The sequence below is a fragment of the Panicum hallii genome, chromosome 1, assembly GCF_002211085.1.
Source record: "Panicum hallii strain FIL2 chromosome 1, PHallii_v3.1, whole genome shotgun sequence".
NCBI lineage: Eukaryota > Viridiplantae > Streptophyta > Magnoliopsida > Poales > Poaceae > Panicum > Panicum hallii.
The window spans coordinates 8,173,671-8,314,424 of NC_038042.1; the positions used below are offsets into that span (position 1 = coordinate 8,173,671).

The 140,754-nt window shown below is 47.9% G+C and overlaps 10 protein-coding genes across 17 annotated transcripts; 4 read left to right on the forward strand and 6 right to left on the reverse strand.

Annotated features, from left to right (window-relative positions):
* Positions 1-32,576: 32,576 nt before the first annotated feature.
* Positions 32,577-33,404, reverse strand: LOC112892626. The gene is made up of 2 exons (XM_025960045.1): positions 33,308-33,404; positions 32,577-33,223 (listed from the first exon to the last, which is right to left on the reverse strand). Exons 1-2 carry the CDS (start codon positions 33,399-33,401, stop codon positions 32,850-32,852), a joined length of 468 nt encoding a protein of 155 aa, XP_025815830.1. The 5' UTR covers positions 33,402-33,404; the 3' UTR covers positions 32,577-32,849.
* A 6,185-nt stretch (positions 33,405-39,589) lies between these two features.
* Positions 39,590-43,059, reverse strand: LOC112876129. The gene is made up of 8 exons (XM_025940183.1): positions 42,928-43,059; positions 42,160-42,290; positions 41,417-41,489; positions 41,212-41,294; positions 40,753-40,791; positions 40,237-40,307; positions 40,034-40,148; positions 39,590-39,956 (listed from the first exon to the last, which is right to left on the reverse strand). Exons 1-8 carry the CDS (start codon positions 42,980-42,982, stop codon positions 39,888-39,890), a joined length of 636 nt encoding a protein of 211 aa, XP_025795968.1. The 5' UTR covers positions 42,983-43,059; the 3' UTR covers positions 39,590-39,887.
* Positions 43,060-44,727: 1,668 nt separating this feature from the next.
* LOC112878799 (protein tesmin/TSO1-like CXC 5) lies at positions 44,728-51,652 on the forward strand. Its single transcript, XM_025943017.1, has 8 exons — positions 44,728-45,309; positions 46,080-46,157; positions 46,699-46,876; positions 48,118-48,474; positions 49,053-49,153; positions 49,637-49,731; positions 50,425-50,805; positions 51,256-51,652. The coding sequence occupies exons 1-8, from the start codon at positions 45,146-45,148 to the stop codon at positions 51,417-51,419; spliced, it is 1,518 nt and encodes a 505-aa protein (XP_025798802.1). The 5' UTR covers positions 44,728-45,145; the 3' UTR covers positions 51,420-51,652.
* A 366-nt stretch (positions 51,653-52,018) lies between these two features.
* LOC112885323 (receptor-like protein EIX2) lies at positions 52,019-55,101 on the forward strand. Its single transcript, XM_025950988.1, has one exon. The coding sequence runs from the start codon at positions 52,062-52,064 to the stop codon at positions 54,879-54,881; it is 2,820 nt and encodes a 939-aa protein (XP_025806773.1). The 5' UTR covers positions 52,019-52,061; the 3' UTR covers positions 54,882-55,101.
* Positions 55,102-56,556: 1,455 nt separating this feature from the next.
* Positions 56,557-64,966, reverse strand: LOC112874630 (peroxisomal fatty acid beta-oxidation multifunctional protein-like). Of its 3 annotated transcripts, none has more exons than XM_025938078.1 (18): positions 64,652-64,966; positions 64,467-64,538; positions 64,114-64,176; positions 63,983-64,036; positions 63,811-63,878; positions 63,623-63,704; positions 63,459-63,514; positions 62,879-63,181; positions 62,399-62,485; positions 61,635-61,809; positions 61,327-61,448; positions 60,924-61,087; positions 60,231-60,485; positions 58,915-59,036; positions 58,653-58,774; positions 58,386-58,534; positions 57,540-57,678; positions 56,557-56,998 (listed from the first exon to the last, which is right to left on the reverse strand). In XM_025938078.1, the coding sequence occupies exons 1-18, from the start codon at positions 64,932-64,934 to the stop codon at positions 56,951-56,953; spliced, it is 2,364 nt and encodes a 787-aa protein (XP_025793863.1). In that variant the 5' UTR covers positions 64,935-64,966; the 3' UTR covers positions 56,557-56,950. The 3 variants fall into 3 exon arrangements, with proteins under 3 accessions (XP_025793863.1, XP_025793855.1, XP_025793872.1); XM_025938070.1 differs by having other exon boundaries at positions 62,399-62,488; XM_025938087.1 differs by lacking the exon at positions 63,983-64,036 and having other exon boundaries at positions 62,399-62,488.
* LOC112874622 (peroxisomal fatty acid beta-oxidation multifunctional protein) lies at positions 64,879-73,323 on the reverse strand. Its single transcript, XM_025938058.1, has 18 exons — positions 73,040-73,323; positions 72,838-72,909; positions 72,087-72,149; positions 71,925-71,981; positions 71,761-71,828; positions 71,583-71,664; positions 71,447-71,502; positions 70,309-70,611; positions 69,933-70,019; positions 69,409-69,583; positions 69,112-69,233; positions 68,790-68,953; positions 67,674-67,928; positions 66,653-66,774; positions 66,399-66,520; positions 66,141-66,289; positions 65,323-65,461; positions 64,879-65,241 (listed from the first exon to the last, which is right to left on the reverse strand). Exons 1-18 carry the CDS (start codon positions 73,137-73,139, stop codon positions 65,194-65,196), a joined length of 2,184 nt encoding a protein of 727 aa, XP_025793843.1. The 5' UTR covers positions 73,140-73,323; the 3' UTR covers positions 64,879-65,193.
* Positions 73,324-77,464: 4,141 nt separating this feature from the next.
* LOC112895541 (uncharacterized abhydrolase domain-containing protein DDB_G0269086-like) lies at positions 77,465-78,721 on the forward strand. The gene is made up of 3 exons (XM_025963508.1): positions 77,465-77,758; positions 77,915-78,271; positions 78,500-78,721. The coding sequence occupies exons 1-3, from the start codon at positions 77,465-77,467 to the stop codon at positions 78,719-78,721; spliced, it is 873 nt and encodes a 290-aa protein (XP_025819293.1).
* Positions 78,722-88,784: 10,063 nt separating this feature from the next.
* LOC112894417 lies at positions 88,785-94,065 on the reverse strand. 4 transcript variants are annotated; one of them, XM_025962144.1, is made up of 7 exons: positions 93,965-94,030; positions 93,462-93,514; positions 92,651-92,789; positions 91,510-91,598; positions 90,266-90,339; positions 89,534-89,612; positions 88,785-89,401 (listed from the first exon to the last, which is right to left on the reverse strand). In XM_025962144.1, exons 4-7 carry the CDS (start codon positions 91,577-91,579, stop codon positions 89,169-89,171), a joined length of 456 nt encoding a protein of 151 aa, XP_025817929.1. In that variant the 5' UTR covers positions 91,580-91,598; positions 92,651-92,789; positions 93,462-93,514; positions 93,965-94,030; the 3' UTR covers positions 88,785-89,168. The 4 variants fall into 4 exon arrangements, with proteins under 4 accessions (XP_025817929.1, XP_025817911.1, XP_025817936.1 ...); XM_025962126.1 differs by lacking the exon at positions 92,651-92,789 and having other exon boundaries at positions 93,965-94,065; XM_025962151.1 differs by lacking the exons at positions 92,651-92,789; positions 93,462-93,514 and having other exon boundaries at positions 93,965-94,017.
* On the forward strand, positions 94,016-96,340 carry LOC112894440. Its single transcript, XM_025962164.1, has 4 exons — positions 94,016-94,111; positions 94,211-94,526; positions 94,617-94,735; positions 96,036-96,340. Exons 2-4 carry the CDS (start codon positions 94,414-94,416, stop codon positions 96,053-96,055), a joined length of 252 nt encoding a protein of 83 aa, XP_025817949.1. The 5' UTR covers positions 94,016-94,111; positions 94,211-94,413; the 3' UTR covers positions 96,056-96,340.
* Positions 96,341-98,082: 1,742 nt separating this feature from the next.
* LOC112879775 lies at positions 98,083-102,184 on the reverse strand. Of its 3 annotated transcripts, none has more exons than XM_025944184.1 (3): positions 101,837-102,184; positions 99,616-101,752; positions 98,083-98,379 (listed from the first exon to the last, which is right to left on the reverse strand). In XM_025944184.1, the coding sequence occupies exon 2, from the start codon at positions 101,713-101,715 to the stop codon at positions 99,673-99,675; it is 2,043 nt and encodes a 680-aa protein (XP_025799969.1). In that variant the 5' UTR covers positions 101,716-101,752; positions 101,837-102,184; the 3' UTR covers positions 98,083-98,379; positions 99,616-99,672. The 3 variants fall into 3 exon arrangements, with proteins under 3 accessions (XP_025799969.1, XP_025799975.1, XP_025799960.1); XM_025944190.1 differs by having other exon boundaries at positions 99,616-101,204; positions 101,294-102,184; XM_025944175.1 differs by having other exon boundaries at positions 99,616-102,184.
* Positions 102,185-140,754: the final 38,570 nt, after the last annotated feature.

The window sequence follows — 140,754 nt, forward strand, 5'->3', positions numbered from 1 at the left end:
TCCTACTCGAGTACTTTTCTGGTAGTTCCCTACTGTATCCAACTAGTTTTACTACTGTAAGAGCAGTTCTACTAGGCTACGAGTAGTTATAATAGATGTAAGGTGTGGGCCATGTTCCAACCTTTATCCTAGAAAAAGTATGCCACGTGTACAGTCCCGTGTACCCGGGTCTGATAAGCCCCCGAGCTCTTCGTAGCCGAGTACTGCAAGCGTCCGATTACTTCTAAACACGTCTTCGAGTTCTCCCAAACTTCATCTTGAAGATGTCCTTCGAGTACTTACTTGGCTGCATCGAGGCTATGAGGTGATCATGCCTCGAGTAGTTATCTTCTTTTATATGGGGTGCGATTAAACTCACACTCCATATGGAGTAACTCCCGAGCCTTAGGTTGACTCGTAGAATCAGGCAGAGAGTCAATTCAATCTTGACTCTTCTATCCTTATCTTCCAGCAGATTTGAAAAATAAGTCGCTGATGACACGTGTCCCGTAGCCCCCAAGCCTTGAATCCAAATCCCCAAGTTTAAGAATAAAGAATCTAAAGAATCATGGCATGAAATCTTCATTGCTGAGAGCCGAGTTGTATCCAACCTCCGAGCTTGGGAGCTAGATGAGTCGCATAGGATATGCCTAGTAGTTGGTAGCGCTAGCCTGCGAGCCTAGGTATTGGCCAAGTTGCCGCTGAATCTTGAACTGTCGATGAAGCATGCTAGTCGAAGTCGATTCCGACTAGTTTTTAAGCAGTCGCCAGCGTATCACCGAGCAGAGTCAATTCTGACTAGCTTGTAGGCGAAACGAGTAGTTGAAGTAGTCACCAGCGTGTCGCCGTGCATTCTTCACGAAGTCTAGTAGTCGCCGACAGTTGTTGGTGAACCCAACTAGTCGGAGTCGAATCCGACGAGGAGTCGTTGTAGTCAGCGACGTGTAGCCAAGCGTTCTCGCGAAATTGGAGTAGTCGTTGGCAATTGTTGTTGAAGCCAACTTGTCGGAGGAAATCTCCAGCCGGGTGGCGGAGCTCACCCGCCTAATCCTAGTTTAGGAAGAGTTTGGGGGAGACCTAGAAGCGCTTGATCGATGGCGGGTGAACACGGGAAGGACACGAGGATTTAGAGTGGTTCGGGCCGTCAGAGCGTAATACCCTATGTCCACTTTAGAGCTGTATTGCTTGAGTGTGCCTGTGGACAGCTTGTGAGTCTAGACCTTATGTAAGCCCTTGAGCAAGAACTTGTGTGTCTAGACCTTGTCTGTCCGTGAGACTTGTGTGTGCCTAAGAAGGAACTTATGTTCTAATGAGTGCACTCTCCCTTTTATAGACTAAGGGGAGTGCTCACACTGTGCGGGACCGCGACAGGTGGGCCTGGCCAACAGGAGCCTGTTATATGAGAGATATGGAGATCTTCCTCTCCATCTCTTCTCTGTAGAACTCTCGATCGGGGAGTTGATGTGCGTATCTACAGCTAGGATATGGCCATGTGCCGCCTTGCCGGCATAGTGACCGTTGTTAGTGTTACCCAACAGTGGAAGCCGTGCTGCCACTGTTGGGTCAGGACCCTCTGACAGACGAAGGAGCAGCGCTGATCAGCTGCACCGTCGCCTCCATGCACACTGTTGCAGCGCTCGCCTCGGCTCACCTGCAGCAGGCCATTATCACCCACGCGCGGCGCCGTGATGTGTCTACACGCCGTCTGCCCGCGCACAGAGCACAGTGACGCGCCATCTTGGAAACAAGCGGGCTTACTGTGGTGTCAGTTGGGTAGACCATGCTTTGACTTGGGCACGCACAGCCCACCTACCTGCATTTAATGCGGTAGTTGGGCTGGTGCCCCGCGAAGGGCCTTCTGCCACGGGCACGTGGCAGGGCCGGCCTTGCAGTTGCCTCCATGGCGGCATGTGGCGGCGCCGGACCCCTTCCCGGGGGAAAGGGGGGTCCGGGCCCCCGAGGCCAGTTGGAGTGGTCAGGCCCGTGGAGGTCTGGCCTCCACACGTGGTGGCACCGGACCTCCCTGGGGAGTCCGGGCCCGTGGAGGTCACTCCAGAGCACCCTACCCTTGTGGGCACGTGGAGGCGCCAGACCTATAAGAGCACGAGGGAGGTCCGGAGACCACGGTCCCAGCTGTCAGGCCTAGGCCGTATGCCATGTCGCCCATAGGATGAGGGAGAGGTTACAGATAACCTTACGCCCGTCTGGATGGACACCCTGTCAAAAGACTCACTGACGGGCTAGGCCAGCGGAGAGGCAGATCTCCTCGCAGCGGACTATTACGACCTTCTGGTCGTTGAGCTGCTCCTTGGCGATGATGAAGGATAGGCGGCCGAGCATGTGGTGGCACACGTCCACCACGATGCGCTTGGCGCACATGCCGGAGCCGGAGACCATCACGCCCTGCGAGACGGCAGCCTCATGCTAAGGGTCTGATGAAGATGAAGGCAGATCGTGGGCCCACCATGACGCGCCTGGCCTACACGTCAGGGCCGGACACCCTAGCAGGAGATACCCCTGTCTGTATGTACCGACACAACTAATCGGAGTTGAATCCGACTCGCCCGGCAGCACGGTCCAGATCAGGTCCCCTGCAAGGTATGTTGTAACTGATAGACATGAAACCATATTGGGAGCATTGCCCTTGCAATAAACTCCATGTATATCTAGTTGAAAACTAGTAAATAGAGAAATATTGAAACGGAGAAATATTGAAAGTATGGGAGTGAGGCCTCTTCAGTAGCATAGAGTACTAGTCGGAGACTTAGTAGTCTAAACGTTATTGGAATTATGGGATTAAAACCCCTTCAGTAACATAATACTAGTCAGTAACTAGAAATCAGAGCATTACTGAAAGTATGGGAGCGATGGCACTTCAGTACACTACGCGTAGTACTAGTCGAGAACTAGTAAAACGGAGTTGTACTGGAATTATAGGAGCGAGACCCCTTCAATACACTACGTGTATTACTAGTCGAGAACTAGTAAACGGAGCATTACTGGAAATATGGGAGCGATGCCCCTTCAGTACACTACACGTAGTACTAGTCGAGAACTAGTAAAAAAGAGTATTGTTGAAAGTATGGGAGCGATGCCCCTTCAGTACACTACGCGTAGTACTAGTCGAGGACTAGTAAACAAAGCGTTACTGGAAATATGGGAGCAATGCCCCTTCAGTACACTACGCATAGTACTATGAGATCCTTCATTGGGATGATCAGTTCCTTGGACGGACCAAGACAAGTCTTATGTGCCATGCAAAGTTGTCTCTGTTGGCCCAAAGGAGGTGACAACGCAATCCTGTACGTGCGTTGTTATAGAAGTAATCGTTGAGCAAGGATGACTCGGCTAGCCCAAAGGAACTCCTTGGACGGGCCAAGACAAGTCGCAAGTTGCCATACGAAGATGTCTCGGTTAGCCTGAAAGAGTACCTTGGGCAGGCCAAGACAGTTCATACGGCGCTGAAGAAAGGATGAACGAACATGCCCTATCTTGGGCCCTTGTGTCAAGATAAAACTCAAGACAATGGTTAAACAAATTCCCTAAAGATCTCCGTAAAACCTCCTTGAATAGGGTCTCAGTCTTCTCATGGGTGATTGGCGATCTTGATTGGTTGGTGATTGCCGATGAAGTCGTGTCGCTTTTTGATGAAGCTGCACTGATTTGTTGATAATCCCGACTAGTCAGAATCAATTCCAACTAGTCATTGGTGCTGTGAGTCCCGCTCCCTACTTAGTTGTGTGGTCGAAGTAGTTGTCGGCGGGTCGCCGAGTGCCCTGGCGATGGTGAAGTAGTCGTCGAGGAGTCGAGGGTCCTGCTTTCTTGGAACAATGCTAGGGCCGACAGGTTGTGAGGTTGATGGCATAAAAAGGTGGGCTAAGCCGGGTAGCTTGGAGGACTCGTGCCCTTCCGATACCCGAGCTTGCCTGACCAGGTTGAAAATACAAAAAGGTGGGCTGAGCCGGGTAGCTTAGAGGACTCGTGCCCTTCCGATACCCAGGCCTACCCATCCAAGTTGTAGTCGAAGAAAAGGTGGGCTGAGCTGGGTAGCTTGGAGGACTCGTGCCCTTCCGATACCTAGGCCCGCCCAACCAAGTTGTAGGCGCAAAAAGGTGGGCTAAGCCAGGTAGCTTGGAGGACTCGTGCCCTTCTGATACCCGAGCCTGCCCGACCAGGATGGAGGCGCAAAAGGGTGGGCTGAGCCGGGTAGCTTGGAGGACTTGTGCCCTTCCTATGCCTAGGCCCACCCTATCAAGATGGAGGCGCAAAAGGGTGGGCTGAGCCGGGTAGCTTGGAAGACTCGTGCCCTTCCTATGCCCAGGCCCGCCTTACCAAGATGGAGGTGCAAAAGGGTGGGCTGAGCCGGGTAGTTTGGAGGACTCGTGCCCTTCCTATGCCCTGGCCCGCCCTACCAAGATGGAGGCGCAAAAGGGTGGGCTGAGCCAGGTAGCTTGGAGGACTCGTGCCCTTCCTATGCCCAGGCCCGCCCTACCAAGATGGAGGCGAAGAAAGGTTGGCTGAGCCAGGTAGCTTGGAGGACTCGTGCCCTTCCTATGCCCAGGCCCGCCCTACCAAGATGGAGGCGAAGAAAGGTTGGCTGAGCCGGGTAGCTTGGAGGACTCGTGCCCTTCCTATGCCCAGGCCCGCCCTACCAAGATTGGTGTTGTTGATGAAGTCCGAGTAGGGGGGGGGGGACGGGAGCCTTTCGATGGATGTTGGCTAGTCCTTCTCCGACTTGTAGGAGACGATCTGAAGCCTCCTCCAACTTGAAGTAGGCGATCCCAATCCTCATCCGACTTGTAATAGGCAATCCCAATCCTCCTCCAACTTGTCGTAGACGATCCAAATCCTCCTCCGACTTGTAGTAGAGGAGCCCCGACCGAGGGGGACTCCGGTCGAGGGGTTCCGAGTCATCGATCGAGTCGTCGATTGCACGGTTGATTTCCATGCGGGTGGTACGGTTATTTCATGCTACTTCTAGTCGGGAAAAATTGAATTCCATCAAAACTATTGGCAAAATTGTGCAGGAGCATGGCCCTTCAGTAAACTATGAGTAATACTAGTTGGAAACTAGTAAACGGAGTGTTACTGGGAGTTTGGGAGCAATGCCCTTCCAGTAACATAGCAAACTAGTCGGAAACTAGTAATCTGTGCGTTACTGGAAGTGTTTGATAGATAATCACGTAGGTGCTTTATTTGGCTGATTAACGGGTTCCACTAGTCATTGCCAAACGAGCCAACCACCCTTGGCAGTCGCACGGTTCGGCTGTGACAGGATTCCTTGAGTTTAGCGAGAGAGTCGTGATTAACCCGAGTAAATGAACATAAATAGCGACCTCCACTAAGTGGTAAAAACGGGTGCTTTTAGGTGTACGGAACCTCTTGTTTCGAGATAAGGTCCCAAAATAATGGTTTAAATAAACAAAACACCAAAAAGACCCTCAAAAAACCTCCTTGAGCTGGGTACTTAATTTATGAGTAAATCATTAGTTGGGTAGTCCCGTCGCCTTTCGTCGTAGACTTAGCGAAGCTCCAAGGGCCCTCCGATGGGCTTGACATTCAAAAGTAGAATGCTTGCTCTTCGGATGGCACAGGCATTGCCCATGGAGCGCTTCCTTGAGTCATTTCTTTGAACTGGGAGTCATTTTTCTACGGGTAGATTGTTCCACGTCTTCTGGCTTGTGCTTCCGAGTAGTCTTCAAGTTGTCGAGAGGGAGTTGATAGCGGGTGGGGCCGCAGGCTTCCACTTCTTGGCGCTCCTGCTGCCTGGCAATGATGACATTGCGGGCGTCCCTGCCAGCATTGATGATGGCACCAAGGTCACTCATGGAGTAGTCGTGGAGGTTACCACTCCCCTGCTGGTTTGTCTTGATGGCGCGGTCCTTGCGTTGGGCGCGCTTCGCATTGATGAGCCTGCGGTGTTTCTTCTTGATCTTATATGCGTCTTCCATATTGATGTTGGATGAGGATTCACTATCCATTGTTTTGTCCACATCTTCGTCGAGTGGATCAAGGAGGTAGTCGTCGTAGTCGTCTAGCTGGACCCGCTCTAGGCCTTCACAGTCCTCCTCAATGTGGATCATGAGTATTTCTCAATTGGGAGCGAAGCATTTGGCACTCCGCACCCCCTGGCCATCATATTCGTTGTCAGATGGGGGGAGAGGCTTGCCTTCTTGAAAAGGGAGTTCCCCGGGTGTGGCAATGAATCGTGGTGGACTTGATTTGGGGACCTGGAGGGTTTCATGCCCTTCCGATGCCCAAACCTGCCCGACCATTCTGATCTCCTTACCAGACCCTGGGTCACAGGAGTAGATGGATCCGAGTAGTTGTCGGAAACCATAGCCCCCTGAAGAGCGGTGGCTTCTCCTTCTCTAAGTGGTGGCAGATGATCAAGATCCTCTTCCAATGCGGAGAGGATCCTGGGTTGAACCGTCTCAACCCGATTTTGATCCGTGAGCGATTTGTCGATGGAGCCAACTAGTTGGAGTTGATTCCGACTAGTTGTTGACCGAGAGGAGCTAGTCGCCGAGTAGTTTGCGGCTCGGTCCTGACTAGTTTCTAGTCGAGATGAGTTGTCAAATTTGTCGAGGCAGTCGTGACTGCGGCGCAAGTTGAGTAGTTGAGGTTGTCGCGGCAGCGTGTCGATGTTGAGCGGAGTAGTCGAATTCTTCCGGCTCCCTGGGGTTGATACGCTGAAGGGTGGATTCTACCACAAGGCAGGAGTCATTTTTGAGTAACTCAGAGGGCTCTAGACCCTTCCAGTACCGAAAACAACCTTACGGCGTGGATGTTATAGTTAAACCTGGATGACTACCCAAAAATGACTTGGAGTAATCATCGGGTTGTGAGTGGATAACGAGAACTGGGGCCGCCCGACAAGCAATGGCTCCCCCATCCTCGAGTCCTCCTCGGTCCAGAATTGTAGTTGACGGGTACTCTTTGTTTGAGTTAGAGTCGTAGTCGAGAATGGGGAGCCCCCGACGCGCGATGGCTCCCTCGTCTCGAATCTTGAAGAGGCAATCCAAGTCCTCCTTCGAGTCGGGGAGGGACTTGGATCGCAAAGCTTCCTCAGATTGGTTTGAATCCGATCCGAGTCCTAGTGTGGCACGAGCTGAAATCACGTCGAAAACGGACATGTTTTCAATCGGCCTGGGCAGATCGGGGAGCAGCAACTCGTCAAGATCGTCGATGAAGGAGTCCAGGTTGCTGCGGAGGCCTCCGGCTTTCTGGAATGGACTAGGTGGCTGATGAAGCCACCCAAGCCGTTGGCGACGCAGATCCAGGAGCCGAAGATGAAGGTTGTACTCTCGTCGAGCACGTTGCTGGTGAAGCTAAGAGATGCCATCGAGTTTTCTAGTGGATGCTCGATGAACACCCCTACCTGGCATGCCAGCTGTCGGTGTTTTACCGCCACGCCCACCGAGGGATACCCCGAGGTGGTGAGTTTGTAGGTAGGGTATCACCAAAATCAGAAACTCGAAGGTGCAAGAAACACAAGGGTTAGATAGGTTCGGGCTGCCGCGAGCGTAATACCCTATGTCCTGTATGGTTTGTATTGCTTTGATGGTGATCTTCTGGTGATTCCCTGGATGATTCCCCTTGGAGGGGTTCCTGTCCGTCCTTATATAATTTTGGGGGATAGGTTTACATGGAAGTCCTAGTCGGATACATGCTCTAGAGTCCTACCCGAGTACTTTTCTGGTAGTTCCCTACTGTATCCGACTAGTTTTACTATTGTAGGAGCAGTTCTACTAGGCTACAAGTAGTTACAACAGATGTAGGGCGTGGGCCATGTCCCAACCCTTATCCTAGAAAAAGTATACCACGTGTACAGTTCCGTGTACCTGGGTCTGACAGAACGGGCTCGAGAAGAACGGCTAGGATGAGGTGGCTAGAGGTGAGGAAGGAAATGACTGGTGGCGAGTAAGAAGAAGGTGGCCAGAGGTGAGTTACGAGATGGCTTGTGGCAAGGAAGAAGGAGGTGGCCGGAGGTGAGGGAGGAGGAGGTGGAGTTGCTAGCAAATCCTCTCACTTACAAGTAGGACCCACATGTCATTTTATCCATGTTGGCAATCTGATCCACCTCAATGCGCCAGCGTGGCAAAAGTGTTGTCCATGTCAACGAAAGTGGTCTATAAATCCGCTCATCGGGTAGATGAACACTTTTCTCTACTTTAGGAGGTAAAAAAGGCTATTTTATAGGCTAGGGGGTGAAGTGATCCATCTATACGTTGGGGGTTATATAGACTTTTTCCCTTATTTACTGTAGCTTAACTACGTGGACAGATATTGACTTTCCAAAAATTTTGCATTTAGTCCCATGCGCCCTCAAATGAGGTTTCTCGTATCTTAAAGAATACAATTAGGACCCCTTTCGTGCTCATTTTCATAGGTTGGGACAATCCATTACTAAATTACCCTAGCAACGTAAAATTGCATGAAAATAAATCATGAAAAGTTATTAATTTATCTTTCTAACAAATATAGGACATGATGTTCTCCATCACTTTACAAAATTTGCACTTGAAACTCGATTTATATGTGAATAAACAAAAAAAAGGATAAATCTCATTAATTTTGTCTTTTTAGGGGGATAATAACTCGACGCAATTTTCTTTGCGGTGTTAAAATAGATTGTGCGATACAATAATTTTTCTTGAATTTTCCTCACCGTTCACATCTTTCATAGATTTTTACATTTCTTGGCATTAGTTTCTTTGGCACATTATGTTTTCCAATATAAATAATTACCTGCTCCCCAATCAAATTAGCAATAAATAAAGAGGCAATTTAGAAGTTTTTCTAGTATAACTCTGGAAAGGGAGTTCTTGAGCAGTAAAATATCCACTACTTCACCATTTATCAATATATGGTCGAATCAGGTAGATACTATTTACACCATATATGATCATGTCTCCTATGACCCAGGGCTTGAAAGTGCATTTGGCCCCCTAAGTGGGTTTTGGTGTTGATGACATATAAAATTAAGGAGCTAATGAGTTTATCAAGTTTTGGACAAGTTAAACTTTAATGAAATGAAAAAGAGCAAGAAAAGACGCCAAATTTGCTTAAAGGATGGTGTTGGGCTTAAAAGAAGATCCTTACTTATTTTATATTTTGAATTTGAATTTAGAAAATACCGTTCTATTAAGAGGGATGCGAATGGATAGCTTGAAGGTGTCAAAATGCTTATTTGAAATGCTAACTATCAAGGAGAGACACAAAATCACACACTTGTGCACCTAGTTTTCTGATTGTTTCATTGTGTGTCGGAAGAAGCTGGATTCTTCCGATAAAGGGTCCTCAGCCAGCTATTTTTAAATGGTTGGAAGTTCCGACCCTGTATCGGAAGTTTCGACAATCACTTAAGCAGTGCACTAATGACTAGTTTTTGGGGCTTGGGTATTTATACCCCTCAGCCCCACCTTCATTTGCTGCTAACCTAATTTGAGACAAACACCTCCAAGAGCATTTACTACTCCTCTCCAATCCCTCTTTGAGCTAATTCTTTAGTTGATTTGAGCTAGGACTTGAGTGAGAGCAAGATTGAGGTGTGAGACTCAACCTTTTAAGTGAAATGGCAGCCAGGATCATTTCAAGAGCACTCGAAGCATCTTCGTACTTCAATTCATGTTTGTTACTCTTGAAGCTTGCTTCTAGACGGTTTGGTGTCGCCCGTGGAGCGTCTCTCGTGTGTGTGCGCTCCGGGAAGTTTGTATTACCCTATCCTTTGTGGATTTCATAGTAAGTGACTCAATTCTCCTTTGCGGTTGATTGAGTGAGGTAAAGGGTTAGTGGAAGACCCGGCTCTTTGTAAGCTCCTCAACGGAGACATAGCTTGCTTAGTGGAAGTGAACCTCGGGAACAAATCTCTTGTGTCTTGTGGTTATTGCATTCATTTAGTTCCTATTGATCTAGAGTTTGTTTTGTATCGATCTACGTGCTCGAGTTATTGTGCTTGCAAAGATCACCTGCAGAAATCTCTTAGTATCATTGTGCAACTTTTGATTTAGCCAGATTCTGCAATTTCAAGTTTAATTTTAAATTTCGTATAAGAACTTTAGTTTTGTCGAAAGTTCCGGTCATTTGTCGGAAGTTCCTACACAGTGTTGAAAGTTTCGACACATTTAATTGCTGCGAAGAATTTTTCAGGTTTTTCAGGTACGCCTATTCGCCGCACTCCCCCTCTAGGCATCATCAAGATCCTTTCAGGGCTACACGGGTCAAGGTCCCTTAAAAAGAGACTGGCCCATTTGGTTCGGATTGTGGATTTTAAGAATCTAGATTTAGAACAAAATTTGAATGGTGCCGTTTGGATATGTGGATTGTGAGAATCTAGATTTAGCACATGCGGAAAGAGGACGGCCAACGATAGGCGCTCGAACAAGCGCCGACGGGGACGGCCAGCCCTACCAGCGACCGCAAGTGGGAGAGGGGTGGCTGCGAGTGCCGGAGGAGCAGCGCTGGGGTGGTGACGGGCGCCCGAGAGGCCGTTGGCAGGCTGGAGCTATAATGGGTTTAAGGGGTGCCAATGCACCCACGAAAATTACCAAAGTCTAAGTTCTCACCATATATGAACCCTACAGCTCAACTCTATGTACCCACAAGGCAAGTGCACCCTCCTTCAATTTGCTCTAGCTTCGCCACTGCTGGCAAGGTCACGGCCGTCGGCGCAGAGGAGCGGCACGGGGGCGGGGGGGGGGGGGGAGGGGGGCAGTCGGGCTTAGGCAGCTGCGCGAGTGTCTGGATAGCTCCTCACGTCGCCTCCACCGTGCACCGTGGGGGCGGCCGTGAGTGCCGGCCCGGTTGCGTGTGAAACGAACTGGATTCCCAAATTGAGAATCCGACTCCCTATATTATTGTGATAGTTCTTAGATCAAGCGCTATCACATACAGAACTCATTTCAGGCATAATATCATAGTCATACTTCTGATAAGGTCAAACATGGGTTTAATTATTACATATTCCAACTGGAATGTAGTACGATCCCATTACAAGCCTCTTGGGCTAAATCTATCAAATAAAAAAAATGGAAAACGGTAACTAGGCTTCTGGCCCATCCCTCATCTTCTGGAATCTCCACCATAGGCAAACTCGAGCGTAGCATGGGCTTCAGTCGTACCAGCCATCATCGTTGGAGTTGAACTCCGGGTTGGATCCTGCATCTATCAAAACTATCCCCAAAGAATAGGATAGGTCACATCACCATACGTATGCAAGCTTTAAGATGGACTATACTAAAGGTATAACAAAATTCAAGGAGATAAGTTAGGGTTTCCTATGCATAAGCAACATCAAGATATATCATCATCCAAACTCCGAACTCGGGCCATTCCAGCATCCCGGACTCCTGGTCCAACACACACCTTCCAAAACCACCAAGTCGGTGCGAGAACTCCCACTCCTCACACCACAGCTGCCCGAGGCAGGAAGTCATCACTAGAGGGAGGTAGAAAAGATGAGTAACACTAACTAATAAGAGTAACAGAAGAGTAGGGTTGTCCATGATCGAGAACGCGGCTATACGTATAGTTTTCACCCTGCAAGGGTTGTACACCTGGACCCACTCGAATTGAAGCCAGCCGAGGATCAGCCAACTAAACAACGAGACACTGGTGTACTGAGAACGGAAACTAGTAGCCTCGGCACCATCCTGCTTTCCCGGATCTTGGGCTTATCCTCCCGCAAGAGGTTGCCTTGGGACTGTGAAGCCTCCCTAATGAACCCCGCAGGGTTCTGTGTCTCAGGGGATGTAAGGTCAACACCTCCTCCCCCTGCACTGATACTCTATCCTCCTACAGGCTTGGCGCCGTACTTGCTAGCCCCGGACCGGACCCACCCACATAATGGGTAAGTGGTGTGCACGCTTAACATAGTCCCACTAATCATAGTTACCCTCAACCAGTCCTCAATTGCCGAAGCGAGCATCTTCGTCACATGCGTATCCACCGCAGTGGTCCGCAACTACACCCATTACGGGTGCCACCAACTCCTGAACCAAGTAACCACAAAAGATGTACCCACCACAGGTACTCTATAGAGTGTGCCAAGATACACAGTCCAAGCCCTTGATCCGAAGATCGAGTTATATTCGCTCGCTCCCTGCTAAAAGCCCTAATCACCAACTCCTCAAAAGTTTATCTCCACTCACGCCAAGACTATCCATCCATTCCCACACATACACATGCAAAGCATAGCAAGGCATCTCAAATTTATCAAGTGTATAGGATAGCAAGGAGTTCGGATAAATAAATAGGCTATGCAGGTTCATCTCATAATAGCACAACATGAAGCATTACCACATCTAGCAGGCAATGCCTAATAGGTACTCAGATCGTAGATGGGCGTGAACCCGGCGGCTCTTCGTAGTCCTCATGGGCCTCCGGGTGGTCCCGGCCGTTGGTCAGCTCCTCGTAGACGGGTCCTATTTGTAAATACGCATAAGGGCGAGGGCAAAAGTGCAAAAGTGCATGAAAGTATCCAAATAAGATCCAAAACACATCAAAACCTAGTCTATGGGGTAGGTCAAGATTTTAAAAGAATTATGAAGCTGGTCTCGTAATTTTCGGAGGTCTGGTAGATTTATTATGAATTTTCTAAGAAAAATCCTATTTCTGAAATTGATAAATGATTATCAGAAAAAGAAAATCACACAGCACTGACACGTGGCAACACCAGAGTGTGCCATGTGGCATGACGTCAGCATGACATCACTGGAGGGGTCAGTCCTAGCTGACATTAGTAGTGGACCATGCTGACGTTAGCGTTGACTGGCCAACGCTGATCGGTCAATGGTCAACGGGTCAACAGGTCCGTAGGTTAGTGGGACCCACGGGTCAGTCTCACCTGAGGTGGATAGGTGGGACTCGCACATCAGCACACAAAGGAGAAAAAGAAAAGGGCGGCTTGAGTTAAGAGGCTGCAAAGAAGTTGGGCCAGCTCGGGTCGGCCCAAGGACTTCAGCTCGGCTTGCCAGCCTAGCTCTGTCAGACCTGGGGCTACGGGACTGTGTACATAATGTAGTTTAAAGATGTTTAAGAGATTAAGTCCGTCTTATCTCTTATTTATCTCATTTATCTCTTATTTATCCCGTTTAAGTAGGAGATAAGGCTAACCGATACAGAAGGAATCTACCTGAGATATGTTCTGGTACGATTCCTTAGCTGGTGTTGGTTAGTATCTTTGTAACCCTAGCCTCTCGGATATATAAGTGAGGACAGGGACCCCTCTCAAAACAAGATCTCCAGATCATTCTACACTAAAGACAATACAAATCACCATACAGGACATAGGGTATTACGCATCTAGCAGCCCGAACCTGTCTAAGTTTTGTGTTCCTGGCACCTTCGAGTTTCTGATCTCGGCGTCTCCTCACCTAAAACTTACCACCTTGGGTATATCCCTCGGTGGGCAGCCGATAAAACACCAACAGCTGGCGCGCCAGGTAGGGGAGCGCATCGAAGATCCACTGGCGAACTCGATGGCATCTTTCTAGTTCACCAGGTGGCGGATTGCTACCTTCATACATGTGCATCGGCGGATCGATTCATCGAGTTCGAGATCGGATCCTTCAGCGAACGGCTACATCAACCTTGACTACTTGGCTCGACTTCACCTCGTGCTGCAACGTCGATGCACCGCAGCCGTCGACCTCAACGACTCGGTTCAACTTCGGCTTGTGCCGCAATATCCGCACGCAGCAGCGACGAGTTCGACTACTTCGACTTTGCGAGGATGATCGGCAGCCCGCCGCCGACTACTTCAACTACTTGTCTCGACTTGAAAACTAGTCAGAATCGACTCCGACTAGTCGAGCTTCATCAACAAACTATCGCAGCTCCATCAACGAGCTCCACGGCTTCATCGATATTCATCCACGAATCAAGCTAAGTGACTTATACCTTTTCCGACTTGTTCTTCACAGGATCGGCTACCTTTTGGGTACGCCTCTCGACGGGCATGAAACCCTCAGGGGCTGCGCCGTGATCGACTACTCCTGGGATGCTAGACCGACAGCTACAGCTTTGGTGCACCGAGTACTGGAGGCTCTGCCACAGACTTAATGCACCGAGTGCTGGCGGCTTTGCCACGGTCTTAGGACACTGACTATGGAGGCTACACCACAAGGTTGTGTTCTGAGTGCTGGAGGCTTCATGGGACTACACCCTATGGAAGTATAGATCTTTGCGTGTTGCCACACGCGCTCTCGCCGACTACTTATGTGTGTACGTCTCTCAATGGGTGCAAAACCCTCCAGAGCTACACATCGCCGACTACTTTATGCGCACCGCGCATTCTCTTTGTCGCATGACGACTTCTTTATCTTCTCTTAACGGTTGCTAAAGTACTCGGGTAGCACATGCCTTAATCCGTGAAACCTCGACTCTTCTGTAAGCCTATGCTCCTACGCGTGCATGCGGCTAAGCTCCCTACGCTTTGGTCTATGGCCATCAGGGATCAGGTGCTTAAACGTAACAGGCTAACTGCCCAGGAAAATTACATGGCCTAGCAAGAGCAAGATGCGAAATTTTTACACCGAATAAATTTGTCTTCACATTATTACTGAGTACTACTCGGTATCTTCGCATTACGCTACATAATGTGTGCATTGTCTTTTTTCAGGTCAAGCTTTGGCAACAACCCTCCAGGCAGCGCTGCGTGCCATCACAGTTCCGCTAGTTCCCAGGCTCGGGGGCTGGGCGATGCACACTACTCGACATGGCTCTTTCGGCTCTCCTGGCTCGTAAGCTCGGGGGCTGGGCACCGCAAAACTACTCGTTGGCTACTTATGCGTGTGAAGCTTCGGCAACAACCCTCCAGGCAGCGCGGCGTGCCATCACAGTTCCGCTAGTTCCCAGGCTCGGGGCCTGGGCGATGCACACTACTCGACATGGCTCTTTTGGCTCTCCTGGCTTGTAAGCTCGGGGGCTGGGTGCCGCAAAACTACTCGATGATGATTCATATGAAGACTGAGAGTGCAGAAGAAACTCTAAGCCACCGCGCGGTTAAATAAACCAGCGGGAGGCTTATTTCACTGTGCAGAAGGCGAAGAGTTTTTCTCGGGATTTTAGAGTAACTCCAATGCCATGATTCTTGGATCCTTTTTCCCAAACCTGGGAGATTTGGATTCAAGGCTCGGGGGTTGCGGGGTACGTGGCATCGACTACTTATTTTTTCAAATTTATTTGAAAAAGTGAGTAAGGAAGATTCAAGACTAAAGTGACCCTCAGCTTGATTCTCCGATTCAACCTAAGGCTCAGGGGCTACTCCATATGGAGTGCGATTTTTCAATCGCATGCCATATTACAAATTTAATTCGGGGCATGAGCACCTCATAGCTTTGATGTAGCCAAGTAAGCACTCGAAGAAAGACTTCAAGATGGAGCTTCAAAAGAAGCCGAAGACTACTTCGAAAGTACTCGATAAGCCTGCGGTACTCAGCTACGAAGAGCTCGGGGGCTTGTCAGACCCGGGGCCACGGGACTGTGTACATAATGTAGTTTAAAGATGTTTAAGAGATTAAGTCCGTCTTATCTCTTATTTATCTCATTTATCTCTTATTTATCCCGTTTAAGTAGGAGATAAGGCTAACCGATACAGAAGGAATCTACCTGAGATATGTTCTGATACGATTCCTTAGCTGGTGTTGGTTAGTATCTTTATAACCCTGGCCTCTCGGATATATAAGGGAGGACAGAGACCTCTCTCAAAACAAGATCTCCAGATCATTCTACACTAAAGGCAATACAAATCACCATACAGGACGTAGGGTATTACGCATCTAGCGGCCCGAACCTATCTAAATTTTGTGTTCCTGGCACCTTCGAGTTTCTGATCTCGGCGTCTCCTCACCTAAAACTTACCACCTTGGGTATATCCCTCGGTGGGCAGCCGGTAAAACACCGACAGGCTCGGGCCATGGAAGGCTGGCTAGCTCGCGGCTTGGTGGGCTGGCTCAAGTTAGCAGGCTAGTTTCGTTCACGAGCTGGCTCGGCGAGGCGGTTTGCTCCATCTTCTGGCCTGTTTGTTTCGTGGGCTGATACTCCGCTTCAGCCCGGTCCGATCCGTCTTCTCCCTCCTTCTCTTTCTCTTCCACTAGCAAAGCGGCCCCACACGTCATTCTTAGCCGGATCTGGTGTGGCTGCGCCCGGATCCGGTGCAGCGGTAACGTGTGCGTGCGTGCGTGTGTGTGTGTAGTGGCGTGCGCGCCCACAGGGTGCTCGACAAATTGCCGTAGTGGCACCTGCGGGTGCAATGCCACGACGTCGCAGCGCGGCGGGACAGGTGCGCGGTCACCACCCCGCCAGGCGCAACGACAGCGAGGCAGGGCGGCTCGGTGTGGGCTTAAGGTGCGACCTTTGGCCGTGTGTTCGTGTTCCGGTATGCGCGCAGGCATCTAGCAGTCCAGACCCAGGGCGGCAGTGCTACGTTAGTGAGCATGGCAAGGTTGGACGGTGGCGAGGTTAGCGGTGCGGCGAGCAAGGCTGAGAATTGGCCTTGCAGCCGGCTCAGTCACTACGGTCTGGAGGGGGTGAGTGCGCGTGCGAGTCCTCGGTCTAGCCGGGGCCGCAATGCGGCATCGGGCAGCAGAGGGTGGACAACGATGGCGTCAAAGGGCTCCTGCACAGGAACATGGTGGCGGAAGGCCAGGCAACAGGGACGTGGTCTTAGGGCTTCCTAGGGAGGGTTCATCAACGGTGGTGAGCACGTCGACAGCAGGAGAGTGACAGCGAGCGGTGGCGGCGCTCACCAGTCGGGTCTGGGGGAGATGGAGCTCGGGGCGTTGGAGAGGTGGTGAGGCGATGCAGTGCCATGCAGAGCCGCAATGTTGACGTAGACGATCGGGGTGCAAGCTCGGACAGTGTCATCTTCCTCCTCACGTCCCTTCTCCTCCTCGGCTCCTTCTCCTTAGCTCCTCCTCCTTCTCCTAATATCCCTCCCAGCTTCTCCCTCCTTAGGCTGTGGTGGCGGACGAAGGGGGAAGCCGTAAGGCCTAGGGTTCTGTTGTCGGTCAAAACCCACCGGTGAGCAGCGACAAGCAACACGAGGAGCCGGGAGGCTTCCGGGACTGCTGGTGGGTCCCGGTCCCTCGGTCTTGGCCCAATCAAATTATGGCGATAACAGGTTCACGTGGCGCTTGGGGCTTTATAGGAGCGCTCTAGGGCTTGAGGTGGCACAGATGTCGAGGATTTGGCCGGCAGGACTAGGTGCGCGCGCGGGGTCTACGTGGCGGCATCCAAGGGCTTGGCGTGGTTCTGTGCTAGGGTTTTGGGTCGCGGCATGGTGCGGGGTGACGTAGCCGAGGCGCAGGCACGACCATTGGGCAACTTTGTCGCGGAGCGGGGGCGGAGCGACGCGGGTGCAGCAGTGAGGTGGAACGCAGACGCGTCGTGAGGAACGGGAAAGCTAACGGGTGGACCCCATCCGTTAGTCCCCACCCGTCAGTGGCTCGCGTGAGGGAAAAGAGGTGCGAGGTGAGGCGGCGCTGGGCTGGGCTACTTCTGTTGGGCTAGTTCATGGGCCATTGAAGCGTCCCCCCATCAGGGAAGACTTAAAAGTGTCACTTTATCAGTCCCAGGAGGCTGATAACACTTTTATTACATCAGATGGTACATCACCGTACAACTCTTCGCGGTAATGGGCAGTGAAACGCCACTATCGCGAGGATTACAACAAAAACCCATACTACTACACTAACTACGAACAGGGGATCATCAGAGTCTTGCGCCATGCGGAGCTCCAACGGTGACCTCACCCACAGGCAAGACTGGGTGCAGGACGGAACCCTACTCGTCGTTCTCGGGGATGTAGTCGGGATCCTCCACTGTAAAGTAAGAACGGGGTGAGTACAAACGTACTCAGCAAGTCCAATCACACCCACGGGGGGGGTTATAACAGAATTAGATGCACAGGATAATCCAAGGATAAAGTTACGGTTCTTTTGCGGAAACACAATTATATGCAAGGGTACGTTTTAAAAGCATTTTTCAAAACAAGTTTTCAAGTGGCTAAGAACACACGATGTCGATCCTCACGGATCCAAGTTTCAAGCCACTACCGGACTCCCCGTCCGTTGTAGCACACGGCACCATTGCCGGATACTTTCCAAACAACTCACACGGGTTCAACCCTTCCCAGAGAGAAACACTAGTTATGTGACCACACCGTAACTTGCCCAGTACCGTGGGCACGGCTATTCGAATAGATTTTTAACTCTGCAGAGGTGTGCAACTTTACCCACAGGTGGGGTACCACAACACGAACACCTGAGTGCCGGTGCAGATCCCATCGAAGCCCTTACCCACCGTAGCTAGACCTGACTAGCCACCACGGGATCTATCAAGGGGTCATTCGACCTAACACCGAGGTTTAACCGGGGCATAAGTCACACAGAGCTTATCCCGTCTCCTTGATCACCCGTTGCTCCCAGCTCTCCTGATGGCTATCAGACTAACTAGTGGGGTTAGGCCAAGCCGTTGCCCATACAACGGTCAAGTGGTTCGCACTACGAGAAGCTAGGTGAGATGTCACATCAACTCGGTCCTTAGGGGTGACAAGATGGATATCTCCCTTCCTCGCTCAACCACACAGGTACGAGCACACCAACGGCAATTCACACAGAAATGCCATCCATCCCGTCTAACTCGTCTTTCAAAACCACATTGTATCCCTTCCCACACACACACATTTTCTTTATAAAATCAGGTGGTCAAGGTAGGGTTATCTCAAACAAGGGTGGCTATCCTACCATGTTTTCAGCACGCAAAACCATGCAATTTTATAAAACAGGTCACTGGGTTGTGTTTTATAAAAACTAGGACAGAAACATGCATCAAAGGGCGGAATTGAACTTGCCATCGTCAAACCCTTGCGGGAAGTCCTGATCGAAGCACTGTCCTTCGGGTTCGGGGTCGCAGTACTGGTCCTCAGTTGCTTGGTCGCGGTCGGGAACCTCGTCGTTCACTCCGTGTCCTACAACGCAAACAAACAGACACACAATCAAGCGAAAGAACTAAAAGCTTTTACCGGTAGGCTTGAATCGGAAATAATTTAGTTACGGAGTTAGGGGCAATATCCCTGGGTGGTTTCTTAATGGCATGGCTAAAACTATACTAGAAAGGGCGTGGTAAAGTTTCGGGTCAATCAGAGGTCGTTTCGCACATAAAATGACGCGCTAAAGGTGGTTTCAGGGCTCAAACGGGGGTTCGAGGGCTTGTTCGTAAATATCCGGAAAGAGTGCGGACCTATTTGTAAATCCTAGAAATACCCTAAGCATGCTAAAAGGTGTCGATTATGTTTAGGTTTATGTTCCGAGGGGTTTGATTTGAATTAACGGAAAGGGTAGGGCTATTTTTGCAAAAGAGAATGGATAAAGGGGTTTCTTTGGAACAAACAGGGGCGGCCAGGGGGTTTTTCGCAAAAGGGCCTCCTTCTTCTTCCTCCCCTCACCCGTGAAACAGAGGAGGGAGGGGGAGCTCGGGCCGGCCCCAAATCCGGCGGCCTAGGGGCCTAATCGGCTCGGGTGTGTGGGGGAAAAGGGAGAGGAGGAAGAGGGGGTTCCACTTTGGGGCTCACCTCGGGCGGGGGCTGTGCGAGGCGGCGGGCCGGCGTGGGGCAGGCGGCGGCGGCCGTGCGGCTCGGGTGGCGGCGGTTTGGGCGCGGGAGAGGAGGTAGGCAGGGGCGGCGCGGCTTGTGGGGGGCTAGGGGCTGCGGCCGGGCCTATTTATAGGCGGCCGGCGGTGGGGGAAAGGGGCGGCCGGCGGAGCGGCTCCACGGGCGGCCATTAATGGCGCCCGTGGCTTGCGGCGGGGCGCGGCCGCGCACGTGGGGGGGGGGGGCGGGCGGCGGTGTGCAGCACAGGGGAGGCGCGGGCGGCGAGGCGGCACAGCGGCGCACGCGCGGGTACGGGCGGTTGGGCACAGGCGCGCGCGAGGGGAGGGGCATCGACGGGCGGCGCGGCACGCGCGGGGAAGCGCTCGTGCGCGCGTGCGGCGCGGCAACGCGCAGGCCAGAGCGGGGCGCGCGCAGGCACGGCGCGGGCAGCGAGGCCGGGGCGGCGCGGTGGCCGTGCGGGCGGCGCGTGCGCGAGCGCGTCGCGGCTCGGCCGTGCGCGTGCGCGTGAAGCGCGTGTGCGCGAGGGTCGGCGGCGCGCGCGCGTACGGCGGCGTGCGCGCGAGGGCGGGGTGGCGTTCGGGAGCAGAGGAGCAGGGAGGGAGAAACAGGAAGGAAAGAAAGGAAGGAAGAAAAAGGAAAAAGGGAAAGGAAAATGGGAAAAAGAAAAAGAGAGAAAAGGAAAAGGGGAAAAGAAATAATGGAAAAAAAAGAGAAGGAGAGAGGGAAGGGAGAGGCGCGTCGGCGCCGGCCGTGCCGGCCGGTCGGCCATGCGCGCGAGATTTGCGCGTCGCACGAGGAGCGCCGGCGCTAATTGCGGCAGCGGTCGCGGCCGGTTGTCGTATTGCGGCCGGACGCTGTGCGGTACACGGCGGGGAACTTGACAGTGCGCGTGTGGCGGAGGGTTTCCTGTCGGTTAGGTTTTTAATCGGAACGCGTAGTTTAGATTTGAAATTGTTGGGGCGTTACAAACCTACCCCACTTAAATGAATCTCGTCCTCGAGATTCGGCTGGCCCCTAAACAGATGGGGGAATTCTTTCTTTAGAGCCTCCTCGCGTTCCCAGGTGGCTTCCTCTTCTCCGTGTCTGCTCCATTGAACTCTGCATATCCGTAGTTCGGAGTTTCTTGTTCTCCTGGTGACAGTGTCCAGAATTTTGACCGGTACTTCCTGGTACCGTAGATCCGGTTGCAGGTCTATTGTTTCTACTGGCACGTGTTCACCCTTGGGTACTCTCAAACACTTCCTTAATTGCGAAACATGAAATACTGGATGTATGTCCGACATTTCTTCTGGTAACTCCAGTCGGTATGCTACCGCTCCGACTTTCTTCAGAACTTGATACGGTCCTATGTATCGAGGGGCCAATTTTCCTTGTACCTGAAATCTTCGTGTCCCTCGAATGGGTGAGACTTTGAGATAGACAAAATCTCCCGGATTGAAACTTATCTCCCGCCTCTTCTTGTCTGCGTAGCTCTTTTGTCGGGACTGAGCCGCTTTCAATTTCTCGCGGATTTCCGCTACTTTTTCCTCTGCTTCTTTTATAAGTGCGGGTCCTACTAGGGCACGTTCCCCAACTTCCGACCACATCAATGGAGTCTTGCACTTTCTTCCGTAGAGAGCTTCGAATGGCGACATGCCCAAGCTGGCTTGGTAACTATTGTTGTACGAGAATTCCGCATAGGGCAGACTCTGTTCCCAATCATTTCCATAGGTCAGGACACATGCTCTCAGCATATCTTCCATGATCTGATTCACCCTTTCGGTTTGACCATCCGTCTGTGGGTGGTATGCGGAGCTAAAATCTAACTTAGTGCCCATGGCTTTATGCAGGCTTTTCCAGAACCTAGAGGTAAATTGGGTTCCTCTATCCGAAACAATTCTGCTAGGCACTCCATGTAACTTCACTATGTTCTCCACATAAAGCTTTGCCAGCTTCTCTCCACCATAAGTGGTTCGTACGGGTATAAAGTGAGCCGATTTAGTGAGTCGATCTACTATTACCCATATGGAATCGTGTCCTTTCTGTGTTCTGGGTAGGCCTACTACGAAGTCCATTCCTATTTCATCCCATTTCCAGACCGGGATAGGCAAGGGTTGCAATAATCCTGCCGGCTTTTGATGTTCGGCCTTGATCCTTTGGCAGATATCACAATGTGCCACAAATCGTGCAATATCCGCTTTCATTCCATTCCACCAGTATTTTTGCTTTATGTCCATATACATTTTGGTGGATCCTGGGTGGATAGAGTAGGCCGAGTTATGGGTTTCGTCCATGATCAATTGCCGGAAATCTCCATTCTGGGGTACACAAATTCTATCCTCGTACCATAATGTTCCCTTATCATCTACTCGGAAGCCCGGCGCTTTGTTTTCTCCAGTTTGCTTACGGACCCTCATTAACTCCTGATCCGAGCTTTGGGCTTCTCTAATCTTATCCTCTAATGTCGATTGGACGTTTAGCACCTGACTGGAACCTCGAGGAACGATGTGCACATTTAACCGTGCCATTTCCTCGCATAGGTGGTCATCCTTGGGTTCATAGGTTTTTCGGCTTAAGGCATCGGCTACCACGTTCGCCTTTCCGGGGTGATACTGAATTTCCAAATTATAGTCCTTGACCAACTCCAACCATCTTCTCTGCCTTAAATTTAAATCCGGCTGGGTAAAGATGTACTTTAGACTCTTGTGGTCGGTGTAAACCTCACACTTATTTCCGATCAGGTAGTGTCTCCAAATTTTAAGGGCATGCACTACGGCCGCTAGTTCCAAATCATGGGTTGGGTAATTCTGCTCATGAGTCTTGAGTTGGCGGGAGGCATATGCAACGACTTTCCCGTCTTGCATCAGTACGCACCCTAGACCTTGTCGGGATGCGTCACAATAAATGACAAAGTCTCGATGAATGTCCGGCAGGGTTAGTACTGGGGCGGTTGTCAACCTTTGCTTCAGTTCTTGAAAACTCTTCTCACAGGATTCTATCCACGCGAACTTTTTCTCCTTCTTAAGAAGTTCCGTCATGGGTCGGGCTATCTTAGAGAATCCCTCAATAAATCTTCGATAGTACCCGGCTAATCCGAGAAAACTTCTGATCTCACCTACGCTAGTTGGTCGCTGCCAATTGGATACGGCTTCAACCTTCTCTGGGTCCACTGCTACGCCTTCCGCAGTCAGAATGTGACCAAGAAAAGCTACTCTCTCCAGCCAGAATTCGCACTTGCTGAACTTGGCGTATAACCTATGTGCCCTCAGCTTTTCTAATACTACCCGCAGATGTTGCTCATGTTCCTGAATACTCTTAGAGTAGATAAGTATGTCGTCGATAAAGACTACGACAAACTTATCCAGCTCGTCCATAAACACTTTGTTCATGAGGTTCATAAAATAGGCAGGGGCATTGGTTAGTCCGAAAGACATTACGGTGAACTCAAACTGCCCGTAGCGGGTGACGAAAGCTGTCTTAGGGATGTCACTTTCCTTAATCTTAAGCTGAAAATATCCTGATCTTAGATCGATCTTGGAAAAGTACTTGGCTCCTTTTAGCTGATCGAAAAGGTCATCAATCCTGGGGAGGGGGTACTTGTTCTTAATGGTAACCTCGTTCAGTGCTCGGTAGTCCACGCACAACCTCATACTCCCATCTTTCTTCTTGACAAACAGCACTGGGGCTCCCCATGGCGACGAGCTTGGTCTGACGAAGCCAATCCTCTGCAGTTCTTCTAGTTGCTTCTTTAATTCTGTCAATTCAGGGGCCGCCATCCTATAGGGTCTCTTGGCTATGGGGGATGTTCCGGGGATAAGGTCTATGACGAATTCTATATCCCTATCTGGCGGCATACCGTGAAGCTCTTCGGGGAATACATCTGGGTATTCGCTTACTACCGGGACTCCTTCTAAGGGCTTGGTTTCCACGCTAAACACCATTGGATCAAACTTACTATCCCGGGTACGGCAGACCACTTGTACTCCTTCGTGGTTTGTTAAGTGTACCACTTTGTCGGTACAGCCTATGAGACCATTGTGTCGGCTTAACCAATCCATCCCAAGGATCACATCTATTCCCCCAGGCTTAAGTACTACTAAATCTGCTAGAAAGTCTACCCCACTTAAATTGATCCTTACCCGGGGACAACCTAATTGACAATTGATGTCGCCTCCAGGCGTCCGGGTTAATAGGGGTGTTTTTAGTAGTACTGTAGGTATTTTGTGCTTCTCCACATAGCTCGAGGATATAAACGAGTGTGATGCTCCAGAATCAAATAATACTGTCGCCAGAGCTGAGTTGACTAAGTACTCACCGAGCACTACGCCCTGGGCTTCTTGAGCCTCCTGCGCGTCGATGTGGTTGACGCGGGCTCGTCCAAATGATTGCTGCTTCACCTGCTGGCTGCCGTCATTGTTGCGGACGGGCACTCGGTTGGCACCGGTCAGGGCTGGTCTGGGCCCATTCACTGTGTTGGAGAAGGCTGACGTGGCCGGCTTATTCTTGGCGTAGGGGCAATTGGCGATGAAGTGCCCCGTCTCACGGCAGTTGAAACAGGCCCTAACATTGTTGTTGTCGGAGGCGGCCAGACTTGTGTTGCTCTGCGGGGCTCTCATGGTGTTCTGACTCTTGGGCTGTGCTTCAGAGGCTCGTGACCCGGTCACTTGGGACTGAGTCCTATACTGCATTGGGGCCTGGGATCTTGGTGCAGTGTAGTTGGAGTTCCTCGACTTTTGGAAGCGGTCCTGCTGGCGAGCCTTACTTTCCAAGAATTTGCGTTTGTTGTCCTTTCTTTCTTCGGCCTTGGCTCTTTCTGTGAGGATGGCCTTGTTCATTAGGGTGTTGAAGTCCGGATAGATCTGGGGAGTAAGCAGGGTCCGGAGCTCTGGGCTTAACCCCTTCTTGAACATGTCTTGCTTTTTGTCGTCGTCATTCACCTCTTCCGGCGCATATCGGGCCAATTCTATGAACCGGTGGGTGTATTCTTCCACCGTCATACTCCCTTGTTGAAGTGCGTGGAATTCATCCGCCTTGCGCTTCATGGTGGCAGAAGGAATGTGGTAGCGGCGGAATTCCCTTACAAATTCTCCCCAGGTGATGGTAGAGGCATCTTCGGCTGCGGCACAATAGTTTTCCCACCAGGATAATGCTGTTCCGGTGAGCTGGTGGGCTGCCAGAAGGACTTTATCCCGGTCCTGGCATTCGAATGGTTCGAGCTTCCTCTGAATTACTCGCAACCAGTCGTCAGCATCCAACGGGTTGCAGGATCCGGCGAAGGTTGGTGGCTTGGTCCTTAGAAAGGCCGTCAGCTTGTCGTTCATATTCTGCCCTCGCGGCTGCCGGTTAATGAGGGCGTTCGCCAGAGTCTCCAGTATGAGGGTCTGGTTATGGATGATTTGTGCCAGGTCTCCGAGGGGTGGGGGTGGTGGTAGTTGTTCTTCTTCTTGACTTCCCCCTCGGTTCTGGCTTACTTCTTGCTCTCCTTGGGGAAGATCTTGTTCAACGGGGTGTGCTCCGACACTAGCGGCTACGGGGTTCCGGCCACGGGAGGCCCTCGCAACGTTCCGGGGGGTCACCTGTTGATTGGGTAAGTTAGGGTTACGATTACGTGATGTTTAAGTTGTCTAATTCGTATATAGGGCAGAACCTACCTTCTGCCTGTATTCATATAAATAATCAGCACACAACAAACCAGCACACAACATTACAAACAACAAATACGAACCATTTTATTGCTGCGAGGGGGTACAACTTAGGGTAAGGCTGGGCCTCGTGCTACTCATCCAGGGTCTGGTCTTAAGGGTACGGCGTGGACAGAAAGGCTGGGGAGGGTATCACCGGGATGGCGTCGGTCACTCTACTTGCGTGGTGTGTCCTCTTCCGGGGCGGACAGGGTAAGAGGTTCTCGCTCGCCGTCTCCTGGGTTCCCATTGGTCAGGGGCTGTATTGCAGCATCCCCTTCGTTGGCGGCAGCAGAACTTTCAGGATTCTCGGGTGGAGCTTGTGCGCTCCCGAAGAGTGACCCCCACCCTATGACGGGTGTCCCGAGTAGAACGTGGTCTTCCCCTATCGCCGGGACTGGTGTTCCACTTTGGGTCCAATCTTGCATACGCCGGTCTCGGGCCTGCCTGAGGCTCTCTTGAGCGACAGCTTCGCTACTGACCGCGGCTGCGGCTCTCGCCTCGGCATGGGCGGCTCGGATCTGCTGTATCCTTACCGCGAGCTCTGCTTGCTCGGCTCGGTGAGTCTGCTCCCTCAGAAGGTTGGCTTGCTCGTCAAAGAGTTGGTCCAGGGCGGCTAGGTAAGTCGCTACTTGGTACAGGGGGCCTTCTTCGTGGCGACGTCGCTCCAGGTTTCTCATGCGTGCTTCCCAGACTGGGGTTCTGATGGCCGGCGGGAAGAACTTCGCTGGTGTAGGGGCGAGGTGTTCTTCAAAAATCCGGCACAAGTAACGGAGTGCTTTTCTGATGGCCAAGGGGTAGGTGTCTTGGTGTCTAAACCCTGTGGCGGTCGCGCGCCAGGGCTGGATGTCGGGGTAGCGGTTGCTCCTGGCGATGACCAGGATCACCCTGCAGCGGAGGGTACCATGGTGCTCGTACTCTCGGCTGTAGTACCTTGGGCGCTCCGTAACGCCAAGGTCTTCCAGGGTGTTGATCAAGAGGCTGGGGAATCCAGGTGCAGCTTGGCAATCGCCCTGGGTCCATCCTTCCTCAGCCATCTGAAACAGAAACAGGGTAAACAATCTGGTATAGGTGCAACGGGAGTAGATGATATTTATTATTACAACAAGGGTGGTACAGCTTTCATGGATACGTGGTCATTCGGGTAGGGTTTTTGCTAGGGGTGCTAATCCTATCATGGAGATTCTTCCTCGGTCCTGATAGAGCGCTTCTTTATTGGAAGGAACCGATCCATCTCGTTTTCGGTCTGAGTACCCTTGTCCCAATGGGTTTCCATGGGTTCTTCTTCTTCTTCTTCGATCCACCCACCTATCCCGTTGCGGTTCTCGTATTCTTGCATCTGGGCTTGGAGGGCGGCTAAGGAATACTCGGCGCTTGCGGCTTTTGTCCGTTGTTCCTCCAGCTCCTGGGTTAACTTTTCAACTCCATGGATTAATTTCTTCAGTTGTGCCGCCTGCTTGTTGCAGAGTGCATCTAAGCCCGTAAGGTAGATGGACAGGTGGGAGACCGTGTCTTCCAGGTCTTCTTCTTCTCGTCCAAGTCCCCTCATTCGGGCAATCCAAGTGCGCCCTCTTCCCTCAGCGGGTGGGAAAAATCCCATAGGAGTCCGCTGAAGGTGGTGCCTGTAGAGCACACGCAGTCGTCGCAAAGCTTTACGAGCGGCCTTTCGATAGGAGTCGGGGAAGCGGAAACCAGTGGTGGAGATGAACCAAGGGTCCACATCCGGGTAGCGGGTGCTTCTCTCCACAAAAATCATCGTGTCGCACCGAAGGGTGCCACCGGAGATGTATTCTCGGTAGGCGTACTCCGGCGTTTCCATAACCCCAACGCGTTCCAGGCTGAGCAACAATAACTTAGGAAGGCCAGGCTCTGCGTAGCAGACTCCGTTGACCCATCCATTGTCAGCCATCTGGCACAGGGTAAAAACCAGTGGTGAGTGTTTGTGCAGAAAGTTTCTAAACCGGGACAAGTTCTAGGGCCTAAAAGGGGTCTCGCTCCTAGGGTCACGTCCTACGGCCAGCCTACGGCTCTGATACCACCTGAAGCGTCCCCCCATCAGGGAAGACTTAAAAGTGTCACTTTATCAGTCCCAGGAGGCTGATAACACTTTTATTACATCAGATGGTACATCACCGTACAACTCTTCGCGGTAATGGGCAGTGAAACGCCACTATCGCGAGGATTACAACAAAAACCCATACTACTACACTAACTACGAACAGGGGATCATCAGAGTCTTGCGCCATGCGGAGCTCCAACGGTGACCTCACCCACAGGCAAGACTGGGTGCAGGACGGAACCCTACTCGTCGTTCTCGGGGATGTAGTCGGGATCCTCCACTGTAAAGTAAGAACGGGGTGAGTACAAACGTACTCAGCAAGTCCAATCACACCCACGGGGGGGGGTTATAACAGAATTAGATGCACAGGATAATCCAAGGATAAAGTTACGGTTCTTTTGCGGAAACACAATTATATGCAAGGGTACGTTTTAAAAGCATTTTTCAAAACAAGTTTTCAAGTGGCTAAGAACACACGATGTCGATCCTCACGGATCCAAGTTTCAAGCCACTACCGGACTCCCCGTCCGTTGTAGCACACGGCACCATTGCCGGATACTTTCCAAACAACTCACACGGGTTCAACCCTTCCCAGAGAGAAACACTAGTTATGTGACCACACCGTAACTTGCCCAGTACCGTGGGCACGGCTATTCGAATAGATTTTTAACTCTGCAGAGGTGTGCAACTTTACCCACAGGTGGGGTACCACAACACGAACACCTGAGTGCCGGTGCAGATCCCATCGAAGCCCTTACCCACCGTAGCTAGACCTGACTAGCCACCACGGGATCTATCAAGGGGTCATTCGACCTAACACCGAGGTTTAACCGGGGCATAAGTCACACAGAGCTTATCCCGTCTCCTTGATCACCCGTTGCTCCCAGCTCTCCTGATGGCTATCAGACTAACTAGTGGGGTTAGGCCAAGCCGTTGCCCATACAACGGTCAAGTGGTTCGCACTACGAGAAGCTAGGTGAGATGTCACATCAACTCGGTCCTTAGGGGTGACAAGATGGATATCTCCCTTCCTCGCTCAACCACACAGGTACGAGCACACCAACGGCAATTCACACAGAAATGCCATCCATCCCGTCTAACTCGTCTTTCAAAACCACATTGTATCCCTTCCCACACACACACATTTTCTTTATAAAATCAGGTGGTCAAGGTAGGGTTATCTCAAACAAGGGTGGCTATCCTACCATGTTTTCAGCATGCAAAACCATGCAATTTTATAAAACAGGTCACTGGGTTGTGTTTTATAAAAACTAGGACAGAAACATGCATCAAAGGGCGGAATTGAACTTGCCATCGTCAAACCCTTGCGGGAAGTCCTGATCGAAGCACTGTCCTTCGGGTTCGGGGTCGCAGTACTGGTCCTCAGTTGCTTGGTCGCGGTCGGGAACCTCGTCGTTCACTCCGTGTCCTACGACGCAAACAAACAGACACACAATCAAGCGAAAGAACTAAAAGCTTTTACCGGTAGGCTTGAATCGGAAATAATTTAGTTACGGAGTTAGGGGCAATATCCCTGGGTGGTTTCTTAATGGCATGGCTAAAACTATACTAGAAAGGGCGTGGTAAAGTTTCGGGTCAATCAGAGGTCGTTTCGCACATAAAATGACGCGCTAAAGGTGGTTTCAGGGCTCAAACGGGGGTTCGAGGGCTTGTTCGTAAATATCCGGAAAGAGTGCGGACCTATTTGTAAATCCTAGAAATACCCTAAGCATGCTAAAAGGTGTCGATTATGTTTAGGTTTATGTTCCGAGGGGTTTGATTTGAATTAACGGAAAGGGTAGGGCTATTTTTGCAAAAGAGAATGGATAAAGGGGTTTCTTTGGAACAAACAGGGGCGGCCAGGGGGTTTTTCGCAAAAGGGCCTCCTTCTTCTTCCTCCCCTCACCCGTGAAACAGAGGAGGGAGGGGGAGCTCGGGCCGGCCCCAAATCCGGCGGCCTAGGGGCCTAATCGGCTCGGGTGTGTGGGGGAAAAGGGAGAGGAGGAAGAGGGGGTTCCACTTTGGGGCTCACCTCGGGCGGGGGCTGTGCGAGGCGGCGGGCCGGCGTGGGGCAGGCGGCGGCGGCCGTGCGGCTCGGGTGGCGGCGGTTTGGGCGCGGGAGAGGAGGTAGGCAGGGGCGGCGCGGCTTGTGGGGGGCTAGGGGCTGCGGCCGGGCCTATTTATAGGCGGCCGGCGGTGGGGGAAAGGGGCGGCCGGCGGAGCGGCTCCACGGGCGGCCATTAATGGCGCCCGTGGCTTGCGGCGGGGCGCGGCCGCGCACGTGGGGGGGGGGGGGCCGGGCGGCGGTGTGCAGCACAGGGGAGGCGCGGGCGGCGAGGCGGCACAGCGGCGCACGCGCGGGTACGGGCGGTTGGGCACAGGCGCGCGCGAGGGGAGGGGCATCGACGGGCGGCGCGGCACGCGCGGGGAAGCGCTCGTGCGCGCGTGCGGCGCGGCGACGCGCAGGCCAGAGCGGGGCGCGCGCAGGCACGGCGCGGGCAGCGAGGCCGGGGCGGCGCAGCGACGGGCGGCGCGGTGGCCGTGCGGGCGGCGCGTGCGCGAGCGCGTCGCGGCTCGGCCGTGCGCGTGCGCGTGAAGCGCGTGTGCGCGAGGGTCGGCGGCGCGCGCGCGTACGGCGGCGTGCGCGCGAGGGCGGGGTGGCGTTCGGGAGCAGAGGAGCAGGGAGGGAGAAACAGGAAGGAAAGAAAGGAAGGAAGAAAAAGGAAAAAGGGAAAGGAAAATGGGAAAAAGAAAAAGAGAGAAAAGGAAAAGGGGAAAAGAAATAATGGAAAAAAAAGAGAAGGAGAGAGGGAAGGGAGAGGCGCGTCGGCGCCGGCCGTGCCGGCCGGTCGGCCATGCGCGCGAGATTTGCGCGTCGCACGAGGAGCGCCGGCGCTAATTGCGGCAGCGGTCGCGGCCGGTTGTCGTATTGCGGCCGGACGCTGTGCGGTACACGGCGGGGAACTTGACAGTGCGCGTGTGGCGGAGGGTTTCCTGTCGGTTAGGTTTTTAATCGGAACGCGTAGTTTAGATTTGAAATTGTTGGGGCGTTACAGCCATGCGGGGTGTTCGCGTGCGAAGCAGGCCGCTAGTAGGCCGAGCTCGGCTTGCTGCCGCTCGGCCAGCCGGGCTGGCTTGGGCTAGTGTGGGTTAGAGCCGAGTTAGGGTATGTTAGGGTTTGGGCTAGGGTAGCAGGCTATGTAGGATTGGTTTAGGGGTTAGGGGGGTGGTTAGATAAGTTAGCCTTTGAATTAAAGTTGAAGGGCACACTTCAGTTTAAATTCCACACAAATTTAGATCATCCGAAACAAACCCAATCTAATTTATACAAGCAAATTCGAAGAAACTCGAATAACTCCAAATCCAATCACACTAACAATATAGTCCTTGATCCAATTTTAGGTTTCTATTACTAGGAATTTGAGGGAGATGAGACGCCAACCCTAGGTTATTCTAGCTATTAGCACTTGCATACAAAAAGTTTCTAAATTTCACGATTTTTCAACTTATAACATTCCGAAAATTTCCGGGATGTTACAGCACGCCTCCCCCGCCGCGCCTGGGAGCCACAGCCGCGAGCGCTGGGCGACCGCGGCGCCTCCGCTGCACACTGGAAGGGGCGGCTGCCGGTGGGGAGGAGGCTTGGTTGGCCAGTCGCGGGAGTGGAGCGGAGAGATGGAGCTGCAATTTGGTGTAATATTTCCTTAATGTTGATGGGCAAAACACTCATTTTGACGGTTAGTAGCTGGTCAGGAGCTGCTGGAAGCTAGGCCGCTCCAGCTTCTAGGATTTTAAGAATTCAAGAATCAGGATTTTAGAATCCTCAACAAAATCTGCGCCGTTTAGAAGCCACCTAGCTTTTAGCTTTTGGATTCTAAGAGTCCAGCGCCTTCCAAACGGACCCTATATAATATCTTGCGAGCATCTCCCATACTAATAAACTATCATTATAAAGACAAAACAAAACTAAATGAATGTTTTTGAATTAAAGAAGTTTGATTTCTGGGAAAAACTAAGAGTGATCTACATTTAAATGGAGGGAGTATAATTTTATAGTACTACTCCATCCTATTAGAATTAGATATAATCTCGGTCCCCATGCCACGTTTTTGTCGGTGTGGCAGGAGGCTAATCTACCCTCTGATCTCTAATTAGAATTAGATATAATCAATCATACTTTTTCCCTAGATATCATGTAATAAATGATAGGAGGGAGTACAATATAACTAGAAAATATTAGTTGAAGTTACACTTTGAATTGTCAAATAAGGTTAGATGGCAGAGTTGCAATATGCGAAACTAAATGTTACGCGAGTTAATTAAATATGAACGGAAAAATGCTTGTTAGAGCCTACACTAAAAGTTCAACATTTCTTTGCAAAAAACATAATCAGTGTCTATTTACAAATAGACTGCATGTTTTCCCACCTTCCCGTAATTGCCTTTTTTTAAGTAAGCCCTTAACTATTCTTTTTGGAGCAGAACACTCAATCATTTCTTTTAGAGTCTGAGCCCTTGATCACATTTTTAGAGGTCCGCCTCTTTGGCATAGGTCCAGCTGTACGAATTCTTTGAGATGATTATTCTTAGGCCCTGTTTAGTTCCCACCCCGTAAACGCAAAAACGCTGTAAACGTAAAATTTTTAAAGGAATCTTGCTAATTTGAAGTACTAAATGAAGTCTATTTACAAAATTTTTTGCATGGATGGGCTGTAAATCGCGAGACGAATCTAATGAACCTACTTAATCCATGATTTGCAACAGTGATGCTACAGTAACCATCCGCTAATTATTGCTTAATCATAGATTAAGTAGCATCATTAGATTCGTCTCGCGATTTACAACCCATCCATGCAAAAAGTTTTGTAAATAGACTTCATTTAGTATTTCAAATTGGTAAGATTTCTTTGAAAAAAAAATTTGCCCTTTACACCTGCCGAACTAAACAGGGCCTTAGTTCCAAGAATTTGTTCGGCGGAAGCTAAGGGATACACCCAAAATATTCAGTGATTCACAGTGTGGATGGCTGGGCTGCAGCTACTGCTGCAGGTCAGTCAGCAGAGGATCGGCAGCATCAGCCAGCAGGCATGCTGGCTGCAGCTGACAGCAAAGCTGCTGCTGTGGCGGGAAGCACCCCCAATTTTATTTTTTGGCGGGAACAAATCCAGTAATTCAAATTAACACACCATGATATCAATAGGCATATCAGTTCATTACAATACAGAGGATCTTACAAGACCAAATGAGAAAACAGTTCCCCAGTACTGACTAGTCATACAACATATGGCACAACAAATGCACATAAACATACATCATTAAATATACGCAACATCCTGCATCCTTCTTCACGCCATTCTAGACTCCCAATAGCTAATGACCCAAAATTTGCCTTTCGCCACCTGCACGCACCCATATTGCCATAGCCATCAGTCGGGACCGACATATACTCGAACTTCTACAACACTCCATCCGAAATTGGTCATACCTTTGCACTACATCAAGCCGATTCCAACTGCTATCCAATATCGCACATCTGCTATATCCTCAGAAGCATTTGCTGCCACCCATGCGGACATTTCGTAGTCCGCATCTCAAACCATGTTCCCATGTTCAGTTCTTGCAAGTCTATGCTCCAACAAAAATTGTGCAGCGCAAAGTAAGCAATAAGGATCTTGGTATGCTTCTCCCTCGCATAGTACGGTACCCCTTGCAAAATGTGCCACCTCGACTTGAGCACACCAAACTCCCGTTCCACGACATTGCGAAGACTCGAATGGTGGTAGTTAAACTTCTCCTGCACAGTTTCAGCCCCTCGGCGGATGAATTCTTCAAGATGGTACCTTTGACTGCGATACGGCCCCAAATATCCGGCCTGAACTGCATATCCTGAGTCGACCAGATAGTACCTTCCTGTACACCAACAATCATATCCACCATTAGTAAGAACTCTATTTCTACATTTGCATATTGAACGTAACTAAATAGTTAGCATACCTGGTGGTGGATGTGGGTAATTGGGGAACTCCATGCAGTCCCTCAGCACCGACATGTCATGACTTGACCCTGCCTCTATAAATGCGAACAGCATGTCCATGTCCATTATGCATAACATATTGAAGCTTGTATACCCCTTTTGATTTATGAAGTCTTCACAGGACTCAAGACTGATTTGTACTCGTACGTGAGTCCCATCTAAAGCCCCTATGCACTCATCAAAATATGGTGCAAATCGATTTATCCTATGATTTATTTTTTGTAGGTGGGGTCCTTTGGAGCAATAATCGTCTCTGCAAAGGAGAACATGACATCTACCACCTCACTCATCTTCCTACAAATGGTGTCCAAAGACCGCTCAAATCTGTCCTTAATTTGTCTACACGCCTGTCGTGACGCACAAGCCCATACGAACATAGCTAGAGATTCTATAGTGTCAACCTCTTGTGTAGAACGAAGCCCATGGTAAGTAACTAAGGTGTCATGCAACTGAAGGAATGCGTCAGAAGACATATGAAAGTTGTCGTGGCACCTCCCGGCGTTCCTCAAATTCAGCTCAACCCATTGCCAACCAGTCATAGGTTGCAACTCGAGGTCCGAATTTACCACAGGACCTGGAATGTAGGTCACGGCTGCATATGCTCCTACAACGGCTGCTACCCCCGCTAGCTGATATATGATGGAGCTAGCATCACTGGACGTGTCGCTGTTGTTCGATTCGTCAGCGCTGCTCATTATGACAACAGGCCTGAGACAACATACAACATAATGTTGTTAGCTGATAGCCACGCAAAATTGAAACAACAGCCATGCATTACTTGAGGATCACGTGTTACCTAGTCTCAATGCTTTGCTCTAAAGTTCCTCAGGTCTGCTCACTGGCTTCCAGATATTGGCTCCTCTCTCGTGCACTGCTCCGACAGCAAAGGATAGTAAGAATGGATTAAAAAAAAAGGAAATAGCAGCTGCACATAGTTCATTACAGCATGACCTCAACTATGCAGGAACCTGTAAACATACCTGCTGCTGCTGGTCCCCCCTCCCTGCTCCTGCCTCCCAGGTGCTGGTGGTGGTGGTCCCCCTCGCTGATTGTCCCTCCCTGCTGCTGCTGGTCCCCCCTCCGTGCTCCTGCCTCCCCGCTGCTGCTGCTCCCCCTCCAGTCTCCTACAAAACCAAACTCAACCTGGTTACTTAATGATGCAATCAATGGAAACCATATGTATCTTACCTAGCAGCAACAAAGTGCAGAATATTATCTACGTAATGTGAGGGAGACATCATAGACCATAACTTTTTTGGAAATTAAAACATAACGCAGCACATATTGTTCAGGACATAGGCCACATTACATGCTTAGAAAATTAAACCTAACAGCAATAAGTTCAACTAGACAAGTCCACAGCACTCGAAATTAACGACAACTAAATAGTAGCGCAGATGCCAATCCTTGGGACTACTTGTTCTGCCAGCTAAAATTGATCCAATGCAGGCGGACCTCTTTGGTTCTAATCGTGGTGAAGATGAAGCGATTCACTGCATTCTTGCATAGATTTGTTGCCATGCAGTACAGATCAGTCCCCTGCTCGATATTGTCTTGCTCTAAAATCTGCCTCACCAGATCCACATCCTCTTGCTCATGGCTAAGGCCGTGACAGCACCGCATGGCCACGGTTTCAAACATGTCTCTGATGCAGTCTTCCAAGCTGGCACTCTTCCATGCCAACACTAGATGCAGCAATGGGGTCCTATGACACGTAGGGCGGAGTGTCCTCACACTCAGTAGTGGGTGTTGCCTCCCGGACACCTCCGGCACCGATCAATGTCCCCCTGTCTTGGATGGTGCGGCTGAACAGCTCGTTGAGTTCTTCATAAAAGGGCAGTCGAGTCCCAACAAGCTCCTCACTAGTGTTCTGCAGATAGTACATGGTCAACATATATCTCACCAATGGGAAAAAAATAAATTTGCTGCTCAAATTCAATGAACATGAACGAAACAGAAGGTACACCCACGTACCCCTTGCAGGGGCTCCCAAAATGATGCATTAGCTGTAACACCGCCAGTATTCTTGTCACGGCCTAGACCACTCTGGGTTTGAAGCCCCCGCCAATTAACGAACGCTCTTCTCATGGTGGTCGGTTTGTTCTGAATTTGCTTGTTGTCATAATTCAAATCTGTCAGCTCTTTGAAGTTGCGATACACGTGTTGCCATCCCAGCCTCGTTAACCCCCTCTTGTTGTAATTCATTTGGTTCTTCTTGGCTATGCATAGGTCCAAGAAGATTTTTGGTCCCAATTTGCACGATTGCTACTCATCTGTGCCCATATGAAAATGTATTGTATGATTTGATATGTGTGCTACTTCTGTTACATTAGCAAGGACAAGCAGTACACAAAAATAAGACAAATAATAAGCATCAGTACGTAATGAGCATGACACTTGCCTTGGCCCTTGGCTTGGCGCGTCTAGAATGGAGGTTGTAGTGCCTGGCGGGAGGGGGAGAGCACGAGGAAGTTGATGAGGATGCCAGCGTGGGCAACTGCTACCACAAGCTGACAACACATGAAAGGATTCGCTGCAGAGGAAGTGGTTGGAACATAATAAATTGTAAGAGGTCGTGTGTACGTGCACAAACTGGTGAGAAATGCAAAGTGCAAAACCAATGGATGGACTAAGCTGCACTTCAATGTTCAAGGCAATTGTTACAACATGTTGAGGGTATGACCAAATGAATGAACTAAGCACGTAGGATGACAGTTGTCACCTTAAGGAAAATGAAGTCCCATGCTTGATCACAAAATCAATTGTAGCAAACAAGGTGGAGAAGTGTACCTGCACATGAGAAGTCAGCATTAAAACAATTGTCATAGTTGGAAATAGTTACATGCAGGTTGTCGAAATTAGATGTTGCATAACAGTTGGAGCGAAATAGTGGAAAAAGTATGAACATCACATGAATGACATGACCATAATCAAAATAGTAAAGAAAACAGCGCATACAACACATGCAACCATTAGAATTTAATAAGTATAACAGCACATGTAACACATGGAGCATATATTACAGCAGTGGCGGAGGACACGAGAAAATCAAGGTATTGCCGAGACAACGAGCTAAGAAAATGCGGACGGCAGCTGGGGCGCCGGGATGCGGCAGGAGGGCGGCTGGGCGTCGGGTCGGGATGCGGCAGGACGGCAGCCGGGCATCGGGCTGGAGCCGCTGGAGGCGGGGGGAGGCGGAGTAGCGCCAGCGTGCGAGGCGCCGAGGCGGGCTGGAGCCGCTGGAGGCTGGAGCTGGAGGCGGGGGGATCCGGAGCGGCGCCGATGTGCGGAGGCGGGCTGGAGCCGAACTTGCAGGCAAAGGCACGGACGCTCCTGGCCTTGGGCAGCGGCACGCGCAGCCGCCGGTCGTGCGAGAGCCCCACCTCGCCCGCCAGCTCCTCCAGCGACAGGTTCCGCCGGTGCGGCAGCGGGCCCTCCGCCGCCGCAGTCCCGCAGACGAGGCCGCTTGGACCGGGGACCGCAGCTCCTGCTGCAGCCACCGCCACCTCTGCTCCGGGTCCTCGAGGTCCACGGGCGCGGGCGTGCCACCGGCGGTGTTGTAGGCCCGGCCTCCACCGGCGGCGTTGCTCCGCCGGTCCTTGATCACCTTGTAGACAGCGCCGGCAGCGGCGTGCGAGGTCGGGACTCGGGAGCACTGGAGTTGGGAGTCACGGTGGGGACTGGGGAGTTGGATAGGGTTATTTTTTTTAAGTTGGGCTGGGCCGAGGTATTGCCCGAGCAATACCCAGCAATACCGGGCCCTAAGCCACAGTATTATATAGCACATATAACACATGGAACCATTACAATTCAATAAGTATAACAGCACATATAACACATGGAACCTTTACAATTTAATAAGAATAACAGCACATGTAGCACATGTAACGGCAATCGCTCCACTTGTATTTCATGCTTTACTAGGAGTGAAAGATGTGACTCTTCTTTACCTTTGATAATATGTAGAATCTTCAGAACAGATACAACTAACTCTTTCTAGTGTCACTAGCCCATTTAGCATTGACTAAGTATCTTTGTTCAATGCTCATTATAAACTACAGGTATGTTTTGTTCCATATTTGTTCAGGATCAATATTTGGTTAGTTGCCTTGATGGCAAGCTGCATTGCTGGAATTTGCTACCTGCTACAACAATTAATACGGGAATTTGAGGAATAAGCTAACTTTCCACATGAGGCTGAGGGGGAGATAATCTGAATCTTCACCGAGAACAATGATTTTCCTGCTGGTCCGGCAAAGCAGCGGTCCGCGACAGCGCCAGGCTACAAGGGCGGATCTAGGCTAAGCATTGGGTCCCTGCAGAGAAGGTAGGAGGGCTGGTCCTACGGCTCACTACGGTGGGCTCATCGGCGACCACAGCTCATGCCGGCAACAAGGATGGAGGGTAGAGGTGTGTGTGAGGGCGTACCGGTCGAGTAGCGGAGGTGAGACGTGGCTAGGAGGAGGACAAGTCGATGCCGAGGTAGGGCGATGCAGTGCAGGCAGCGATGCTTACTTGGCGTGGTCGTTCCGCCCGCCGGCGTGATGGAGGGATCTAGGCGGCGGCGGTCTTCGCCCTCGTTGTTGGGTATTTTAGCCATGTGCGAATAAATCCGTTGTAGCTTTCACCTCAGAGTATTCCAAGGGTTATCGAATCCGAGGGAACGTGTGTGTACTAACTTCTATTCTAGTCTGTCCAAGGACATACCAAGATAGGTGGCAAGGGTAGAGAGAATTCCTAAGGTAGCACTATAGATGAGTTAAAGGTCGATCTCTCGGGAAAAATACTCGCTTCGGGCACCGTTTACCCCTGGTCTGCTAGGAGACTCCGACCAACAGCTCTACGCTATATCCGAACGTGAAGGATTCCAAAGGACCGATAGGACTATCACCACCTACAGCCTACCTCTAGCTACCCCTAGCCTAGATACCACGTCTACACTATGGATTACTACTGCAGTCTAACTACATCTAGATCCCCGTAGCAAACTACTGCATTCTGTATAGCGACAAACCCGCAAGTAAGAGAACTGATCTCACCCAACTACTATGCAAGAAAGGAACTACAAATACGAACTTACTTCGTACCAAAAGAAGCTAGCATCTGTAGAGGTACAAGTTGGAGAAGAGCGCCGACAGGCCCGGCGCTCCCCCCAAACTACCCCTCACTCTCTCCCTACTCTAAACACAAGCTAGGCAAGGCTTTGCCTTTGGAATGAGGCTCAAGGCTCTCTTGGATGGTGTGTCTCAATTCTTACCCCCTCCTCTACTATTTATAGATGTGTCCCATGGTGTCTTTGGCCGGGAATGAGGTGCTTGCACTTGGAACCGCCATTGAGGACCAATGAGGGAGCTACACGTGGATAGGGGAGGTCGGTGGTGCCAAGGTCAGAAGGGTGTTGCCTTGGATTGAGAGTGGGTTTCCTTGCTCTTGAGGTGTGTTTTCTCCTCTAATGCACATGCATACAAATATTTACCAACACTTATGGAATTTATTAGTAATAACCCCTACAACTAATGTTGATGCTAAACTTTTATATGTTTATGTAGGAGTTGACGCCCTGGATTTGGTATTTAAGAGTCGTCAACACTTGTGCTCCTCCTCTAGGGTCCCTCTTCGTCCTCTCCTCTTGATGCGGCGGGGGGGGGGGGGGGGGGAATGGATCTAGGTAGTGGCGGTCTTCATCGTTATCCTCCTCCTTCACGGGGCCGCTCTCCTCCCTCTCCTCTCGGTGAGGCGGCGGCGGTGAAGAGATCGAGACGGAGGCAGCCTCCGTTGTCGTCGTCCTCCTCCTCCACGGCCCCTCTTCCTCTCCTCTCAGTGCAGCGGCGGAGAGTGGGTGAGAGGGAGAGAAAACCCTAGAGGCACCAACGGAATGAGGGAGTGAGAGGAAAGGAGGACAGGCTGCGGTGGATAAGGCCAGCCGAACGGCTACGCGCCCACCAGCCGGAAGCAGCCCAGCGGTGCAAGCAGCCCAGCCGAACGGCTTTGTTTCTATATGTTGCACTAAAAAAAGTATTGAAACTACTATTTAGCCTACAAACTCTATACGAGAGCCCATTTCACGTTGCAGCCAAATCTGGGCTATCACACTTCGCCCATTCAGACCCATGAGCCTGCGCTCTCTGCTTCACCAGTTCCCTTCTGCTCCGGTTCTTCTGTATATCCGCGTTACTGACATCTGACAGCACACATCATGCATGTTCCTCTTGAAAAAAAATCATTTATCAGCTTCGAGTAAATATCTGCAGGAGATGCCTTGTTGATAGCATCTAAATATACATCCAATTAAATACCAATGTATTGCCTCAGATGGGTCGTTGATGTTGCATTACATCAGTTTCTAATATATCTACAGAAGATGCAAATGCTAGCTAATAAATCATCCACTCATTTCATCTTGAAGGTGATGCATAGAGCTATAGGAGGAACACACGTGAGGTAGGCTGAAAAAGGCATGGAGCCTTTGCCTCCTGGAGCGTCACCTGATGCCACAGAACGCCGTGGAACTCAGCTCATCATCTTGAGGGAAGATCAGCACTACTTAGGGCCACTCGTCTTTGAGGGCCCAGCGCGCTCCACCATGACATCATAGAGTTGTTGGCCATTCTGCTCATAACATTTGGTTGAATACCGTGATATCGGGAAACAAAATTTTTTGACTTGAGGGCTAAATTAGTACTTACGAATATCACGGGGAAGAAGTGGACCTGTCCCTCAGGTTTTGTTTGGCTCTCTTTGAAGTAAACCAAGATAGGAAATTGTGGCCACCATAGCTCCCAATTTACGAACGTTGAGTACCTATGCATGAACTGAATTGTTAGATTGTGAACCTCTTATCATGACCAAAGAAATTGACTGGGCATTCTAGCATAAAGGATTAGCGTACTTCCAACGGTTCTTGCCACCAACAAAAACATTTTCACCTGACTCCTGCAGTTGGTCTCCAACTTTCACCTCCTATATAACACAAGCTTATGAATAAATATTATGAAAAGTAGATATGTTCATTATTTCAAATGCAAAGATTGAGTTTTTAAAATAATAAAATCCTCATCATCTGCTTTTAAAGAAAAGGCAGGAGCTCTGTCGCTCAATCAAGGAGAACGAAGTTGTGAAGTACAAATGGTTGGGCGGAAGCCATGCCACGCTACATCACCCTGTGGCTCTGGGAGAAGCCAGAAGCCCCTTAACACAACAGAAGGGTTAGCGCCAGAGCGCAAGGAAGAACCACACGGTTACACAACCTGGTTCATCTTTTTTTTTCTCCCCAAAAACATTCTGTGCATGTATTCGCATCATGCAATCCAGCAAACAGTTTTAGAAGACATTTTCATGAGTTGACTGGCATACTTTCAATATTTATTTTACTCCCAAGAAAAGTAGAAAAGTACAGGGTACAAACCAGGGCTTCATTATCAAAGACGAACCTCACTCTTGTAGTCTGCAGAGAAAGAATGCAGCAAGGCCAACATTAGAAAAATACTAAGCCATAGTTAAAACAGACACGGGACTTAGGATATATCAAATTCCTTTGTTATATTTAGTAATGAGACACTCAGGTTCCACAAAAAAAAATGATACAATCAAGAGTGCTGAGTTTTACTGTTATGTTGCTGATAGCAGGAATGAGAAAAACACATGGATGTCTGCACAAATAATAGATAATATAGAACTTCAGTAGAGAAATTGGTTTGACTGAAATGTTGTAATATATACCCTCGAAAACAGCAATAATTATATGCTCCATGAGTTAACTTGCACATACTCTTATATAAAAACATACTTCTCTGATAATATGTGTTCAGCATGAACTCAAACAGATGGTTTGAACTCCAAAAGCAGCTGGTTAGGGTATGCTGACCTGGAACAAAAGAAGAAGCCCCAGCAGTCCTACAGGTGCAGCAGCCAAAAGATTGTCTGCATATGCAAAAGCACCAGCAATCCCTGCATTTGGACAATAGCTGTTGTTAAATCACTTAATCACCATGCTAAACACTTGCCATCTTCTTCAGTTGCTGTATAAGTACATGTTCAGAGATGCTCTACTTACTAACTTCAGAGCTCACCAAGTATAGCAATTGGTAACCTATAGTCGGGGTCAGGGACAACTGTCTCTCTAGTCCTTGACTTTCTTCCAATCTAGGAAGAAGGAAACAATATGTTAGCAGGTCAAATAAGCTGCGAGCTAAATTCACTTGTAACGAATGAGCTCTTGCAACACAACCTATGTAGCAAACTTGCAATGAAGTCATAGTGAAATTTAGTTTTTCAGAACCCATTATCAGAACACTTGTGTATTATTTTTCTCAAATGTGCAGGAGCTGCATGTCAGAACATTCATGTATTATCACTATGTGAAATTAATTTGGTGTGGCATGGAGTTCTATGCACAGATTGACTTGGCACACTCTCCGCAATTCAACATTCATTGCTCATTTCTTTTTTCTTTTATGATTATGATATACTGCTAAAAAACCAGAATTAATGATCATGTCAACATACCTAGCATTTTTGAGAAGGAATGTAATATGCATGTCATGTCAAGCATATTATAGATTCAATAGGTGTCCAGTGAGAGAGACAACAGTATGCAAAGTGAAGATAGGCTTAAAATTTCTACTTTCTCCTTTGAGTTTTTATAACGCACAGATTGACTTGGTGCACTCTCCACAATTCAACATCCATTCCCATTTATTTTATGACATATTGCTAACAAACCATAAAATAAAGATGCAAATGACAATTTAAAGTAAATTGCACTAGGAGGTACTGAGAAAGGTTACGCTACACTAAGAAGTTTGTGACCAACCACGGATACTATTGCCATGCGTCGCTTTTGCCCATGGTCATGTACCCTACCCATGTAGCCCTTGCCTAGCGCATTTGCAGTGCTCCATGGTGTACTAGCTGAAGCCACTCCGTGCGATATCACATCTCTAGCTGCAGAATTCAAAACAAAACCAAATCATACAATGCAAAGGTGTCCCAATTTCATTCCTCCGTCAAGTAATTGCAATCTCTCTCAGAAGTCTGAAGCCAGCAGCCAACACGAATCCTCAAGATACTATGAACGCAACAGATGCACAAGGGATGCAGAATTTTGAGCAAACAAGCATCCACTCTCTATTACTCCCTCTGATTCCAAATATAGATCCAATGTGACACTTGCAGTTTTAGTAAAAGTATACCATTTTAAATAGTGAATTATATTATGAAAGTATTCTCCATGATGAATATAGTAGCATAGCATCAACCATATGTTGTGAACCTAAGTAACTTTTCATGTATCGATGGACCAAATTTAAAATGTTTGACAGGACAGAATCATAAAACGACCTTACGTTTGGAATCAAAGGAAGTAAGTACTACAGTACTAATAAGATGGCCATCCTGAACCTAACCAATCGTACGGTTTTAGCACAGATTCAGTATCAAGAAGCCGCATGGCGTTTGCTCCGTTGCCAAATCACCCGGGGACTCCGAAGCTGAATGCTGAAAGTCCGTCTACGCCCGAAACAGCATCAGCAAGGCGAGGAGAGGGGCAGCGAGGGGGTCATGGAGGGACGGGGCAGGTTACCTCTGGCTGGAGCTGCGAGGAAGAGGGGTGAAGATAACGAGAGAGTGGTCGCCATGGCTCCGCCGTCGTCTGCTCTCCGCCCTCTACGGCTCCCCTGTGGAGTGATTGTGTCCAGACATTACTCCCCGGCACGGCGGCAGAGGCGCAGAGCGGCACCCTGGCTGGCTTGGCACGTGCGCGCCCCGGGCCAGCCTTTGTTCATGGGCCGGGTCACATCTTCCTTCGGATTTTGGTGGGCTTTCTTGCCAAGAGAGGCCCATAGTTTCCCTTTTTGTTTTGGTGTTTAAATCTATGTGGTCAAACATAGAAAATGTACAGAAAAACATTGACATATTGTTAGTTTTAGAATACATATTACAACCAGGAACACAAACAATTTCATTATTTTTTATTGAATATCTAATATTTTTTCTTGGATCCAAAATATAGGTTTATTTAGATTTCTTGTCAAAAATCTCAAAATTTGATTACCATATACAAAGATTCATATGGATTGAAAACATATGACTTTTTTTTTTACCATTTTCATATCATTTGTGGCTCTGCTCCTCGATCCACCCTCATTTCTCGCTCCCTCTTGCCCCCTCTTGCCCTAGGAGCATGTCCAAATGATTACTTATACATCACACCCTCTGTTACCAATAATTATTTTTTACTTTTGGTAATGGTTGCTGCAGCAAACTATCAAAATTCAATTACTAAGAATAGAGGGATAAATTCCCTTCATTTATGGTGGAGGGAGGTGTGTTTTAGTGATTACCAAAAAAATTTTAAGTAATGAGGATTGGATTGGTAATCTGTTGGAGTACATCCAATCAGCAAAATATTAATTTTTTGATATTGGGGAGAGGTATGAGTAATATGTTGGAGATACTCTAAATCCCCTTCATTTAGAGTGGAGGAAGGTGTGTTTTGGTGATTGATAAAATTTTTTTAGGTATTGGGAATTGGATTGGTAATCTGTTGGAGCACCTCCAATCACCAAAACATCAATTTTTTAGTATTAGAAAGAAGGATAAGTATTCTTTTGGAGATACTCTCTAATAATTTTCTATGGTAGCACCAAATATTCATGTATTTATGCAAACTACTTCTACTTTTTAATATGTAGATCGTTTGACTTTTTTAAATAATAGATTTTACTATACACCTAGGCATACATTATATCTAGGTACATGACAAATACTATAAATTAAAAAAAAAGCTAAAAACGACCTAGAAGGGAGTAATAAAGATTTTTAAAACGATCTGTACAATTACATCATATTATCTTTCATTAATTCTCATAGTAATCACTAACCGTCAACCAGTAACCGTCATAACAATTTGAGTTATGAAAGGCTATAAGCCTAATAAAATGGCAGACGTAGTAAAAATGAACAATGGTAGTGCTAGAGTAGAAGAATATATCTATATTTATATTTAGTTAGAGGGACCAAATTAAGTGCACTAATGAGAAGAATGCGGAAGGAACCATTCTTCAACATACATCTATTTTCACTACTGCCGGTAGTACCCGTTGAGCACCATTATTACAATAGAAAGCCAGCCTATTCACAATTTCAAATTTCTATTTCCTTGTTAGCGCTTTCAAGAAACTTGGAGATCTAGTGGGACCACAGTCCAGGAGCACACTGTACTCAAATCCACAGCCGTCCAACCCTTCAAATCAATTCAAATCCAGCCGTCCAATTCAAACCATCCCCAACCCCTGTACAAAGTTTGGAGAGAGAGAGAGAGAGAGATACGGGGGCAGCAAGAATAACCGATAAATGCTTAAAATATTTCAGATTCAAAAAAACTGCGAAGAGACCAAACCTCCATTGCCCATTGCTTCTTCTCCCCCACCCCCCACCATCTCCTCCTCGATCCCAAACTCTAACAAGATTTCGCCTTTCCTCCTCTCATCTTCTCCCCAAATCCAATTCCTCTCAATCTCCGTGTCCCCGTCCCAAATTTGGCTTCTTGAGTTTGATTCCTTCGACCTGCTGCGTTCTTCCCCCTCCTGTTTCCCGCTGCTTCTTGAGTTCTAGACTCTGGATGAGTTGAGGAACTCGCCCCTGTTCAACGCCTTTCCATCCAATTCCGATAGCTCGCGCAGCAAGATTCGGTTTCTGAGCCGGTGCGCGGAGGTCCGGGTCCGGATTGCATAGCCCGCTTCGAGGTTCTGCCGTTCTGGCATCGGTGACCTAGTATTGGTGGGCATTCTGGTGGAGCGATGGAGCAGGGGAAGAATCAGCAGCACCCGCAGCAGCAGCAGCCGAAGCCGGCTGTTTTAGCCGCCGCGGGCGAGATGAAGGCACCCGCGGTGGCTCCGCAGCAGCCCAAGCCGGCGGCCCCCGCGATGCCGGTGCCTAGGCAGTGGCCGATGGCTTTCAACCCGTAAGGAAGCTCCTTGACTTGGGATATTTTCCCCTTTCGTTGGTGTGTTTGCATATGGTTTCGGTTTTGCTTCGTGTGACCTGTTGGGTTTAGCTCAATTGTTTCATTTTAAATCTTGTTGCATGTGGTGCCAATCTGTTTAAATGAGCTGGCGATTTTTGAATATATCTAAATATTATGAAGAGCTTGAGGAATAAAACATTCATTTCCTTGTCTCTCCTGTAGTAGTAATTCGTGTCTATGACTTATGTAAAAATGTTTGAGGTGTATTGGAGCTTAGAATAAATTTTAGTAATTGGGGTTCTGGCTGACCATGTTGTGCTAATCAAAACAGGTACACACGCACAGCACTGTGGAAGGTAAATGTGCCTGAACTCGTTATTGATATCATGGTTTGCAATTAGTTAGCATTCATGCTTATTGCTTAAACATATCTTATCTGAATTTGTTATTGGCTATGATGATTGCAATTGATTAGTATTGGTGCTTAAACATTTATTGAGTGAGGCTTTGGTCGGATGATTGGAAATGTTGATTTCTTTGAGTTGAAACCATAGTGCATACCTTTTAAGGCCAAGCGTTACGTTTTTTTTGTGCAGACAAGTTTTACATTCTTTAAATTTGTCAACATACATGATTGGGACCTTGTCTTTCATGTCTTCCTAAAAAAACTGTGTTTCTTGCGATTTGATTATTTTGCATTCACAAAAAGAGTGGTGCTTGGAACATATTCCTTTTATTGACATGGTGTTGCATTCTATTTTTTTCAGGCCTTCCACTGAAGCGAAAAGTGTCACTCCAAAGAAAAAGAAGCATTGTAATTGTAGAAACTCAAAATGTTTAAAGATGTGAGTGTTCATTTTCATTGCACGTACAATTTCATGTTAACTGCAAGGCAAATTTAACACTTTTACATGTTATGTACAAAAAAGTAGGCTCTCCAGTCTCCATCAATGATTAACAAGATCCATTCTCAGCAAAATAATAGTTTGTTATCATCTTAAGGGCATTGAAAGGAACTCACTAAGAATGGTCTAACTGGAAAGGAACTCACCATTGAGAGTGCTCCGTGGTTTTGTAGCTAATGAAACATAAATAGATAAGTTATGTATACCAGAGTGGATTATGCGCATTAATATAGGTTTATGGGAGCTAACTTTTACTTTTTGTATTATTTTAGTTCAATTTCCTTTGCAACTTTCGTTCTCATGCACTTATCTGTTACTCTTATTATTCCTGCTTTCATACTTTGGTAATTTCAAGTAATCTTTTCAAGTGCTGTAACATTAGATTGCACTTTTTCTGTGATTATTTGATTATTTTCTTTATATAGCGTGTTATGCTATGTTACAAGAAGGTAAGCTCGCTGACTTGGTGTTTATTTGCTAGGTACTGTGAATGCTTTCAAGAACAACAGTTCTGTGATGGCTGCAACTGTTCAAATTGTGGAAACATTGTTGGGAACGAGAAAGCCAGACAGGAAGCTATTAACGCAATTGTTCAACGTAACCCACTTGCTTTTCAGCCTAAAATTGAAAATGGCCCAAGTACACACAATGTTCGAAAGGTACCTTCCTCCACTAGGATTCTTAATAACATAACATGTTGGTTTAGTCATACTATACTTTCTAAACCCAGCAACAGTTAATATGTCTCTTATCCTCGGGAAATTTATTCCAGTTCGGAGACAGATTATTTTTCTTCCAATTATCAGTGAAACAGAGAACACTAGTGCGGATGTATAGATGACACATTCATCAATAACTCTGTTTCTTTAGCATGTTGTGATTACATGCTACTGTCGTAACTGGATCTAAGAAATGGGCATGACAGCATCGAGGTTAAATATCTTGTTTGGCTGTTCTTTCTTGGATTCTGGCTAGCCAGAAATTGGATGATCAACAGGCGGTGATTGAAGTCCGAGTTAATTTTATTTTCTTTCTCCTCATTTTTTTGAATTCTCAAGAATTTCCATCTTTAAAGGGCATCAAATAGTGAATAAAGGAGTGAAAAGAGCTCAAAACAATATATTCTGGTAGCCAAGCTGTCCTTGTTTTCAACCCTGATGCAATCCCTAAGTTTTATTTTCATCAATATATCTCTTCTGTATATTTGCTATGATGTAATTTATTATAACTACAGCTCAGATCTCTATCTCGTCTCATTGGACACCTATGTATCGCTGATATACAGCTGTGCCCCTAGACATCGATACTTCCTCTCTATATTACCAAATTCCTGCTTTCGAGAAAAAATTACCAAATTCCTCTCTTTGAAAAAGTGCACAACGGTGTATCGGTGACTCATCGACACCAGTTCGACACACTTAGCATGTAGGTTTCATGTTATATTTACTTTCATCCTCATTGTTAACTTTTTTACAATTATTCTGAATTGAGACATTTATGTTCTACCCCTCAAATTGACATGATTCATTTATCTAATTCATAGCCTCTTATATTAGTCTCTATGTATTGATTTTTTGGTTCCAATGGCTTTAATTAACATGAAAACTGCCAAGTGATCTTGGATTCCTTTGTTATGTTACATTTTAAACTTCAAGATTTTGTGTTGACCAATTAAATTTCCATTTTATTCGTTATTAGCAGGATATGTTTCCCTATTTTTTCCTAGTGCCGTTTTTCTCTGTTTGTTAGCAGGATATTTTTTCTGTTTTTTTGGAAATTTAATTCTGAAAGTGTGTCTAATCCATATGTTCTAGGTTGTTTTTTGTTTTTGCCCAATGAATACACTCTTGTTTCTTTTGCTTGAGCTGCATGTGACCATACTGTCATTCTCGACCGTTAGGATAATTCTGGAGCAGTGCCTCTTGTACCAAAGCACAATAAAGGTTGCCACTGCAAGAAGTCAGGATGCCTAAAGAAGTACTGTGAATGCTACCAAGCAAATGTTCTTTGCTCCAAGAATTGTAGGTGCATGGACTGTAAGAACTTTGAAGGAAGTGAAGAACGAAAAGCTTTAATTCAAGGGGATTATGCATCTGATGGAAATCAGATTCAACAAGCAGCTAGTGTAGCACTTAATGGCACCATTGGATCATCAGGATACAATTGTTCTCCGGTGCGTAGAAAAAGATCTCATGAAGATACCCTAGGTCCTAGGATAAACAGTGAAGGAAGTATGCCAGAGACACAATTTCTACAGGTATGTTCCAACTTCCAAACAATTTAGGGCCTGTTTGGTAGAGCTCCACCTGATTCTGATTCTCTATGGGAGTTGATTTTATGAGAGAAGTGATTCACTGGCTGAAAGTGATTCTCTACGATTCTCTAAGATTAACTTTATGAAAAACAGATCCGGCGTGAGAAGTGAATCAGGAGAAGCTACTTTTTTCAGCTCCTAGCTCCTTAGTTCATTTCAGAGTATCACTCCACAGAATCAGCATAGAATCACTTCTCTCAGAAAAACTATTTGGCAGAGCTTCTCCTAGATTCAGCCTAGAAGCTACTCTGGGAGCTCTGCCAAACAAGTCCTTAATCAGCTCCAAACAACTGCGCGAATGAATCCTGAGATGCATAAGAAATTTAACTGAATATTGAGTTTAAACAGATAATTTCTTCTCTTGTTATTGACATCACTATTCCTTGGATGCTTGTGCTGAAACAGATCAGCAGTTTCCTGTTTTTTGACCATCTTTGTTCCTATAATACTTCTTTTTGGGCTAATGCTTATTTACTCGCCTAACCTTTTTTAACGTTCTTTGCGATTTTCTTGTGTGCTAGGGTAACCATGCAGATGTTTCATTGCTTGCACCCTCTTCCACAGGATTTGATGGGCATAATGCTGCCAATTCCCAATCTAAATCATATAACCCAATCTACAGGTAGGTTGAATTGAAAGCTATTTAGCCTTTTATTATATAGCACAATAGTTGACCACAATGAGCTGATTACCTGTCAAGGACCTAGAATTGCTCAATTGCCCAGCCAACTAATGCTACAGAAAGATGCTCTGCTTGTTTGCCCTATCTCTCAAAAGGGGAAAAAAGGAAGGGACTTCTGAACTAGCGCCATTTCAGAGGGCAGCACTCCTTATATAGCTTCAGTTGGGAGTGTAAACCCTTCTGGCCATGCAAACATTTAAGTGCCTTATTTAGAAAAACATTTAATTGCGATGTTACTGCAACATTCTTGTGACCAGCTCCATACAGGTGGTTCATTTCTCAGAAATTATTTTTGACATCATTGTTTATGCTAATCTACATTTTTATAGAATTATTTTAAACCCAAATATATTAACGAACAATTTTGCTCCTCCCTGTTTACTTATGTCTACCTACTTCTGAAGAGATGTAATGTTCTATCAGGTCTCCACTTGCAAACACCATCCACCTTACTGAGGTCAATGACCTAGTCACGCACATGGTGACTGCATGCAGAATGGCTGCAGCGACCATAGCTGGTACAGAGTCTTTGTCCTTCGTTCCTATTTTTATCTAACTATTTTATAAAACCCAAAATTGCATAAACATTAGCGCTAGTTTAAGTATTAGATATTACCAAGAGAATTGTGTGCACTGGAAATAAGGAATGGCATGGTACTTAGAAGGCACTAACCTTGGTATGCGATTCTCTTTTTTTGAAAAAATAAATCCCAGTTGTTCAAATTTGTTAACCAGTAGCATTTTCAGATCATATGCTAATGTCCTTGGCCTTCTAACCACAGTTACTTCCACATAATAAGTCAATTAGAAGTCTAGAATCAACTTGGACCAAATCTTTGAGCATTATAGGCTCCATGAAAATAATATAATGTTAATTCCAGAGTGAAGCAAAAAAAAAAACTTAATATCTACCTTTTATTTTCGTGGAAACAGTAACTGATCTTTGTATTGAAAAATATCAGTGTAATCATTTGAGATCAACATGAGAATGTATGGCACATCATTGCATTCTTTGATATCAACATGGGAATGCATGTAAGTAGGGTTACGGGTACAACATGTGTGTGTGAACATTTGAATGAAAATTGATTATGTTGTATAAGTGACAAGCCTCAAGCTAGAATTTTGCACCTCTGTTCTGTGAAGGAGTGATTGTCATGACCCTATATACATTTCTAACTCCTTTTTTTTTCTTTTGCTTGTATTTACAGATAATAAAGTGAATGGGACTACAGTGGAGAATCAATTCCATGTGAATGGTGGTTTAAGCAATGGTAACTGCAAACAGCAGGAACTGAAAGAAGCCTCCCAGATGGACATCCTCAGAAGAGGATGTAGTGATCAACCAAACATTAATGAAATTGACTCCCATTGGTCTGACACAGCTAAAGATTCTAGGCCTGCATCTCCAACAACGCAAGCACTAATGTGTGATGAGCAGGAGACTACATTTGGAAACGATTATAGATGTTCATTTCCCTCGGTTTCCTGTGACCAAGATATTTCCGAGATAAATGCCGCACAAGAAAACCTAGTATTGACTGGGTTGCGAGAGTATCTTCGTGTGATTATCACACGTGGAAAAATAAAAGGTGAGACAGTCTTGCTCTTGTTGGTGTGTCCTTCAGTATTAAACTGGTATTATTTGACCATTTAAGAGGTAATCAATCTGAATGGGTGATAAATCTGGAAACCGTGGGAGCTATACTTCCCTGATAAGCCACTATGTATGAAAATTTGACTCTGAAGTTCCATCATCACTAGCAATCTCTATTTATGAAATTTGGAGATATATGCTAAAGCTTGTTATTCTACTCTTTGACATGAACCAAGGCTAGGAGGTCCATGCTTTTCGATGTTTTCATATGTTCTTTTTTAATAACTGGATCCTAGAAACCTGCACTTCTTATACCCATGCAACTATTGTCTGCTTATAGATAATGTTGGAAGATGTAGGTGTACACACTACAAACACAATCTTTCTTGTTATTACATTATTTTCAGATGAGCTTGTCATTGTAACATTGGTGCTCATGTCACAGAACACAAATCCTCATCAGAGGCAGCAATGGAACCGGATGGCCAACAACATCACGGAGCAACACCTATTGCGCCGAGAGAAGTTGGAGAAAACGCTCCTTCGAATTGCGCTGAAACCCCTAGAACTGATCAACAGCCGACCCAGAATGCTGGATCGGAAAGGTAATAGTGGAAGTTAAGTAGGATTAGGTACAGGATCGAAACTGTGAATTTGAAGATCCCCGCGCTATAAATTGTTTCTGTACATAGATGCGCAGGACAGATCGTATAGTCCCCGTTGCTGTTTCTGGCAACCGGCAACAGTCATTCTTGAGGTGTAGCAAGCAAAAAGAAAAATAATGTCAGCTACACGCTGATGTAATAATAATTTAATAAATTCTGATCCATTGTTTGATGTGTCTGGGGTTTTGTATGAAGCTGATCCTTCCTGAATTTTATCAGACAGTATGAGAATGTGAGCACATCTCATCGAGCATGTGTTGCTGAAAGAAAAATAAATGTTGGATGCGGTCATATTTTATTGAAAATTGGTGAACATGACATGAAGAGTATAATACATGAGTACATCCTATGTACGGACGGTCAGCCAGGCGATAGCAACAGAATTAACGACCATCATCCATGTATCATCATCAGTCCTGTCGTGGTCGCAGCCATAAATTCGAGCGACCATTTCAACACTGAATCGGTTTTACCCGGCGCGCAAAGGCTACTAATGCAGCAGAGCAGCTGCTGCTGCATCAATCCGACGCACGATTCTGTTCGAAGTTCAGACAGATCGGGACGCTGAACACCTCGTGCGCTCGCCATGCACGCGGCGATGATCCTCTTCTCGGCGCTGGCGACGCTCGGCGCCGGCGCCGGCGGCTGCGTCCCGGGCGAGCGCGCCGCGCTCCTCGACGTGAAGCGCGGCTTCACCAGCGACCCGGACGGCGTGCTCTCCTCGTGGACGGGCCTGCGCCCGGACTGCTGCCGGTGGGGCGGCGTCGTCTGCGACAACGCCACGGGCCGCGTCGTGGAGCTCCGGCTCCGCAACGCGCTCGCCGACGGCGGGAGCACCGGGCTCAGCGGCGAGATCAGCCCCGCGCTGCTCCGCCTCCCGCGGCTCGCGCACCTGGACCTCAGCCACAACAGCCTCAGCGGCAGCGGCGTGGCGCCGCCGCCACCGCTCCCGCGGTTCCTCGGCTCGCTCTCGGCCCTCCGGTACCTCAACCTCTCCTCCACGGACATCGCCGGCGAGGTCCCGCCGCAGCTCGGCAACCTGTCCCGGCTGGTCGCCCTCGACCTCAGCTCCCTCGCTGGCCTCTACTCCGGCGACCTCTCCTGGCTCGCCGGGCTGTCCAAGCTGGAGTACCTCGACATGGGGTTTGTGAACCTCAACGCGTCCGTCGGCTGGGTGCGCGCCGTCAGCATGCTCCCGTCTCTGCGCGTCCTCTCCTTGCCTCAGTGCGGGCTCACGACGTCGCCGTCGTCGCCGGCGAACCTGACACGGCTCCGGAAGCTCGACCTCTCCTCCAACGCAATCAACACCTCGACCGTGGACGCCTGGTTCTGGAACGTGCCGACGCTCACGTACCTCGACCTCTCCGGCAACTCGCTGTCCAGCCCGTTCCCCGACGCCATCGGCAACATGACCGGCCTCCAGGTGCTCAACCTCGACGGCAATGGCATGGTCGGCATGATCCCCGCGACGCTGCAGCGCCTCTGCAGCCTGCAGGTGCTGGACGTGACGGTGAACCAGATCGGCGGCGACATGTCGGAGTTCATGGACAGGCTCCCCCGCTGCGCGCTGGGGAACGTCCTGGTGCTGCAGCTGTCGGCAGCCAACATATCCGGGCGTCTGCCGGAGTGGATCGGCGACATGGCTCAGCTGAAATACCTTGACCTGTCCTTCAACAATCTTGTAGGAGAGATACCCCAAGGAATTGGCAAGCTCTCAAAGCTCACCAGGCTCTTCCTGAACAAGAACAGCCTGAATGGCAGCTTGTCGGAAGCCCACTTTGTGAACCTGGTGAGCCTGGAGTGGATCGACTTGTCGCAGAACTCGATGTCGATGGAGATCAGGCCCAGCTGGAGGCCTCCATGCAAATTGGTCTATGCTTACTTCCCTGATGTCAGGATGGGTCCACAGTTCCCAGCATGGATCAAGCACCAGCCTGACATCAAGTACCTTGACATCTCTCATTCAGGTATAGTGGACACACTGCCACAGTGGTTTTGGAAGTCCTTTTCAGATGCAGTTTACCTGAACATCTCGGTGAACCAGATCAGTGGAAGGTTGCCATCCTCTCTGAGATTTATGAACTCTTCACTTGCAATATATCTCGGAGCAAATAACCTCACTGGCTCCGTGCCATTGTTACCGGAGAAGCTGCTTGTATTGGATCTCTCAAGAAACTCTTTATCTGGCCCAATCCCATCAGAGTTTGGAGCTCCTGAATTAGTGGAGCTGGATGTCTCCTCCAATAGGATCAATGGAACAGTGCCAGCATCTCTATGTCAGTTTCCAAACTTGCTGCATCTGGACGTATCGAACAACGATCTGACTGGCCACCTCCCTCAGTGCCGAAATGTGTCGTCCGATGACCTTGGTCTTACTACTCTCATCTTGTACAATAACAATCTTTCAGGGGAGTTCCCAGTGTTCCTGAAGCACTGCAAGGCTATGACATTCCTTGATCTGGCTCAGAACATGTTCTCCGGTATCGTACCGGAGTGGATCGGCAGGAAACTGCCATCCTTGACGCATCTTCGGTTGAGATCAAACATGTTCAGTGGCAACATCCCTACTCAGCTTGCAGAGCTTGGTGATCTGCAGCTATTGGACCTAGCCGACAACAGGATATCTGGTTCCATACCTCGTTCTCTTGGGAACATGACCGGCATGACCCAAGAGCACCCACCACTTTCTCTGAACCCACTGACAGGTTACGGCGCATCGGGGAACGATCGGATTGTGGACAGTCTTCCAATCGTGACGAAGGGACAAGATCGTGACTACACCAGTGGTGTTATCTACATGGTGAGCCTTGATCTTTCTGACAACGTTCTCAGTGGAGAGATCCCGGAGGAGCTCTCTGCTCTCACAGGATTGGTGAACCTGAACCTGTCCAGGAACCACTTGAATGGAACGATCCCATGGAACATTGGAGATATAAAGAAGCTGGAATCCCTCGACTTGTCGATGAACATGCTCTCCGGTGGTATCCCATCTAGCCTATCAGACTTGACTTCACTGAGCCACCTGAACGTGTCCTACAACAATCTGTCAGGGAGGATACCTCAAGGGAACCAGCTCCAGTCACTTGCCAATCCAGCATACATCTACATTGGCAATGCCGGTCTCTGCGGGCCGCCTTTGTGGAAGAATTGTTCGTCTGGGGGCGATGACAGTGTTCAGCAGGCTCCTCTCCATGGAGACAAAAGTTTGTCCAAGATCGTGTTCTTTTACCTTGGATTGGGTGTAGGATTTGTGGTGGGGCTTTGGCTGGTGTTCTTCTCCTTGCTGTTTGTGAAGACGTGGAGGTTTGCGTATTTTCAGGCCATTGATATGTTGTATGATGTTGTGTATGTTTTTGTTGCTGTAAGGTTGTCAAGGCGCAGCGCGGAGGAAAGCGCTACGAGCTAAGCAGATTGATTATTACTGCACACGTGAAGTGATCATACATGTTGTACATTGTAAATGCTTGTCTGCAATGTAAAGTAGTTCAAGCTTGCAGAATGAGGTTTGGTATAAGGATGCCACTGAATTTTGTATTGGTGTACCCTCTGAGTGGCCTAGCTAGCATATGTAAGCGTTCGTGTCTGTACCTTGTTTGCCAAGAAGAAATAGCTAGTACTCCTTCCTATGCAATAAACATTTTAATTTTAATTTTTCTCCTTTCGAATAAAACATTTTAAATTTAATTTAGATAGTAGTTTCTTCACCTGCATTCATTCTGCCCTTGATGATAAGATGCAGCTGGTTGTCAAGTCAAACCATTCAATAAACTGCAACAAGACAAGCAGAGGCACGTCGCTGCCGAGCACTCCGGTGAAGACCAGCCGGTGTGATTCGGTCGCCGGAGTTCAATGCGAGGAGAGGACCGATGCAGGCGACAGTGTCCAAGTGAGATGTGCTGATGATTCTGTCCCCATCGCTTGACCCACCTTCCCGTGCATGTGCATAGCTTTGATCTCAACCTTTTTTGATGGATCGTAAAACTTTTCTGTTCTGTCACCCTGTTTGTGATCCTTGGCATCTCGTGTCCTGTCATGATCCGCCAACGCAAGCTCATCACCTGACGACCTCGTATCTATCGTAGTTGACCCGGAAAAAATATCTGTGCTCTGAAGATCGGTGCATGGGCCGGTAATTGTACTATCTGCCCGTTTTCCTGAATTCAGATGCATCCCCTTCCGTCCAGAGATGAGACCAACTGCATGCAGAAGATACAGTGTCATCTCTCATGTCTCCTTCTCCAGGTTGTCGTATCAGATGACTCGTGTGGAAGCTGCCTGCCGTGGTCTGAACACTGGATTGGAAGCTAACGGGAACTCAAACAGAACTTCATCAGTGACATTGGGTACACGTCCTGCGTCGGATCAATCCTGGAACTCCTGAACGCGGCCGTAACATGCATGTCATCTCCTTTCGCTCTCATGTCCTCTTCAGTGATTTCCTTGCTGTCGCATGCGTGCGTGCCAAGACTTCAGGCCGTGGAGGCTAACAGCAAGTCCACGACGATACAGCAACGGACTGTGGTCATTGTGGCCGTGTTATGGCCTTCAGGCGATGCACTGCCGACCATCAGTTTATAAGTAAAGGACTTTCCATCCTCCCTTCCAACTAGGATAAATACGGCGGCATGCATGTCACCTTCTCGGTGCGTCCTCGCTCTGCTCCATCGTATGAACTTGTCGCGTTCCGGCCCGGACTTGTGTGCAGGGCCAGCTGCATGATGCACACTGCTCTACGCGGAGTACGGAATTCCACAGCGATTTGCCTGGCGTGTTCGCGCCTTCATTCTGTCCGGTGGCCATCCAAGCCAGCTGCAACGACAGTCACATGACCGTGTGGGACTGGAACCCTCCCAACACGGCTAATAAGGATCCTAGGTTGCTCGCACCACACGAGCCAGGTCCATCCAACCTCTGCTGGCGGCCTCAGCGATGTACAGCACGCACGGCACGACTAGCGCGGCGGCATAACAGATACAGATTCGTTTGGCATGGAACAGGTACAAGAACAGCGGTGAAAACTCTCTCTCTCTCTCTCTCTCTCTCTCTCTCTCTCTCTCCAGATGGTACAAACTAAAAGGAGATCGAGCCAACTGAATTTGTAAAGGACCATAGACACCTTTCTGAATGGTGACAGAATCATCGTTTGAGTACGAGTTCTGCTCCACACAAGCAGGTGGCTTACATTTGATTTGCAACACGCACACATATAAAAACGGGGAGGCTGCATATGTATCCTCCACTTATTGCTCTGATCAAACGGATGACTGTGCCATGTACAGATTTTCCAGGCAGGAAACACTATACCATTAACCATTTGCAATAGGATGCATAGCTAGCCATGTATTGCTGTGATCGTCGTGGAAGCCCGGTCAGGGAAACGGGAACAATGTTACATTTTCTGGGCCTCCTTTTGCATTGAGTTAATGGGTGTGTATTGACTGAGCGATTTGCGCTGCCGACTGCTGAAGTAGCACCTCACATGCGAGACCTCGTCGAAGCTTGCAGCCAGGTGCTCGGCGCGCTCTGCAAAGAATATGGCATGATGAAGCTATCAGTTAATACTCTTCTGGACGTGGATTCAATAATTTTACTCTACTGGATGCAAATGATTGGTGCAAGTGGTCACATTATATCACAAGTCTAATTGCAAGAGCATGAAGCTAATACCGCAGTAAAAGAAAACACCAAAATAGCATTATATTGTCCGTCCCACTATGTCACTGTGTTTGCAGTTGTGACAAAAAGACCTCACTGTCTGCACAATCAAACATCCCATTGAGGAACCCATCAAAGGTGAGATTATTTTCCCTCTTTTCTCTGTATTACTACTCCACAGTAGTTATTAATTATTATACAAGTTTTTCTATGCCAAACCATCCAAATCAAGGATTAATGCCACCGGAAAAAGAATAACCACTTCAACCATGGAAGCTGCCATCTTGATCAAAATCTATAGGTTATATTGGTTATAATGTATACTTAAATACATATGTGTTCATGAAATAATTAGTCAAGAATCAGACGTCTGTTGAAATTTTTTTAAAAAAAAGAAGGGAGGGGGTACCAATGGTATGCTGCTTTTAGCTCTTTGTTCCAAATACGATGACGGCTTGAAGATGGCACCATAAATTTCAGCCCACTTGCTTAGCCTTGAATGTATATAAGGCGCTCCCACAGTATCAGCCCAGAAGATAAGACCACCCCTTCATAAAGTTTTTTGGAAATTACAAATAACACTCAGAATAGGCAATGCAGCTCCTTAAACCCAATACAATGCAATGAAGAAATTGATAAACTGTGTTTGGAGGACAATAATCAGTTCGCTAAAAGAGGCTATATCTTGGGTTCATAAGTATGGCTTCAGATCGTGCACAATATGAAGTAGAAATTGCTTCAACATCATTTGGACTCTTGGCATAACTAAGCGGATGTTCACGGCACAGAACTACGTAAGAGACAATTCAAATAATTAGCTAGGAAGGGCGTTAATGATCGGCAACTGTTAACTTATAAATGAGATATGTACTGTGTCAGAAACCATGCATGTATGCTATACAATGCTAGCCTATAGCATATAAGTTGTATCTGTGGTTACAAACTTCCCTCCAGTTCCCACAACACGTCAGCATACTATAAGGGATGCAAACCATTACTTCTTACTTCCTAGATACATGTGACCTATTATGTGATATGACTCTTCTAACAATATCCTTAGGATCTGGTTTCAGTCACTATAGTGTTCAAATATATCAATTGAAAAATTCACTCGGCAAACCAGAGTGGAAACGAATGTGCTAGGCTTAATCAAGCATAGGAACAACAGAAGAGCCTTATTATCCAGCTTTCTTCTAAACTGATTTTATTAAACTTAAAGATACAGTTGGAGACAAGACAAGCAGTGGTGGGCTACCTGTACTTGGGAAAGCCCATACCAAGAACAGACGCAATATCAAGATCTGAAGCCCGAATCACGACATTTTCATCCATAACCCTACATGCTTCATTCACAACTGGGAAGAAAATCATCTCCAGTATGTCCTGATCAGTTAAAGTCACCGGCTACAAGATACATAAGTTATTCAAATCAGGATATTTTAAAACTAACACAGGAGGTATCATGGCAATTCTTGACAATGGCACAAGCCATCTTTCAGACATGTAGAGTGGGGATAAAAACCTTTCCACCAGGCATTGTCTTTGCGCGCTTTCGGTACTCCTCAATCACATGCTGAACACCTGGGTCAGGCTTTGGCTTCCTGCCCTTCTCATAAATGTAATAACCTTTGCCGTTGTTCTTTCCTATAAAACAAAAATACAGAAATCTCACTTCTTAAGAATAGTATACACAGAAAATGTCAATTCATTTATTGCTAATCTTATCCCATTCTACTAGGTATAGAATATAGTATCGCACAAGGGAACGCAGGTAAGTAGTATACCCTGCCGCCCATCCTGTACCATCAAATCCATTAGATCACTGCTAAAATTTCGTTCTCCAAAGGCAGCAGCATAGATTTGTCTTGTTGCCAAGCCTACTCCATATCCAGCCACATCTTGGAGTCTGCAGGGGAACAATAAATTGTCAAATATCAAAAGTGACAGTAACAAAATGGGGGCCAAGAAACGACATACATGTAAATGAAAATGAATCAACTATGCATGAGATTTTTTTCTCATTTTAACAACCCAGCTGCTAGCTAAGGCACAGCACAGCATCCCGAATATGTCAGATTATTGTTACTCAAGAAAATGGTCAAATCCTAAATACATCAAATTGCTGGAGAAGGGAGATCATTCGAACTGATCCTTTTTTAGAACATTTTAGTAGTGGTTCAAATCCCAGAATATCTCTATGTTGAATGTTACTACTTTTTAATTACAGCATTATGTTCATAGTGAAGCCATAACTTTAATAAAATAAACAACTCAGTAACAAAGTTAGTTAGTTTCACATAATTTGCATAGGAAACAGTACTGGAATGAGAATGGCAAAAGCCAACAAAATTGTAGTGGTACAAGTAATTGTTAAGATCCTCAATACTCTCTTGGGTGGAAAATCTCTAATAAAGTTGATACCCTTCCCTTCCCCAATGTATTTCCTCTTTTTTCTGTTTCCTCTTCTCTTTGTCTTGACCTTTTTGTACAGTTTTGTAACATTGTTTTGTTTTATATATCTATATGCATACTACAGGAGGGGTCTCATCCTACTGTATCTGTTTCCAAAAAAAAAAACTGATCCACAGCTCATTCAGAATATTTGTTCACTCTCACACTGAATTAACTTCATGGAGGTCCTTGACAATTTTTTACAAAAACATACAAATGATAAAATGCAAGTAAAAGAAGGAAATACGACCATTACATTCTCAATGGACTGGATTCAGCCTTTAATGAGAAGCTGATGATCCAGGCTAACTGAATGCCAGTTTATTTTGTAGCAATATGCACCTAATCATTTCAATGAGGACTTCAGCTGCAGAGATATTGAGTATAACAGCCGAGACATACAAAACAAAATGTGGCCTAATAAAGTTCACAAGACTAACACAGACTAACAAAATAGTCAGTGCTAAATTTACAAATTTAAGAAAGGAACGAATATATATATAGTTGGCTCCAGACAAGTATTTATATTTTATACAAATTAGAATTCCCTCCTTATTTTCTATAATTTAATGCTTTTCATTGCAAAACATTTATACTGATTTCCATCTTCTAACATACAGTGTCAGGAAAACAGAGGCAAACCACTTACTGAAATGGTCCCATTGGCATTCCAAAGCTGCTTATTACTCGATCAATTCTGAAAACATCAATACCAAGACTAACTAGAAGTTTGGAACCTTGTCCGTAAGGGAAAAAAGCACGGTTGACTGCAAATCCTGTGCAATTACCAACCACAACAGGGACTTTCTTTATTCTCTTTCCAAGTGTGATGAGATCAAGGATAGCTTGTGGTGATGTCTTCTCCGCCCGGACAATTTCAAGTAAGGGCATAATATGAGCAGGACTGGAAACAGCATGATATTAGCATACTGTACTCACAGCAAACAACTACAACACTAACAACATTTGAAACAAAATAGTTCAGTAACAGGTATTGCACAAAGTAACATGCAGTTCATTAACATAACCATTAAATTCCATTCACTTCTTGGAAAATAAGATTCTACTGCCACTCAGTTCTCGTGCAAGTTCAAGGAAAATAGTTTCTACTGCCACTGAAAATAAGAATCTAGAGTTCAATAGGAAAGTTATAATGTGACTACAGCATTATTTATTTATATGCCAACAAACTCATATTTTTTTTAGAAAAGGCGATCTATTCATTTCCATTTCAATGAATTGCTGTGTAGGTTATCATACTCAAGGAATCAATAATTTTGTATTTTTATTTTTCAAGATCTGCTAAGAAAAGTGAAAACATTACTTGTAAGAAAAATCAAACCTGAAAAAATGTGCCCCTATAATTCTTTCTTGAGAATTTGTCTTCTCGCTGACAACATTCAAATCGATGGTAGATGTATTTGTTGCAAATATGCAATGTGGTGAGCAGACCTTCTCAATGTCAGAAAATATAGACTGCTTCAAAGAAATGTTCTCCAGAACAGCCTACAGAAATAGGAGAAATGCGTCACGGAACCTACAAAGCAAGTCTGCTAAGAAAATGTGTCAGCGAATTATGTAACTAAATAAAGGAATCTTAAGATTCATCAAACACAATATATGTCATGATTGCAATATCTATATAAAATTACAGAAAAGTTTTGCACAAGTAATAACTCTATTTTCTCAAGAATCATAAATCACATGACTATTTTCTCAAGAATCATAAATCACATGAAGATTACCTCAATAACCATATCAACATCCTTGAATTCCGAATAATCCAGAGCGCCTTTGAGAAGTGACATGGCCTTGCTTATCCTGTCCCTTTTAAGTGAGCCCCTTTTGACCAGGCCCTCAAGATTAGCTGTAAGAAAGATCATGGAAATTTATCTGTAAAATAATATGTATTCTAACTTATTTCCGAATACAGTGTAAAGCTCAAACATAACAAGAGAAGTTCAGGATTGAATAGTGCAAGGAAAGAAAAAAAATCAAATATGCATAGAAAATAAAATTCAAATAAATATATCAGCAATTTCAAAAATTTGACCTGCTATCATCTTTTGTCCCCTTTGCAGAAACTGAGGGTTTACTTCCTTGAGAACAACAGATATGTTGCTCACAAGAAGTGCTGTTGCAATTCCAGAGCCCATCAGGCCGCCACCAATAACAGCAACTTTTCTAATTTGCCTAGGTTTCAGTTGAACATCAGTAACACCTGGCACCTATTCGCAATACCGACAGGAAAAAATTGAAAAAAAATGTTACTCAGCAATGTAGCTTAAGTTGGTAAGATTGTGCAGTGCACTATGCATGCTGCACTTTTTGTATGGAGAAGCTAGTAACTAACAAAACAGCTCGTCTCATATATCTACACGAATAAATTGCTATAAAGGTGAATGCTAAGCAATCTGATGTTGATTTTGATCATAATAATAGAAGGAAGAAGCATTGCATGAATAAAAGTTTAAAGATCACATGTTTGTGTTCACTAGGAGAATTTAGCATTAGCCAGGATAAGCCATGGTAACCATCTGGTCTAGTTCCTATTTACATACTTCTTTGTTCAATATATAAATATATAATCAGTTGGGTCCTCTCCTCTACTGCTCTCCATTTTTTTCTTCTTATTTTTTTAAAAGTACCAGTTCTAAAAGAAGAATTGGAATAAAATGGTATTTTTAAAAGGTCATGCTTCTGAGCTTTCAGAATATTTCTAAAATCATATAATGATCTGAAAAGCTAAACTAAAGGCACCCAACATATAAAAACCAAATCATGAAAGAAGAGGCAAAGTACACATTGGAAGATAACCTTTGTAGTAGAACGCTGGGCCAAAAAGACATGGACAAGTGCCCTTGATGTTTTCGATGGCACCAACTCCTTGAAAACTTTATTTTCCTGCTTTTATCCAGACATTCCAAAAAACACATGTATAAGCTACTCTAAGCAGCAACAGCAGCATGTACTATTGGCCACTAATGCATGGAAACTTGAATCGTGCTCTACTCATCAAGAGCATGATCTCAATGTGAATGTCAAATTAAATTTAGCTGAAGGTTACATTCTTCTGCAGGATTCACCATATGGGCATGCTTGTGTTTGTCAAAGGGACTTATTGGAAAAATGAAACAGTTGCCAACACATATTAAGATGAGTTTTATTTCTGGAGTCCTTGACAAATCTGGTGCCCAGGTAGCTCAATTGTTAAAAAACTAGTCAAAAAACAAAGATAATCTTTCCTCAATTCCTTATATAAACGAGCAGCTCTGTAGGACAGTAGAAAAACCTTACCTTTAGAACACCTGCATGGCCTCCAAATAACAAACCTTCTTCAATAACATCAAGGCAGGCTTGGTACTGCGGCATACTCGTTGCAATCTTCTTCACTTGCTGTCTTGACATACTTAACACAGCACGAGCTTCAGACAGTGAACCAAGCTTATCTGTTCTGCCCAGAGATTTTGTCCAAGGTCTACGACAAGTAGCAATCTCCAGAGCGCAACGGCATGACATCTTTATCAATTCATCAGGCGAGCAAAGGGCATCAATGAGACCGAGTTCTTTCCCTTCCTTTGCTGTAATAAACTTTGATTGCTGTCAAAACCACACCAGATAAGTGATTAAGTACATGATAGAAGTAACTGAAAACATGAAACTATATGCCTGGATGGGCCATTGAATTCACAGTTAGGTAAAATAAGTTAACTGATGCTTACTGATAGTAGTTTACACATCTCAAATTACAAGTGAACAGTAGACGGTAATAAAATAGAATAGGGATTTCACATTTATGCAGGCTTCAAATTTGCAATTCTTCGTTTGCAAACCTAGAAGGACGAATTTAAGTAGACAAGGAATATATCATACTCACCAGCATCATTTCTACAGCCTTGGGCAGACCCACAAGCCTCGCAAGACGCTGGGTTCCTACATAATAGGTAAAGTCGATAAAATCCATTGCAGGAATCGATTCAAAGCAAGAGCAATGGGGCAGTAGTTCAAATTGTTAGAGAAATATGAAATATGTATCCTTACCCCCTGATCCAGGAATTATGCCGAGAGTTAGCTCTGGCAGTCCAAGTTGAGCTTCAGGGGTAGATATGCGAGCATGACAAGCCTGAACAAGTTGCATTTTACGGATACACAGCGTTCAGAGGCTAGGCGGACCTACAGCTTACTAATGAGATGGAGCAATGCTTTGTTCAGGAACATTAATGACAGACCATAGTCAACTCTAGTCCACCGCCCAGGGCAAGGCCTTGGATGGCTGCAACAGAAGGTTTTCTGCCCTCTGCACACAAATATGCCCAGATATTAAAATACTGGTAGAAACAAGAATGGGCACAAAAATAGAAATTGTGAAATAAGAAATCAGATGAAAAGTAGACGCTATACCTTCCATCATATGTGACACAAGCTTAACAGAGTCTGGCAGCAGTGACATGTCTCCTGCGAGCCAGTGTTGGATGCGAAAAAGAGAAGGAAAAGAATTTCAAGAAGCCAAGGACAGGGAAGCCCATTGTTACCAGTCTGATGAATCCGTGCGAACGTATTGATGTCGAATCCTCCGCAGAATTTGCTTGCAGCGCCTAGTTAAATGTCCAAAAAAAAAAGTTCAGAGCTCAGGACAACAATAATCGTCAGAAATGGCGGTTTTGACTAGCCGATCTTCCTTTCCTACACCTCCAAATCCGCATATATCCACATGATTCGAAAGACGGTCTTGGAGAACGATGTAAACCGATATTATTATTTTTATGAAAAAAAGGTCAAGAACAGAGGTCAAAGAGCAGTAGAGGCTTGATGAAATCAGCAGCCGGACCGGAAGTCATCCCTGTCCCGGAGTCTAGGAGCAGGAGTGAGACTGATGAGGCCTCACCGGTGAGCACGATGGCCTTGACGTCGTCGCGGGCCATGGCCTCGCCGTACTTCTCGCTGAGTCCGTCGAAGACTGCATCCGTGTCCCCGCGGGAGAGCCACCGGAGGAGAGCACGACGGGATCAGTCCAGGGAAACGAAGCCGAAAAGCAGCGAGGGGGAAGGGGAAAGCTGTAGTGGGGTTTACTGGCCGGGTGCAGGGCGTTGACGGGCGGGTTGCAGATGGCGATGATCGCCACGCCGTCGGCGTCCACCTCCATGGTCACCCGCATCACCGACGGCGACGCCATGGCCGGCCGGCCGGTCGCGGCAGAGAGAGAGAGAGAGGGAGAGAGAGAGAGAGCGCAAGCGGAGACAGAGTGGTGGAAGATTGGAAGGTACAGTTGGTGCGAGCGACCAACTCGAGAAGATGACTGGCGGCTGCACATTTCCTTCTTTATTATTAAACTTGGTACGAATGATCGTGACATACATATATAATAGTATAATACAGATTGGGCAGATACAAGAATGCTTGCCACACTGGATCTGCCACCGTGTCCAAAGAAACCCTGCCATAGTCACAGTCCAAGGCAGCAAAATTTGTACCATGTAAACGGCTATGCAAAACCATTTATTCTATCATCTTTTCCTGGGCCTCCTCTCGTGTTTGCAGAGGTGGACTGATGAACAGGGGCCGACGACGCTCTCACCACGCAATTCTTCTTCTACCAACTGCTGAGCAGCACCTCACATGCGCGACCTCGCCGAACCTTGCTGCGACGTGCTTGGCGCGCTCTGCGCATGACATAAAAATGTTTAGTATGGTGAATAGCTTGATTCAGTATAGTGCCACATTTTTCTGTAAAGAGAGATTACCAGTGGTACACCGCTCTTAGCTCTTTGTTCCAAATACGATGATGGCTTGAAGTAGGGACCATAAAGTTCAGCCCACCGGCTTAGCTTTGAATATATGTAAGGTGCTCCAACAGTGTCAGCCCAGAAGACAAGACCACCCCTGCACATTTTTTTTAAAATTAGAACTAATACTCAGAACATGCACGACACCTCTATAAATCCAAAGACAATGAAATGTAGAAATGCATGTATTGCAATATATGAGGACAGTAATTATTCCATTAGAGAAGTTTATATTCTATTGAGCACGAGGGGCTGCAGATACTTGCATGATGCAAAGATATAGCTAGCTTCAGCATCATTAGAACTCTCTGCATAACTAAGTATACAGCAGACTGGGACAACTCAAACAATTAGGAAAAGTATCAGTAACTGGGAAATGCTAATTGATACTGCAAACTATACACATGTATAGAGGTATGGAACGCTAGCCTATGTAATTGTTAAAGTAGGTACTGCACACAGGTTGTACCAGTGCATTTGCAAGGTGCCCAATTTTAAGCCATATGCCATTTAAATTTCTTTCCAGAAACTGCAAATCCCACTCAATGCATATTATCTACATATGACCTACTATGTGACATTACTCTTCTAGGAGTATCATCACACTCTGGTTGGTTCATGGAATCAAATTGTAGACTCATTCAGCAAATGCCAGCAAAAGATAATGTGCTAGGCATGATCAAAAGACAAAATACAGGTTCAAGGTCGTTCAGAAAACTCATATTTGTACTAAAGTAATTATATAAACATATGGATATAGTTAAAAACTTAGGTACCTGTACTTAGGAAAGCCCATTCCGAGAACAGAAGCAATATCAAGATCAGAAGCCCGAATAACAACATTTTCATCCATAACCCTGCATGCCTCATTCACAACTGGGAAGAAAATCATCTCCAAAATATCTTGATCCGTTAAAGTAACAGGCTGCAAGAAACATATTTTGGTCAAACCAGGATATTTCTCAATTAGCAAAGGAGGTAGACTGACAATTTCAATAAATGCACAAGCCATGTTTTGGAAGAGAAAGTAATACCTTTCCGCCAGGCATTGTCTTTGCATGTTTCCTGTACTCTTCAATCACACGCTGAACACTAGGGTCAGGCTTTGGCTTCCCACCCTTCTCATAAATGTAGTAACCTTTGCCATTTACCTTTCCTGTAAAACAGTAACATGAAAATTTCACTTCAGGAACAATATACAAATGTCCATTCATCAATTGGTTGCTCGTGCCATCATATCAGCTAAGATCAGATTATCACATAAGCAAAAGCAGGTTAAGAAGTATACCCTGCCGCCCATCCTTTACCATCAAGTCCACAAGGTCAGAGTCCAAATTTCGTTCTCCAAAGGCCTCAGCATAGATGCCCTTTACTGCCAAGGCTACTCCATACCCAGCTACATCTTGGAGTCTGTAGGGCAGCAAGGAAGAATGTCGAATATAAGAACTCGCGTGGAATCATGGAAGCAAAATTTAAATTTAAAATAATCAATCAACAATGCCCATTTAAGAATCAACAGTGCCTCGGATCTGCATTGTTCATTTTAACAAGCTAGCTAAGCCACAATATACTAAAGAAGTATAGATGTTGCATTATTCTTTTTCTTGGTAATGGTTGATTCCCATCTGGAAAAGGAAGACAATGTGAACTCATAATCTAGTAATGAATACATTCACAACGGATCTAGTTTGTTTATTTGTCCAAACATCAAGTATTCATGACTGAGGTAGTATTTGATAAAAAATTAATTAACAGATTTGCTCCACGGCTGATAGGGATATGAGTTTCACACCTAAGGAGATTCATGGGAGGCCATTGACCATCGACCAGTCTAATTTGACCTAGGTAAACTATAATTGAATCCTGATTCACATGTTAACAGAATGCCAGTTTATTTTGTAACAATATGCATGTACAGTGCCATTAGAAAAAAAGAAATGTAATCTTGACTTCACAAGAATAATTTGATTATACAATGCCAATTTATAAATTCAACAAAGGAACAAGATGAATAAATTTTCCCTGGACATATTTATATTTTGTATGAATTACGCTTCCCAAGTTATTTTTTATGATTATTACTCCCTCCGTTCCAAATTATAGGTCGTTTTGGCAATTCTAGATGTATAATTTTTACTATGTATCTAGACATAATGTTTATCTAGGTGCATAACAAAAGTTATGAATTTAGATTTGCCAAAACGACCTACATTTTGGAATGGATGGAATAAATCCTTTTCAATACCAACATTTATAATGGTTGTCTAATACTATATGCAGATGTTAGGAAACAGAGCCAAAGCACTTACTGAAAAGGTCCCATTGGCATGCCGAAGTTGCTTATTACTCGATCAATTCTAAAAACATCAATGCCAAGACTAACTAGAAGATGAGAACCCTGTGTGTAAGGGAAAAATGTACGGTTAACTGCAAATCCTGTGCAGTTGCCAACCACAACAGGTACTTTCTTTATGATCTTCCCAACACTGATGAGATCAAGGATAGCTTGTGGTGATGTCTTCTCTGTCCGAACAATTTCAAGCAAGGGCATAATATGAGCAGGGCTGCAAACAACATAGCATGATACTATTAGCATGTTGTCTTCACAACAAGCAAGTACAAGCAAATAATTCTAAAAATGTAAAATCAGGGCAACCTAACATTATTTTATGTCCATATCCTACTTCAATCATTTTATGTGAATGTTCAATATTATTTTTCCAATACCATTTGATAAAACATTAAAATAGGGGCAACTCAACACTATTTTCTGTCCATATCCTACTTCTCCGATCATTTTATGTGAATGTTCAATATAATTTTTCCCATACATTTTGATAAATAGGCTCCCAATAAAAATATAATCATAGTGTCTGCAAATTACAGGCTTCTAACTACCAATTGAATCATGACATGCCACTAGACCATTAGACCCATGGGGCTTCCAAAGATCAATTAGTGATTGATAAAAAAGGTGCAGAATATAACGGTTATGCAACAGGAGAAACAACTCATTAGTCATTCTCCATGTTCTTCATTAAAAGACTTTTAGAAGAAAAAATGTCCTTTTATCATCTGCTCTGTGTATTGCAAAGGATCATCTAATGCAAGTTAAGTTTTGCTGATAAATGTATCGTGCACAAAAAAAACATCATGAACCTTAAGTAAAATATGCATAAGTTGCCATGCAGTACATCAACATAAACACTCAATTGCCTTTGCTTTTCATAGAACATATGGGAATTAGATAACTGTATTTCAACTGGAAAACTATGGTCAGGAAGTTGGATTAAAACAATGGACTTTTTTTTTTGCAAATGCATTGATCAACAATTCACAAGCATACTTATACTCCACAGTTTTTTGACTTTTACATTGCTAGTATTCAGGATCTGCTACAAGTTCACTAGTCAGAATTAACAAACCTGAAAAAATGAGCCCCTATAATTCTATCTTGAGAATTCGTCTTCTCGCCAACAACATTCAAATCGATGGTAGACGTGTTTGTTGCAAGTATGCAATGTTTAGGGCAGATTTTCTCAATGTCAGCAAATATCGATTGCTTCAAAGGAATCTTCTCAATAACAGCCTACAAGAACATACAAGAACAGAAGAACTGTTACAGGAACCTAACAAACAAAGTATGTCCTAAAAGCATAAACCCATATAAATAGAGTTCTCCTAAGATTCAAGAACAAAATAATGTAGTACAATCACAACAGATTCTTAAAACATATGAAGACTAACCTCAATAACCATATCAATATCCTTGAAATCCGAATAATCCAATGCACCCTTGAGAAGTGACATGGCCTTGTTCATCTTATCCTTTGTTAATGAGCCTCTTTTTACCAGGCCCTCAAGATTACCTGTTACAAAAAATGTTAAAATCTACCAGTAAGGTAACATATAAATTTAACTTGAAAAGATAATTCTAGAGCCCAAGCGCAAGAAACATAGAGTTTCAATTTGGCATGGAGAACTCAAAAGGTCATGAATGGAACAATTTCTCAAGAAATGCAACGGCTATATAAAGAGATTGACCTGCTATCATTCTCTCTCCCCTTTGCAGAAACTGAGGGTTTACTTCCTTGAGCACAACGGAAATGTTGCTAACAAGAAGTGCTGTTGCGATTCCAGAGCCCATCAGACCACCACCAATAACAGCAACTTTTCTAATTTGTCTGGGTTTGAGTTGAACATCAGTTACACCTGGCACCTATACGTAATCAGAAGTACGAGTCAAACACCAGCATGGAACCACCAATAAATTAAATGCTATCACTGCACTAATTTAGCTTCGCAATCTTCACCTACAATTTTGTTTTCTGTAATTTTTCTGTTAGCAGAAATTCATGTAAGTTATCATGCTACTATTATACAAAAGAACAGGTGCTGTGTCTAGACATCAGATCATTTCTAAAGAATTAAAAACAAAGGGTAATGCATCTAATGATCAGGTTTGAGGCTATTCAAAGAATGGATTATGATTTTATAGAGAACTAAAGACATAGCAAACAACGAAGCCTAAATCATGAAAAGGAAGGTAAACTATTTTGGAAGACAACCTTTGTGGTGGAACGTTGCGCAAAGAAAACATGAACAAGAGCCCTTGATGTTGGTGCTACCACCAACTCCTTGAACACCTTGGCTTCCTGCATTTAGTAAGGTGTGTTGGGTAAACATATGAATAGGCTATATAGTAAACAACAGAAGAAACAGAAATGCATCATCCACTACAGCAAGGTGTTTACTATTTTCAAGTCAAAGAGCATTGATCCCACCAAGAAAGCCACAACAAAGCTAAGACGTAAGATAGCCTACATTCCATTGCAGGATTTACCATATAGACATCTAAGCTAGCTCTATAACTCAAAGAAGTTGAAAATAGTAAATAATCTTGCCTCAGATTCCTATTTGAAGGAGATAGGTACAGGTACATACCTTCAAAACACCGGCATGGCCTCCATATAATACACCTTCTTCAATTACATCAAGGCAAGCCTGATGCTGTGGCATGTTTGGAGCAACCTTCTTTGCTTGCTCTCTTGCTGCACTTAATACAGCACGAGCTTCAGACAGTGATCCAAGCCTATCAGTTCTGCCAAGAGATCTTATCCAAGGTTTACGGCAATTAGCAATCTCCAGAGCCCAAAGACGTGACATCTTTATCAATTCATCAGGAGAGCAAAGGGCATCAATCAGACCACGTTCCTTCCCTTCCTTTGCAGTAATGAACTTACTTTGCTGTAAAAATCATACCAGATGCCCAATTCAGAACACTGAAACATCACATGATAGTTCATTGCAGTAATTAGCTAAAAACATGGAACTTTTTTTCTAGACAAGTCATTGCACCAATGGTTCTTAAAACAAGATACTGTATGCCTACTGATTGGCTTCTCACATATCTTGAATTAAATGAAGGTAATGATAGAAACAAGTATCTGCATTTAACATTTAAGTAGGGATTCATATTTGTAATCAGCTTTTTCTTCCCCCATATGTCTTCTCTAAATATCATATAACTAAGCAGCAAAATATAAATTCAAGTTGCCCTTCCAAGAACTAGAAGTGGCTTAACTATTTAGTATTGACAATTTGACATTATGAACAATTATCAGCATTCAACCCAAGCTTATTGGATGCTGCTACGACAGTGTGACATGATTATCTGATCAGGAACAAGTTAATATCACAGGATGAATCTTTAATATGCTAAAGATGAACTATTCTGTACTCCTCTGGGACAAGCATACGATTATGAGCAAATACCCATTAAAATAGCCCCTTCAAACATCTCTCCCTTAACCCTTCCTTCCATCCATCTGGTTGTCCCATGCTGGATAAACCGGTACTGGTCGTGTCACCCTATCCTATCCTAGACGCCATAGTTCAAGTCACCGGCCCACCTACCCATCCACAGGGACACCATCCATAAAATTCAGTAGCTTACAGATACAGCCTTGTATAAGATACTAAATTTGAGGTTCATTTCATGGAAAAATCTGTAGAGTTTAGACAACAAGCTTCACCCAATCTGAAGGAAGAATTCACTTATACAAGAAACAGACGAACTCACCAGCATCATTTCAATTGCTTTGGGCAGACCTACAAGCCTTGGCAGACGCTGGGTTCCTAGATAAGAAGTTAACACAGTTAGATCCAAGACATGGTAGTTACTAATACAATGTTTTCAGGCACAGATGTATCTGTACCTCCAAATCCAGGGATGATGCCCAGAGTCAGCTCTGGTAATCCAAGCTGAGCTTCAGGGGTAGATATCCGAGCATGACAACCCTGAATATACCATTTAAAGATACACAGCATTAGTCTAGATCCAGCAGAAAGGTCAAGAGCCAGCTGTGACGATGTCCATCAACAGAAACAGCATACCATAGCCAATTCTAGGCCACCACCCAGAGCAAGGCCTTGAATGGCTGCAACAGAAGGTTTTTTACCCTCTGCAAATAAATGGACCCAGCAATTATGATATCAGGAGAAGCAAGTGAGTATACAAATAGATAGCAGCATACAAGGAAGTGTGGCAGAAGCTATACCTTCCATCATGTTTGACACAAGCTCAACGGATACGTCTGGCATAAGCGATACATCCCCTGCAAGCCAATGTTGCACGTGTAAGCAAAAGAAACAGTTTTCCTGTAAGCAAACAGCATAGAGTGGGCCAATCACAACAGCACAAGTGAAAGGCATTTCATTACCAGTCTGATGAACCTTTGTGAAAACATTGATATCAAATCCTCCGCAGAACTTGCCTCCGGCACCTAGGGAATTCAGAATCCAGGACAAGGACAAGTATCAGAAAACTGGCATTCAATATGAATTCACTTTCATGGAACCCTTCTGTACACCAGTCAAGCGTACGAGTTTGGCAGCACATCCACATAAGTCATCGGTTAAACAAGCCACAAGGGAAAAAATGTGCCTTATGTCAGATAACATGAACAGATATCAGGACAGATATCCTTTTAGTATAAGGTATAACAAGAAAAGGTATAAACCTCATCCCGGCCTAGCAGAGAAGTAGATAAATATGCAAAGTTATTATATCAAGTAGAAAAATACAGCTCTGTATTTTGGTTCCCATCACTTGGGTCTACTTGAGGCAAATACTAATAGGCTAATAGCTCCAGAGGCAAGCGCAACTGGCCAATCAGTACCGCGAGGTGGACTAGGTGAGCAGAAATGGTAGGAAACTAGGACAACGATGGTGACACGACTAACCATAGTAAACCAGGATAGCACCAAAATTAAAATGGCCGGCACCAACTAGTCCTTCTAGAACGCAACATTAAAAATCCGAGGGGAGAAAAGGAAAGCAGAGACCCGATCCCCAATACACAGGACGACTAAATCAGCAGGCGGTGGTCAGTGAAACATATCGTTTAGTGTAATTGGAGAACGAATTACGCAAGGAAGAGCTGGGCGGAGGTGGGGGATGAGAGATCTGACCGGTGAGCACGATTGCCTTGACGTCGTCGCGGCGCGCGGCCTCCGCGTACTTGTCCTTGAGCCCGGCGATGACTGCACGCGAGGCGGATCCCCGGGCGGGGCCATTAACATTAGAGCAACGAATTGAACTCCCAGGAGCGAACAATCGGAAGCCGAGGGAGAAATGGAAGGAGGGGGGCGCGGGCGAGCTGGCGCTGCTTACGGATGGGGTGGAGCGCGTTGACGGGCGGGTTGGCGATGGTGATGAGCGCGACGCCGTCGGCGCCCACCTCCATGGTGACCCGGATCGACCCCGCGGCCATGGCCGGCCGCTCGCTGGCTGGATCGCGGCGGGGGCGCGAAGGCGGCGAGAGAGAGATGGGAGGGGGGGCGAGGCGGGGGGAGACGTGCGCGAGCGTGTTAAGCTTGGGCGACTGGAGAGATGGGAAGGAAGACGACGAAGGAGCGAGGTGGGAAGGAAAAGGAAGAGGCGAAAGCTTCCACGGCGCGAGCACTCCGTAGTCCCAAACCCGTGCGGTGTGATTTATCCATCCATCCATCCATCCGGTGCGGTGCGGTGCGGTTGGGTCGCGTGGACCGACCGGCACGGGACCGACTCGAGCGCTCTCTTTTCTCACTACGGCTACTACGACTAAACTATTTTTCAACGACCGCGAGAGGTCGACGGTGATGGATAAGATCATAAGAATCCTTCCTTTTTTTTCAACGTGTTTGGACACGTTTTTTATTAAGCCAAGAGAAGTAGATCGATCCCAAACGGACGGACTAATAATCCCGAAGAGACGCTAGTTCAAATCGTGTCATAACCAGAGAGAGGGTAAGGGAAACCATCACAGCAACGTGCTAGGTAATGCTAGGCCGACTGTTACATATCAACACCCACACTAACTACTCTCCTTGTTCTGAAATTTTTTTGCACCGGCAGCACTAGTTGAAAAACATCCAGATTAAAGATTATGCGGGTGCTCAATTCTTTTTATACTGTTCGGATACTCTATTACTAGGAGATAGCCGCAAGCAACAGCACCGACTTCAGAATTCGGTGTTAAATGTTTGGCAAGTGGCTACAAGGTACAAGCAAACAAATGAAATCGCTAGTCCTGCTAGAAGCTGCTACTGCTTGTTGGTCGTTATGGCTTTGCAGGAATAATTTTATTTTTAAAAGAAAATTTAACCTTTCATCTTTACAGGTTATTGTCGGAAGAATTCTCCAGCCGGGTGGCGGAAAGCACCCGCCTAACCCTAGTTAAGGATGGGTTTGGAGGAGATTTAGGAGCACTCGATCGGTGTGCCGATGAACACAGGAAGTACACGAGGATTTTAGAGTGGTTCGGGCCGCCGGAGCGTAATACCCTACGTCCACTATGGTATTGTATTGACTGTGAGAGCCTTGGGTAGAACTTAGTCTGGTCTTGTGCTTGTGTCTAACCTTGGATGTTGGAACCCTGCCGTTTCTAACGTGTACACCCTCCCTTTTATAGTCCAAGGGGGGAGCTTACACCGAGCTGGACCCCGACATGTGGGTCCGGCCAGCAGAAGCTTGTTCTAAGAGAGATATGGAGATCTTCATCTCCAGCTCCTCTCTGTAGTCCTCTCAATCGGGAAGTTGATGTGCGTATCCATAACTTGGATACGGCCCTGTATAGCCTTGTCTTGCACAGTATCCGGCGTCAGCGTTGCATAACAGTGAAGCCGTGCTGTCACTGTTAGGACGGGACCTCCCGTCAGGCGGTGAAGCAGCGCTGACCCGGTACGTGTGCACTGTTACAGCGCACGCCTTGGCTTTGCCTATTACAGACCATCATCACGCGTGCAGCGCCGTGACAGGACTGTACACAGTCCGCGCACTGTGCACGGTGATATGACGCGCCGCCTTCAGATCAGGCGGGCTTACCGTGGTGTCAGCTTACCTGCCCCGTGTGTCAGTGGCAGGCCGCACCTTTTGACTTGGGCGCGCCCGGCTCAGCTACCGCATTTAATGCTGGTAGGTGGGCTGGTGACTCGCGAAGGGCCTCCAGCCGCAGGTACGCGGCAGAGCCAGTCCCGCTCCCTCTGTCAAGCGGCACGTGGCGGCACCGGACCCCTCCCCGGGGGAAGGGGAGTCCGGGCCCTTCGAGTCCAGTTGAGGGAGCCTGGCCCGTGATGGTCCGGTTATCACACGTAGCGGCCTCGGACCCCCTGGGGGGTCCCGGGCCGCGGGGGCAACTCGAAAGCCGTCCTGCCCTCCTTGGTGCACGGGGGCCCCGGGCTTCCCAGAGCTCGGGGAGGGTCCGGAGACCGTGGCCCCAGCTGTCAGGCCCGGGTCGCATGCCACGTCACCCAGAGGGAGAGGAGGGGGTTATGGACTACGAGACGCCAGGGGCCTGGACACCCTAGCAGGAGGTACCCCTGTCTGTATGTACCGACAGAGGCCCCCGGGCCCACATTGGGTGAGGGATGAACCCGCAGGTGGGGCCAAATCCCAGCTTCGCGCCGGGTGGACAGCTCGTTCCCGCCGGGTAAGGGCATGGATGTCCTTTCGCCCAAAGTGGGATCCCCGAGGGGCCCGTCCCGCGCCCGCGGCGCACGCGTCAGGCGGTTCAGATTCTTGTCTTATTCGAGCCCGTCCAGCAGCCTGGGCGGTTCGGATTCCGCCTTTCCCCCGTACCCCCAGCGGTCACGCCTCTGACTGGTGGGCCCGGGCCCGGGCCCACCGGTCAAAGGGTATGAGAGGAGCGGGCCTGGGGCAGGCAACCGTTCGGCTTCTCCTCGGTCGTCGTGGGCGCGAGAAGGCAGCGGCCTTTTGCATAAAAGGTATGCGCCGAAGGGAGCGGCTACCTTTTCGCTCTCGCCAACAACAGACGTCGTAGCGCCCCTTCGTCTCCGCATCCCTTCTCGTGATTGGCATCCTTGCGCTCGGCTCCCTTCTCTTCCCTTCTCCTTTGCAATCCATACCCAACAAACACCATGGCTACACTTCCTTTCCCGCGTCGCTTCCAGAGCCAGGATCAGTTGGACGCGGTGCGGCGCCTCATGGGGTGGACCGCTCCGGCGAACGCCGGGAAGGTCAGGGCCGGCAAGATCCCCCTCCGCAAGCTTGCTGCGGGGGAGTTCGTCCTTTTCAATTCGTACATTTTGTGCGGGTTGGTTCCTCCGATCTCCTCCTTCTTCCTCCTGCTCCTGGAGGAGTTCGGCCTCCAACTTCATCATCTCACCCCCCATTCCGTCCTCCTTGCGGCGGTCTTCGCCCACCTTATGGAGATGTTCGTGGGGGTGCGACCCTGCACCACCATCTTCAAACATTTCTATTCCCTGGTCGGGACCGGGAAGAAGCGCGGCGAGATTGGCGCTTATTACTTCCAACTCCGGCACGGGATGGCGGGCTCTTACATCGCCGCCTTCTCCAGCTCCAAGTGGGAGGACTGGCGTGAAGGCTGGGTCATTGCGGTAACCGACCCCCACGACCGCCTGAAACTGCCGACGGGGGGCCCCCAGAGCGACCGGAGCACTTGGAAGGCCAGGCCGACAATACCTTTGGAGCTCGACCCGGTGCTGTACCGGATCAAGAAGCTGGCAAGGGGCGGCCTGACTTCTATGATGGTGCTGGGCGACTTCCTGAAGCGGCGAATCGCCCCCCTGCAGCAGCGGTCCCGGATGGCCTACGTGTACACGGGGCTTAACGACTGCTGCAGGATTGCGCGCGGGCCCGGCGGTGACTTCACCAGGGCGGAACTGGAGGCGGCGGTCCGGGCGGTGACCGGCGAGGCGTTCATTCCCGAGTCCCTGGTCCTAACGAGCGGGGTGAAGGCCCTGTGCGAGGACCAGGCACTGCGGTCTTCGGTCCTGGCGTCGATGCCGACCCTGGACGAGGGCGGCCTGGCGGTCCGGCAACTGGGGGGCGACCCCAACCGCGGGCTCCAGATCCCTGGCGCCACGCCGGACCGCCAGCAATGCACCAACGACGGTCCCGGGGGCCCGGGACCCAGAGGTCCGGCCCCCAGCGGGAAAGGGAAGGAGAAGGCGCCGGTGCCAGAGCACCGGCAGAAAGGGAACGATAGTGCTCCCCCGACAGAAGGACGCGGTGAGGCCCAGGGGCCAGCACCGGCGCGGAGCAGCCAACCCGAAGGGAGCAAATCCCGGAGGCTCCAGCGAGGTGATGGCTCCTTGGTCGGGGAGCCGGCGCCCAAGCGCCAGAAGACCGCGGGGGCGGAGGAGCAGAGCGGGGCTGCACCTCCTCCACCGCAACACCGGCCTCCCCCGAGACGACAGACTCCACCGCCACCACCACCAGAACGGCGGCCCGCGACACCACCACCACCGTCCGAGGTTAGGCCACAGTCCCCATCGCCGCCGCCGGGAGGCTCAAAGGCCGGGGACGCTCCCCAAAGGTCCGGGGGGTCCTCGGCAGGGAGGAAGGTTCCCCCAGCCGCCCGGGGCAGATGGGAGTGGTGCGACTTCCCGTAAGTAAATTTGTCAAGGTTTTTCATTTCCTTTCTTGGCTTCCGGTCCTTAACCATATAGGTGATACGGCAGGCCGCAATCTTCAGACGTACCAACTGGGGGGACCGGCCCCCAGCCAGCGTCGGGACCCTCGGCGCCGTCCCCAGCAGGTCCCCCGCCCGAAGCAGCTCCAGAAGCTACCGGACCCATGGGCCCGGAGCCGGATGCCTCCACCCCGCCACGACCCGAAGCTGCCCCACAGGTGGAGGCCACCAAGGCTGCTGCTGCTATGGAGGCAGCGGCCGCAGCTTCAGGTGACGAGGCCGGGCCCTCACCAGCCGAGCCGGCGGATGAGGGGGCCGCTGCCACGGCGGAGGCTGCAGCGCCGGAGGCAGCAGAGGTGGCGGCACCGGAGGTAGCGGAAGAGGCGGAGGAGGTGGCACCAGGGGTCGCCGAAGTTGGCAGCAGCGTCTCCCCACCGGCAGAGGAGGAGGAACCGGAGGTGGTGCTAGGGAGGCGCCTCCTCCCAAGCACAGCGGAGGTCCCTCTCCCCCGGCTCATAGCCAAATGCCACCAAGCTCAGCAGGAGCTAGAGGCTCGCATGCGCCGGGAGTGGGAGAAGCTGGAGGCAGAACGCCACTGACTCTCCGACTGGGAGGTTCGCCTGGGTGACCGCATCAACTCCGTCTCTGCCTGCTACGCCGAGGAGCGCGCCAAGCTCGTGCATGGGCACGAGCTTCTGCAGGAGGAGCTGGAGCAAGCTCGCGTCCGAGAGGCGGCGGCGCTCCAGCGGGAGAAGGCGGCCAGGCGGCGGGAAACGGAAGCCCTTGAGGGGCTGATCGCCGTGGAGGAGATGAAGGTGGCGTTAGCAGACAGGGAGCGGGTCGCCCAGGAGCTGGCGGCCCAGGCCAGGAAGGCGTCAGCAGCGGTCGAGGCGGAAAAGGCCGCCCTCGCAGATTTGGCGGCGGCGGCAGCAAAGAAAGAAGAATGGCTGGCCGCCCGTGAAGCAGAGGAGGTGGCCCGGCTCCAGGAGCTCCAAAAACGGGAAGAGGCCGTGGAGGAGGAGCTGGCAGCCGGGAACCGAAGGCTCCAGGAACGCGAGGCTGCGCTCTAGGAGAGGGAGGCCAAGGTGGAGGAGCTCCTGGAGGAGCAGCGCGCCGGCTCCGGCCGATTAACAAGATGGGTTGGCACGGTGAACCCTCTGCTAGAGGCACTCGGAGCCAACCCCATCTGGGTACCGGAGGCTCCTTCGCTATTTAGCGCCGCGCTTCAACTGCTGGACACCACCGCCAGGCGGCTACAGGATGCGGGGGCCGGGATGCAGGATCTCCTGGAGACAGAGGGGCGAATAGTTGCTAGGGGGATGGACGAGTACATCCTCACCAGCTTCCGGAGCCATGACCCCTCAATCCAGCTGACTCCTGTCATGGTCGGACCCCTCCGGGCGACCGCAGCCGCCGCGTGAGAAGGGGTCCAAGAGGCGGCGGACATGGTCGCGACCCGCCTCCGGCGTCGTCCCGAACCTGCAGAGAGCGGGAGTGCCTCTGGACCACCAGAGCAGTAGTGCTAGTATCTTTTTTGTTATTTCTTTTGTAACATAACTTTTGTTATTGTAAGATAACTTTAAAATGTTGTGCACATTATTAGTAATGCGTTTAAGTATTTGATGTGTCTACTTTTCGTGAAAAACTTAGCTGTTTTCCTGACTGTCGATCTGCAAAGTGCTGTTGGACACACCGAGGTCCCGTGGCCCCCTGGGAGGTAGTCGCGATAAATCGGGACTAGCTGCCATAAAAGCGAGGTCCTGCACGTGACTCAGATCGACGCTTAGTAGACGTCCCCACGAGGTCCCGGTCCGGCCAGCGAAGGCCTACTGCGTTGTGTAACGAGTCAGAGCACCGGAGCCACGGTTCGGGAATCTAAGGGGTCCCGGCCCCCGGGTCCATTGTTCAAGGTACAACGGTGCCCGTCCTAGGGGGCAGGGCGTGTAGGCTTAGGGTACGGAACCAGGCTAAGCGGCTACACAGCTCTGGACCCCAGCAAAGAACGAGCACGTCTCCCTGAAGCCAGTTCCCGGGTGGCTGGTTCCTTTTCTTCCACGACAGGGGTCCCAGGCAGAGACATAGTGTAGCAGTTTTGGTAGGGCCTTCGAACGGCACGGACGCGAAAAACCACGTGGGGGGTTAGCGTAACAAGAAGCGAAAAAACTTAGAATCGCATAGAGTTCAAGGACGCATTTGAGAACAAATTTCCCCTTAAATGAATTGATACAGAAGAGTTGTGCGATGTACAAAGGAAAAATTTCCTCTCAACCAGGTCCTAGGGATAGAACTTACGGAGGTGCTCAATGTTCCATGGATTGGGTAGTTGCATTCCATCCTCCGCAGCCAGGCGAACAGATCCGGGTCGGCACACCTTGGTCACTTTGTAGGGCCCCTCCCAGCTGGGGGAGAGCTTGTGCATGCCTTCCCGGTTCAGGATTCGCCTTAGGACTAGGTCTCCGACCCGGAGCTCCCTACTTCGCACGAATCGTTGGTGGTAGCGCCGGAGCGCTTGGTTGTACCGTGCATTTCGGACTGCTACTCGCCATCTGCGCTCGTCGATGAGGTCCACGTCTTGGCGACGCTGCAGTTCCTGCAAATCTTCATCAAAAGACCGGACTCGAAGAGAGCCCATGGTGATCTCCGGGGGAAGGCACGCTTCGGCCCCATAGACCAGGAAGAAAGGGATTTCCCCTGTCGCGCGGCTGGGTGTGGTCCGGTTCCCCCATAATACACTTGGAAGCTCTTCGATCCACCTTACGCCATGCTTCTCGAGATCACAGTAGGTCCGGATCTTGAGTCCTCTGAGGATCTCAGCGTTGGCCCGCTCTACTTGGCCATTGCTCCTGGGATGCGCCACTGAGGCAAAACAGAGCTGGATGCCCATATCCTCACAGTACTCTTGGAAGTATTGGCTTGTGAACTGAGTCCCATTGTCAGTAATGACCCGGTTCGGGACCCCGAACCGGCACACAATCGACCTGAGGAAAGCAGTTGCCGACGCCTTGGTGATGTTGACCACAGGGTTGCCTCCGGCCATTTGGTGAACTTGTCAATGGCGACATAAAGGTACCGGTACCCGCCGACGGCCCTAGGGAAAGGTCCCAAGATATCCAACCCCCATACAGCGAAGGGCCAAGAGGGAGGAATCATCTGCAGTGCCTGAGCTGGAGTGTGTATCTGCTTTGCGTGGAACTGACACGCTTTGCAGGACCTTACCAAGTCAGCTGCATCCTGGAGCGCTGTCGGCCAGTAAAAACCATGCCGAAAGGCTTTACCAACCAGCGTGCGGGATGAAGAGTGGCTTCCGCACTCGCCTCCATGGATCTCCGCGAGCAAGTCGCGGCCCTCTTTCTGTGTGATGCACCGCATGAGGATGCCGTTGGCGCCACGGCGGTAGAGATTCCCCTCTACCACTGTGTATCGCTTAGCCATCCGGACAATGCGCTCAGCAGTTGCATGATCTTCAGGAAGGAAATTATCTTTCAGGTAGTCCCGGACCCTGAAGATCCATGCATCAGGACCTTCCTGAGAAACCGGGCGTGGCTCCCTGAGGTCTTCGGGACCCTCAAGGGAGCACACGACCCTTGGCGGGCACCACGGATGGAGCGCCGCCAGGACCGCTAGCTTCGAGGTGCTATTCCGACCCCCATCGCCCAGGTCGGCAGGCTGGGCGGAAGGTTTCAACAGACGCCACTGGAAGACGCCCTCAGGCACGGGTGCCTGAGTCGATGCGCTCGCGGAGAGTGCATCAGCTGCTGTGTTGCCTTCGCGTGGAACATGTTGCAGTTCCAGCACATCGAAGTCCTTCTCCAGCCTCTTCACATAAATGAGGTAGGCTGCGAGCTGGGGGTTGTTGCAGCAACACTCCCCCCGAACTTGCCTGATGATGAGTTGGGAGTCCCCTTTGACCAGGATCTCCCGGACCCCCAGGGACAGTGCCGCCGTGAGCCCAAAGATTAAGGCCTCATACTCCGCCATGTTGTTGGTGGCCTCAAAATCGAGGTGCACCATATACTTTAATTGCTCGCCTTGTGGGTCGATGAGGACCACGCCAGCCCCGGCCCTCTTGCTGCGGGCGGACCCGTCAAAGAAGAGGGTCCAGTGGGGTCCGGTGAACACCGGGGCCCTGGCTTCCGGACGTGGGGGGGTCCGTCCCATGGTCCGGAACCCCAGAGGCGCTTGGCGCAGGTGTCCATTCCGCCACGAAGTCAGCTAGGACCTGACTCTTGACGGCGTGGCGCGGCTGGAAGTCAAGTTGGAATCCAGCGAGCTCAGCTGCCCACTTGGCGATATTGCCTGTGGCGTTGGAGTTGTGGAGGATGGCCCTCAAAGGGTAGGAAGTTACCACCACAATCTTGTGGGCCTGAAAATAATGGCGGAGTTTCCTGGACGCAACGAGTATGGCATAAAGAAGCTTATGCGTCTCAGGATACCTGGCCTTTGCCTCGTGAAGGACCTCACTGACATAGTAGACAGGCTTCTGGATGGTCCTGACTCTGCCAGGTGGGTTAGACCCTTCGGCTTCAGCTGGCACCCGTCGGCCCCCATGCTGCTGAGCGCTTGTCCGGGTCGGGACCCGGCCGGACCCTCCGAAGTAGGGCCGGTTACTGGAGTGGCGGGGGCCGGTCCTCCTTCTCCTGTAGGGGGGTCCGCGGGGGCCCCCTGCGAGAGAGGCTCGGACCTCTCGGTGACCAGCACCATGCTGATCACTTCGGTCGTTGCTGCAAGATAAAGAAACAGTGTCTCACCTGGGTCCGGCGCGACCAGGACCGGCAAGGAGGTAAGGTACTGCTTCATCTCTTGGAAAGCACGCTCTGCCTCTTCGGTCCATGTGAATGGGCCGGACCCCCTCATCAACTTGAAGAAGGGAAGTGCCCTCTCCGCCAGCCTCGAAATGAAGCGGCTGAGAGCTGCCAGGGACCCCGTCAACCTCTGTACATCCTTGAGGCGCGCGGGGGATCTCATTGCCTCGATTGCCCGGACCTTATCCGGGTTGGCTTCAATCCCCCGGTGGGAGACCAGGAAACCAAGGAGCTTCCCCGCCGATACGCCAAAGACGCACTTCTCGGGGTTAAGTTTGGTGGTGGTCGCCCGTAACTTGTCAAAAACTCGAGCTAAATTTTCTAATAGAGAACACGACTCTCTAGTCTTGATTACGATGTCATCGACATACACCTCTACTATATCTCTAACCAAATCACCTAGAGTGATATTCATTGCGCGAGCAAAGGTGGGTAGAGCATTGAGCAATCCATAAGGCATCACTATATAATAATAAAGACCATCCACTGTTACAAAAGCTGTATGCTTCCTATCATCTCTAGCCATTTTAATTTGATGGAAACCAGAATAGGCATCTATGAAGGACAGCAAATCACACCCGGAGGTGGAGTCTACAATCTGATCTATACGCGGGAGTGGATAAGGGTCTTTTGGACATGCCTTATTAAGATTGGTGTAGTCGATGCACATCCGAAGCTTCCCGTTGGCCTTTGGGACCACAACTGGGTTGGCCAACCATACAGGATGGTAGACCTCCTGGATAAAGCCAGCCTGCAGCAGCTTGCGGACCTCTTCACGGATGAAGTTTTGCCGCTCAATGGACTGCTTGCGTGGCTTCTGCCGGACCGGCCTGGCGTCGGGGTGGATCTTCAAATGATGCTCAATTACCTCCCTGGGAATCCCGGGCATTTGTGACGGTTCCCAAGCGAACACATCAACATTTGCCCGGAGGAAGGCGATGAGCGCGCTTTCCTATTTCTCCCCCAGGTTGCCACCGATGCGGGTGGTCTGGGAGGTCTCCACTCCGACCTGGATGGTCTTCACGGGAAAGTTGTCCGTGTCAGACGGACAGACCCTTGGTGCCTTGGCCGGAACCTTGGCACGTGAGGTTGAGGGGTCGGACCCCTGGGTGCCAACTACAGGGGCAAGCCCTGTAGCCACCGCATGGAGCTTTTCGACCGACACAACAGCAGCGGCACGATCGCTCTGGACGGTGAGGACGCCTGCCGGAGAAGGCATCTTCAGGACCAGGTACCCATAGTGGGCAACGGCCATGAACCGGTACAGAGCCGGTCTGCCGATGATGGCGTTGAAGGGGAGGTTAACTTCCGCAACCTCGAACTGCACGTTCTCGGTACGGAAGTTGTCCTCTGTCCCGAATGTAACCGGTAGGGTGACGGTTCCCACCGGGTACACGGGATCTGAGCCCACTCCTGAGAATGGGCGTGATGGAGCCAGCTTGGACTCCGGGATCTGCAGGTGCTTGAACGCTGCATAGCTGATGACGCTGAGGCCGGCGCCTCCGTCGATCAGCACATGGTGAAGGCGAACATTGGCGATGGTGGGTGCTGTAATGAGCGGCAGCACTCCGGCGCCCGCCATATTCTCTGGGCAATCAGATGACCCAAAGGAGATGGTAGTGCCATTCCACCGCTGATGGGGCGCCGCTCTCGGCACTCCTGGCTTCACCGAGAGGACCTCGCGGCGAAGGGCCTTGACGTCCCGCCGGGAGACGAGCTCCGAACTGCCGCCGTACATAACGTACAGCTTTTTGCGGCGCTCGTCCCCGCCGGACTCGGAATCGGACTGCTGGAAAAGTCCCTTGAGGTCTTTGTTGGGGGTTTGATACCCCAACTCCCTCTCAGTCGCAGCCGCGTCGGCATCAGAGGCTTTCTCCTTGCCGGACCGGCGCGGAGGGGAGGAGCCTTCCCTGGAGGCTTGGTCTCGCCTCTTGCTGAGGCGCTCCGCGAGCTTCTGGATCTCGCGGCACTCGGTGGCGCTGTGGCGAGCCCCCGGATGAACAGGGCACGACCCGGGGTCGGTGTGCTGCTGTCGCGGGCGCTTGCCACGGGAGTTCTGGCCCCCGGTCGTCGCAGCTGCAACGGCCGGACCCCCAATCCGTGACTTGTCGAAGCCATGGTTCTTCTTGTTCTTCTTCTTGCCGCTGCCGGGGGCAGCGACACTGGGTCCACTCGTCTGAGCGGGATCTGCCTGGGTTGCAGAGTGCCATGCACGGCCTTCTGCAGCCCGGGCGCACTTGTCCGCCAGAGCGAACAGGGTGGTGACGGCTTCCACTTGGTGGGTCGCCAGCTTCTCTAGCATCTTGTCGTCCCGGACTCCCTGTCGGAAGGCCGTGATGATAGATGCATCGGAGATACGTGGGATAGTTCCACGTACCTTGGTGAAGCGGGAGATGAAGTCCCGGAGGGTTTCCCCGGGTTGTTGCCTCACGGCGTGAAGGTGGGCCTCCACGCCATGCTGTTGGTACGCACTGGCGAAGTTCACCGTGAACTGTGCGCAGAGCTCACCCCAGGACTGGATGGTTCCCGGGGTAAGATTCATGAGCCAGGTCCGGGCTGGCCCAGTCAAGGCTACAAGAAAGTAACTGGCCATGACGGCTTCGTTACCTCCGGCCGCCGTGATAGCGGTGATGTAGACCTGCAGGAACTCTGACGGGTTGGTGGAGCCGTCATATTTTTCCGGCAGGTGGGGTTTGGAGGAGACTTAGGAGCGCTCGATCGGTGTGCCGATGAACACAGGAAGGACACGAGGATTTTAGAGTGGTTCGGGCCGCCGGAGCGTAATACCCTACGTCCACTATGGTATTGTATTGACTGTGAGAGCCTTGGGTAGAACTTAGTCTGGTCTTGTGCTTGTGTCTAACCTTGGATGTTGGAACCCCGCCGTTTCTAACGTGTACACTCTCCCTTTTATAGTCCAAGGGGGGAGCTTACACCGAGCTGGACCCCGACATGTGGGTCCGGCCAGCAGAAGCTTGTTCTAAGAGAGATATGGAGATCTTCATCTCCAGCTCCTCTCCGTAGTCCTCTCAATCGGGAAGTTGATGTGCGTATCCATAACTTGGATACGGCCCTGTACAGCCTTGTCTTGCACAGTATCCGGCGTCAGCGTTGCATAACAGTGAAGCCGTGCTGTCACTGTTAGGACGGGACCTCCCGTCAGGCGGTGAAGCAGCGCTGACCCGGTGCGTGTGCACTGTTACAGCGCACGCCTTGGCTTTGCCTATTACAGACCATCATCACGCGTGCAGCGCCGTGACAGGACTGTACACAGTCCGCGCACTGTGCACGGTGATATGACGCGCCGCCTTCAGATCAGGCGGGCTTACCGTGGTGTCAGCTTACCTGCCCCGTGTGTCAGTGGCAGGCCGCACCTTTTGACTTGGGCGCGCCCGGCTCAGCTACCGCATTTAATGCTGGTAGGTGGGCTGGTGACTCGCGAAGGGCCTCCAGCCGCAGGTACGCGGCAGAGCCAGTCCCGCTCCCTCTGTCAAGCGGCACGTGGCGGCACCGGACCCCTCCCCGGGGGAAGGGGAGTCCGGGCCCTTCGAGTCCAGTTGAGGGAGCCTGGCCCGTGATGGTCCGGTTATCACACGTAGCGGCCGCGGACCCCCTGGGGGGTCCGGTGCCGCGGGGGCAACCCGAAAGCCGTCCTGCCCTCCTTGGTGCACGGGGGCCCCGGGCTTCCCAGAGCTCGGGGAGGGTCCGGAGACCGTGGCCCCAGCTGTCAGGCCCGGGTCGCATGCCACGTCACCCAGAGGGAGAGGAGGGGGTTATGGACTACGAGACGCCAGGGGCCTGGACACCCTAGCAGGAGGTACCCCTGTCTGTATGTACCGACAGTTATATTCTCAGTTATCCTTTTAACTCCATTTAAAAATTATACTTGCAGTGGCATCGCAACCGTTGGCTCAGGTGGCCAAAATAATTTTTAACTTAGGTACATAGTTGACGGTCTAGTCTATGGATTGACAGTCGTTAGCGTCTCAGTTCATCACTTTTTGTTGCATTCTTATAAATTGTGTGCATCCTAATAATGCAGAGGTTGGGAACATTCAAGGAATATGTATCGACTCGATGTAAAATTTTTAAATTAAATAAATTTTCCTTTATCGAAGAAAAGATTAGAAGCCTTCAGGAACATAGATGGCATGTCTGAACTTTTTTTTTGTGCGTACGATATCTCTATACTCTTATTTATCTCTAAAATAAACAAGAATTTAGGGGATTGAATTCACGATCTCTTTTTTGTTGGTCACTATTCATGACTTTTCTTTTTATCCCTGCTAAATCGTAGTATCATTTTGTGTGCTACTCCCTCCGTTTCAAATTATAGATTATTTTAATTTTTTAGTTATAATACACAAGGTTACCATTTATACTTAGATACATAGTCTATGTTATATATCTAAAAAAGTTAGAACAATCTATAATTTGAAACAAAGTAAGCTAAGACATGATTACTCTTCCATCCACTGAAGTCATGGGAAGTTTATGTGAGCTAGAGAATTTATAGCATACGGTAAGGCTCCTGTAATCATGAGGCTTTCAATATAATAAAATAAAATTGAATCCGTATATGTGCCAGAAATGATAATTAGCTCCATCCTCAATAATAGAGCCACGGGGACGAGGAGAAAATGGCTGTTGCGTACGAGTACGATGGGATGCACACGCAAGCACGCGCAACGATGAGATAAAAAGCCGTGCGGCCGAAACGAGCGTCACCCTAGAGGATGGCATGGCACGAGCGAGCCCATTCTTTGGTGCCGATATCTTGGCATGCCTCAGCGGCTCCGCGCTGTCCAAGTTCGTCGGCCGGCTACTACAAATACAATTAGTCGCGGCGCGTGACGGAAGGAAGTAGAGTACTGGCAAATGCCCGTATAATGGCTTAATCTAGGCTACAATAAATGTCTTTACGAGCATCATCATTAATTTCTCTATAATACAAACATTATTCCATCTACTTCCTCGCGGCATAAATTCCTAATTTCTTTTTTCTTTTACATAGCTCGACAGTTTTTAAATTTTTTGGCTATCACTGCCCTTTTATATTTATATAGTTTGACACCATAAAAAAAGGTTTAACTGTGAAAAATAGCTATATTCAGGAGCATTGTTAGAGTTTAACTGTAAGTGCATTTGCATTTTCTTCGAGATCACTGTGAAAAACCAGTAATGAACGGCATGTATCACACCGTGGGTAAGGTCATTCTATGGAGTGTTTTATTGTGCGATTACCTAGAGTGCCACATCATCTTTAGAGCTTTAGATTGATGAATGAAACAACCTCGCACAATGCATAGTATCACTTTATCATTTCATATGTTAAACATAGCATTTAATTGTTGTTGGTGTTGAGATCAAATGTGCCACATTTTGTGTGATCCCTAACAATTGTAACTAAATTAATTGGTAGCACATATGAAATTTCCACATGAGATCAAGAAAAGTTGTGATGATGAAACTAACTGCTCTTAGTGGGGTTGTATTCCAGTTTCATAATCTTAGTAACTATGTACACCAAGTTTTATCCCTATAAAACTTAACTCCTTTCTCTCTTCCTAAATTTCATGCCACATATCACCAATTTTACTGATGTGGCATGCCATTTAATGAGAATAAAACTCCAATCAAACTTCCATTGCAATTGGCCTAACTAAACACGTGCCGATAATATATATTTTGGATAGCTTTGAGCATTTTAAGAAAATTCTTGCTTCCTCTTAATGAAACACGTATCGATGCACATTTCTCTAAAAAGAATAGACCAGAGCTATAGCGAGCGCGACACATGGCATTTTCCATCACTTTTTGCCGTATCGCAATCGCCACAGGTCGAGAGGCAGTACTTGTCATGGGATGGGAGTTGGGACCCCTAGTGAACAACATGACTACGCTGATGAGGAGAGGGATGTCGCGGGACTATTTTGCAGTGCAGAGGACAGCTCCATGGTCCCAGAAAAAAAACACAAGCCAGGCCAGACGAGCGAGAGAAATCGGCTGGCACCGAAACTCGCCGAGTCGTTGACCGAAACTGCATGGCCCGTGCACGCGGGAACGGTGTCAGCATGCCTGTCGCGCCCCGTAACCATCAAACTGTCTTTGGTGGCTTCCTTCCTGCTGATGCCATGTCCTGAATAGAAAAGAACGCCCATCATGCTTCAGATTCAGACCTGGCAGGGTGGCACCGAGATACCCTCACCAAACCAACGTGATTTGTAAATTTGTTTTTTTTGTCAGACTAAACATTTTGCTAGCACCAACCACTCACATGCTTTTTCTGTGACTCCAGGCTCATGATCGTCTTACAGTAACGATGCAGGCAGTTTCATCGAACAAAAAAAAAATGTTGCCCACAGAAGAGCCCAGGAAAATCACGGGGCAGAAGATGCAGTGGAAACTGTAAAGACAGCGAGACCCAGAGACCAAGACGGGGCATCGAGACTTCTTCAGGCCTAAGTCCACCCAATTCATACGAGCAACAAGCCATCATGAGACGAAACTGCATCGAAACGAAAACCGAATTGCAGGCCGACCGACTCGTGGTTGGTTCAGGTCCTGCGTTCACAACTCGTGTTGCTGACGGCAACTTTGAAGTAGCTTTGGACCATCTTTAGGCACTCAGTGTTGAGTCTCCCAGGAATTTCCCTGCAAACGAACCAGCAATGGCGCAGCATTTCCCGTGTCCACTTACAGTCTCCATTTCAACAATCGCAAAACTTTACATGTCCAGCAATTAGAGAACAAAAACCTCCACGAAATTCCTAGTTAACTGGTTCAAATCGCAATCAGCAGGCATTCCACGCCACCGGCCACAGGATCCATCTGAAACGGGCACACTACATTACACTGGGTTCATATTTCCAGGCCAGCTCAGCAGCCTGCTTGCAGGAGCTTTCAGCATCCTTCGAGTCTCGAATCTGACATGAACTTTCTCAGCAGACCTCAGGAAAAAGAACATAAACTACCAAGACGGTCACATGATATGTTTTCAAAAGCCAGCCAGACCCTTCTTCCTCAGAAGTCAGAACGAGTAGCTAGTGGGGCTGGTAAACAGCGATCATGGCTGTAGCAGCCCATGGCCAGCATCATCGCTAGCTCGGTGCCTTCGAGTAAGGAGGTGCTTCTCGAACTCCTTCAGGTAATCAAGGAGCAACACGCAAGAGAAGAGAAGGAATCCGCCAAAGTAGTTGCTGCCACCCCCGCCACCTCCACCACCACCCCCGCCTTTGCCGAAACGGAATGGAGGGAACCCACCGCTTCCGTCATCCAGTTTTGGCCCTTGGACTTTCCCTGGAACAGGTGCAGGTGAAATTTAGCAAATGTGGTGAGTTTGCAAACTTTCTTTGAGCAACTTTAGTTACATGCTTCAAACACAAAAAAAAAATGAATTCAATTATATGAAGTATGAGAATTCTGAAGTACCTTTCTTATCACGTTGAACAGTTGCACTTGAAGATTTCTTTTGGACGCTTTGAGTTTGAGTAGCTTTACACCTCACGCTCTGCAGTGAACAGTGGTAACAGGAAAAGTAGTTAAACAAAGGATCTGACAGTGAAGTAAATCATACGGAGTAGAAAATAAGCGGGATACCATTTTCACATTAATTTTGAATTTCACAACTGAAGGCTAGCATTACAAGCAACTCACAAGATATAGTGCAAGTTCAGATTTACTGTGTACCTAACAATTCAGAGTTGACACTTTAGTAATAATTCTTAGTATGATGGTATCTAAGAAATCATGCACATCGAAGACAAGTAATTTGTCATCAAACATTGCAGATCCATGATCCATTCAACATTGGACTAAGCCATTTTAAAACTGCAAAATTTTCATAATACACACTCCCTTCAAGATTGATATAAATTAGAATGAGGTTCCCATTGGCACATTTATCTCAAATAGAAGTAGGTCAATCTAACATAATTACCATAGCAGATGATTTAGTGTAATTTTATATTACAACATTGAGACAATGACAGACTGCTTTTAAATGCACAGAAGTTCCACTGTGCAATAGTTTGGGAACCGTACAGACATTAGAATGTATAGTTCGTTTATAAAAGGCCTGATTTTGTGATTAGTTCACAATCCCTTAAGCTCGAGTCTACCGGTAGTAAGACCAAAATAGACAACAAAATGAAATGTTCTTACTCTCATTGTTGCTTTAGCAAACACTTTCCCTTCAAATGAGATGTGGTTAACTTTAAGTTGCTTGAATTGTGAACCTGCCAAACAGCAAGACAATAATGAGCATTATTCGACACTACATAGTACAAATAATGATGCGCATAAGATGATCAGCATGCCAAAACTAAGAAGGAATGTGGTGATTCATGAACCACGAAATCCAAAATCAAATGTTACTTGCACGGATGTGTCACCTAGGTCCCCATGCCTAGTGTACAATCCACAATTAAGAGTTGGAACTTTTTCAGGCCACTTGTACAAATCCACAGACCTAAATGTACGATTCTCAAGCTTAGAGACGTGTGCAATTTTAGGGACCTACTGTGCAATTTATACTCTTTAAATAATCAAAAGAAATGATTGGAAACAACCAACTGTTCTATTTATGTAGAAAGAGCATTTACACATGAACTCAACGAATGTCTAATAAAAAGGGAAAGTGCAGTATCATAGATACTATTTAAAATAATAAAAGGAGATACTCAGAAACAAGCAATTTGTTCTATTTATCTTTTTTTTAGATGATGTAAAATTCTATTAACCTAGAAAGAGTATTTGTAAATAATTTTTCTATTTATCTAGAAAGAGTATTTACACATGCAGACCATCTTGTAGAAATGGAAAGCATGCTATCATAGATTATCCATGACGTATATAAATTGCATCTGCATGAGATCATCAGCATTCACGGCTGAAGTTGAGCAATGGTGGATATCCAGAGCAAAAGACAAGCTGGTAAGAACTATGCTACCAGACAAATTAAAATTCTTTACTTGCACCTCTACACCAGACCACATATGCACACCACCGCCACTCTTTGGGTTTTCATTTTTCAATGCATTTATAAGGCAACAAATTTAAGGATAATTAATAAACTAGTATGGATTTTAAGAGTACAGGAGGCAAAAGAAATGTTCAGAGCCATAGAATAGTTTCATTACAGCCTTGGAAAACATAATAGCTGAGTGACTATTTTTTGCAAAAGTTCCATTGATCTCATTATCTGTCCTTGTAGGTGTATATTGGTAAATCTACTTGTTTTCACCTGAAAACACTCTGTTATTGTACTTGTAGTTCAGCTGATCCTTTTATTTCCAACTGTACCTTAAATCCCACAAGATTATTATGTATGATGACAAACGGAGAAAACCCTGATTAAAAATGGAAAACAAAAATAAAACCGCAGAGAAACTTGATACAATAGCTACCTCCAAATCTCCTAGTTGAAGTGCCATAGATTGCAGCTCCAGGCAATGCACGTGTTCCGAGTTGCAACATTGTGGATGCAACTCAATGCCTACGATGCCCAATACATCACAAAAATCAGTGCATATATATAAAAAATGAAATGCCTCACTGAATACTTTGGAATGGAATATGCCTCACTACCCACTGCATAGATCATAATACATGAAAATTTTTATTTAGATTGCCTATCTATAGACACAAAATTGCAAAAGGATGGTATTATCATACAGATAAAAAGTACTAAGCCCATAGTGCAGTTTTACCCATGTATAGACCGAAATATACCACTTGGTGCAAAAACGACTGATAACAGCATAATATCCTATCACAACACAACTCTGCTTACAGATATTAAACATGATTTGAGACAAATAATTTCGCAAAAGAATTATTAATCACTTGGAAAGGGCTTCGCTTTCAAACAAACAACCCCAGCAAGTTCCATCCTCCCATGCTACCAGCGGATCGCAATGATATCAACCAAATTTGAACACGCAGCAAAAAAGAATGAAACCCTATATCAGGTAAGAATCAAGAACAAGTTGGCGTGTTCTTGGCGCGCATATGTTCCCAACAGTTGAATCCAGGGGCGGACCCAGCATAGGACACGGGTGTACACATGTACACCCGATGATTTTTGCAAACGAAATCGAAGCTAGTAGGATATATTGTGACTGGATCAGATCCGAATACAGATGTTTTGTTAGGTTTTGGGGCGCTCCGTATCGCACAGCAGAAGGAAAGAGAAGGGGCGGGCATACCTGGTGGATGCTCGTCGCTGGCAAAGGGGCGCCAGTCGCCGCCGCCAGGGAAGGAGGACCAAGGGATGAGAGAGAGTCGGAGAGAAGGGGGGAAGAACCGAAGAAACAGAGATGAGCCTGAAGCCGTGAGGAGGAGGGCTGTCAACGAGCCGAGCTCGAGCGAGCCTGCCACCTCAAGCTGGAGTTTGATAGCATCCCGAGCCGAGCTCGATCTGAGCCTGAGATCCCGCCCTACAGCCAAGTTCGAACTCGTTCGCGATCAGCTCGCCAAGGTTTAAACTCCAACTTGAACTGGCTCGTCTACTGCATATATTTTAGAGGAGTAAACAGAAGTTCCTACCTTTTCAGCGTGACGCCATTAAGCTCTCATGAGTGATTCTTTTGATGGAGTCCCCAAAGATGTTGGTGTACTCTTGAAAGTAGCTAACTTCGATAAACACTACATCGGCGGTTCCAAATTGATGAAAGGGCTGAATCCGCTAAGCATGCAATAGAACCAAGTAGGGATGAACAAAGTTAGTGTTTTTGCAGCGTTTTCTTAGATTATATTCACAGTGCCTCAATTTCCGTTGAAACCAGCCAATAATTTCTATTTTTATGAAGGATTAGACTTGGGGTGAAACATGATAAGAAAAATTAATCCATCGCCCCCACCCCCTCCAAATAAACCAAGTTCATTTTTGTCATAAGGGGCGAAATCTATCTAGATGGGAAGGTGCATATTTTTCATATGATTTTTGTTTTATGATGATCTAATTTTGGCTTTCCAATATTTTAGCTTAGATGCAAACCAAACACTCCCATGCTCAGTTTTTTTTTCATCGTCACATGTGTACACCCGTGTCCTATGCTGGGTCCGCCCCTGGATTCAACTGTTGGGAACATATGCGCGCCAAGAACACGCCAACTTGTTCTTGATTCTTATCTGATATAGGGTTTCATTCTTTTTTGCTACGCGTTCAAATTCGGTTGATATCAAATTCGTTCAAATTCGGTTGATATCAAAGTAACATATACGCTGCAGCTATGTAAATGAAAAGTTGCTGCTTCTTATCCATCTAAATTATACAGAAAAAAGATAAAATGAATAAATTTTTAAGGCATAACAAATAATCACACAAGGCATATATTCAGTAGCGGTAACCTTCTACCTTCTGAGGCGTGTACGCTGCCTTCGTTCCTCCAGCCAAATTTCTCCTGCGAACTGCCAAAATCAAAGATAAAGATCACTGACAGATCAAGATCAACAAGCAGATCAAGACAGGGCGAAGCCAGGCGCGGGGGGGGCGGGGGGCGGGCTCCAGGTCGTCGCGTGGGGCTCCAGCCGCCGCGGGGGGGGGGGGGGGGGGGGCGCCCGCGGCGGTGCCGGGGGGCGGGCTCCAGGTCGTCGCGGGGGGCTCCAGCCGCCGCGGGGGGTGGGGGGGGGGCAGCGGCGGTGCCGGGGGGGCGGCGCAGGAGGCAGATCCGCCGCGGGGGGGGGGGGGGGGCGGGCGCCGGCGGCGGTGCGGGGGGGGGGGGGTTGGTGTGGGCGGCAGATCCGCCGGGGGGGGGCGCCGGCGCGGGGGGAGGGGCTGGCGCGCGCTCGCCGGTCGCCGGCCGGGGGCGGGGGGGCGGCGCCGCGCGGCAGAGGGGAGGGAGAGGGGCGGTCACTCACCTGCAGAGGGGAGAGGGGCGGGCGGTGATGGGCAGAGGGGCTCGCGCGCGCGTGGGACTGTGGGAGGCGAGCGCTCGCGCCGCTCGTTTTTACCGAACCGTGCTGCTGTCAAGCCTCCAACCTGACATGTGGGTCCACCTGTGAGAGGTAAGGTGGACCTAGTCTTGGTGAAGAATGTTCTCAATTCTTTCATCCTTTATTATAGTATTGATTTATTTGCATGTGTTTTGGTTGACCAAAATTAAGCTCAACTCAATGGGTCCCAAACTCCCAACTCATAGACCAAACATAGCGTGGATATTGGGCTTCAATTCGGTTTCAGTGCTGGGCCGAAATGAGCCACGGCGGCTGTAAAAAGCCCAGAAGTTCCAAAACGCCTCGCGGCCGTCTCTCGGTCTCTCAATCCCATCCCCACTTCCCTCCGGAATTTGGTCCTCCACGCAACTCCAATGGCGGCCACCGCCGTCGCCGCCCGATCTAGGTCCTTGGCCCGCGCCGTCTCCTCCTCTCTCCTCCGCCGCTGCTGCCTCCCCGCCTCCCGCCGCGCCTCCTGCGTCACCAGGTACGCGCCCTCCATTCCTCCCCCCGACACCCCGTCTCCTCTTTCCACATCTCCTTTCCTCGCGCTCACACTAGCTGCACTGTGTTGCAGGTTACCTCTGGTGTCCGGTGGGTTGCTCTCCGCGCTGCCGCTCCACAGCGCCGTCGCGTCGGCGCGGCTGCGGTCAGCCATCGCGTCGGAGTCGCGGAGCTGGTGTCTCGTTCCCCAAGGTGCGGTTCTTGCTTACATGTTATTTGGAGGACCGGAAATGGACCATGAGGTGTCTAGGTTGGGTGGGTCTGTGAACAGGAGTTGCTCATCTGGTTGCTCTGACTTCTGCACGCTAAATGCAGCTTGAAATTTGATATCTATATATATATATGTTTGTAGTGTAGTCTCTTTGGATCTTCGATACTTCTAAGCGTGGTGGATTGGTTGTTTGGGCCAAATTAGTTGCTTGATTTTATTGGATATGATCCTACTGTTTTGAATGTATGTAGGTTAGCATTGTGCACTGTAACTGAAAGCACAAATGTTGGCTGTTAGATTTGCAGGGATGGAACTTTTGCCCAATATTGCTGTTTTGTATGTAACTGGATATTTTGGGTGGACATTCATATTCATATCTTGCATATTAGGTGTCTGGGCAAAAAATGTTCACTTCCATGGTTTTCCTGACTATAGATTTGACTCAATAAGCTTGTTTTTGTTTTTATCTCTATTTAAAAATCTTAGAGTCTATGATTTTCATCTATCCCAAAGCTTAGCACATTGACCATGTGCAAATTATGTCCATTTGTTATACCTTGTGAGAAAATTTTGGTACTTCTTTACTGATTGGTATGCATGGTGTCACTGACATCTTTGAGGTTCCTAGTGATTCAAGTTATGAACAAACAGAATCTAGCAAATAATTTAGCTGCATAGCATCTCTTTAGTGAACTATTTATTGATGAAACCTTGTTTTTACTTATGCTTCAGTTGCTTTCTGAAGTTCAGAGCGTTAAGTTGGCACTGATTTACCTTTTGCTTCAACATTGATCTTGGTGATCAAATCTGCTAAAACTAGGTTATTATACCTAAAAGGATTTTTACACACTAACTTTGTTTCATATCCAGGGCCCCACTATGTAAACAACAAGTTCATGTTAATAAATAACACAAATAAACATGAGAGCAAATAACACTAATACAATGGTGGGATTGTTGGAGAACTGACTCATATAAGGTCTAAATGGATGGCCATCACTTTCATTGAAGTGCTGTGATTATTGTATATAATGCCTCACAATACTTGTGTTAATGATAATACCTTAAACCTGTTACCTTACCATGGAAACCATTTGCTGTAAACATATGCAATTATGAAATTAGCTTTAAGTACTGAGTAGAGCTACATGTCAGTTTTTGATCTCATCCAAGACTGGTTAAATGAATGTGGTGCATGGTTTGGGATACCTTTGTGCTCTGATTTGCATCTAACAACTTAGTGTAATACAATCCACTAAACTTGTTCCTTTTTCTTGGCAGGGAACTCCATGCCTTTGTGACAGCACTGCCTCCCTTTTTGTAATGTATTGGTCCAAACAATTTGGGACACTTTCGAATTCTCACAATGCTTGTTCTTACAATTTAAGCTGAGTGAAAATATAAAGTGTCTTCCAGTGATAAGAACAGTTAAATGGACAAAATCAATAGATTCCTTTTGTGTTGTATCCAGCTATTTAATGTCCTTCTCATGCGATATGAGTATAGCTGGCAGCGCTTATTGGTACACATTTATTTTCAAATAACCCGGTTAATTATCAGCTCCAGAGATGCAGTTTATGTTGGAAGTTTGTCCGGGGGTTGCATTTGGTTTGTGTTTGAAAAAAAAGAAATTTATGCTGATTATATTTTGATTTATTTGCTATTTGATTCCTTTTAATGTTTAGTAAATAAATGTATTCCCAATTTATTCAGTACCAGTCAAATGTATCTGTTATTATCTTGATAAGAGAGCGTTGATAAAAGCCACCATGTTTGTGGAGAGGTGTTATAAAGTACTCTCTCTGTCCCATAATATAGCTACTTCAAAAAATATTTAGCTTGCATGCAAATTTGTATACCATAATTAATTTGCATGCAAGGAGGGGCATTTTAGACCTCGCATAACAAAAAACTTTTAAGCTATATTATGAGACAATTTGAATGCTAGAAATAGGTATATTTTGGGATGGAGGGAGTACCTCATTAAGTGAGTGTTTTTGCTGCTTTTTCTTAGATAAGATTCACATTGCCTCAATTTATACTAGTTTAGGCTAAGAATTTCTATCTTTTGAAGGACTAGACTTGGGGTGAAATTTGATAAGAAAAATTAATCTCTCGTTCCAAATAAAAAAAAAAATCTTTAAGCTCTAAGAGTTGATTCTTGTCAAAGGGGGCTCTCACGCCCTTGAAATCTGTCTACATGGGAAGGTGCATGTTTTTCATGTGCTTGTTTTGGTTTATGATGATCTTGTGAACGGAGCCAAATTTTGGCCGTGCTTAGATGTTTTAGCTTCCATTTGATTCGAAGCCATAATTTGGTATTGGCGTGGAAAATTGTTCTATAGCAAACATGAGATTAACTCGAGAAGCCCTAATTTTGGCTTTCCAATATTTTTCTTAGATGCAATACAAACCAGACAATCCCGTGCTCGTCCCAGACACTTGGTTTATGTTGGCGTTTGGGTCACATGCAATGCACCTGAATCAAACAAGTTCTGACTTCTGATTTCTGATGAGGCCCCTCGCTGGCGTAGAGCCGCAGGAAGATCCCTCGCCGTTTTTGCCGGCATGATAGCATGCAGTCTATTGACAATTCGAGTAATGCATGCAGTCTAATCTTCATGCAGTTTAATCTTCATCTTCAATTGGGTAATGCATGCATGCAGCCTGCTTCATTTGCAGTTGGAGTCCTTGGCGAAAAAAGCAAGTAGTAGAAAATTCCGGATCGTTGATGGAATCCGGTCCCGACGCCGGCAGAACGAGCACGGCGGATTCGTTTTTCTCGGCGTCTATCCGTTAGCTTTGGCGAGTTACTTCAGTTCGTATGGGCAGATAATGGGCTGGGTACAGGGGCTGCGGGCTGGGCTGGGCTGGGGAGGGATTAACCATCAATAATATAATATGGATAAATCATCTAATTCATTGCCTTGAGATTCAACTGAACCTTGCTAATCTGACAAGTGAAGGCTCCACCGTGCATATTAGCGAGTCTAGCGGTGCTATTAGTGTGGCCACATTGCTAGCTAGTTAGTACTAGTAAGATGCTTGATTTTCAAAATATCACTACGGGGGATTCACTCCAATTCATCATGTCTGTGATTCAAAGAACACATGTCATCTCCCCTAGACTCCTGAGATATTTCGCCCTGATCAGATCGTGCCAGATTCCAGTTTCAGTTTCTAGCCGCCGCCGCCACCACCACCACCAAAGAATAGGGTCGATGTTTTTTTTTGTGTGTGTGTTAGAACTGTGCAAGATCAGTAAAGGAACTCATCTTTCATTTCTTCATGAGCTGTCTCTCTCGTCAATCTGTTTGGCACACACATTCAACTTTTTTTAATAATGAAAAAGATTATCATCTGGCTTCACTCTCCTCATCGAGGGGGATTGGACCAATATTATTACGCATAGTAGCAACCACACCGCGTTCTCACAAAGCATTTAAAATATGAAGTATGTTTATTGAAAGTCAATATGTAAACTAAAAAGCCATCCAAATAATACGAAGAAATAAAGAGCCGACATCTCCAGCAAGCGACAGGCACGAATCATCCTCTCGTTTTGATCCTCACTGCACTGCAACTGTGTCCAATGACGTAGCCAATACGTTCCCGTGAATAAAACCTGCAAAAAAAATTTTTGGTTGATATTTGTTAAAAACAACATCACTCCTAGAGAGCGAAATTACCCAACACATAGCCGCTATGCCTATCAATAAATGTATTTTTGGTTTATGACCCTCTTGTTTTAACCAATGATTAAATAAACCATTAACATCCTTTCGTGGTGCTAAACGAAAAACTAAGTGAATAGCACACCAAAAAAATTTAGCATAAGCACAATCGAAAAAAAGGTGTTGGATACTTTCTTCCCAGTTACCGAAGCTGCAAATTTGCTTCCAATCCAATTTCGCCTAGCTAAATTATCCTTTGTAAGTAACACTCCCTTTTTCAAGTACCACATAAAAGTTTTAATCTTTAAAGGTATCTTTGCATGCCAAATCTCTCGTGTAACCTTTATACCGCTGTTAACAAGATTTCTATATATGGAGTGTACCGTGAAGGAGCCATTAGGTTTTAGGACCATGTGAAAGGTATCCCTCCCCTCTTATAAATTAACATTCAACAACTTATCCACTATACGGAGCCAGTCATGTAGTTTATCCCCACTAAAGCTCTCCTAAAGGATATATTTAGTGGTGTGGTGCTAAACACTTCCGCTACTATAGCATGTTATCGGCGAACCATGTTAAAAAGATATGGGAATTGGGACTTCATTGTCTTGTCACTCAGCCATATGTCTTCCCAAAATTTTATTTGTGAACCATCTTTAAGCGAAAAACATCCAAGCTAAGAAACTTAAATTTTACCCTATTAGGCTAGTTCAAAAAAATATGAATCTCCGGGCTTCTTAACTTGTCCTTGAGTTTTATTCTTTAAATATTTATTTCTCAGCAACTCTTGCCAAATGTCTTCTTCATTGCATAGTTTAAACAACCATTTACTAAGCAGACATTTATTTTGAATATCCAGATTTTGTATTCCTAAACCATCTTGTTTTAACACATTTAACTGTAACATGAATTTCCCTAGTAATCTAACACACAGCAACGAGAATTTGTTTCCAAATTCTGGCTACACCCCATTTAACTAAGATCCAAACATTTGAGATATAAGAAATAGAGGAACAAATTAAGGACGGGTACCATTAATATTCATACATAAACAAATCAGAATTTTCGTAGTTTCAATTGACACATTTATTAGAAAGAAGTTAACCATATACGGACCGAACACAACAGCACTTACGACAACATATGGACCATACGACCGAACACAACATCATGCAGAGATCACTTACCACAGCAGCAGGTGCAGGTAACACAAGTTTCTGGCAATTCACACGATCCCTAGCGCGTCAAACCTCGCGTTGTGGTCCAATCTGTTCCTCCCTTGCCTGCTTCTGGATGCCGACGATGGAGAGCCAAGCCCAGAGATGCGTCAGGAACTCCCCGCCTTGCGCCAGCTGATCGACATGCACATCCACATTTTCCTTGGAATCGGAAGGTGCGATGTACAGGATGGTCCCTGCCCAGAACTCTGCCATCACCTTCCAGCGCAGTTCGATTTGGAGCTGATCAGTAAGTTGCATCCCCAGCTTGACACCTTTCTGAAAGGTCGTCAGGCTATCACCTGAAATTTCACATCTTTGAATCACCCTTTCCTTCTCCTCCTTACGCATCCTAGTTAGTCCTAGTAGATCTTTTGCTTTGTGCAAGACTTGTTGAAGCCTCGTGCGCTCATCCTCCTCCGGGGACATACTTCTTCGCGCCTGCCCCAAGACTGATTGAAGCACCCTCATCGTGTTTTTGCTTTTCCCTGGTAGGATCTCAGGATGAAATGCCACCAGGTACCCGCAGTATCCTGACAATGCTGTAGCAGCTTCACGATGATCAGAGATGATTCCCTTGTCAAATATGTCGCAGTACCAGGTTGCAATGTGCCACATCAGGATGGCGTCCGTGTGATTTTGAGCCTCCAGAATCCATGAGAATTGTGGCCCAACATTGTTTCTCTCTAGAGTTTTGGTGCCCCTGGTTAGCTGACGGCCATCTTCCCTGATAACACGATGAAGCTCGTAGGCAAGAATTTTTTTAACGCTGCGCGGCAGGCTGACAGGTTCTTCTTCTTCTGGGTGATGCTTAATGAAACTATATGACACATAAGATAGCATATGTTTCTTGAACAAGGATACGCATGTATTCATGTGATTGCGGCGGTCATAATCTTCTAAAAGTGAGTATTGCCCGATCTTGTTCTGCCAGTACGGCGGAGTCAAGCAGTTAAGAGTTTTTCCAACAAACCACTCAAGTACTGTAGGACGGTAAACCAAGCCTGTATCTTCAGGATATTTCTTCAGAGCATTAAATATTGTACGCCAGTACATTGGCAAAATAGGTCTTCTCTGGAGCCAATCAACTAGGACAACGATGAACAATTCTACGGCCGAAACAGCAAGGACTTGTGCATCAAACGTCAAACCACCAAACAACCAGCCGGTAAACAACCTGCCGCCGAACAGCCAATGTAAACATGGCACTGCCATGTATGCTAATATATCCTGCAATACTGTCCATACTTCTTGTGCAGCTGATAGCATGCCAGGGGGAGAGGATATCATGGAGTGATAGGTGGTGAAGCAGTAATCGTGAAGAAAAGCCAGCTGCACCTCAACAATGTTGAATACCTTGTCGTATTCTGTTGGTAGCAGCGCCGCCAATTCGTTGGGATCTCCTTCCTCGGCGGAAGAAATCCCAAAGTAGAGCCTTGTTAAAGTCCGGCAATATCTGTAAGAGAGGCAGGTGTCTCGATAACTTCGCATGTCATCAGGCCGTTGTTGCAGAATGCCTTTGATCTGGATCATCTCCCCATCTTTCTTCATCCTATCTCCTGCTGGTTGAATCAACGGCATGGTAAACACAACATATATATATATGAAACTGTTGAAAACTGCAACTCGGTAAGTCCCAGGCAAGCACCATAGCAGGGGGCAAATACTAAGCATCAGTGTGAAATGCTGCCACCGCAGCGGTGGACTGTCGCTGAGCGCGTACGCTGCCATCTCTACAGTGCCCTTGGAAGCGGTTATGATTAGGAGTATGCATGATGAAACTTGGTAGATGTTACTGTCAGAGGACTTCCACACTACAGCACCGGCGATGTAAGTTACAATAGCACGCGTCGGCAGATAGTAGGCAGCCATCGCACTGCGCTGAACCAACCAGTGGCGAGAGCAACGGCGCATGGGGCCCAAGAAACACTGGAGGAGACGTAGAAGCAACCCTGCCACCACTGCAATAGTCACCCTGGTGTTGAGGCTTGCTTGGTGAAAGGCTAGGGACGCTACCACAGCAGCCACCAAGACCAAGGAGCACACCGCCCGCGCCATCCATGGCGCCATCTTCTCCCTCAACACTCGTGGCACCTCAGATCGGTCACTGCAGAGACAGAGAGGCGCCATACGTTTGATTTGGGAGAGGAAAGCTGTATGAATGGAGAGGGCGACCAGAGTCAGATCTCACCTCTGTTGCGCCTTTGTCGTTGAACGAAGAGATCTAGCTAGCACTTGCGGAAGCCGATGGAGAGGGTTGGCGATCAGTGAATGAGCAGGTGCCTGCTACAAAGATTCAGCAAGCAGAGAACGAAGCTGGAATGTCTTCTTGGAAGCAGGATGTTACGGAGGAAACTGTGATTTAACAAGAAGGTGAGGCCCCCTGCGTCCATGGCAGTTTTACTTATCTAAAGATGGGAAAGGTTTCTTAATGACTAAGCATTGCTGATTTATCTCTTAGCACCTCTAATGTTTGCTATTTTGCATTGATCGAGGTGCACCACTACTGTGATAATTAATTTTGTTTCACGCATTTGCTTTTACATGCTTTAGTGCTTGGCTTTCCACGTTTCATATTTTAATCTAGGTTACAAATGGAAACACACAAATATTTTTTTGAGGAGAAAGGCATAAAAACAAGGGCGGAGCCTGAAACACCTCAAGCCCCGGGCTTAAAAGCTAATTCACACCTAATTTATTGCTTAGCTTTAGCTTTTATCTATTCTTTAGTCTGATTTACCACTGTATCCTAGACTCAGGACCCGGGCTGCAGCACAGGCAGCATGGGGCCTGGCTCCACCCCTGCATACAAACAGTAGCGGAGGAAGCAACAAAATCATGGTATGGCGAAGAAGAAAGGAAAAAAATTAACGACAAAACAAGTGTTCAATAGAATAACAATAAATACCTTAAGTTCTTGAAGCTTTGCAAAATTAAGTTCTTGAAGCTTTGTAAAATTGCAACACAAGCAACACTGCAACAGGCCAACAGCCCTGTTATTCCCAAATCCCAATTCCCAAACGAGCAGGGGGGTGGGGCGGGGGGAGAGGGGGCTGGGGCGGCGCGCGGGCCGCGGGGGGGAGCAGGGGCAGCACGCAGCAGCGCGCAGGGGGCAGCGGCGGCGGCGCGGAGGCCGGAGGGTGTGGGGGGGAGAGAGGGAGCGGCGGCGGCGGCGCGGAGGGGAGCAAGGCAGGGGCGGGCGAGCGGCGGCGCTCGGGGGGAGCAGGGCGGCGGCGCGGGGGGAGCAAGGCAGGGGCGGGCGGGCGGCGGCGCTCGGGGGGAGCAGGGCGGCGGCGCGGGGGGGGGGGGGGGAGGAGCAGGGCAGCAGGGCAGGGGAGGGCGGGCGGCGGCGCGGGGGGAGCAGAGCAGGAGCAGCGGGCGGCGGAAGCAGGCGCAGGGGCGGGCGGGCGGCGGCGCTCGGGGGGAGCAGGGCGGCGGCTCGGGGGGGGGCGCAGGGGCGGGCGGGCGGCGGCGCGGGGGGAAGCAGAGCAGGAGCAGCGGGCGGCGGGAGCAGGCGCAGGGGCGGGCGGGCGGCGGCGCTCGGGGGGAGCAGGGCGGCGACGCGGGGGGCGCAGGGGCGGGCGGGCGGCGGGAGCAGGCGTAGGGGCGGGCGGGCGGCCTATGGTACCGATTCGTGCGGTTGCCATACCTTGCCACATTAGTAGCTCCACCACTGCATACAAACATTGACCGGGCCAACCCAATGGGTGAAGAAGGGTGGTCGTATCTTTCAGCAGGTGGACTTGCTTAACTGGTTGCTTTAAGTTGTAAAAAACTAGTCCTATCATGAAGTTCCCATTGAATATAAATTAAAAGTAAACCCAACAAAAATGAATGATACAATACGTGTAGATCACATCCACATATATAAGAGAAGGCACAACCAAAGGTAACTTCATCCGGCGGCTTCTAAAAGAATAAGTGTGAGAACCGCCCAATTTAACACCATTTTAGACGAGTCGCCGGTCGTTATAATTAAGAGGAGAGCTAACACGTGCTCGCGCTTCGGCGTGCCACGTGTTAACCCACATCTAAATCGCGACGACCAACACGACGTTCACCCAAAATGAGGCTAAATCCGGTAGTCCCGGTATGTGCTTCACCATATGCCCAAGATCATGCATATACACATACCGTTCACAATCTAGTATTTCGCCATTGTACCACAAAGAGCAATTTTAAGCAGCAAGTTCAAATTGAAATTACGGTTCAACACGAGTTACAAGCCTTGGGCTCACAATCCAAAATAAAAGGGACATAGATCATGAAGTTTAGTGTGACAAGATAATTTCCCAAAAGACGAGTACGCAGCGGAAAAATAAAACGCGCAACGAGACGGAGTCTTGCTCAAGGACGCCGTCGACACCACAAGGACCTACTCCTCGCCCGCACTGGGATCGGCGGGGTAGAAGTGGCCAAAAACAATTTCCGGCTCACCTGCAACTTAGTTAAGAAATATAGCAATATGAGTACAAAGGTACTCGCAAGACTTACGCGAATAAATAAACAAGGAGTATGCAAATGAGGGCTCACAAGAAGGCTTTAGGGTTAAGTTGTTAGCATAAGCATGAACTTTCTAACCAAAACCTATTCTAGCAATCCTAGCATTTTTATTATCTTGCCCAACCCACCATAAAATTTTAGTTAAACATTGACCAACCATAAGAGGTGACATAAGCATCATAAACCACATGCGACCAAGATCGATACAACTACGAAGAATTCATCGAAACTTGAGCTTGCTCATAACCGAGAGCGCGGCAATTCGAATTGATTTATTAACCTTGCAAGGGTGTACAACTTTACCCACACGACACAAGGACCATGCGACTCACCCAACCGATCACGTGGGGTGAGGGGGTACTCGCGTCAACCTTTCCCGACGAGTTCTAACCGTTGAACATCACGCCTAACTTGCGCGGAGAGTTACCTAGGTCCACCGGGGACACCCCTAAGGCTCTCTACAAAGCCCCACGGCCACGCATCTAGGACCGTGCATCAACGATTAAAACTAGAGGGTATTTGGTTTATCCACCCCATGAATGGATATGTGGTAGTACGATAAGTGCTCAATTTCCAAGGTCGTCCACGGACGGCCCTTAATCGGTTTAAGCGGACTAAGCCTTCGAGACTCCTTTCTCTAGGCCCTACCTTCCGCTCAAACCCCAAAAACACACTTCCAACTAGATCGATCCAACCAACAACCCGACACCGGATAATATGATCAAGATAATCAAAGGTGGTGAAACAAGTGATCCTATTCCAACTTTCCCTACAAGATATATACCAACTCTAAGCACAACTAAGCATTTAGTTAATTAAGTTGCAACTAGCTACGCATGCCAAGGACATGGATATACAAATCAAGGGAGGACATTGCATGAAAATAGGACCAACGATGCAATAGATAAGTATTTATCATAAGCATAGATACCCAAGTGAAATAACTAAATTTAAGCAAGTTAAATAGGTCAAGGAATCATGCTTAGCTGCTTGCCTTGGTTCTCTTCTTGCTCAACCACACACTCGGCTCCCGGCTCGGTCTCAACGAACTCGGTGGGCTCAACGGGTGCGTCCTCCGGCGTCTCGGTCACTAGAATGCATGAATGAAATGTATGCATTAGGATGATGCCAATGATGTGAAAATGAGATGATATGCAATGATATGATGATAGAAAAGAAATGTCATATCAACGCGAAAGCAATACCATCATTGCACTACAAGTTCGATTACTAAATTAAATTCTAAGCCCGAAGGCAAACTTGCTCATGCAACAAATGGCAAGAATGAATCATGATTTAATCTATGCACTCAAAGGATCTCAAAATAAACTCTTGAGAGTTGAGTTTGCATCAAAAACATATTTGTGGAATTACCTAGGGTATTTATACATTTCAGCCGCTAAACTCAAGTTAAATATTAAAAGATGCTCAAATCATCTCTATAAGTTCTCAAATAATTAGGAGACAGATAACATGGTAACAAAAGTAACAGAAGTGGTTTTATCAATTTATCAATTTTCTAACAAAAGTTATTCATTTTATAAGATTGCAGGCAGCAAAACTAAAAACACATTAAAAACCTATCAAACAGTACTGGAACAATTACACAACTAGCACTATGAGAAAAAGCACTTTACAGGGAATATAACAAACTTTAGTTGGACATTTTTAGAGCTCCATAAAATAAGATTAACAATTAACTTGGTTTAACAAGAATAAATTAAAACTTAAAATACAGGACTCTAACATGCATAAAATTTTTTTATCTAAGTAGATCTATTACAGAGGATTCAAACAAAACAAATTTCACAATTTTTGGAGATCTACAGCAATTTCTACGCAATTTACAAGATCAACATGAAATGATAAAAGGGAGAACGAGGCGGCAGCGCAAGATCCACCCGGGCCGGCACCCAACAGGCACCGACAGGTGGGCCCGGGGGAGGAGCGGGGCCGAGTCAAGGCCAGCCACGGCCTTGACCCGCCGCGGACGCGGCCAGGGCGCGCCGTGGCGCGGCCCGCACGCGAACGCGCGCGCGCGCGCGCGACGTCGCGGCGGCCGGCACGGGGCCGCAGCCCACGGGCGCGAACGCGCCCAGGCGGAGCGCGCACGGGCAGCGCAGCGCGGAGGGGGCGCTCACCCGCAGCGCGGACGAGCGAGGCGGGGCGGCGGAGAGCAGGACGGCGGAGAGCGGCGGCGGCGGACGGGGGCGCGCGTCGGGAAGCGACGGCGGTGAAGGAAGGGGGCGGTTGAGGGCCGGGGTCGGGTGAGTAGGTGGAGGGGAGGGTGCGGGCGCCGCCAATCGGGCGGAGGTGGAGCGACGGCGGGGGATTGGGGCGGCGGCGGACGGCTCGGAGCGGAGGGAGAGGAAGGGGCGGGGGCGTGCGGTTTGAATGGGGAAGGAGGAAGAGGAAGCGGCGAGCGCGGGGGAGGAGAAAGGGCGCGGCGCGCGGGACACGAGGGGGCGGCGGCGGCCACGCTGGACAAGCCAGCGGCCGCCGGCGTGCCGCGCCGCGCGGGCGCCCAACGGGCGGGCGCAGAGGCGCGGGCGGCGCGGAGGGGGAGGCTGACGCGCGGGCCCAGGCGCGTGGAGGAGAGGGGAAAGAGGCAGACAGGTGGGGCCGGGAGGAAAGGGAGAAAGAATAAAGCAACGGTTCAACTTACAAAATCTAAAACATGCATTTCCCGGGCTCCAAAATTCACCAAATTTTTACTGATGCTAGATTAAATCATCAAGAACACAATGCAACGACAAGATCATAAAGATCTAATATGTATTGCTCACAAAAAATCAAACATCATTGCAGTTTTCAGATTTTCCAAGAATTTTATGGCTCGGGTTAGGCATCCAAAAATTTAATAAAAATATCTACAAATCATCACTTGAAATCTAGTATTTGAATAAAATATTTGGGGGCACAGTCACATAGCAAAATTTAAACTTTCTTCCCAACATACACTCGAACAATGCAAGAAAAATTAAATAGCTCAATTCGAAAATATGCACATGATGCTTGATGATGCTTGGGTTATGCTCAAGATGATGTTGCTTAATTTTTAATCTCATGCTTTAAATTTTTGGGTCGTGACAATTCTCCCTCCCTTAAGAAAATCTCGTCCCGAGATTTAGTAGATAGAAACGATAAGGCTTCGGGTGTAGGAAGGCCATATTCACCTAGACAAGATAAACATCGAAGGAAGGATGTACAAGGCATGGGTAGTGTGGAGTGGTAGGACATCCCTAATTTCTCTTTGATGGTGATTGTGTACACATATAAGATATCTAGAAGGATGAGCTTCTTATGGAAGAAGAAGTCGGGGTAGTCTTGACGCAAACGATCCTCGCGTTCCCATGTGGCTTCATCTTCGGAGTGGTTGCTCCATTGAACTTTCACGAATTTCACCATACTTCGTTTCACCTTCCTTTCAACATGATCTAGGATGGCAATGGGATGTTCTTCATAGGTAAGACCCGCTTGAAGATTGAGTGATTCAAGGTCGATGGCGTCGGTAGGAACACGAAGGCACTTCTTCAATTGAGAGATATGAAACACATTGTGAACGGTGGAAACTGATTGGGGAAGATCCAATTGATAAGCCACCATTCCAATCCTTTTAGTGACTTGGAAAGGTCCGACAAAACGAGGTGCCAATTTACCCTTAACCCGGAAGCGACGAGTACCCTTGTAAGGAGAGACCTTGAGATAAACATAATCACCGACCTTGAAATAGAGTTCACGGCGGCGACGATCGGCATATAGCTTTTGACGGGATTGAGCAATGCGAAGATTTTCGCGAATGATCTTAACTTGGTCTTCGGCATCTTTCACCAAATCCGGGCCAAAGAAAGGCCTTTCCCTGGATTCGGACCAATTGATAGGCGTTCGACAACGCCGTCCATAAAGAGCTTCAAAGGGAGACATCTTGATACTTGCTTGGTAGCTATTATTATAAGAAAATTCCGCGAATGGCAAACAAGTGGCCCACTTCTTCTCATATACTAGAACACAAGCCCGTAACATATCTTCAAGGATTCGATTCACTCTCTCGGTTTGGCCATCGGTTTGAGGGTGGTAAGCGGTACTATAGGTGAGGTCGGTTCCCATGGCTTCATGAAGACTTCTCCAAAAGTGGGCAACAAATTGCGGACCACGATCGGAGACAATTGTTTTAGGAACACCATGAAGACATACAATGCGAGTGAGATACAATTCCGCATAATGCTTGGCTCGATAGGTAGTCTTGACCGGAAGAAAATGAGCCGATTTGGTTAAGCGGTCAACAATTACCCAAATAGAATCATACCCATGAATAGTCTTCGGCAACCCGGTGATAAAGTCCATTCCAATATTTTCCCACTTCCATGATGGAATAGGCAAAGGTTGAAGGGTACCGGCCGGTTTGAGATGCACGGCTTTAACCCTTTGGCAAACATCGCACTCGGCGACATATCGAGCGATTTCCCGCTTCATGCGAGTCCACCAAAACCTTTGCTTGAGATCTTGAAACATTTTTGTGCTACCCGGGTGAATAGAGAATTGAGAATTATGAGCTTCATCAAGAATTAAGCGCCTCAAGTTGTGATCCTTAGGCACGACAATACGTTTCCCAAAGAATAGGACCCCTTGATCATCATAAGAAAAACATTGAGCTTTACCCTCCTTCATGAGTGTACGAATTCGGGCCATACCTTTGTTATTTCTTTGAGCTTCCTTAATTTGATCATAGAGATTGGACTTGATTATAAGAGCACCGAGATGACCTTCCTTGACCATTCCTAATTCAAGTTTCCGGAATTCATCACAAAGAGTATGAAGAGGAGGTCCCATGGTCAAACAATTGCATTGAGCCTTGCGGCTTAGTGCATCGGCAACGACATTCGCCTTGCCGGGATGATAGTGAACTTCAAGATCATAATCTTTGATTAACTCAAGCCATCGACGTTGCCTCATGTTGAGATCGGATTGGGTGAAGATATATTTAAGGCTCTTGTGATCGGTGTAGATATTGCAATGATTTCCAAGAAGATAGTGACGCCAAATCTTTAGAGCATGGACCACGGCCGCAAGCTCCAAATCATGGGTTGGATAATTTTCTTCATGTCGCTTGAGTTGACGAGAGGCATAAGCCACCACTTGGCCTTCTTGCATAAGAACACAACCAAGACCGACGCGAGAGGCGTCACAATAGACATCAAAGTTCTTGTGAATATTTGGTTGAGCTAGAACGGGAGCGGTAGTAAGACGATCTTTAAGAGTTTGAAAGGCTTCTTCGCACGCTTGAGACCATTCGAACTTGACCCCATTTTTCAACAATTCGGTCATGGGCTTGGCAATTTTTGAGAAGTTTTCTATGAACCGGCGATAATATCCCGCAAGCCCAAGAAAACTCCGAATATCGGTGATGCTTCGAGGTTGCTTCCAATCTAGAACATCTTGCACCTTGCTAGGGTCGACGGCGACGCCATCCTTGGAAAGAATGTAACCAAGGAAGGATACTTTCTCGAGCCAAAACTCGCACTTGCTAAACTTAGCATAAAGACGATGCTTCCGAAGTTTTTGTAACACATCCCGAGTCTTTGAATAAATAAGAATGTCATCAACAAAGATAACCACGAAGATATCGAGTTCCTCCATGAAGATACTATTCATTAAGTACATGAAATACGCCGGGGCGTTGGTGAGGCCAAAGGACATGACGGTGTATTCATAGAGACCATATCTAGTAGAGAAAGCCGTTTTTGGAATATCTTCTTGACGGATTTTGATTTGATGATACCCCAACCTTAGATCAATCTTGGAGAAATAGCGAGCCCCCGATAATTGGTCAAACAAGATATCGATTCGAGGAAGGGGATACTTATTCTTGACGGTGACCTCATTCAACGGACGGTAGTCGACGCACATCCGTAGACTATCATCCTTCTTCTTCACAAAGAGAGCCGGGCATCCCCAAGGAGAGGAGCTCGGACGAATAAAACCCTTATCCAAAAGGACCTTGAGTTGCTCTTTCAATTCTCTTAGCTCATTAGGTGGCATACGGTAGGGACGTTTGGAAATGGGAGCCGTCCCGGGCATTAATTCAATAACGAACTCCACCTCACGATCGGGAGGCATGCCCGGTAATTCTTCCGGAAAGACATCCGGATACTCGCAAACCACGGGAATATCTTCCAACGCCGTGGTTTCGGTACCCGCCAAGGAATAGAGACAAGCTTTCTTTGTGGCGAGAGAGAGGAGAACCCTATCCCCGGAGGGGTGCAAGAGATCGATGGTGCGTGGCCCACATTTGATAACCCCATCATGTTTTCCCAACCAATTCATCCCAAGAATTACATCTAAGCCTAGCTTATCTAGGATGAGAAGATTTGCTCGAAAAGTGGCTCCCTCAATAAGAATTGGGACCTTATCTACAAAGTGCTTGGAGATGATTTCCCCACCCGATGATTCTATGTGGTAAGGTTGTGGGAGGGTTTGCATTTGGAGTTTGCTATGCATCATGAATTTCTTGTTAATGAAGGAAAGGGTTGCTCCGGAATCGAAAAGAACGAGGGCGGGATGGGAGTTTATAAGAAGCGTACCCATGAGCACTTCGGCATCGTCCGGAACCTCTTCCGCGGTGGTGTAGTTGAGACGGCCACGCTTAGGAGCTTGCGATGGCTTGGCTCCTTGGCGTGGGGCTTGCGGTGGAGGGTTGTTCGGTCTTGGTGCATTGGAGGTGCCGCCTTGCCTTGGTGAAGGACAATACTTGGAGATGTGACCCGTGCCACCACAATTGTAGCACGGACCCCTTGGAGCGCCGCTTGGGTTGTTCCAAAAGGCATTAGCCGGCCTTGGGGATTGTCCTTGAGGTGGTTGAGGATGACGTACCACCCACATCGGGCGCGGTGGTTGCGCACCCGGCGCGCGCGGTGGGGGAGGTTGAGGCCCCACACGTGGGCGAGATGAGCTACCACCCGCCGAGGTAGGAGCGGGACGCTTGTGCTTAGCTTCGAGTCTCTTCATCTTGTGCTCGGCACGGATAGCAATATTCACCAAGTCGTTGAAATCATCAAACTTGGTGGTGGATAGCTTGTCTTGTAGCTCTTCCGAGAGGCCGTCATAGAACCTCTCCCGCTTCTTGGCATCGGAGGACACTTCATCGGGTGCATATTGTGACAGAGTGTTGAAGGCATTGACATAAGCCATTACATCCCGATGGCCTTGGGTGAGGTTGAGGAATTCCTTTTTCTTGATGTCGATGATACCTTTAGGAATATGGAAGGAGCGAAAAGCCGTCCGGAATCCCTCCCACGTGAAACGGTGATTGGCGGGTTGAGAGGCCTTCCAATTCCGCCACCAAGCCCCCGGGGCATCATGGAGTTGGTGAGCGGCGAATAAGACCTTATCATGCTCATCACATTGGATGAGATTAAGCTTTTCTTCAATGACGTGAAGCCAAAAATCCGCGTCAAGAGGATCCTTGGAGCCACGGAAGATAGGTGGGTTGGTGCGGAAGAAATCCCCAAACTTGTTTACTTGCGGCTCCTCCCTAGGAGCTTGAATTCCAATATTGCCCAAGTTGCCGATATGATTGACCAATTGCCCAAGTAGTTGAGTTTGTTGGGCGAGCACATCCGCGAAAGTGGGGTGGACGGGAGGTCCAGGAAGATCGTTGTTGTTGTTGTTGTTGTTGTTGTTGTTGTTGTTGTTGTTGTTATTGTTATTGTTATTCCCACCCGAACCATTCCCGCGGTTCGCGCCGGTTCCCGAACGCAAATTCATCCTAGCAAGAATTTAAGATAAGTTAGCAACCGAGGAAGAAATGATAATCTTAAGGAGAATGATGGAACGATAAGGCGTAGATAATGACTTGACTTAAGATTGTGATTCGAACGGTAACTTATCAAGAAAATGTACTAATGTGACGAGTGTCAAAGATTTGATCATCACCATTCAGAGTCACTAGGGCAGATTTAGAGAGCAAGAAAGACGGGAAACGGTCACCCACAAGATTTATAATTGTTATATGTGTATGCGTGCATGCATGCAACATATGAGTGCAATATGTCGTCACCTCACATCGTTTCCACATGATAATATATGGCTCATATATAACTCTTAAGGAAGCACACATGAAAACATTCAATTAACTCACATAATTAAAATACTAATAACACATCGAGGCATAACCATAATCATGCGATTAACTTGACCTTAGCTCACAAGCATCCAAAAGAGTTTAACCATCACAAAATGAGCGCGTCTTAACGTCCTAGCGCTTAGTTCCACCTTACAACCGCATTACCCCAAGTGCCACGTCCCTCCTACTAGCACTTGGACTAATGGGCGACTTTCCCTCTCTCTAGTCGATAAGCCATCATGGGTCGAAAGGCTCCGGAAACCCCAAAAGACTAGCGCGGGTGGCGGGCACCATGCGGAACTGACGCACGGGCAACCCCATCGTAATGGGATTGTATGAACCCCGCGTCTCGGACCAAGTACCCACCACATGCGGAAAGCGGTGCGACGGAGGTGCTTCCTCATGCGGAGTGTTCCGCGCCCAGTCATCCATGATCTTCCTTGGCAACTTCATCGAACGAAGGTAAGGCTCCACTTGGTATTGGAGGCGGACGAGACGACTCCTTGTCTCCTCCAACTCCCATACCAAACTCCGGTGCGCCATCTCGTAGGAGGAAATGGTGTCCGCCATGCACGTCTCCAAAGTGTACGGTCCCATCGGAGGCGAGACAACATGAGCAATGGGATCCTCCGGTCCCCTCACCGGAAGGTAGGTGAACGGAGCCTCCCAAAGCTCACGGTGCTCGTAGCGAAGACGGGCGATGGCTTCACGTGCCACCTCTTGAATCACCATCTGCACGGAGGTACCACAGGCGCGGAAGTTGTACCTCACAGCTCCCACCATCCACCTTGGCTCAAGGTGGAGGCTCGCCATGTAGTCCACCAAACCAACACCACAGCCGCGAGCATAGACCTCATACTCGGGCTGGAAAAAGTAGTGCGAGCTCCTCAACATCTCGTTGAGGATCGCCGGGAACCCGATCGTGTCCGGAGCGCGAGTCGCCATGATCAAAGTGGCCATCTATTCAACAAAACATAAGAGATTAAGCATATTTAATTGACAGGTGAAGCATTAGAGAGAATAATAGCTCTAAGACAAAGGGAGGAAGTTAGCAATCAATCCTTAAGTTCAAATTTTAGAAAAATAAATATTAATGCAAGTATTCAATTTTATTTCGCTCTCAACCCCCTTTTAGCAAACTTTTAAGTTCACTTTGTGGAACCTGGCTCTGATACCCGCTGTGAGAACCGCCCAATTTAACACCATTTTAGACGAGTCGCCGGTCGTTATAATTAAGAGGAGAGCTAACACGTGCTCGCGCTTCGGCGTGCCACGTGTTAACCCACATCTAAATCGCGACGACCAACACGACGTTCACCCAAAATGAGGCTAAATCCGGTAGTCCCGGTATGTGCTCCACCATATGCCCAAGATCATGCATATACACATACCGTTCACAATCTAGTATTTCGCCATTGTACCACAAAGAGCAATTTTAAGCAGCAAGTTCAAATTGAAATTACGGTTCAACACGAGTTACAAGCCTTGGGCTCACAATCCAAAATAAAAGGGACATAGATCATGAAGTTTAGTGTGACAAGATAATTTCCCAAAAGACGAGTACGCAGTGGAAAAATAAAACGCGCAACGAGACGGAGTCTTGCTCAAGGACGCCGTCGACACCACAAGGACCTACTCCTCGCCCGCACTGGGATCGGCGGGGTAGAAGTGGCCAAAAACAATTTCCGGCTCACCTGCAACTTAGTTAAGAAATATAGCAACATGAGTACAAAGGTACTCGCAAGACTTACGCGAATAAATAAACAAGGAGTATGCAAATGAGGGCTCACAAGAAGGCTTTAGGGTTAAGTTGTTAGCATAAGCATGAACTTCCTAACCAAAACCTATTCTAGCAATCCTAGCATTTTTATTATCTTGCCCAACCCACCATAAAATTTTAGTTAAACATTGACCAACCATAAGAGGTGACATAAGCATCATAAACCACATGCGACCAAGATCGATACAACTACGAAGAATTCGTCGAAACTTGAGCTTGCTCATAACCGAGAGCGCGGAAATTCGAATTGATTTATTAACCTTGCAAGGGTGTACAACTTTACCCACACGACACAAGGACCATGCGACTCACCCAACCGATCACGTGGGGTGAGGGGGTACTCGCGTCAACCTTTCCCGACGAGTTCTAACCGTTGAACATCACGCCTAACTTGCGCAGAGAGTTACCTAGGTCCACCGGGGGCACCCCTAAGGCTCTCTACAAAGCCCCACGGCCACGCATCTAGGACCGTGCATCAACGATTAAAACTAGAGGGTATTTGGTTTATCCACCCCATGAATGGATATGTGGTAGTACGATAAGTGCTCAATTTCCAAGGTCGTCCACGGACGGCCCTTAATCGGTTTAAGCGGACTAAGCCTCCGAGACTCCTTTCTCTAGGCCCTACCTTCCGCTCAAACCCCAAAAACACACTTCCAACTAGATCGATCCAACCAACAACCCGACACCGGATAATATGATCAAGATAATCAAAGGTGGTGAAACAAGTGATCCTATTCCAACTTTCCCTACAAGATATATACCAACTCTAAGCACAACTAAGCATTTAGTTAATTAAGTTGCAACTAGCTACGCATGCCAAGGACATGGATATACAAATCAAGGGAGGACATTGCATGAAAATAGGACCAACGATGCAATAGATAAGTATTTATCATAAGCATAGATACCCAAGTGAAATAACTAAATTTAAGCAAGTTAAATAGGTCAAGGAATCATGCTTAGCTGCTTGCCTTGGTTCTCTTCTTGCTCAACCACACACTCGGCTCCCGGCTCGGTCTCAACGAACTCGGTGGGCTCAACGGGTGCGTCCTCCGGCGTCTCGGTCACTAGAATGCATGAATGAAATGTATGCATTAGGATGATGCCAATGATGTGAAAATGAGATGATATGCAATGATATGATGATAGAAAAGAAATGTCATATCAACGCGAAAGCAATACCATCATTGCACTACAAGTTCGATTACTAAATTAAATTCTAAGCCCGAAGGCAAACTTGCTCATGCAACAAATGGCAAGAATGAATCATGATTTAATCTATGCACTCAAGGATCTCAAAATAAACTCTTGAGAGTTGAGTTTGCATCAAAAACATATTTGTGGAATTACCTAGGGTATTTATACATTTCAGCCGCTAAACTCAAGTTAAATCTTAAAAGATGCTCAAATCATCTCTATAAGTTCTCAAATAATTAGGAGACAGATAACATGGTAACAAAAGTAACAGAAGTGGTTTTATCAATTTATCAATTTTCTAACAAAAGTTATTCATTTTATAAGATTGCAGGCAGCAAAACTAAAAACACATTAAAAACCTATCAAACAGTACTGGAACAATTACACAACTAGCACTATGAGAAAAAGCACTTTACAGGGAATATAACAAACTTTAGTTGGACATTTTTAGAGCTCCATAAAATAAGATTAACAATTAACTTGGTTTAACAAGAATAAATTAAAACTTAAAATACAGGACTCTAACATGCATAAAATTTTTTTATCTAAGTAGATCTATTACAGAGGATTCAAACAAAACAAATTTCACAATTTTTGGAGATCTACAGCAATTTCTACGCAATTTACAAGATCAACATGAAATGATAAAAGGGAGAACGAGGCGGCAGCGCAAGATCCACCCGGGCCGGCACCCAACAGGCACCGACAGGTGGGCCCGGGGGAGGAGCGGGGCCGAGTCAAGGCCAGCCACGGCCTTGACCCGCCGCGGACGCGGCCAGGGCGCGCCGTGGCGCGGCCCGCACGCGAACGCGCGCGCGCGCGCGACGTCGCGGCGGCCGGCACGGGGCCGCAGCCCACGGGCGCGAACGCGCCCAGGCGGAGCGCGCACGGGCAGCGCAGCGCGGAGGGGGCGCTCACCCGCAGCGCGGACGAGCGAGGCGGGGCGGCGGAGAGCAGGACGGCGGAGAGCGGCGGCGGCGGACGGGGCGCGCGTCGGGAAGCGACGGCGGTGAAGGAAGGGGGCGGTTGAGGGCCGGGGTCGGGTGAGTAGGTGGAGGGGAGGGTGCGGGCGCCGCCAATCGGGCGGAGGTGGAGCGACGGCGGGGGATTGGGGCGGCGGCGGACGGCTCGGAGCGGAGGGAGAGGAAGGGCGGGGGCGTGCGGTTTGAATGGGGAAGGAGGAAGAGGAAGCGGCGAGCGCGGGGGAGGAGAAAGGGCGCGGCGCGCGGGACACGAGGGGGCGGCGGCGGCCACGCTGGACAAGCCAGCGGCCGCCGGCGTGCCGCGCCGCGCGGGCGCCCAACGGGCGGGCGCAGAGGCGCGGGCGGCGCGGAGGGGGAGGCTGACGCGCGGGCCCAGGCGCGTGGAGGAGAGGGGAAAGAGGCAGACAGGTGGGGCCGGGAGGAAAGGGAGAAAGAATAAAGCAACGGTTCAACTTACAAAATCTAAAACATGCATTTCCCGGGCTCCAAAATTCACCAAATTTTTACTGATGCTAGATTAAATCATCAAGAACACAATGCAACGACAAGATCATAAAGATCTAATATGTATTGCTCACAAAAAATCAAACATCATTGCAGTTTTCAGATTTTCCAAGAATTTTATGGCTCGGGTTAGGCATCCAAAAATTTAATAAAAATATCTACAAATCATCACTTGAAATCTAGTATTTGAATAAAATATTTGGGGGCACAGTCACATAGCAAAATTTAAACTTTCTTCCCAACATACACTCGAACAATGCAAGAAAAATTAAATAGCTCAATTCGAAAATATGCACATGATGCTTGATGATGCTTGGGTTATGCTCAAGATGATGTTGCTTAATTTTTAATCTCATGCTTTAAATTTTTGGGTCGTGACAATTCTCCCTCCCTTAAGAAAATCTCGTCCCGAGATTTAGTAGATAGAAACGATAAGGCTTCGGGTGTAGGAAGGCCATATTCACCTAGACAAGATAAACATCGAAGGAAGGATGTACAAGGCATGGGTAGTGTGGAGTGGTAGGACATCCCTAATTTCTCTTTGATGGTGATTGTGTACACATATAAGATATCTAGAAGGATGAGCTTCTTATGGAAGAAGAAGTCGGGGTAGTCTTGACGCAAACGATCCTCGCGTTCCCATGTGGCTTCATCTTCGGAGTGGTTGCTCCATTGAACTTTCACGAATTTCACCATACTTCGTTTCACCTTCCTTTCAACATGATCTAGGATGGCAATGGGATGTTCTTCATAGGTAAGACCCGCTTGAAGATTGAGTGATTCAAGGTCGATGGCGTCGGTAGGAACACGAAGGCACTTCTTCAATTGAGAGATATGAAACACATTGTGAACGGTGGAAACTGATTGGGGAAGATCCAATTGATAAGCCACCATTCCAATCCTTTTAGTGACTTGGAAAGGTCCGACAAAACGAGGTGCCAATTTACCCTTAACCCGGAAGCGACGAGTACCCTTGTAAGGAGAGACCTTGAGATAAACATAATCACCGACCTTGAAATAGAGTTCACGGCGGCGACGATCGGCATATAGCTTTTGACGGGATTGAGCAATGCGAAGATTTTCGCGAATGATCTTAACTTGGTCTTCGGCATCTTTCACCAAATCCGGGCCAAAGAAAGGCCTTTCCCTGGATTCGGACCAATTGATAGGCGTTCGACAACGCCGTCCATAAAGAGCTTCAAAGGGAGACATCTTGATACTTGCTTGGTAGCTATTATTATAAGAAAATTCCGCGAATGGCAAACAAGTGGCCCACTTCTTCTCATATACTAGAACACAAGCCCGTAACATATCTTCAAGGATTCGATTCACTCTCTCGGTTTGGCCATCGGTTTGAGGGTGGTAAGCGGTACTATAGGTGAGGTCGGTTCCCATGGCTTCATGAAGACTTCTCCAAAAGTGGGCAACAAATTGCGGACCACGATCGGAGACAATTGTTTTAGGAACACCATGAAGACATACAATGCGAGTGAGATACAATTCCGCATAATGCTTGGCTCGATAGGTAGTCTTGACCGGAAGAAAATGAGCCGATTTGGTTAAGCGGTCAACAATTACCCAAATAGAATCATACCCATGAATAGTCTTCGGCAACCCGGTGATAAAGTCCATTCCAATATTTTCCCACTTCCATGATGGAATAGGCAAAGGTTGAAGGGTACCGGCCGGTTTGAGATGCACGGCTTTAACCCTTTGGCAAACATCGCACTCGGCGACATATCGAGCGATTTCCCGCTTCATGCGAGTCCACCAAAACCTTTGCTTGAGATCTTGAAACATTTTTGTGCTACCCGGGTGAATAGAGAATTGAGAATTATGAGCTCATCAAGAATTAAGCGCCTCAAGTTGTGATCCTTAGGCACGACAATACGTTTCCCAAAGAATAGGACCCCTTGATCATCATAAGAAAAACATTGAGCTTTACCCTCCTTCATGAGTGTACGAATTCGGGCCATACCTTTGTTATTTCTTTGAGCTTCCTTAATTTGATCATAGAGATTGGACTTGATTATAAGAGCACCGAGATGACCTTCCTTGACCATTCCTAATTCAAGTTTCCGGAATTCATCACAAAGAGTATGAAGAGGAGGTCCCATGGTCAAACAATTGCATTGAGCCTTGCGGCTTAGTGCATCGGCAACGACATTCGCCTTGCCGGGATGATAGTGAACTTCAAGATCATAATCTTTGATTAACTCAAGCCATCGACGTTGCCTCATGTTGAGATCGGATTGGGTGAAGATATATTTAAGGCTCTTGTGATCGGTGTAGATATTGCAATGATTTCCAAGAAGATAGTGACGCCAAATCTTTAGAGCATGGACCACGGCCGCAAGCTCCAAATCATGGGTTGGATAATTTTCTTCATGTCGCTTGAGTTGACGAGAGGCATAAGCCACCACTTGGCCTTCTTGCATAAGAACACAACCAAGACCGACGCGAGAGGCGTCACAATAGACATCAAAGTTCTTGTGAATATTTGGTTGAGCTAGAACGGGAGCGGTAGTAAGACGATCTTTAAGAGTTTGAAAGGCTTCTTCGCACGCTTGAGACCATTCGAACTTGACCCCATTTTTCAACAATTCGGTCATGGGCTTGGCAATTTTTGAGAAGTTTTCTATGAACCGGCGATAATATCCTGCAAGCCCAAGAAAACTCCGAATATCGGTGATGCTTCGAGGTTGCTTCCAATCTAGAACATCTTGCACCTTGCTAGGGTCGACGGCGACGCCATCCTTGGAAAGAATGTAACCAAGGAAGGATACTTTCTCGAGCCAAAACTCGCACTTGCTAAACTTAGCATAAAGACGATGCTTCCGAAGTTTTTGTAACACATCCCGAGTCTTTGAATAAATAAGAATGTCATCAACAAAGATAACCACGAAGATATCGAGTTCCTCCATGAAGATACTATTCATTAAGTACATGAAATACGCCGGGGCGTTGGTGAGGCCAAAGGACATGACGGTGTATTCATAGAGACCATATCTAGTAGAGAAAGCCGTTTTTGGAATATCTTCTTGACGGATTTTGATTTGATGATACCCCAACCTTAGATCAATCTTGGAGAAATAGCGAGCCCCCGATAATTGGTCAAACAAGATATCGATTCGAGGAAGGGGATACTTATTCTTGACGGTGACCTCATTCAACGGACGGTAGTCGACGCACATCCGTAGACTATCATCCTTCTTCTTCACAAAGAGAGCCGGGCATCCCCAAGGAGAGGAGCTCGGACGAATAAAACCCTTATCCAAAAGGACCTTGAGTTGCTCTTTCAATTCTCTTAGCTCATTAGGTGGCATACGGTAGGGACGTTTGGAAATGGGAGCCGTCCCGGGCATTAATTCAATAACGAACTCCACCTCACGATCGGGAGGCATGCCCGGTAATTCTTCCGGAAAGACATCCGGATACTCGCAAACCACGGGAATATCTTCCAACGCCGTGGTTTCGGTACCCGCCAAGGAATAGAGACAAGCTTTCTTTGTGGCGAGAGAGAGGAGAACCCTATCCCCGGAGGGGTGCAAGAGATCGATGGTGCGTGGCCCACATTTGATAACCCCATCATGTTTTCCCAACCAATTCATCCCAAGAATTACATCTAAGCCTAGCTTATCTAGGATGAGAAGATTTGCTCGAAAAGTGGCTCCCTCAATAAGAATTGGGACCTTATCTACAAAGTGCTTGGAGATGATTTCCCCACCCGATGATTCTATGTGGTAAGGTTGTGGGAGGGTTTGCATTTGGAGTTTGCTATGCATCATGAATTTCTTGTTAATGAAGGAAAGGGTTGCTCCGGAATCGAAAAGAACGAGGGCGGGATGGGAGTTTATAAGAAGCGTACCCATGAGCACTTCGGCATCGTCCGGAACCTCTTCCGCGGTGGTGTAGTTGAGACGGCCACGCTTAGGAGCTTGCGATGGCTTGGCTCCTTGGCGTGGGGCTTGCGGTGGAGGGTTGTTCGGTCTTGGTGCATTGGAGGTGCCGCCTTGCCTTGGTGAAGGACAATACTTGGAGATGTGACCCGTGCAACCACAATTGTAGCACGGACCCCTTGGAGCGCCGCTTGGGTTGTTCCAAAAGGCATTAGCCGGCCTTGGGGATTGTCCTTGAGGTGGTTGAGGATGACGTACCACCCACATCGGGCGCGGTGGTTGCGCACCCGGCGCGCGCGGTGGGGGAGGTTGAGGCCCCACACGTGGGCGAGATGAGCTACCACCCGCCGAGGTAGGAGCGGGACGCTTGTGCTTAGCTTCGAGTCTCTTCATCTTGTGCTCGGCACGGATAGCAATATTCACCAAGTCGTTGAAATCATCAAACTTGGTGGTGGATAGCTTGTCTTGTAGCTCTTCCGAGAGGCCGTCATAGAACCTCTCCTGCTTCTTGGCATCGGAGGACACTTCATCGGGTGCATATTGTGACAGAGTGTTGAAGGCATTGACATAAGCCATTACATCCCGATGGCCTTGGGTGAGGTTGAGGAATTTCTTTTTCTTGATGTCGATGATACCTTTAGGAATATGGAAGGAGCGAAAAGCCGTCCGGAATCCCTCCCACGTGAAACGGTGATTGGCGGGTTGAGAGGCCTTCCAATTCCGCCACCAAGCCCCCGGGGCATCATGGAGTTGGTGAGCGGCGAATAAGACCTTATCATGCTCATCACATTGGATGAGATTAAGCTTTTCTTCAATGACGTGAAGCCAAAAATCCGCGTCAAGAGGATCCTTGGAGCCACGGAAGATAGGTGGGTTGGTGCGGAAGAAATCCCCAAACTTGTTTACTTGCGGCTCCTCCCTAGGAGCTTGAATTCCAATATTGCCCAAGTTGCCGATATGATTGACCAATTGCCCAAGTAGTTGAGTTTGTTGGGCGAGCACATCCGCGAAAGTGGGGTGGACGGGAGGTCCAGGAAGATCGTTGTTGTTGTTGTTGTTGTTGTTGTTGTTGTTGTTGTTGTTGTTATTGTTATTGTTATTCCCACCCGAACCATTCCCGCGGTTCGCGCCGGTTCCCGAACGCAAATTCATCCTAGCAAGAATTTAAGATAAGTTAGCAACCGAGGAAGAAATGATAATCTTAAGGAGAATGATGGAACGATAAGGCGTAGATAATGACTTGACTTAAGATTGTGATTCGAACGGTAACTTATCAAGAAAATGTACTAATGTGACGAGTGTCAAAGATTTGATCATCACCATTCAGAGTCACTAGGGCAGATTTAGAGAGCAAGAAAGACGGGAAACGGTCACCCACAAGATTTATAATTGTTATATGTGTATGCGTGCATGCATGCAACATATGAGTGCAATATGTCGTCACCTCACATCGTTTCCACATGATAATATATGGCTCATATATAACTCTTAAGGAAGCACACATGAAAACATTCAATTAACTCACATAATTAAAATACTAATAACACATCGAGGCATAACCATAATCATGCGATTAACTTGACCTTAGCTCACAAGCATCCAAAAGAGTTTAACCATCACAAAATGAGCGCGTCTTAACGTCCTAGCGCTTAGTTCCACCTTACAACCGCATTACCCCAAGTGCCACGTCCCTCCTACTAGCACTTGGACTAATGGGCGACTTTCCCTCTCTCTAGTCGATAAGCCATCATGGGTCGAAAGGCTCCGGAAACCCCAAAAGACTAGCGCGGGTGGCGGGCACCATGCGGAACTGACGCACGGGCAACCCCATCGTAATGGGATTGTATGAACCCCGCGTCTCGGACCAAGTACCCACCACATGCGGAAAGCGGTGCGACGGAGGTGCTTCCTCATGCGGAGTGTTCCGCGCCCAGTCATCCATGATCTTCCTTGGCAACTTCATCGAACGAAGGTAAGGCTCCACTTGGTATTGGAGGCGGACGAGACGACTCCTTGTCTCCTCCAACTCCCATACCAAACTCCGGTGCGCCATCTCGTAGGCGGAAATGGTGTCCGCCATGCACGTCTCCAAAGTGTACGGTCCCATCGGAGGCGAGACAACATGAGCAATGGGATCCTCCGGTCCCCTCACCGGAAGGTAGGTGAACGGAGCCTCCCAAAGCTCACGGTGCTCGTAGCGAAGACGGGCGATGGCTTCACGTGCCACCTCTTGAATCACCATCTGCACGGAGGTACCACAGGCGCGGAAGTTGTACCTCACAGCTCCCACCATCCACCTTGGCTCAAGGTGGAGGCTCGCCATGTAGTCCACCAAACCAACACCACAGCCGCGAGCATAGACCTCATACTCGGGCTGGAAAAAGTAGTGCGAGCTCCTCAACATCTCGTTGAGGATCGCCGGGAACCCGATCGTGTCCGGAGCGCGAGTCGCCATGATCAAAGTGGCCATCTATTCAACAAAACATAAGAGATTAAGCATATTTAATTGATAGGTGAAGCATTAGAGAGAATAATAGCTCTAAGACAAAGGGAGGAAGTTAGCAATCAATCCTTAAGTTCAAATTTTAGAAAAATAAATATTAATGCAAGTATTCAATTTTATTTCGCTCTCAACCCCCTTTTAGCAAACTTTTAAGTTCACTTTGTGGAACCTGGCTCTGATACCCGCTGTGAGAACCGCCCAATTTAACACCATTTTAGACGAGTCGCCGGTCGTTATAATTAAGAGGAGAGCTAACACGTGCTCGCGTTTCGGCGTGCCACGTGTTAACCCACATCTAAATCGCGACGACCAACACGACGTTCACCCAAAATGAGGCTAAATCCGGTAGTCCCGGTATGTGCTCCACCATATGCCCAAGATCATGCATATACACATACCGTTCACAATCTAGTATTTCGCCATTGTACCACAAAGAGCAATTTTAAGCAGCAAGTTCAAATTGAAATTACGGTTCAACACGAGTTACAAGCCTTGGGCTCACAATCCAAAATAAAAGGGACATAGATCATGAAGTTTAGTGTGACAAGATAATTTCCCAAAAGACGAGTACGCAGTGGAAAAATAAAACGCGCAACGAGACGGAGTCTTGCTCAAGGACGCCGTCGACACCACAAGGACCTACTCCTCGCCCGCACTGGGATCGGCGGGGTAGAAGTGGCCAAAAACAATTTCCGGCTCACCTGCAACTTAGTTAAGAAATATAGCAACATGAGTACAAAGGTACTCGCAAGACTTACGCGAATAAATAAACAAGGAGTATGCAAATGAGGGCTCACAAGAAGGCTTTAGGGTTAAGTTGTTAGCATAAGCATGAACTTCCTAACCAAAACCTATTCTAGCAATCCTAGCATTTTTATTATCTTGCCCAACCCACCATAAAATTTTAGTTAAACATTGACCAACCATAAGAGGTGACATAAGCATCATAAACCACATGCGACCAAGATCGATACAACTACGAAGAATTCGTCGAAACTTGAGCTTGCTCATAACCGAGAGCGCGGAAATTCGAATTGATTTATTAACCTTGCAAGGGTGTACAACTTTACCCACACGACACAAGGACCATGCGACTCACCCAACCGATCACGTGGGGTGAGGGGGTACTCGCGTCAACCTTTCCCGACGAGTTCTAACCGTTGAACATCACGCCTAACTTGCGCAGAGAGTTACCTAGGTCCACCGGGGGCACCCCTAAGGCTCTCTACAAAGCCCCACGGCCACGCATCTAGGACCGTGCATCAACGATTAAAACTAGAGGGTATTTGGTTTATCCACCCCATGAATGGATATGTGGTAGTACGATAAGTGCTCAATTTCCAAGGTCGTCCACGGACGGCCCTTAATCGGTTTAAGCGGACTAAGCCTCCGAGACTCCTTTCTCTAGGCCCTACCTTCCGCTCAAACCCCAAAAACACACTTCCAACTAGATCGATCCAACCAACAACCCGACACCGGATAATATGATCAAGATAATCAAAGGTGGTGAAACAAGTGATCCTATTCCAACTTTCCCTACAAGATATATACCAACTCTAAGCACAACTAAGCATTTAGTTAATTAAGTTGCAACTAGCTACGCATGCCAAGGACATGGATATACAAATCAAGGGAGGACATTGCATGAAAATAGGACCAACGATGCAATAGATAAGTATTTATCATAAGCATAGATACCCAAGTGAAATAACTAAATTTAAGCAAGTTAAATAGGTCAAGGAATCATGCTTAGCTGCTTGCCTTGGTTCTCTTCTTGCTCAACCACACACTCGGCTCCCGGCTCGGTCTCAACGAACTCGGTGGGCTCAACGGGTGCGTCCTCCGGCGTCTCGGTCACTAGAATGCATGAATGAAATGTATGCATTAGGATGATGCCAATGATGTGAAAATGAGATGATATGCAATGATATGATGATAGAAAAGAAATGTCATATCAACGCGAAAGCAATACCATCATTGCACTACAAGTTCGATTACTAAATTAAATTCTAAGCCCGAAGGCAAACTTGCTCATGCAACAAATGGCAAGAATGAATCATGATTTAATCTATGCACTCAAAGGATCTCAAAATAAACTCTTGAGAGTTGAGTTTGCATCAAAAACATATTTGTGGAATTACCTAGGGTATTTATACATTTCAGCCGCTAAACTCAAGTTAAATCTTAAAAGATGCTCAAATCATCTCTATAAGTTCTCAAATAATTACTGGAGACAGATAACATGGTAACAAAAGTAACAGAAGTGGTTTTATCAATTTATCAATTTTCTAACAAAAGTTATTCATTTTATAAGATTGCAGGCAGCAAAACTAAAAACACATTAAAAACCTATCAAACAGTACTGGAACAATTACACAACTAGCACTATGAGAAAAAGCACTTTACAGGGAATATAACAAACTTTAGTTGGACATTTTTAGAGCTCCATAAAATAAGATTAACAATTAACTTGGTTTAACAAGAATAAATTAAAACTTAAAATACAGGACTCTAACATGCATAAATTTTTTTTTTATCTAAGTAGATCTATTACAGAGGATTCAAACAAAACAAATTTCACAATTTTTGGAGATCTACAGCAATTTCTACGCAATTTACAAGATCAACATGAAATGATAAAAGGGAGAACGAGGCGGCAGCGCAAGATCCACCCGGGCCGGCACCCAACAGGCACCGACAGGTGGGCCCGGGGGAGGAGCGGGGCCGAGTCAAGGCCAGCCACGGCCTTGACCCGCCGCGGACGCGGCCAGGAAGCGCCGTGGCGCGGCCCGCACGCGAACGCGCGCGCGCGACGTCGCGGCGGCCGGCACGGGGCCGCAGCCCACGGGCGCGAACGCGCCCAGGCGGAGCGCGCACGGGCAGCGCAGCGCGGAGGGGGCGCTCACCCGCAGCGCAGACGAGCGAGGCGGGGCGGCGGAGAGCAGGACGGCGGAGAGCGGCGGCGGCGGACGGGGGCGCGCGTCGGGAAGCGACGGCGGTGAAGGAAGGGGGCGGTTGAGGGCCGGGGTCGGGTGAGTAGGTGGAGGGGAGGGTGCGGGCGCCGCCAATCGGGCGGAGGTGGAGCGACGGCGGGGGATTGGGGCGGCGGCGGACGGCTCGGAGCGGAGGGAGAGGAAGGGGCGGGGGCGTGCGGTTTGAATGGGGAAGGAGGAAGAGGAAGCGGCGAGCGCGGGGGAGGAGAAAGGGCGCGGCGCGCGGGACACGAGGGGGCGGCGGCGGCCACGCTGGACAAGCCAGCGGCCGCCGGCGTGCCGCGCCGCGCGGGCGCCCAACGGGCGGGCGCAGAGGCGCGGGCGGCGCGGAGGGGGAGGCTGACGCGCGGGCCCAGGCGCGCGGAGGAGAGGGGAAAGAGGCAAACAGGTGGGGCCGGGAGGAAAGGGAGAAAGAATAAAGCAACGGTTCAACTTACAAAATCTAAAACATGCATTTCCCGGGCTCCAAAATTCACCAAATTTTTACTGATGCTAGATTAAATCATCAAGAACACAATGCAACAACAAGATCATAAAGATCTAATATGTATTGCTCACAAAAAATCAAACATCATTGCAGTTTTCAGATTTTCCAAGAATTTTATGGCTCGGGTTAGGCATCCAAAAATTGAATAAAAATATCTACAAATCATCACTTGAAATCTAGTATTTGAATAAAATATTTGGGGGCACAGTCACATAGCAAAATTTAAACTTTCTTCCCAACATACACTCGAACAATGCAAGAAAAATTAAATAGCTCAATTCGAAAATATGCACATGATGCTTGATGATGCTTGGGTTATGCTCAAGATGATGTTGCTTAATTTTTAATCTCATGCTTTAAATTTTTGGGTCGTGACAATAAGCACATCATACATCAAAACAATCTTTAGACTACTACCTCGGTCTACCTACCGAGTATTGACCACCTCACTAAGCATCGAAATCTTATCATGATCCTACTGTTCCGTGCAAGAGGTTCCAGGGAATCATTAAATTTTTCTTCAAAATTTTGTTTCAAAACTTTGTACCTGATTTTTTTTCCATTTTCCACCCAAAATTTTATCACGGTTTTTGTTTTCTAATTTTTATAAACGTTTTCATACAAGTTTCGTTCGTTTTTCGATAAATTTTGTATACAAATCTTTTGTATTTGAACAGATTATCTACAAATAAGTTTGTTATGCAATTTTTTTGCATGAATTAATCGGTCTACTTGTTTTTGTATGTGCAATGACTCAGATTCCCCGCCTCTAGCACTACCTCCTTTGCACCACCTCTAGTGCGTGCATCTTCTTTGCCATCAACCGCTCTCGAGAGAGATGGTACGTACGTGAGGAAAAAGATCTATGAGGAGAGATGGAAGAAGGGCTGGTCGCTAGAGCTTCGACTACGGTGGGAATGCTGGTTGTGCGTCGCTAGGCGATGCCAGCACAGATATTCTCAAGTATCTGTACATCTGTACAATACGGCACGAGTATTTTCCATGATGGAGTTGGTCGATGGTGGCACAGATAAACAAAACCAACACGAAAATAGGGGGAAACCCTAATTCATCTGATCCAAACTCAAATCCCCAGCAAAAAATTACACAATACACAAGATTAATTTCAATAAAGGGCCGTTGGATCCTTTCATTTTAGGAAAATTAAAATCTATTTAATAAACTAGGCTATTTAGTTTAGAATTTGACATCTCACCATCTTCCAACCACTTTCCAAAGTTTAGATATAAGATTATCCTAAATTTATACCAAAATTTAGATATAAGCCTATCCTAAATTTATAGGGTGGGAGATGAAAATTGATTCTATACACCACCAAGCTATGTTTCTATTTCGTAACTTGTAACATGCTCTTTGGCTCACTCATCTATAGTAAAAATATAGCACATAAGTATCTTCCTCGTATAGCCAAAAATAGTATACAAATATTTCGTATATAATTATATTAGCTTAATAAAATTGTGTCTAAACTATAATTATTAGAATGGAATTCAATTCCAAAATTCCAAACGTGCCTAATAACAATTTTAAACCAGCACTTGCCGGTTCATAAAGATCTTGTGTGTGTGTGTGTATATATAGTTGCAGATTGTGATCAATATGCATCCATATATGGACACATATAAACAGCAAGATATTGATGAAAAAAAGTAGGCGGAGCTGGAAATGGCTTTCACCCCGGGCTGGGCCTGAGGGCATGTGCTGGTTACCTGAATTTTTTTTAATGGTCACTGGGGGAGAGCATCCCCACCTAAATTATATTAAATCAGTGTGGCAGATCACAGATCAACGGCCCTCATTTTTGGGAAAATGAGGCAAAATCTTACATCGCTCAGTTAATTCAGGAAAACCAGGCTAAAACTACGACAAACTACCTAGCTAAACTAGGTCTAAAGCTGTCCAGCATAGGGCAAAATGTGGTCCTATGCTAAATGTGGTATGACCAGAGATAACAACACGTCCTAGCACAAGGACTCAGAATATGGTGTAACCACTGATACAAAACCACAACATATGACATGAGGCATCGTAGTAGCATCACCTTCGAGTTTGAAAGCTGAAAGCCTGCAATATATTTTGATGTGCGAAGGTGGACACCTTCCTGCGCAACGGGCGCAATGCTTTCGCTGCACATCAGTCGTCGCTTCCAAGAACCGGCCAAGTGTTGGAAGGGTGGAATCGCAGTGATGACGCCTCCAAGAAGGTGAACGGCACCAAGAACGTCGTTATCGTCGAGGCCGGCTAGATTTCTGGTAAGGTTTTCCCCGGCGACTCCATCAACCATGTGCCTTGCTGCTTGAGCCCTTAGCGGCTCGCGCGATGCAGCGAGGCACACCACCATTGGTTGTTGCTGCGCCCAACGCACCCTCACCTCAACCACTGAGACAAGTGGAGACGAAGACAGAGAGCTCGTGTGGCAGAACCAACCTGAATTACACCGGCTCAAGTGCGCTGATCCTTTCTCGGAAGGCCGGAAAGACTCAACTACACTTCAAACGGTGTAACCCCGTGGTCTGTCGGGTAAAGTCCCGATAAAACCATCTAACTCAGGATCAAAACAAGGTACCTCGTACAAAGGCAAGTCCAGAGAAACAAGTGCCGACAGATTTTACATCACAGGCATAATATTACATTAATATTTAACACGTATTGTAGCCAAACCTAACTAGTATGAATTTATATAAACTTTTCAAAGTTAGAGTATCTGCAGCGAAAAAAAACAAAACGCGACTCTACCAGACGTCGCTGAACGGATGTTGAGCTATGCCCAAATTCAACATCACTCGGAGGGATCTGTGTTGGCCAGAGACGGATCCCACTCCACGGACCAACCATCGGGAAGAGCAAAGGGCCAGGGCACAGGCAGAGCAGAGTCCTCAGGTGGGTTACCTGAACAAAAGTCACAATGCAAGACTAAGTATTCTAATACTCAGCAAGACTTACCCGTTTCATGGTATTCTTAGCCATGTAACTAGACTATGAAGGCTTGCAGTGGTTCTGAGTATAATTTTCAGCAGAAAAGCAACAAAGAGTAGATCCTTAATTGCAATTTTTAGCTTTCAGATTCTAGTTGATTATTCATTCTAGGTAAGCAGTTATAACTTCTCAAGCATGGTAGAACTTTTTAAACAAACATCATCTTAGATCATCATAAGGTTGCTCTTATTACTCTATGTGGCAAAGGGATCAAGCAATCTCAATCTCCGCGAGAAACAGACGATTCTGAATCAAATTTCACAACCTTGCAAGGGCAAACCTAACTCACACGCTTGGAACATCCAATGATTATTCCAAAGCAACCTTTTGCCTTTCATTCCGACTCGTGTATCAGTGCCACCACAAGCGACTGTAGGATCATACGCACATAAATGTGCAGGACGTACGTCTGTAGCGCGACTGCATGACCGTACTCCTGTCTGCTGTGCGGAACGTACTCCCGCACGTCGGTGCGTGTGAAAAACCAAATTACGAGTGGTGGGGGTATGTCCACTCCTCGGGCCGATCGGTTACTAGACTTACCGCTTACCATATTTCGCGGCATGTGGCTAGTACTTTCAAACGCTTAACCACCACTACCACACATTGCGACCTTATCAAATTTTTATCAACACAGATGGGGTTTTTACCAAGATCATGAATTATAATCACAACCCCGTCCGTCATCCTTATAGTGGTTGCAGGAATGTAAACATAGCAACTCCTATAAAGCTCGCGAGTGATAGGGAATCACTCGACTTCTACCGGTCCTACTATCTTAGCAGCTAGTCGGACTCAGGTTCTAGTATTCAATACATAAGTTTCTAGGAATATGCAACTAAGGTTTCAATACAAGTCCTAGAAACTTAAATGCACAAGTAGATGTACATAGAAATATAAATTGTAGTGTAATAAAAATAGCGGTTTATGTCCGGAGCTTGCCTTCACTGGTGAGGTTCGGGTCAGGGATGTCAAAAACATCCGAACTTTGGTTCGGGGCTTCAGTTAATTCCACGGCGACGTTCACTTTTTCTTCAGAAAACCCTTGCTCGTGTTCCGGGACTAGTTCGTAGTCCCCGTCGTCGAGTGTTGCTGACTCTATATGATATGCAATGATTTGAATTAGGGGGTTCTTGAGTTAAGAATTTTACTTCACGATAAAGTTGCAATCTAATATTGGATAAACACAATTTCATAATACAAGAAATTTAAATTTCAACCCTACTATTGGTATCTTAATTCAATTATCATAATGAATTGAATTAAGTTAACAAGTTTGATTTTTATTTTGCAATCCACAAAGACTATGGCCTTGAATTTTTGTGGGTAAGCTTATTTCTAGTAGATGAGCTTACTATGAATTTTTGTGACGCCCTGAAAATTTACCAAACTAAATCACGCGCCAGAATGTTTAAAAACTGTCCGTCATCAAAACCCTAGCCCTAACCCCTTCCGACCGACACCGAACCGCTCGGCGGACCGGCGACCACGCGCGACCGCCTTTCCGCGATCAGCGCCGACGCGATTCTTTTTCTCCTCGCGCAGCGCGCGAATGTCGCGCATGCGTGGCCGACCAGCCGCGGTCGCCGCCGCGAAAATCGCCGACGCGCGTCACCTTTTCTTTCCCTTTTTCCTCCCCTTTTCTTTTTTTTCCCCCATCTTCTTTTCTCCTTTTCTTTTCTTTTCTCCCCTTTTCTTTTTCCATTTCTCTTCCTCCCTTTCTTTTTCCATTTCTTTCCCCCTTTTCCTTTTCCTCCTCCACCCTTCTCTTTCCCTCTCCTCTCCCCTTCCCCTGCTCCCGCGCACCCTTACCCCTGGCCGCACGCCGGCCCTGCCCGCGCCGCGCGTGCGCCCTGCCCCGGCCGTGCCGCGACGCACGCGCAACGCGTGGCCGTGCGCTGCGCCGTGCCGCCCGTCGCTCGCGCCCCCACCCTGGCCCGCGCCTCGCCGCGCCGTGCGCGCACGCGCGCGCCCGGTCCCGCGCGTGCCGCGCCGCCCGCCGCTGGCGCTCCGCCCCGCCGCGCGCGCCGCCTCTGTGCCGCACAGCGCCCGGCCCCTCCTCCCCCACGAGGTCGACATCACCCTCGGCGCCCGCGCCGCACGACGACGGCTGCAAGCAGCCGGAGCGCCATTAATGGCGCCCCGCACTGCCCGCCGGCCGCCACCACCCGGTTCTCCTCCTCCCCACCGCCTTTCCCCTATAAATCGCCCCCCCCCCCCCCCGCGCAGCTCGCCTCCCCCACGGCCTCCACCACCACTCCCAGCTCCCTCCCCGAGCCCCGGCGCCACCTCGCCGAGCCACCCAAGCCGCCGCCGCCCGCCCCGTCGTCCGGCCTCCTCACGCCGCCCCGGCCCGAGGTGAGGCCGGGAATCGAATCCCCTCCTCTCCCTCTCCCTCCGCCCCTAACCTCGGCCATCACCGCGCCCTAGGCCGCCGGGATCGGCCGGCGCAGGAACCCCCCCTCCCCTATTTCCTGTCAACGAGAGGAAGAAGAAGGAGGGCAGATTTGCCCAAAGCCCCCTGTCCTTTCCCCTATTCTTTAAGGAACCCCCACCTCTCTTTAGTCTTTTCCCAAAGAAACCCCTTCAACAATTCTAATTGCAAATAAACCCTCACCCATGGAAACACATTTATAAACAAACCCTTATCTTTTCCAGGGAAACCCAAACCTTCCCCGAAATTCCAAATCGAGTCCTTTTCAGAAATTACAAACGAGCCCCTGGACCCCTGTTTAAACCCTGAGCCCTCTTTAACTCGTCATTTTATGCGCCAAACGAGCTCCGATCGACCCGAAACTTTACCACACCCTTTCTAGTATAGTTCTAACCATGCCATTAAGAAACCACCCAAAAATATTATCCCTATCTCCATAACTAAATTATTTCCGATTCAAGCTCAACGATAAAAGCTTTTAGTCCTTTCGCTTGATTGTGTGCCTGTTTGTTTGCGTCGTAGGACACGGAGTGAACGAGGAAGGTCCCGACAGTGATCAAGTGAACGAGGACCAGTTCTGCGACCCCGAACCCAAGGGACAGTGCTTCGATCAAGACCTCCCGTAAGGATTTGATGATGGCAAGTTCAATCCCGCCCTTTGATGCATGTTTCTGTCCTAGTTTTTATAAACACAACCTAGTGGCCTATTTTATAAAATCGCATGGTTTTGCTTGCTGAAAACATGGTAGGATAGCCACCCTTGTTTGTGATAACCATACCTTGACCACCTGGTTTTATAAAGAAATGTGTGCGTGTGGGAAGGGATAAAATGTGGTTTTGAAAGATGAGTCAGACGGGATGGATGGCATTTCTGTGTGAATTGCCGTTGGTGTGCTCGTACCTGTGTGGTTAAGCGAGGAAGGGAGATATCCATCTTTTCACCCCTAAGGACCGTGTTGATGTGTCATTTCACCTAGCTTCCTGTCGTGCAAACCACTTGACCGTTGTATGGGCAACGGCTTAGCATAAATCCCACTAGTTAGTCTGATAGCCATCAGGAGAGCTGAGAGCAACGGGTGATCAAGGAGAAGGGATAAGCTCTGTGTGACTTATGCCCCGGTTAAACCTCAGAGATAGGTCGAATGACCCCTTGATGGATCCCGTGATGGCTAGTCAGGTCTAGCTAAGGTGGGTAATGGCTTTGTTGGGATCTGCACCGACACTAAGGTGATCGTGCTGTGGTACCCCACCTGTGGGTAAAGTTGCACACCTCTGCAGAGTTAAAATCTATTCGAATAGCCGTGCCCACGGTATTGGGCAAGTTATGGTGTGGTCACATAACTAGTGTTTCTCTCTGGGAATGGTTGGACTGGTGTGGGTTGTTTGGAAAGTTTCCGGCAGTTGTGCCGTGTGCTACGGCGGACGAGGAGTCCGGTAGCAGCTTAAAACTTGGATCCTGTGTGGATCAACATCCTGTGCTCCTTGGTACTAGAAAACTTGTTTTGAAAATGTTTTTAAACGAAACTTTGCATACAACCGAGTTTTCCGCAAATGAACCATAACCTTATCCTTGGATTGTCCTGTGCATTGATTTCTGTTATACCCCCTCCGTGGGTGTGATTGGACTTGCTGAGCACGTTTGTACTCACCCCATTCTTACTTCTTACAGCAGAAGATCCAGACTACCTCCCCAAAGACGTCGAGTAGGGTTTCGTCCTGCACCCAGTCTTGCCTGTGGTTAAGGCCACCGCTGGAACTCCGCATGGCGCAAGACTCTGATGACCCTCTTTTCGTAGCTAGTGTAGTAGTGTGGATTTTAGTTGTAATCCTCGCGATAGTGGCGCTTCACTGCCCATTACCGCGTAGAGCTGTACGGTGATGTACCATCTGATGTAATAAAAGTGTTATCAGCCTCCTGGGACTGATAAAGCATCACTTTTAAGTCTTCCCTGATGGGGGGACGCTTCAATTTTTCATAATTTTCTGAAAATAGAAACTAAAGCATTTGAATTAAGTTTAAATTTCAATTTTAAATTCAAATCTTAGGTAAAACAGTGCCATAAATTCTTTAAAGATTTATTACGAACTACTCAATTACAGAACATCACATGGTAAAAAGATCTAAGCATGAAAACCTTAGTAACATGCTTGAATAAATTTAAACCCCTTTCAAGCTTGATTTGCATAAGTTTAAATTATTTTAGGCTAGGGTTCATTACTATAAGTGAATTTTGCACACAACCTCATTCATATCCTAAACAGGCTACACACCAAAAATTACAAGCAATAGAGCTAGCATGCAAAAGTTACACATAAGATGCCCTTTTGCTAAACTTTAAAATAGTTCAAAAAGCATTTGGTTTCACATTAAACTCTAGTAACAAAAGTTGTATAATTTACTTCAAGGATTCAAACAAAACTAGTTTGACATTTTTCTGAATTTCCTATGAATTTCTACAAATTTCTAAAGATCACTAATTTTGAATTGTGGGGAGGGACTGGATTCTTGCAGCCAGGCCCTCAGAAAGATTTAAATCAACGCAATTGGGTCCTTGGTTCATCGGGACAGAGAGGCTGAAACTCGCCGGCCAAATTCCAGCGACGGTGATCGCCGGCGGCGAGGGGGAACCAGCCAGGGAGGACCAAGGGACTAGGGGGAACCTTGCTGGAGGTGATGTGCAGGTCGAGGTTGATCGGAGGAGGTGGAACGGCGACGACCCGAGACGGCGATGGTGGAGCTCGACTATGGTGGGGGTTTTCCGGTGTGTTGGAGATTGGAGAGGGGTGGGGGTGTGGTCTAGGAGCTGCGCCAGGGTGATGTAGTTCGGGTAGTACGCTTGTCGAAGGCGGAGAACGACGGGAGCGGTGGGTCGACGGTGAGCCGAACGGCGGCGGAGAAGAACTGCGACAGCGAGCGTTGGTAGAGCAATCTAGTGGGGAATTGGCATCGGGGTAAGTTCGGGGAGCACTGGTGGGCGATGGGGAAGTTTGCTCAAGGGTCAATTTGAGCAGGGGCAGGCTAATGGCGGCTGCTCATGGTGAGTAGAGCTCGCCGGGGACGAAGGACGGGCGGCGATGGCGGATCCGGGGCTGCGATATTGTTCTGCGCTTATGAAGTGGTGTAATAGCACAACAGTGAGCTCAGGAAGCATCGGGGCAAGAAAAGAGAGGGCTTTATAGGCTGCTGGGGCGCTAGCCACGGCGACGGCGAAGTGGCGGCTCGGTTGGGCGGCGGAGGTCCTACGAAAGTAGCCGAGCAGAGGAAGAAGAAGGCAACAGCGGGCGCGTGAAGGGGTAGAAGAAGTCGAGGAGCGTCCTGGGGCATGCTTCAAGATCAGGAGAGAGCATGGCGATCAGTAGCTGCTGCTGGCGGCGACGGCGGGCGTGGTGGCGGCCGGGCAGAGCTCGGCAGAGGCAGGGTGACGTGGAGCGCGTGGGAGAAGGCCAGAGGGGAGGAGCTAGAGCGGCGGCCGGTCTGGAGGCGACGCGTGGGAGCTAGCAGAGTAGAAAAAGGCGCCGGCAGAGGTACATCAACGGTGAGCTGCGGCGGCGACGGCAAGCAGCTGCTGGCGGCTCGGGCGGCGGCGTGGCGCGCTCGGGGAAGACTAGAAGGAGGGTGGTGAGGCGGTGGGCGGGCTCGGGGGCGAAGCGTGGGGGCACAGGGGAGGCAGGTGGGGGTCTCGGGCGGCGCGGCACGATGGCCTGCGGCAGCGCTGCGGCGCGGCAGAGGGGAAGCAGAGGAGGAAGAAGAGGGGGGGGGGCAGGGGCTAAGTTGTGAACTTTAAAACTCCAGGGACCTTACTGTAAACCAAAATTTTCCACTGTTCTAAAGCTCAAATGAGAAAATGGTCAAAATAAAAGTTGTAGAACCTTTCAAGCCCTACAACTTTTATTTAGGGTTCAAGTTCAAAAAATCAAAAGATAGAGATTTATTTTAAAACCTTAGACTTAATTCAAACTTTATAAAGTTTTTGTCCTTAGTTAGGTAAATTTCATATATTTTTGGACTTAATTGCAAGTTTATGCACTGCAATGATGACTATCCTTTTTACACTTTGACCCCTAGTGAATTTTAAAAGTTACCTTTGTAAACCTTTGTAATTCAAATATCTCGCATAAAAGGACTCATATTTTTGAAATAATTACACCTAAGTCCTTATTGCCACACATTCATCCAATTTCACTCAATCCAGTACACACATTACACATTCTTTCCTAGTGTTTTACAATTTTGACACCTAGGGTGTCACAGCTCGGGCAACGGCGAGCCTGATGGACAGCGTCGCGAGACGGTACACTTTAGCGCGGCATTGCCCCGCAGGTCACCGCGGGCTCCGCGTACCCGCCTGCTTGAATCCTTAGTGATTCGCACGAGCAGCAAGCCACAGCGCTGCCGATGGCCACCGCCTGTTGCTGCCCTAGGCGCGACCGCGGCCTCTGTTTGGCCATTTGCCGTCCGCAACTGGAGGACGCCACCGGGCACAGAGTAGGAGCACTGGCGTCAATCTGCACGGAAATGATTCCAAATTGGAGTGAAGCACCAGATTCGGCCGTCGTAGGGCCAGATCTAGCCAGAACCGACCTGCAAGGCCGGGAAAGCCACGCCGGCCGCCGGTAGGGGAGACTCGACCGTGGTGCTCCCGGCCTTGCCGGTGCGAGTGAGGAGGGAGCGAGATCCGGCCCCGGCACAAGGCGGATCTGATCATCCCCGAGCCGTAGTGCCGGCCGCCGGCGTCGGAGCCTCCAGCATGCTTGCCGTTGAGTTAGGGAAAGAAGAGAAACAGTGAAAGGGAGGAAAAATCTCGTGGGAAGAGAAGGCCCCGCCGCCGCCGTCCTTGAGCCCCGGCGGACTTCGCAGGGAGGCACTCCGGCGTTGGTGAGGTTGAGGGAGGGAGGCGGAGGGACTGCGAGGAGGCGGCAAGGGTCCGCTTGGGTCACCCCTCGGGATGACGCGAGCGGAGCGAGCAGTCCCGATTCGGTTACCTGAATTTGAGTCAAATCCAAATAGTTTAGGTATAGAATATGTATAAAATTACATTGAGGTTGCTGGACCCGTGCCGCAGCACGCTCAGGCCCCATCCGCGATAGTGTAGACCTCAACGCTGCAGAATGTGATGACCTCGTTCGACCATCTCCATGTCTGGCCATCAAAGCGATTCGCGTCATCGGCCCATGCAACGGTGACGTCTATTAGACCATTACCAGGCAGAAGGTGCTGTGGGCATATAGCACCGCACTGATGCAGACCCATGACGTGTACCAGCGGTGGAAATTCTGATGCTTGCTGACATTGGCCACCACCATCCTCAACTGCTTTCCATTGTAGACACGGAGCTACTAATTAAGTATCACGTGGTTGACATTAAGGTCCATCATCTTCGCCATGGGATCTTGTGCTAAGAATAAGAGAAAATACTAACTTCTTCAAATTAGTAAAGATCGACATAAAAAATGAATGCGAAGATCAATATATATAGAGAGAGGACAGTGTAGCACACGGTTTGTGGATCGATTTGGAAACTTTTCTTGAAGAAGAAGAAGCTCGATCTGCGAGATTTAGCTTTTGCTTGCTTAGCGCTCTCAATCTATGTGTGTACAAATAAAATATAAAAGTTATTATAGATGGATCTGTGAAAAATGGGGGCAAGAACGTATATACACACACAGTGCTATTCTACTTATTAAATGTGTATAAACATAAACATAAAAGTTTTATAGTGGACAGTCCTAATTACATCGTAGTTTTAGCAGTTATTCTACTGCTTCAATGATCACCACACGTGGTCGCGTTTTGATGGTCGTGGTGGATGAGAGTTTGTGCAGCAGCACGTGACTTAATCCTCCAACAAGAAAACGACAACAATGATGGCTACGTACACCAGTAACAGGAATTGATATGCAATTAGCCACATGGTGACCGTAGAAGCTTTCTTTGATAGAGGCTGTTCATAGTTAAATTGGTTTAAGATGCTTGGTTCGATAGCGGAGAGCAGGTGGTCATACACTATGCCCATTTAAAACAAAACCCACTGCATTTGCTTTTGATGTCATTGCTATTGTATATATAATCTTCCGTGCGTTTGGCTCCACACGTCTCACAACATCACGAGTCTCCGCTGTCATCTGTGCTAGTCATCACTGCAAACAACATCACGAGTCTCCGCTGTCATCACTGCAAAGTAAACAACGGTCAAATATAATTGAACTTATATGATGAGCTTTGGTACGAGTCTCGAGGATGGTGCGCGCGGTTATGGAAAGCCCCCATGGCCGGTGAGGCAGTGACTTTATTTGGTAGCCATTTCCCATGTGTTGGGTCGAAGCTACCATGAAGATCCTGCATGGCCAGATCGCCCATACGGCCACTAGTACATTGCGCGCAAAGGCGCGCACTCATGATTACTTTGTTGCTATTTGGTCATAAATAATTGTTTATAAATAGGAAAAAAATGATAAGTAGATTAATTATTTTATTGGAAAAGATATATTAGAACTCCAAATGCTAACAAACTTATGAACCAAAATGACGGAAATTGTAGGGTCTTATTGATTCGCTTCCAAAATGTTGGCATGCTAAAATGTGGGCAAGTCTATAAATTTTGGCACTCATTTAGTTGAAGGTAAAAAAACAGTTCGATTACCCACTTCACCGTGCGTCCCATCCCCTCTCGGTTCTGAGGATGTGGCCGAGGGAATACCAGGTAACCACAGTGACCTACGGTGACCTGATGCGCTTAGAAATAATGCTGTAGCTTGTGGGATGCCATGAGGATGGTGTACAACATCTTCTTTTCCTATGGGTAACGCTCTTTCGCATCTCGGAGTACCTCGCTCACGAAGTACACCGGGTGTTGCACGCATCGAGGCCGCCTTAGGGGCCCATTCGGGATGATCCTGGGGTCCGGGGCCGACGGCCCTTCCGTAGCCCCTCGTGGCTCCCCTCTCCCAAGGTCTGAGCTTCCGTCTCCGGGGTCTTCCTCTTCCCTCTCGACAACCAGCACCGCACTTACGACTTGCGGGGTGGCCGAGATGTAGAGGAGTAGTTCATCCTTGTCGCGGAGTGCCACCAGCACCCGGGGAGGGGGGGAGGGAGGAAAGGTATTCCTTCAAACCCCGGAATGCCTGATCCGGTTCCACGGTCCACTCGAACCGCCCGGCCTTCTTGAGGTGCTTGAAGAGCGGAAGGCCCCTCTCTCCGAGCTTGGAGATGAACCGCCCGAGAGCTGCCATGCACCCCGTGAGGCGTTGAGCCTCCTTCAAACGGGTCGGGGGCTGCGTGCGATCAAGTGCTTCCACCTTCTATGAGTTCACTTTGATGCCGCGACTCGACACAAGGAAGCCCAGGAGCTTCCCCGCCGGTACCCCGAACACGCACTTCTCGGTGTTGAGCTTGAGCCTGGTGGTTCGCAGGCTATCGAAGGCTTCCGACAAGTCCCGCAGGAGGGTCTCCTGTTGTTGGGTCTTCACCACAATGTCATCGATGTAAGCTTCGACATTGTGGCTCTGCAAGTCCTTCAAGGTAATACGCATGGTCCGTTGGAATGTCGGCCCAACGTTCTTGAGCCCGAAGGGCATGCGGACGTAGCAGTAGGTTCCCACCGGGGTGGTGAACAAAGTTTTCTACTCGTTATCCTTTGCCATGTTTATCTAGTGGTACCCAGAGTATGCATCCAGAAAACAAAGAAGGTCGCACCCCGCCATGGAATCGACAACTTGGTCGATGCGTGGTAGCAGAAAAGGATCTTTGGGGCAGGCTTTGTTGAGTTTTGTGTAGTCCACGCACATGCGGAGCTTGCCGTTGGCCTTCAGGATAATGACTGGGTTGGCCAGCCACTCGAGATGAAAAACCTCCCAGATGAAGCCCGCTTCCAACATCTTCCGCACTTGCTTGCGGATGAAGTCTTGCCTGTCTGGTGCTTGACGCCGGAGTTTCTGCTGGATGGGCCGTGCTTCGGGGTGCACGGCCACGTGGTGCTCGATCACCTCCCTGGGGACTCCGGGCATATCCGATGGTTTCCACGCAAACACTTCGGTGTTAGCCTGGAGGAAGGAGACGAGCACGCTTTTCTATTTTTTGCCTACCTGTGCTCCAATCGTCACCATCTTCTCGGGATCGTCCCCGAGGCGGATCACCTTGGTGAGGGCCGCATCGTCGGGGGCGATCCACGGCCTCGTCGGGGGGGGGGGGGGTGCCGACGGCTCGGGTTGTTCGCGTCGTCCGAGGAGACGGCCGCCATGGCCTCGTAGAGCATCTCAGCGCAATGCACCCACCCCTTGACGCCCACCTTGACGGAGATGACCCTAGAAGGCCCTAGGATCTTCAGGGTGCTATACGCATAGTGCACAGCTGTCATGAACTTGGTGAGCACCGGGCACTGAGGATGGCATTGTAGGGGAGGTCGAAGTGCACCACGTCCAAGACAACATTCTCGGTGCGGAAGTTGTCCCGTTCTCCGAACGTGACAAGCAACTTGACCTGCCCCAGGGGAATCGTCTTTCCATCAGTAACACCATAGAAAGGCATCAATGGGAGCAGCTTGCGTTCCCCAATCCGCGTCTTGTGGAACACCTCCGGGGAGAGGAGGCTCAGACCCTCTCCCCCATCAACGAGGTCTCTTCCCACCCCGAGGTTGCAGATCGTGGGGGGTCACAACCACGGGGAGGATGCCGACCCCCGCCGTGTTGTCCGGGTGGTCATTCCGGT

Coding starts and splice junctions, on each gene's coding strand:
- LOC112894417 (XM_025962126.1), bottom strand. CDS start 91,579: ATGTTGCAACTCGGAACACGTGCATTGCCTGGAGCTGCAATCTATGGC. Junction 89,613..90,265: donor TTGCTAAAGCAACAATGAGA/GTAAGAACATTT, acceptor TGTTCACTGCAG/AGCGTGAGGTGTAAAGCTAC. Junction 89,402..89,533: donor TGTTCAACGTGATAAGAAAG/GTACTTCAGAAT, acceptor CACCTGTTCCAG/GGAAAGTCCAAGGGCCAAAA.
- LOC112879775 (XM_025944175.1), bottom strand. CDS start 101,775: ATGGCGCCTCTCTGTCTCTGCAGTGACCGATCTGAGGTGCCACGAGTG.
- LOC112892626 (XM_025960045.1), bottom strand. CDS start 33,401: ATGCTGTTCGCATTTATAGAGGCAGGGTCAAGTCATGACATGTCGGTG. Junction 33,224..33,307: donor TTACCCACATCCACCACCAG/GTATGCTAACTA, acceptor GTTGGTGTACAG/GAAGGTACTATCTGGTCGAC.
- LOC112895541 (XM_025963508.1), top strand. CDS start 77,465: ATGGGCCCGGAGCCGGATGCCTCCACCCCGCCACGACCCGAAGCTGCC. Junction 77,759..77,914: donor CAGAGGAGGAGGAACCGGAG/GTGGTGCTAGGG, acceptor TCCGACTGGGAG/GTTCGCCTGGGTGACCGCAT. Junction 78,272..78,499: donor CCGCCCGTGAAGCAGAGGAG/GTGGCCCGGCTC, acceptor TGGGTACCGGAG/GCTCCTTCGCTATTTAGCGC.
- LOC112874630 (XM_025938070.1), bottom strand. CDS start 64,934: ATGTCACGATCATTCGTACCAAGTTTAATAATAAAGAAGGAAATGTGC. Junction 61,088..61,326: donor ATGTTGATATGGTTATTGAG/GTAATCTTCATG, acceptor CTATTTCTGTAG/GCTGTTCTGGAGAACATTTC. Junction 58,775..58,914: donor GGTACAGGATGGGCGGCAGG/GTATACTACTTA, acceptor TTTGTTTTATAG/GAAAGAACAACGGCAAAGGT.
- LOC112894440 (XM_025962164.1), top strand. CDS start 94,414: ATGGCGGCCACCGCCGTCGCCGCCCGATCTAGGTCCTTGGCCCGCGCC. Junction 94,527..94,616: donor CGCGCCTCCTGCGTCACCAG/GTACGCGCCCTC, acceptor ACTGTGTTGCAG/GTTACCTCTGGTGTCCGGTG. Junction 94,736..96,035: donor CTGGTGTCTCGTTCCCCAAG/GTGCGGTTCTTG, acceptor TTTTCTTGGCAG/GGAACTCCATGCCTTTGTGA.
- LOC112876129 (XM_025940183.1), bottom strand. CDS start 42,982: ATGGCGACCACTCTCTCGTTATCTTCACCCCTCTTCCTCGCAGCTCCA. Junction 41,295..41,416: donor GTTACCAATTGCTATACTTG/GTGAGCTCTGAA, acceptor GTCCAAATGCAG/GGATTGCTGGTGCTTTTGCA. Junction 39,957..40,033: donor ACTTCTTCCCCGTGATATTC/GTAAGTACTAAT, acceptor TGTTATGAGCAG/AATGGCCAACAACTCTATGA.
- LOC112885323 (XM_025950988.1), top strand. CDS start 52,062: ATGCACGCGGCGATGATCCTCTTCTCGGCGCTGGCGACGCTCGGCGCC.
- LOC112878799 (XM_025943017.1), top strand. CDS start 45,146: ATGGAGCAGGGGAAGAATCAGCAGCACCCGCAGCAGCAGCAGCCGAAG. Junction 45,310..46,079: donor TGGCCGATGGCTTTCAACCC/GTAAGGAAGCTC, acceptor TATTTTTTTCAG/GCCTTCCACTGAAGCGAAAA. Junction 48,475..49,052: donor CAGAGACACAATTTCTACAG/GTATGTTCCAAC, acceptor CTTGTGTGCTAG/GGTAACCATGCAGATGTTTC.
- LOC112874622 (XM_025938058.1), bottom strand. CDS start 73,139: ATGGCCGCGGGGTCGATCCGGGTCACCATGGAGGTGGGCGCCGACGGC. Junction 69,234..69,408: donor GGGAGAGAGAATGATAGCAG/GTCAATCTCTTT, acceptor TTTTTGTAACAG/GTAATCTTGAGGGCCTGGTA. Junction 67,929..68,789: donor ATAGGGGCTCATTTTTTCAG/GTTTGTTAATTC, acceptor TGTTGTTTGCAG/CCCTGCTCATATTATGCCCT.